Raw genomic sequence first — 111,460 nt, 5'->3', positions numbered from 1 at the left:
AGCCATCGCCACACCACTGCACTCCAGCCTGGGTGACAGAGTAAGACCCTGTCTTAAAAAAAAACCTGCTAAAATTCTTCATCTTGTCTTCTACTTTCTTGAATTCATTCATCATCATTCTTTTTTTTTTTTTTTTTTTTTGAGACAGAGTCTCGCTGTGTCGCCCAGGCTAGAGTGCAGTGGCACGATCTCGGCTCACTGCAACCTCCACCTCCCTAGTTCAAGGATTCTCCTGCCTCAGCCTCCCAAGTAGCTGGGACTACAGGTGCCTGCCACCACACTGGCTAATTTTTGTATTTTTAGTAGAGATGGGCTTTCACCATTTTAGCCGGGCTGGTCTCGAACTCCTGACCTTGTGATCCACCCGCCTCGGCCTCCCAAAAGTGCTGGGATTACAGATGTGAGACACTGCACCTGGCTTTTTTTTTTTTTTTTTTGAGACGGAGTTTCGCTCTTGTCACCTAGGCTGGAGTGCAATGGCGCGATCTCGGCTCACTGCAACCTCCGCCTCCTGAGTTCAAGTGATTCTCCTGCCTCAGCCTCCCGAGTAGCTGGGATTACAGGCATGCACCACCACGCCCGGCCAATTTTGTATTTTTATTAGAGATGGGGTTTCTCCATGTTGGCCAGACTGGTCTCAAACTCCCAACCTCAGATGATCCGCCCACCTCGGCCTCCGAAAGTGCTGGGATTACAGGCGTGAGCCACTGCACCCGGCCCATCATCATTCTTTAAAAATTTCTGATAACTGAGAAATCTGTATTTCCCATAGGATTGTTTCTATTTTTCTTGATCATTCACAATTTAATCTTGTCTTTTGATAATAAGAACTTTTGATTGGATGCTATATATTATAGATAAAACTTTGTATTAATCATTTGAGGATCTAGATGATGTTGTCTTTCTCCAGAAAGAATTTACTGCCTCTTCTTCCAGGCAGTTCAGGTAGGGGCAGATCAGCTTAATCCAGTATGGGGTGCAGCTAATACCAAGAGGGATTCTGTGTTTGTTAAAATTGGTCTATTTTTGGTTAGCCCTTAATTCTAATGTGTAGCCATTCAGGTTTCCTAACTGGAAGACTGTTTACCAGTGCCACTTCCTCGACAGGTGCTAACCTCATATTTTCCCCTACCCAGTGATACTGCCTAAAACTTCTGTTTGAGTTCTGTGTCTCTTGCCTGGCCTCTCTTCTGTCACCTATGAATTGAAACATGCCTGGAGGTGAAAGTTTTACCATCATGCTCACCTCTCAGCTCTTTTTGTTCCAGGATCTTGATACCGTAAGTCCTTCTTACATTAGTAGTTCTCCAATCCTTCAAACAGTTTTTTTTTTTTAAATTAAATTTAGCTTTTCTAATTGCTCTTGATGAGAAGTCTTTCCATTTCGAGCCAATCCACTCATAGCTAGAAGTGGAACTAAATTTTATTATTTCTAATTTATCTGTAGATTATTTTGTATTTTCCACATATATAATCATATCATCTGCTAATAATGACAAATTCATTTATCAATATTCATTCATATATGCTATTTATATTTTCATGTTTCATGGCTGAGATCTGTTCTGATAACAGAGCAAAGCTAAGGTATTAAATACTTTAGTAGGTATTTTTGTTGGCATGTTCGAGGAGGAGTTGTAAGTGCTCTGATTTTGCAGTTCTCATTTGACTAGCAGGACTCGAATTTCCTCCTTTTCTTCTTTTCTTTTCATCACCTAATTGTCTTTTGCTTCTTTTCATCACCTAATTGTCAAAGGTGCTTCCCCTTTTTTCATTTTTCCCTGCACTAGAAGCTCTTTTTTTCTTTTCTTTTGAAGCTGTGTGTTTCAAAGACTGCCTCATTAAGTCACACCTGCCCCCTTTAAATTGTGCTCACTCTGAAATCCCTTGCCTCTGGTTTCTGCCTGGATCTGCTTGGACATGTTTTTTAGATTGAGAGTTAGGTGGACCAGTAGTTTTAGGCCAAGATTAGAACATTACTTTCTTTTTCTGGCGTCCCTGTCCTGACTTCCCTGCAGTTTATCTCCATCTGCCTTTGCTCCACAGAGCCTGTGGGATGCTGCTGGGGTGGGCCTGTGAGAATCCATGTTGCGATCTGCTGATTTTCCTCATCTTACTCAGTTTGAAGTTTCAAAATTCTCTGACTTCAAATTATGCCGAGAGTGTGATTTCTGTATACTTTTTCCTTCGTGTGCTTGCATTATTTTGCAATGAAATATCAGGAGACAGGTAGCTAGGCTGCCACTAATGTTTTCAGCGACCTGGAAGTTCACTTTCATTCTTGAAAGGTATGTTCAATACAGAATTCTATGTTGGAAGTTATTTAATGTTTTCCCCAGCATTTTAAAAATATAATTTCAATGTACTTTGGTTTCTATTGTTGAGAGTGTCTAATTGCTAATCTCTTTTGTCTTTGTCTTTGTTGATCTGCAATTTTACTGATCTAAGTGTGGATGTTACTTTTTCTTGCTTGGATTGAGTTTCTTTAATCTATGGGTTGCTATCTTTATCAATTTGGGGAAAATTCTCAGTCATTGTCTCTTAGTTTCCTATGCTCTTTCTTTCCTCTAAAACTGTGGTTATCAAACATGTGGTATTAGTTGTATGCCAAATCCACATTTTAACCCTCTTCTTTGTATTTTCTGCCTTTTTATCTCCATGCTACTCTACGTAAGAATTTCTACAGATCTGTCTTCTAGTTAATTACTTCTCTGTGCCCAATCTGCCACTCCAACTATCCATTTTAGTTTCTATACTTTCATTTCCAGAAGTTCTGCTATTATTTTATAGATCTTTGTGATAGTCTCAGGTTTATCTTTTATTTGAAAACAATAATGATATTTTAGTGTTCAATAATATAAACGTCTGAAACCCGTATAAAAGTTTTTCTGCTCTTCTTTTACTTGTGAAAAATTGTGAGGTCTGCTCCAACTCTAGGAGGGACACACCTTCCACTAGAGATTTCAATTGAACTTGGTCACCTAGAAGCAGAGCCACATGGCTTGACACCTGGAGTACCCAAGCTGTGCATTGCTGCCTAGATTCTAGACATCCTATTTCCTATGCCCAGGCCCTCTTTCCAATGTGTTCCATTCACGTTCTGCTAAATAGAAAACCGTGTATAATCCTTCCTCTTTTGTCCTCCCAACACTCACATCTTCCAAATCAAAACCCAGGAGTCAACTCTGTATGATCTCTGCAACTTTTCTATAAATCTAAAATTATTATTTTTTTAAATATAGCAGTCCTGCAATTCAGTCATTACTGTAACTTGCCCAGTCCCTTTCTGTTCCATTCCCTCTCAACAGGATCAATGCTTTTGACTCTAGATCAAAAGCCTGTTTAGTCTTGAAAAACTCTGCTAGGAACCATATGTACATAAATAAATAATAAATAACAATCATAAATACTGGAATAACCTCAAATATTTGAAATTAGCAATCTAGACTTTCCCCATTACTCCTTCACTTTGGCTCAACCTCAATGGCAATCACAGAATATAATCCATGTTATCATAGCAATTTCTATTTAATCTGGACTCTATTTCCTCCGTGTTCCGTCTTAAGTTTCTCCACTTGCTGATTTTCCACCTACAGTTTTGACTTGATCTCTGCCTCTTCATATTGCTGAATTTGAAATATCCATCTCAGTGTACTCCCACTTCCAATTATCATATCTTCAGTCTTATCAAGTAATTCTCACCCTTTTCTCCTCAGTCTTCCAGGCTGGCCTCTAAACTTCAACACCTTACTACTCCATATAGGCCATCCTGTCTCATTCTTACCTTGTCTACATTTGTTTACACAGTAATTAAGGAAGAGGATTATTTGACCTCAACTAAAATGCCAAAGAAATAGCATGTTTGCTTTTAATATTCTACTAATGTAGGTGAAAATTGTGATATTAAAGTTAAAATTGGGGCCGGGCACAGTGGCTCACGCCTGTAATCCCAGCACTTTGGGAGGCCAAGATGGGAGGATCACTTGAGGTCAGAAGTTCCAGACCAGCCTGGCCAACATGGCGAAACCCTGTCTCTACTAAAAATACAAAAATTAGCTGGGCGTGATGGCGCATGCCTGTAATCCCAGCTACTTGGGAGGCTGAGGCAAGAGAATCGCTTGAACCCAGGAGCCAGAGGTTGCAGTGAGCTGAGATCGTGCCACTGTACTCCAGCCTGGGAGACAGAGTGAGACTCTGTCTCAAAAATAAAATAAAATAAAATAAAAAAAGTATATATACATACATACATATATATATATAGAGAGAGAGAGAGAGAGAGGTAAAATTGGGCTTTATCTACTGATTTTATTGCTTTTGTGTGTAATAATTAATGGTGTATTTATCTGAGGTTTGCAATAAATAGCATAGAATCAGTTGGTATTCTAACTATAAGTGAGACTAAGACATGAAGACCCACACAATGGCACTTATTCATAATTGAGTAGTATTAGCGTTGACCATCATGTTGACTTTGCTGAGAACAATCAGCTATTACAAATCTGAAAAGCTGAACATAATAACTAGATTACTGTTTATGAAACAAACCAAAAGGGTTCTTGATTCAGGTATGAGAAAACTAAGAAAATTCAGGAAAATATTTCAAACATTGAGAGAAAAAGAACTGTTATCACTATTCACACTTCCTGTAGCAGTTAAGTAAGGCTGTTTTCACTAAAGAAGCATAAATACAACTTAATTTCATTTAAAAACAAATATGAAGCATTTTGGCGTAATTAAAACTTTACTGCCATGCTTTAGACAATCTATTGAACCACATAATAAAAAATTTCTTTTTTTTTTTTAGTATTTGTGTCTCAGAATTTCTTCTAAATTAAAAAGATCACCTATAAACAGATCTTTGTTTATACATTTGTTATACATTTGTTTATACATTTGTTTATACTTTCTTTCAAAGGCATAAGAAGACATCACATGAAGGAAAATGATGCTGGTTACCATGGGCATTCAATTCCGAGTCAAATATTATGTTGGGACCTTTGCTAACATTATTTCATTTAATTTTCCACTGCAATCCTATCAAGGATTATTCTTTAACCAGTAGAGAAACTGAGGCTCAGAGAATGTCAAGAAGCTTGTACAAGGTCACATTGGAAGCAAGTAGCAGAACCAAGAATCAATCACAGATTGGTCCAACTCCAAAGTCCATGCTCAAACCTCTATGCTTTATTTCCTTTACAGCAGAGACTTTTAGATGAACCAATCACTATTGAAATATAACTTATTTCCATTTCTATTTCTCTGGTCTGGACTATGAGTACTTTATCAGCAGAGTCTGTTTCTCATATAACTTTGCTTTCCCAATTCCTATTAGGGTAGAAGTAACACATTGTTGCTAAGTGAAAACGGGATATTGAATTCATCCTTGCTGTGCCTAAAAGTGCCGGGACACATTATTCTAACTGGGCCTCACCTGGAAAAAGGACCAAATTTTTAACGAACAAGTTTAAAATGGGTACATAAAAACCTTTCAATGACCAGTTTTGTGTTGTTATTGTGAAATGATTGAACATATATAACAATCTAGCTGAGCTACAAACAGAAAACTGTGGCTACTATATAATGTGATTTCAGAAACAAAGCTTTCTTTTGAGTCAATTCATAAATACAGAAACATCCCATAGGTGATACCCTGTATTCTGATCCTGGTACTATTTTTCCACTAGCACAAGCAGAAAAACTAAATAATTTTCAAACTGGACCTATAACTTCTTCTGGCATATTGCATCTGAAAAAAGATTATGAGACAAAACACAAAGAAAGACAAACATCGTAAAATAACTTTTATACAGGATTAGTAGATCTGTTTACATATAAAAAACAGAAAGGACCTCATTACAGTTAGATTTCACATAAATTACACATTGACTTTTAAAAACTACTATTCAACTTCATTTAAAGTCCTTTTAAAAATTTCATTTTGAAGGCACAGTGCATGAAATAAACCAAAGACTGAAGCACTTGAGATGAATGGGTGTTGGGCACCTCATATAAACAGCTGTAGATTGCTCTAGAACTGGGAGTATCACTTGGAAAAACTGGAGAGGTGAAAAGCTGATTTTTAATCTGAGCATACAAAAATACTATTATGTCATACCTCCAGAAAATCTGTAGCATGGCCAGCATAGAAGGTAGTTAGTACACTCATGTTATGCCATTTATAAAAATAATAATCATACATATTTACATAATTTATATCCAACTGCCTGAAAATGGTAACCTACTTGCAAATTTCATAATGTACTCTGTCAAATCAAAATCAACCAGGACAATATTCTGAAAATCAAGTGGCATCATTAACAAATTATTGCTAAAAATAGGATAATGGGTATTGAGAGAGATTTCTTCATGAACTAGAAATCCAAGTTCAGTTGACATTAATCAAAGACCCAAATCATCCCCCCAAAATTTTAGCTAAAACAAATCAGAAACCCAAAGAGTTACCAAAAAAGTTGCTACAGAAAATCACTGAACATCAATCATAGTGGAATTTTTGGTAATAACAATAAAGCAAAAATATATTGGAAATGCTGAGTTGTCACTGTTAAAACAATTCCACCAGAAAACCATAATGTAGGGCACTATTACAGAATTCATTGCCAAGAAGCTTTTCATACAGCAGGGACAATACCTGGCACAAGTGCATTTCTGGCAACAACAAGATAAAACTATTTAATGTTGAGAATAAATGGAAATGAAGGAGCAGGTCATGGTTACTGAGTAACCTGGTGTTAGCTCAAACACAATAAGCTCAGACATAAACACTACCTTTTATTTATTTGTCAACTCATAATTAGTTTTAAATTCAATAGTCATTAATTCAGCAAATCCCATTCAAGTAAAAGTTACCAAAGATTAAGCAATCAATCACACTGGGCCAAATATACAATATGTTTCCTTTCTGGAAGATGACAAAGTCCCAAAGCAAATCCCTTCAATGAGCATTGCAAGCATTCCTCAACTGGATAGGATCCCACTCACTACCCAAGTGTTCAGCAAAATGCATCAAAACCAAAGGGTCTTTCTTTCTGAAATGACTTGGGCACATCTTACTGAACTACATAAGCAATACAAGTACATGTACACAGGCAGACACTTTGAACATTACCTACTCAATCACTTTGCTTTTATTAAGGAGCTGGGAAGGAAGAAGGCTTACAAACTGATCACCAGGACAAAGCCCATGCCTTGTGAGTAAAGAAAGGCACAACTCAAATTTAGGCAAATTTCTTAATACTATGATACTTACTTGCCTCCGTAACTCCAAGGAAACGGAAAGTCTCTCGGAGAAACACTGAAGAAATGCATTCCCCATCCCATATGGCTTCAATGCCTTAAGCGGTTAATATGTTCTAATATTAGATTAGATCCGCAAATAAAAGACAGGGCAGGGCTGAGAATATAGTCTTAGTAGTCAGGTATCCTGTACATTCACACTTCTAGGTAACACAAGCTGGGAAAGTCTTGTTTTCCAGCTAAATGCGTTATTTAAAAGTTCATTGAAGATCAAGATTTATAGCAGAATTTGGTTTTTCTTTCAGGAAATATTACTAAAATAACTATGTATATGTTCGTTTCTTTAAAAATTTTACACATGCTTAAAAGGCATGGCATCCAGCCACTGAGATGTACAGTTAAAGACATATTTGATCCAAGAGAGAAGTAAATGTAAAAGGTATCCTCTAGTGAAGACCAATGATAACAAAGCAAAGCCTGTCACATTAACTTTGTTTCATTTGCTGTAATGTCCCAAGCAGGGGCAGCCACTCTTAGGCCCCTTGTTGGTTTCCTGACTGTACTCTTAAAAATAAAGCTGAAAAAGAGCAATACACCACCATCCTTATAGAAAACATAAAGATTATTAGAAGAAATTAAATCATATATACTTCACTAACTATTAGCATCCCACAAGCTCTGTTCCATGTATGAGGTGGCAGAATTTACAGTTGCTAATACCAGAATACCAGAATGGCTTAACCTTGAACCACGGATTTATCACAGATACTTATTAACAAATGACATGACCTCATTATTCTCGCTAAACAAAATCTTCTTTTATAAAGCCACTTTGAATGCATTCCTCACAAAACCTGGTTGAACGACCTAGGTAGGTGGTAAACCACTCCACCTGAAGGCTTTGGGATAACTGATACATTAATGGATATAGAATACAATTTGAGAAGATGAGAGCAAGTTTTTTGATCCCCTGATTTAGTATAAGTTCAGCAGCAACTTGGTCATTAAAACATTCAAAGGTATTAAACCGTTAGATCATTGGTAAGATGCATACTTATAAAAAGCATCATTTCCATTGCATGATAAGACAGACACAATAAAATGCAAATCTTTCAGGTCTTTGCCTGATTGGCAGTGAAGATGACACTTTCACACCACAGTGTTTTATCACTCAGCAGTCATAGTTTACATTTTTTTTCAAGGGAGGAAGATACTTAAAAGCTTTCGACTGAACTTTTAGCAAAATTGGTTGATCAAAAAGAGACTGTCAAATGAAACATTAGGACAAAGAACCAAATCACTCCCAGAGCCCTATGTGAACAAGACTGGCCAACTGATTTCAATAATAGTATGCTATTACAGGGTATAGGCTTGGGCTAGAGCATAAATATATATATTTTGTGTTCAAATACAGGTTAAGAATGTGCAAGTAGGTCTCTTCCACATTTCTAGATATTTTCAGTAGAATTCAGATCTTGTAGATGGCTGGGTCATCTGAAAACCATGTGTGCAACATAGAAAAAGGTTTCAATTTAGGCAATATTAAAGAATCAGGCATTCCTAGAATAAGCTAGTGATTCACAGATATAAGCAGCAGCACCTGTGGGTTTTTACCAAGTTCAAAGATAGGCAACATGAGTTTTAGCTTTTGCTAGATCTCTCTCTCAGCTTCATTCAAGTGGGCATTTAGACCTTTCACAACAAAGTTAGTAAGTTCTCCCTTAAAATGGGCTATTTAGAAGTTTGCTAAACCTTAACAGAGGTAGTGAAATCCTGCTTACAGCGTAGTCTACCAGTTCCGATCTAGCCTTGGAACAGGTAGAAAGCCAAATGCAGAAGCCCATTTATTCATTTCCTACTGTTATATGTGTTTAAAAATCAGTTCAACCTCCATTAAACCTGAATAAGAGAAACTCCAGCTATTTAACAACTAGAGAAAAGTACTCCTCAGTAGGTTGAAAAAACCTTGAGTTTTTAAAGCTTTATGTCGATTCTGACTGCTGTCCCTGCCTTAATGTTTCTGGATTCTTTTGGCCATTTAAAACAAAGAAAAATACTAAAGCCACTAGTAAACACCTGATGTGCAAAATACAACATCCTCTAGTTGGCTTTATGCCATTATTACATAAACTCCAAATAGCTCATCTTAAATTAAAAAGAAAAAGTGGCTGTCCCATCTCTGCTGCATAAATAGAAATCAGATTTTTTTTTTAAAGGTTAAGAGTACTTTAAGGAAGGGAAGTTCAAAACTGCCAGTGAAATTCACAGAGAACACAAATTTAGCAATTTAACTTCCCAAAGCTCTTTGAAGAAGCAAGAGAGTCTCTCTTCTTAATGCAGTGTTCTCCCAAGAGGAACTGTAATTTTGCTTGGTACTTATGCTGGGAGATATGCAAAATGTGTTTTTCAATGTTTGCTAGAATATAATGTTTCCTCTTCAGTGTCTGTTTCATCCTGGAACTCATGGCTTAGGAGGGACTTCTTGGAGCCGGTAGACATCATGCGAATTTCATCTTCATACTCATCATGATGCTGCCTGAGCCGATGAAAGCCATCCTTGTGTCTATTAGACTTGATTGAGCAGATGCACCAAATAATGCAAGCTGTTAGGATCAATGCCGACATAGTAGCACCTGACAAACAAAAACCATCACGTGAGTGATATTATACTTTAAGGATATTAATAAGTAGCCGCTTACAATGGAACTTTTAATAATATATCCCTCATTTATTTTATTTCTATTTCATGCACTTAAGAACAACCTTTTATTATAATAGAAGCAGTATATGTACAATATACAAAGTTTAAAAATACAGATAAGCAAACTAACAAAAGCCAAAACCGAAAAACCTCCTATATTTACATTTCCATTGCCCAGAGATCATTTTTAATTATAAGATCTTTTGTGTGTGTGTGTAATCCTCCCACTTCAGCCTCCCGAGTAGTACCACAGGTGCACGCCACCACACCTGGCTAATTTTTTTAAATTTTTGCTAGAGATGGGGTTTTGCCATGTTTACCAGGCTAGTCTAGAACTCCTGACCTCAAGTGATCCACCTGCCTCGGCCTCCCAAAGTGCTAGGATTACAGGCGTGAGCCACCATGCCTGGCTTCAGATCTTTCTTTATGCATATGCATGTACATGTATTTTTTTCTTTTACTATAATGAAATTATACTGTGCCTACTGTTCTGCAACCTGCTTTTTATGACTTCTATTACACTTTTCCAGTAAACTTCATTTCATCCAAATCTTGTTTATTTTAAATTTGTACATGAGGTTATCAAAATAAAAGTGTTAGAAACTAAAAATAATGAAAACTAAGTTCACAATAGCTAATGGGTGACAGAGCCAGATTTAAACCATGGCTGAATTCTACCTCCTGTGTTTTTAACCACTAAGTTATTTATACTTTATCTGAGACAAGCTAAGAACTCTTTGAACACACCACACAGGATCTACGATTGGGCCATGTTTCCAATATACTACTTTCTCTCAACTAAGGGTCTCTCCCACAGGAACCCTGTGATAAAACTTGGTTATTCTGCCTCATCCACGTTGCACTTAGAAATAAACTAAGGCTGTTTGTATCAAATAGATACAGGATAACAGAGTATTCATTTTACCACATTTTTTTTCTTCCTAACCTTTCAGTAATCCAAGCAATGACGTGAATTAGTTCCAGCATAAACAAACATTTCCTCTTTCCTGGATCTTGAAAAAGCAGAACTAATATAAGTCAAAGTCCTAGGAACTTATGACTTTAATATAAAGCAAATCATTCATTCATTCAACAACTCTTCATTAAGACCCACTGCGTGCTAACCATTGTTCTAGGCTCGGAGGATGCAGGTAGATTCCTCGCTCTCTCAGAACTTATGTTTTAGTGGGAGAGATTGAATATAGACAAATAAATGAACAAATATATAATATAATATTAGTGACAAGTGCTATAACGAAAAAAAGCAGGATAGAGATAGTGACAGGGGTAGCTAGGGTGATCAGGGAAAGCCTCTCCGTGGAGGTGACGTTTGAGTATAGACCTGAAGAAAGAGAAGTGTTGGGAACAGGCCCCCCAAAATCTGGCCATAAACTGGCCCCAAAACTGGCCATAAACAAAATCTCTGCAGCACTGTGACATGTTCATGACGGCCATGACGTCCACACTAGAAGGTTGTGGGTTTACCGGAATGAGGGCAAGGAACACCTGGCCCGCCCAGGGTGGAAAACTGCTTAAAGGTGTTCTTAAACCACAAACAATAGCATGAGCGATCTGTGCCTTAAGGACATGCTCCTGCTGTAGATAACTAGCCCAACCCATCCCTTTATTTCGGCCCATCCCTTCATTTCCCATAAGGGATACTTTTAGCTAATCTAATATCTATAGAAACAATGCTAATGACTGGCTTGCTGTTAATAAACACCTGGGTAAATCTCTGTTGGAGGCTCTCAGCTCTGAAGGCTATGAGACCCCTGATTTCCCACTTCACACCTCTATATTTCTGTGTGTGTCTTTACTTCCTCTAGCACCGCTGGGTTAGGGTCTCCTTGATGGAGCTGGTCTTGGCAGAGAAAGGCAAGCCAGGAGAACATATGTGAGAACAGAGGTCCAGGAAAATCACATTTAGATAAGGAGACATTAGAAGACAAGTGATTAGTTTCAGGATTATGGAGGTGATCCACTCTCATATTGAAATGTCAAGATTGTTTTTAACTTTTACTACTAAAAATCAAAATGTCTTTACCTGATACAGTTACCACAAGCTCCCTTGGCAAACCAAATATCCGGTTATCTGTGTCAAAGACTATCACCACAGAACTAGCTGCATCATGATGCACAAAGACCTAGAAGGAGAAAGTGTAAGAATCATGACAAATTCTGCTTAAGGTGTACTGTATCCCTGCTATATTATTAGGGCCCATATAGCAAACTAAGGAGATGATGCATTGCCATCTAAAGTATACAAAATGCTAGAAAATTTTCCCTTTTGTTGGCAAGGGGTACAAGGATAACAAGATATCATAATCAAGAGGCAGTCACACTTTTAATTTCTTTATTCCCTTCAAGATTTCTAACTAGAGTTTCAAAATAAAACAGAAGTATTATTAAGAATAAAAATTTACATGATGCTACTTAATTTGAGTTTCTTACCTGTGAATGTTGTTGCTGGTACCCATCAGCGATGGCATTGATGTTATGGACACCTGGTGCTAAGAGTACATGGAAATAACCTCCCTCTTTTGGGTGTACCTTTATTCCTTCATTAAGTACAATGACTGCTTTAGAGATTGGCTTTCCAGTCTTATCTTTAACAAATCCATGAACTCCCTTGTGAACCTGAAAAAATGTTTAAAATATAAATTTATGTTGTCATAATGCCAGACATTGTAGAGGCACTAGCTTGAGGCATGACCAAAACCAACCAAACAAACAAAACAAAAACCACACACAAACAAGTATCAAACTCTGTATGGCCTGCTTCTCTTTCCTCCCTACTGACTCTGACCTTGTTTGCTATTCATTCAATGTTCAGAGTCACAGAGCTGGACATAAAAGAGAACTCTGATATTGTCATAGCCTAAAGCATTAGAACCCAATCTTCTAATGCCTTGAGTGATTTCCTTCCCACCATGGTATACTGACTCCAGTAACTGTGATATTCAAATTAAAGAACTTGCAGCATCTTGCAAGGTCAAATTACCTAAATTATAGCAGATTCCAGAGATGTGAATAAATGGCATCTATTTAGGAAACATAAAATGACCAAAACTCTTCTTTCTATATAAATTTAAAATAAATAATATACATTTTTGGTAAAAGACAATGTTTTGATAAAGTTTTTCACTGAACATATTCCTGGGAGTTTGCCTCTAGTTAAAAGGAAAAGACTCACCTCCACTAACATACTAAGAAGAGATCTCTTATTGTCTGCCCACAAGGAAGGGAGTTGTGCAGCACTAGGAAAGTAACAGCAGCTTGTGTATACTGTGATTTCCGGACAATGGCCATAGGTGACACTATAATCCTAGAATATAAAGTTCAAAATCAAATGTGGGAAAATTAATAAGTAAAAGAAAGAATGAGGCTTTGTAATACAACAAATGGAGTAAATGAAAAGAAAACGTAGCTGATGTAAACAAAGAAGATGTAAAGCATTTTATGACAAATATAAATAAACTTCTCTGTATTATAATCAATCACAAACTCTATGAGAGCCCTTGAGGACAGGGGCTATGTCGAATTCACTTTCCTATCTTCAGTGCTTCCCACAGTGCCTGGTAGTGCCAGGTAGATGGGGTTTATTTGGGTTTGCTGAAGAAATGAATGAATGAGTACATGCAGAAGAAGGTCAGCTTCCCTCAAAACCCAGAAACGTCACAGTTGTTCTTGAAGCTATGGAGATAATGATCATTAGCCCTCTCATACCCTCAACCTGGATCCCTGCTGGTGACAATATCCACTCCCTGCAATACGGCATTGATATTATCAAGGTATAGGAACTGCCTGTGCAGACAGGTTCAAAAACCCAACTTACCACCTTTTCCCAAAATCTCTTCTTTTTCCTAACTCAGTTAATGGTATTAACTCATTTTCTCACATAGCAATGAAACCTCTTGTATTTGACTTCTCTATCTCACTATCATCCATAATTTGCTGAATCTTGTCAATTCTACCTCTATAGAATCTCTAAAATGTCATCCTTTGACTCTACTCTCGTTGCCACTAGCATAACCTAGGCCCTCATTACTTTTTATCTAGACAATTCCAAACCAGTCTCCCTGTACCAGTCTCTCCTTCCTCCAAACTATCTTAACTGATTATTTAGAGATTAGTTTTCCCATAGCATAGCTCAGATCATGTCAATATTGTTACCCCTGCTCAAAACCTCATAGTTTCCCATTCTTATTTTAAAAAAGCATTCAAAGCAACAAGCACTCTTTCCATTCTTAGACTTCTGTGGCTCTACATTACACCCCATATTCTAACTAAATTAGACTTCTGCTATGTACTGCTTCCTCTTTCTGGAATGTTCTGCTTCACCATCTCTGCAGCCCAAATGCCATCTCCTCTACAGAGAAAAGGCTGTATCTCTGACTAGATATAATTTTTTGTGTCTTTAATTTCTCACGGCCTGTTGAGAGTTGCTCTCTTCTAGATCAAATCAATTAATTATGTAACACAGTTAATTCATACAATAGGCCAGGCAATATATTTTATTTATCACTAATATAGCAAAGTGCCTCCCAGTAGTAAGTTCTTAGTAAATAAAGGAGGGAAGACAGGCAGAAATGGGAATGAAGTCAATTTTCTGGTTGCACATGTGAATAAAATGATCAGCCAACTACCCATCTGCTAACAACTCCTGCCTAATTTGAAGTGGATGGACAATGAATTAAAATGCTGTCAGAAATTAAAGAAGACCTAAATAATGGATAGGAGGACAATATTGTAGAGATGTCAATACTACACAAAGTGATATACGGTTTTAACACAAACTCTAACAAAATTCCAACACCCTTTTTCTCAGAAAAAGAAAAGCCAAAGCTCAAATTCAAATGGAATGACAAGGGGCCCTGAATAGCCAAAACAATCTTTAAGAACAATAAAGTTGAAAGACTCACACGTTCCAATTTCACAATTTACTACAACAAACCTACATTAATCAAAACAGTGATACTGATGAAGCTGGAAACCATCATTCTGAGCAAACTATCGCAAGGACAAAAAACCAAACACTGCATGTTCTCACTCATAGGTGGGAATTGAACAATGAGAACACATGGACACAGGAAAGGAAACATCACACACCAGGTCCTGTTGTGGTGTGGGGGTAGCGGGGAGGGATAGCATTGGGAGATATACCTAATGTTAAATGACGAGTTGATGGGTGCAGCACACCAACATGGCACATGTATACATATGTAACAAACCTGCACATTGTGCACATGTACCCTAGAACTTAAAGTATAATAAAAAAATAAAAAATAAAAAATAAATAAATAAAAATAAATAATAAATAAATAAATAAAGGAAAACAACAACCAAAAAAAAAAAAAAAAAAAAAAAACAGTGATACTGGCATAAAGGCAAACATACAGACCAATGGAATAGAATTGAGAGTCCAGAAATAAATCCACACATCTATGGTAAACTCATTTTTGGGAAGGATACCAAAACCATTCCGTGAGGAAAGAATAGTCTTTCAACAAACAGTGCTGACACAACTGAATTTCTACATACAAACAAACGAAGTTGAACTCCTACTTCATACCATAAAAAATAAACTGCATCAATGACTGAAGTATGACAGCTTGATCCATAAAATTCTTTTTTTGAGACAGGGTCTTACTCTGTCGCCCAGACTCGAGTGCAGTGGCGAGATCTTGGCTCTTTGCAATCTCCCCAACCCAGGCTCAAGCAATTCTCCTGCCACAGCCTCCCGAGCAGCTGGGATTACAGGCGTGCAGCACTACAGCATGGCTAATGTTTGTATTTTTAGTATATGGGGTTTCAACATGTTAGCCAGGCTGGTCTTGAACTCCTGACATCAAATGATCCACCCACCTTGGCCTCCCAAAGTGCTCAGATTACAGGCCTGAGCCACCGTGCCCAGCCCATAAAACTCTTCAAAGAAAACACAAGCATAGGCCGCAGGGAGCAGGGAGGTGGGGAAGGGGTGGGGCCATGTACCCCACCCCATGTACCCCACCCCTCCCACTTATCCCACATCTGCTCTCCAAAAAAAAAAAAGAAAAGGAAAGAAAACATGGGGTGGGGTGGGGTGGGGTGGGGAGGGGCGGGGCAGGGCGGGGCATCTTCATGACCTTGGATTTAGCAACAGATCCTTAGCTAGGATAACAACTGCAAAAGCAGCAACAACAAAAACAGGTACATTGGATTTCATTACAATTAAAAACTCGTGTATCAAAGGACATAATCAAGAAATTTAAAAGGTAACCTAAAGAATAGGAGAAAATACTTGCAAATCATGTATCTGATAAGAATTTCCCATCTAGAATACACAGCATCCAGAATGGTTTTTGTTTGTTTGTTTATTTGTTTTTTTGAGACAGAGTTTTGTGTTTGTTGCCCAGCTGGAGTGCAACGGTGTAATCTCGGCTCACTGAAACCTCCGCCTCCCCAGTTTAAGCGATTCTCCTGCCTCAGCCTCGCAAGTAGCTGGGATTACAGGCGCCTGCCACCATGCCCAGCTAATTTTTTTTGTATTTTTAGTAGAGACAGGTTTCACCATGTTGGCCAGGCTGGTCTCAAACTCCTGACCTTAGGTGATCCTCCCGCCTCAGCCTCCCAAAGTGCTGGGATTATAGGCATGAGCCACCACCACGCTCAGCCTTTTATATTAACATATAAAGAATTCCAGCCTAGGCAACAAAGGGAATTCTGTCTCTACAAAGAATTAAAAATAATTGGTCCAGCATGGTGGTGCATGCGGGTGGTCTTGGCTACTCAGGAGGCTGAGGTGGGGGGATCACTTGGGCCTGGGAGGTTCAGGCTGCAATAAGCTGCGAAGGAGCCATAGCCACAGCACTCCAGCCTGAGCAACAAAGTGAGACTCTGTTTAAAAAAAAAAAACAAACGGAAAATAAGTGTTGGTGAGGAGAGGATATGGGAAAATTGGAAACCTCAAACATTGCTGGTAAGGAATGTAAAATGGTGCAGCTGCTGTGGAAAACAGTTTGGTGGTTCCTCAAAAGGTTAAACATAGAATTACAATATAACCAGGCAATTCCACTCCTAGGTATCTACCCCAAAGAAGTGACAGATACTTGTAATACCAATGTTCATGGCAGCATGGGGTTCAAACAGATACCTGCAATACCAATGTTCATGGCAACATCATTTGGAATAGCCAAAAAGTAGAAATCCAAGTGCCCATCAACACATGAATTAACAAACAAAATGTGGTATAAACATAAATAGAACATTATTCAGCCATAAAAATGAATGAAGTAATGATACATGCTCTAAAATGGATGAATCCTAAAACCATTTTGCCAAGTGAAAGGGTAAATATCGTATGATTCTACTTACATGAAATACCTAGAACAGGCAAATTCATAGAGACAGAAAGTAGACAGGGGCTCCAGGAGCCATGGGAGAGGGCAACAGGGAGTTATTGCTTAGTGGGTACAGAGTTTCTGTCTGGGGCAAATGAAGTTTTGGAAATAGATATGGTTTTTGGGGCACAATATTTAATTAATGTCACTAAACTGTACAATTAAAAATGGTTAAAATGGCCAAAAAAGTATTGTCAGGTTAATTTAAGGGCTAAACATATCAAGAAAGCCATGAGGCAGATGCCATTCACTTTACAATACCAGAAAAGTCACCTATTCTTGCACTCGATGGCTGATATTCATAAACTCCATTCTTTTTTTTCTTTTTTGATGGAATCTTGCTCTGTTGCCCAGGCTGGAGTGCAGTAGTGTGATCTCGGCTCGACTCACTGCAACCTCCGCCTCCCAGGTTCAAGCGATTCTCCTGACTCAAGCCTCCCAAGTAGCTGGGATTACAGGCGTCTGCCACCACACCCAGCTAATTTTTATATTTTTAGTAGAAATGGGGTTTCACCATGTTGGCCAGGCTGGTCTTGAACTCCCAAACTCAGATAATCCACCTGCCTTGGCCTCCCAAAGCACTGGGTTTACATGTACGGCATCGTGCCTGGCCATAATTCCATTCTAACCATGTTCTAGAAAGCATACCTTCATGCTGCCCAGGTGACTATGCCATTCTGCTCCACGCATTACTCCTCCTGGAATATTCTCATCTATAAAAGCATTAAGAGATGTGGAATCAAGAAGACCTTAAGGTGAAACTCCTTTCCCCACAAAAGCAACAATAACAACAGCAATAACAAAAGGTATGGAAAACACCTACCTGATTTATTTGGGCAACTGGGCTGACCCATGTGCATGGATGGATGATTATTTGCATAAAGAGATGCCAAATGCTTCAGAGTCTCTTTATTTTCCACTATAGAAAGAAAAATTTAGAAGTCAGTGGAGAAATCCAAATGATTTTTTTCCCCCAAGTTAACCTTCATGGATACAAGTCATCTTTTTCTCCTAATAAATTTTGCACTCCACTTAAGTATACTGTTACTATAATTAACCCTAAAAGGTTTTATTTAGCCCAAGATAATCACACGAAAAAGACAAACATCCTCCTTACATGAAAAGGTTCTAATGGTGAGTTTTCACAACAGACTGTCACACTAAAATACAAACTTGTTTTGGTATGTCTTACTGCATTTTGGGACAACTGTAGCCTAATAACAATATTCTTTGTAAGATGCACTGAAAACCACCCAAACTATCTCCATATAGTGCGACCCCACAGAGATTAAACTACCAACTATTTAACTCACCATAAGGTGCAATCACTTAGTCAAAGTTTAAAACAGGGGAGGACAAATCTGTACAGTTAGTATTTGGTTACATAGGAGTTTCATGAGGCAGAAACCGTGTCATACTCACTTTTATATTCTCAATATTTACAGACATAATAATTGCTCAGTAAATGCTTGTGGACAAAATGGAACAGATGGAACAAGATAGCTAGACTCAATAAAGCTGGGCTACCACTAGATCTGAGCTCTCCAAGTAACTGAACTGCTGATGTATGTACAATCTTCTTTGGTTGGTAATTTGCTCACAGTGTGCTCAAATGCTCACTATTTATAAAAATGTGGAAGGGACATTACTTAATTGGGATTTGCTACCTAAGCTTAAATAGTATATATATGAAATGACATTCTACATACCTGTCTGTACTGGCTTGTCATAAGGATATGTGACCAGCACGGAACCACCATCTAAGGCAACAGAAAGACTAAAGTCCTGTTTTTGAATCAAATTTTCAATGATGGCTTTAGTCTCAGGTTGGGAGGCATTATCTAAAAAAGAGAAAAGTCAAATATAAAATATCAAATTTTAAATCTTAGTATGAGTATCTAAGCAAATATTCTCTACTTGAATACAATCAAAATGCTAACTTAAAAATTTGTAGATAAATATTTTATTTCTCCATAAGCCACTATCTCAAGCAAGAAAGATACATTACAGAAGGTAGGTTAGTCTGAGTTTTATTATGTACTTCAGGATGTGTATATACTAATGACTCTAAGCAAGTTAAAGAAAAATCGTATTGAAAAAAACAAAAAGAATAAGCATATCCTGCTTTACAAAATAATTTAGGGAATATATAAATAACCTATCTGATATGGTTTGGCTGTATCCCCACCCAAATCTCAACTTGAATTGTATCTCCCAGAATTCCCACGTGTTGTGGGAGGTACCCAGTGGGAGGTGACTGAATCATGGGATGGGTCTTTCCCATGCTATTCTTGTGATAGTGAATAAGTCTCACAAGATCTGATGGGTTTACCAGGGGATTCCACTTTCACTTCTTTCTCATTCTCTCTTGCCACTGCCATGTAAGAAGTGCCTTTCATCCTCCGCTATGATTGTGAAACCTCCCTAGCCATGTGGGACTGTAAGTCCAATTAAATCTCCTTTTCTTCCCTGTCTCGAGTATGTCTTTATTAGCAGTGTGAAAACAGACTAATATAGTAAATTGGTACCAATAGAGTCGGGTGTTGCTGAAAAGATATCCAAAAATGTGGAAGCAACTTTGGAGCTGGGTAACAGGCAGAGGCTGGAACAGTTCGTAGGGCTCAGAAGAAGACAGAAAAATGTGGGAAAGTGTAGAACTTCCTAGAGACTTGTTGAATGGCTTTGACAAAAATGCTGATAGTGATATGACCAATAAGGTCCAGGCTGAGGTGGTCTCAGATGGAGATAATGAACTTGTTGGGAACTGGAGCAAAGATGATTCTTGTTATGTTTTAGCAAAGAGACTGGCAGCATTTTGCCCCTGGCCTAGAGATTTTTGGAACTTTGAATCTGAGAGAGATGATTTAGGGTATCTGGCAGAAGAAATTTCTAAGCAGCAAAGCATTCAAGAGGTGACATGGGTGCCGTTAAAGGCGTTCAGTTTTATAAGGGAAGCAAAGCATAAAAGTTTGGAAAATTTGCAGCCTGACTATGCGATAGAAAAGAAAAACCCATTTTCTGGGAAGAAATTCAACCCAGCTGCAGAAATTTGCGTAAGTAGCCTGGAGCCTAATGTTAATCCCCAAGACCATGGGGAAAATGTCTCCAGGCCATGTCAGAGACCTTCTTGGCAGCTCCTCCCATCAAAGGCCTGGAGGCCCAGGAGGAAAAACTGGTTTTGTGGGCTGGGCCCAGGGTCCCCGTGCTGGGGGCAGTCTAGGGACTTGGTGCCCTGCATCCCAGCTGCGCCAGCTGTGACTAAAAGGGGCCAAGGTACAGCTCGGGCTGTTGCTTCAGTGGGTGGAAGCCCCAAGACCTGGCAGCTTCCATGTGGCATTGAGCATGCGGGTGCAAAAAAGTCAAGAATTGATGTTTGGGAACCTCCACCTAGATTTCAGAAGATATATGGAAAAGCTTGGATGTCCAGGCAAAAGTTTGCTGCAGGGGCAGGCCCCTCATGGAGAACCTCTGCTAGGGCAGTGCGGAAGGGAAATGTGGGATCAGAGCCCCCACACAGAGTCCCTACTGAGGTACCGCCTAGTGGAGCTGTGAGAAGAGGGCCACCATCCTCCAGACCCCAGAATGGTAGGTCCACCGACAGCTTGCACCGTGCCCCTGGAAAAGCTGCCGACACTCAATGCCAGCTGGTGAAAGCAGCTGGGAGAGAGCCTGTACCCTTTAAAGCCACAGGGGTGGAGCTGCCCAAGACCATGGGAACCCACTTCTTGCATCAGCATGACCTAGATGCAAGACATGGAGTCAAAGGAGAAAATTTTTGAACTTTTAAGATTTGACTGCCCTGCTGGATTTTGAACTCGCATGGGGCCTGTAGCCCCTCCATTTTGGCCAATTTCTCCCATTTGGAATGGCTGTATTTACCCAATGCCTGTACCCCTATTTTATCTAGGAAGTAACTAACTTGCTTTTGATTTTACAGCCTCAGAGGCAGAAGGGACCTGTCTTAGATGAGATGTTGGACTGTGGACTTTTGAGTTAATGCTGAAATAAGACTTTGGGGGACTGTTGGGAAGGCATGATTGGTTTTGAAATGTGAGGACATGAGATTTGGGAGGGGCCAGTGGCAGAATGATATGGTTTGGCTGTGTCCCCACTCAAATCTCAACTTGAATTTTATCTCCCAGAATTCCCACTTGTTGTGGGAGGGACCCGGTGGGAGGTAACTGAATCACGGGGGTGGGTCTTTCCCGTATTATTCTTGTGATAGTGAATACGTCTTACGAGATCTGATGGGTTTATCAGATCTGCTTTTGCTTCCTTCTCACACTCTCTTGCTGCCACCATGTAAGAAGTGGCTTTCATCCTGCACCATGATTGTGAAACCTCCCCAGCCATGTAGAGCTATAAGTCAAATTAAAACTCCTTTTCTTCCCAGTCTTGGGTATGCCTTTATCAGCAGTGTGAAAATGGACAAATATGTTATCTTTGGAAGAAAATTAGAGCTTCAGAAAGCTGGGTGTTCTCTGCAGCACTGTTTAAAGAATGTTAGAGATCTATAAGTACTGAAATTGAAAGATGTCAGTGATACATATTCAATGAAAAAGGTTATAGAATAATGCATACAGTTGGTGATCCCATTTAAGTAAATAAGAAACAGGGCTCTCCAAATCAATATACATACGTGTGTGTCGTGTGTGTATACACATACATATGAGGGGAGAGAGAATACACATCTCTACACAACTAGTGAAGAAACATCCCAATATAATGGATTGAATTTCTATGAAAAACTTTAATTATTTTTGCAAATAATAATGGAGAAAAATTCAAAAACTTTTCCGGATGTCTGAATTCATTCATACCTCACATTCATAACCCAGACAAGAAAGTACTCCATTATTCATTGACAAAACAGGATCAACCAATCTTCTAGCAGGAAGAAAATTATCTCCTAAGTACTTTAATAGCCTAAACATTAGTCTTACTTGTGAAGTCTGTATCCAAATCTTTGCCAAGAGCATTTGTTTGTCCTATTTTTGAAGTACAGTCTTTCTCTTGAGCTCTCTCTCGCCCATCTGGATTTAGAGAAGGGACAATCACAATCCTAGTCCTGTCAACCAACTGAAGCAGAAACAGAAATTAACGAGTTACTAGCTGCATGTAGAATCAATGGGTACCCTCTCATGCCTCAAATGGAAAGTCTGTTTATTCTACACACAGTTAATTTAAAAGGCAGAATTAAAATGAATGAAAAAATAAAAAATAAAATTTCCTTTTGCTTCAAATATATTAAAAATAAACAAAAAACTACTGTACAGCTAATGTTCCCAGAGACCTTCCAGTGACTTAGAACAGGGGTGAGAAACCACTAACTGCAGGCCAAATCCAGTTGGTGTCTGCTATTGTATATAAAGTTTTACTGACACATAACCATGACTATTCATTTACATATGACTGCTTTTGTGCTCTAATGGCAGAGTTGAGTAAGTTCGCAACACAGAGCACCTGTCCCACAAAGGAAGATAACATAATTTTTGGTCAGTCTGATTTAAGTTCATGTCACCTCATTACACAGGTCCCTTCTGATCCTAATCATGACATCAATTATTTCCCAATTTGTTTTGGGGAGGCAGAACTGCACTGGGCTTCAAAGTAGACATACTTGGGTTTAAATTCTAGTTTTACCAGTTTCTAGCTGTGGGACTGCCTCAGTTTCTACATTTATAAAATGGAGATATTCATTATCACAGGGTTGAGGATATAATGATGTATATAAAATACCTGGTATATTACACGGCGCATAATGCGTATTCAATAAATATCAGTTCTTTTTCCCTTTCCTAAGTCCACTATGGACAGTGCCAATTAGTGAGTGTTTTAGAAGGATGCACTCTTTCCTTCCCTTCTCTGAGGCAACGTACAACTAGGATGCTTAATCATACATGCCCAAGCCGCTGGGTCAAAGTTTGATTTTGTTTTGTTTTGTTTGTTTTTGAGATTCCAGCCTGTTACCCAGGCTGGAATGCAGTGGTGCAACCACAGCTCACTGCAGTCTTGACCTACTAGGCTCAAGTGATCCTCCTACTTTAGCCTCCCAAGTAGCTAGGATTACAGGTGTGCACCACAATGCCCAGCTAATTTTTTAAATTTTTGTAGAGACAAGGTATCACTCTGTTGCTCAGGCTGGTTTCAAATGCCTGGCCTCAAGTGGTCCTCTCTCTTCAGCGCCCTGAAGTGTTGTGATTACAGGCACGAGCCATCACACCCCAAAGTTCTTTTCTGTAGTCACAGATGGCTAAAGTAGATAACACCATATTGCTTTTTCTAAAATCTCTTAGCAGCCAAGATGTCCAATAATTTTTTATGTATTACATGAAAAAGAAAACTATACTGAAAAACTAGGCTTTCACTAGATTTTTCAATATAGTGTCCTAGTTATAAGTAATTCAGAATGGAAGTCCCTCAAATCAGAATGTAAAAAACTGGCCAGGCGCCATGGCTCACACCTGTAATCACAGCACTTTGGGAGGCCAAGGCAGGTGGATTACCTGAGGTCAGGAGTTCGAGACCAGCGTGGCCAACATGGCAAAATCCCGTCTCTACCAAAAACACTAAAAAATTAGCCGGGCGTGGTGGTGGGCATCTGTAGTCCCAGCTACTCAGGAAGCTGAGGCGGGATAATTGCTTGAACCCAAGAGGTGGAGGTTGCAGTGAGCCGAGATCGTGCCATTGCACTCAAGCCTGGGTGATAGAGCAGGACTGTCTCAAAAAAAAAAAAAAAAAAAAGAATAAAGACTGGAAGGGTAGTGTGGCTATTAAATGACAGAGTAGGAAACTGAATGTAAATTTTTAGTATTCTTTCCTGCATGCCTCTTAAGACATACAAGGAAATATAATAGAAAGACACTATTAACAAAGGGTATATACTACAAAGACGGTTCATTTTTAAAGAGTAAAGTTCATAATGTACTACAAGTGACTCTGTAAAATCTAGCAAGAAATTAAAAATTATAAAAATGGTGCCCTGATTAATATTGAGCTTTTTCCTTTTAAAGCATGTCAACCTCCGCTATTCTCTTACTTGGGTAACAGCTGGGTTCTTTTTGTAGTTCAGGCAGAGAAATTCTGCCAGAGCCAAAAGCAGTTCAGTTCCAACTGGCGCATTTCCATGGATACCAGCAACAAAACGAATCTTTGGTTCTTCAGGCTCAGATACATTGGGCTTATTGGAGATTTCAAGGGACCAAATGTGACGATATTCAGTGCTCTGTCCCAAACTTTCAAAAACCAGAAACAAAAAAATCAGCAAGTAATCAAGCACTATGTTAATGTTGACTTATGGATTTTAAAAATAGAAATGAAAATAAAACACAAAAAGTTTTAAAAAGTCTTTAAAGAGTGAATCACTGTATCACAAAACCTTAAGAAAATTAGTTTTCCTTGACCAAAGAACATTTATCAAATAGATGATATTATCAGATTTAGGAAAGATTATGATTTAGTTTACCATCCTTCCAAATTCAGTCATTCTCATACAATCATCACAATATTTGCCCTATCTTCTTTAATCTACACTACTATTTAGTTAATATATATCTTTTGTACTAACTCACAAATTAAATTTTTATTACAGAAATATTTAAGTATGTATGCACGTAGATAACCTCCCTTATTTATTTATTTATATTATTATCATTATATTTTTAAGAGACAGGGTCTCACTATGTCACCCAAGCTGGAATGCAATGGCTTGATCATAGCTCACTGCAGCCTCAAATTCCAGGGCTCAAGTGATCCTCTGGCCTCAGTCTCCTAAGGGAGTAGTACTACAGGTTTGCACCACCATGCCTAGCTAATTTTTTTAAAAAAATTTTGTAGAGACAGGATCTTGCTATATTGCTGAGGCTGGTTTCAAGCGCTTCTGGCCTCAAGCAATCCTCCCACCTCAGCCTCCCAAAGTGCTGGGATTACAGCATGAGCCACCACCCTGGCCCTCCCTTTTTAAATCTAAATTAATATTTGTAAATAAGTCACATTATATTTTACTACAAATGCAACACCAGTTTCACAGTAAAAATAATTTGTGAGTGGGGAAAAAAATAATAATTCAATGAAAATTAAACAATGGTCAAATACTCTGCTTGCCCAAGAGCTTTGAGCTTAAGGTCTGCTTTCTTTAGCATAAAGGGAGACTTACAAGAATTGGACAGAAAAAATATAATCATATTAAATTGAGAAAAATTAACAGAAACCTTATTGCTTTCTCATGATGCTATTCAATGGTACTTAGTGCCTCTTGGTGTACCACCTAAAACTCTCTTGTGCCCCACCACTGGCATGTGTGGCATATTTTGAGAAAATATTTAACTAAAAAGTGTGTCTTGAATTAGGAGGTTAAAAAAATTAAATCAACTAAGTAAACAGACAGCAAAATAATGCCCAATTTTTGTTTGTTTTAGAGACAGGATCTTACTGTCACCTAGGCTGGAGTACAGTGGTGTGATCATAGTTCAACGTAAACTGGAGCTCCTGGCCTCAAGCGATCCTCCCACCTGGGCCTCCCAAAGTGCTGGGATTACAGGTGTGAGCCACTGTGCCCAGCCTGGTTTTATTTTAAAATAAAAAAGTATATGAATTCTATGGCACTAAGATTGTATGATATTAAAACCTGAAATAGCCAGAAATATTCAAGAATCAGTTAAGGAAGAAAAGTAATTGGTATTGCCAAAGAAAGTAAGTATCACTCTGCATCTATGAATATTATAAATCAGAATTTGAGGAACTAAGTTTTCTGATGAAATTAAAAGGACAGTGAGGAAAGACAAAGTAAAAAGGTAAAAGGCTAAATAATGTTCATGAGGTTTGCAGCAGAGAACTATATGCTCAAGGCAAAATGTAAAGACCTTACCTACAACAGGCAAACCATAGGAATCAACAAATCATAGAAATAATTTTGGAGTAACTGTAATAAAATCTAAAATGGAGCAGTCAGTGCAAGTGAGGCAGAGCAACCACCAGAAAGTGAAGGTAAAGGCTATCTCAGCTATCAGTTTTACATAAGCCAAGACTGTATATTTTCCCTGGGACCCACGATCACACATGTCCCTAAAGCTTCAAGTAAGAGACTGTGAATAGAGACTAGAATTAGGACAGCAATTAGGCTTCATTTTCTAATTAAAAAAAAAAAGTTACACATAATCCCTAACAGGTGAGCTTACAGTTCTAAATTCCTCCCTTGCCCCAAGCAAAATAAAACAAACTAAACAATATTTAGTCAGAACATATTAATAGATCTGTAGCTGAGTGATGGAAAGGGTTTTACAATCAGTCAAAATAATTATCAGGAAGAGCAATTTTACATTTCCTGGAAGCATAGGCTATCTACTTCTAATCTAACAAGTAATTCTCCTTAAAGTTCCCAAGATACACTATTAAAAAGATCTCCAAGCACCCCTTCCTTACACCTTATACAAAAATTAATTCAAGATGGATTAAAGACTTACATGTTAGACCTAAAACCATAAAAACCCTAGAAGAAAACCTAGGCGATAACCATTCAGGACATAGGCATGGGCAAGAACTTTATGTCTAAAACACCAAAAGCAATGGCAACAAAAGCCAAAATTGACAAATGGGATCTAATTAAACTAAAGAGCTTCCACACAGCAAAAGAAACTACTATCAGAGTGAACAGGCAACCTACAGAATGGAAGAAAATTTTTGCAATCTACTCATCTGACAAAGGGCTAATATCCAGAATCTACAAAGAACTTAAACAAATTTACAAGAAAAAAACAAACAACCCCATCAAAAAGTGGGCGAAGGATATGAACAGACACTTCTCAAAAGAAGATATTTATGCAGCCAAAAGACACACAAAAAAATGCTCATCATCACTGGCCATCAGAGAAATGCAAATCAAAACCACAGTGAGATACCATCTCACACCAGTTAGAATGGCAATCATTAAAAAGTCAGGAAACAACAGGTGCTGGAGAGGATGTGGAGAATTAGGAACACTTTTACACTGTTGGTGGGACTGTAAACTAGTTCAACCATTGTGGAAGTCAGTGTGGCGATTCCCCAGGGATCTAGAACTGGAAATACCATTTGATCCAGCCATCCTATTACTGGGTATATACCCAAAGGATTATAAATCATGCTACTATAAAGACACATGCACATGTATGTTTATTGCGGCACTATTCACAATAGCAAAGACTTGGAACCAACCCAAATGTCCATCAATGATAGACTGGATTAAGAAAATGTGGCACATATACACCATGGAATACTATGCAGCCATAAAAAATGATGAGTTCATGTCCTTTGTAGGGACATGGATGAAGCTGGAAACCATCATTCTCAGCAAACTATTGCAAGGACAAAAAACCAAACACTGCATGTTCTCACTCATAGGTGGGAATTGAACAATGAGAACACTTGGACACAGGAAGGGGAACATCACACCCTGGGGCCTGTTGTGGGGTGGGGGGAGGGGAGAGGGATAGCATTAGGAGATATACCTAATGAAAATGATGAGTTAATGGATGCAGCACACCAACATGGCACATGTATACATATGTAACAAACCTGCACGTTGTGCACATGTACCCTAAAACTTAAAGTATAATTTAAAAAAAAAATCTCCAAGCAAATACATGTTGCAAAATAAGTAAACTCCAACTCTCTGTACATTCTGTTCCCAGATATTTCTATATAAATTACAACAACTATTCAACACAGCTAATGCTGATTTTACTCTCTTGAAAAAAAAAAAAAGACAGTAGAAAGTGACACTTACTTGGTAAGATTTGTAATATGTGGATAGTTCATTACAAGTCCTCTCAGAAACTCTGATAAGTCTTTGTAGGAATGGTATCGATAAAGAGCCAGAGCCAGATTTGAGGAGGAGCGTAACACGAGGCTTTCCAAACCATTCTCTGCTGAAAGGTCTTTAATTAAAGTTTCAAACTCTTTAGTAGTTGGATCACTGGCATCACTGGTGCTGGTGCTAGCCCCTTTTCCTTTCTTTGATTCATTGTTTGAATCTGTTGAGGATCGAACAAGTGTGAAGTTGACCTGAATAGCGCCTTCACTCTTGACAGTCACATTCTTGGTAACTGGATTATACCTATGATAAAGGAGACAGATCAGAACCACACTCCTGCAGCTGGAGTACCCAAACCCTGGGAAGGCAGGTGTGCAGAGAACGTGAGAATCCTTGGGATAAATGTAGTGCAGCTTCCTAAAGAGACAAAATTTTAACATTGAGTAATTTATTATTTTTAATACATTAATAAAGAATAGACATGGGTATACTACAAAATATGAATGAATTTTTTTCATAATTTTTTTAAGATGAAGTCTTGCTCTGTCACCCAGGCTGGAGTGCAGTGGCACCATCTCAGTTCACTGCAACCTCCGCCTCCTGGGTTCAAGTGATTCTCCTGCCTCAGCCTCCTGAGTAGCTGGGATTACAGGTGCCCACCACCATGCCTGGATAATTTTTGTATTTTTAGTAGAGAGAGGATTTCACCACATTGGCCAGGCTGGTCTCAAACTTCTGACCTCAAGTGATCCACCTGCCTCTGCCTCCCAAAGTGCTGGGATTACAGACCTGAGCCACCGCACCTGGCCTAGGTTTTTAAGATTAAATATATGGTTTCAAAAGAAATTTAGTGCTTGTAGTGGATACTCCCATGTCTCTTGGAACTTAAATTCACTTGTCTTCTATCAGGGTATATGGGTGGAAAAGTTGGAGAGGTGCTAAGTTATGACATTCTCCGCCAAATACATCCTTCTCACCCCGTTTCTCGGATCCCCTGCTGCTTTAGTTAACACTCTGCCAAAAATGGAAGAATCACAGAGAAGACCTCATTACTCATTAGTGTGAGGTTCTAACCCATTCATTTATGGACCACTAGATATCTGAAAACCATCAAAAAACAAAGGCAACGACTAAAATGTTTTCATATTTTACCCTTACTTCAATGAGTATTCAAACTAACTCTTCAGAAATAAGTTAGCTAGCAGGAGGAAGGGAAAATATCCTGTGGTAACATCTATACTTATCAAAAGATAAAAAAGAAAACTACAAGAGAAACCCTGTCTCTACTAAAAATACAAAAATTAGTCGGGTGTGGTGGCACACACCAGTAATATCAACTACTTGGGAGGCTGAGGCACAAGCATCCCTTGAACCCAGGAGGCAGAAGTTGCAGGCAGCTGAGATAGTACCATGCACTCCAGCCTGGGCGATAGAGAGAAGCTCTGTCTCAAAAAAAAAAAAAAAAAAAGTTACTAGCATGTTAAATAGACTGCATTGCTTTGGGCTTGCCTGTATTTAGCAAATAAAGAGAATGAGAAATGTTCTTTCTATGCATTTTCTATGTTCTTTGTGCTTCATCAACTAACACTTTGGTTACTCCTTTAAAGGAAAAACTATCTTGAACACATTTCCAATAAATTCTACTACAAATTGGAACTGACTTTGTAGAATTACTTCAGCCTAACTCTCCTTTTAAATAAAAAACCTAAGGCCATGAGGATCAGGATTTGATGTGTATTCTAAAGTGTCTTGTTTAATGTCCAGGTTGGAAGCATGTCACAATGAGTCAACTAAGCAATAACTAGAATATTTATCCCAGGAATCTTTCCTTTTTTTATTTTCATGTACTCTATCTGCCACTAAAGGAGAGTCAAAGGTATAACCAGCCCTAAACTTCCCAGCAATCTATTCAAAGTTGCTTAAAAGGCTCTCTAGAACGTTCTAGTAATAATCCTCCAGGATGGAGCCATGTTTGTCCTCCAAGCACTCTATTTCAAAGCATTCAGTCACTCACCCTCGAGCAGATGCTGTGATTTTATAACTTCCTGGAACCAACAGACGCCAGTAATCTCCAGTTTTGTAAGTAGTCACTGGGTGATTAATCTCAGCAACACTAATGGTGGCATTTAATATACCCCTGCCATCTGTGGCATCTAGAACAAATCCTTTGACGCCCTGATGAACCTGGATTAAGTACAAGGACACCAGATTTCAATAATAAACATCATCATCTAATTATCTTGGGAGGTCATATTCAAAATAACAGATTGTTAACACAAATAAATGGAACAAACAGGAATTTAGGAGTTCAGAGTAAAGTTCAATGTAAATGTTCATTAAAATATTTCTGAAGGCTAATTTTTCATAGGCTTTATTTCTCTTCGTCATGAAGAATATAAATAACACTGTTTAAACTTTAGCACATTCTGATGATTTCAGAATATATGACATTCTACAAGAAAACAGACCTGGCCTTTTCAAAAGGAAATGGCATTTTTTAAAAACAGAAGGACTCTTCTAGCTCAAAGAATAGTAAAGAGATATAATAATCCAATGCAATGCATGAAACTTGACTAGATCCTGGTCATAAAATACAGCTGTAAAATTACATTTTGGGGACAAATATGGACATTTAAATATAAACTAAGTATTAGGTAATATTAAGGAATTACTGTTAATTTTCTTGGGTAGGATAGTAGCACTTAGAGATAATATGTAGTAGCTCCTTATTTTTAGGAGATAGATGCTGAAATATTTAGGGGTAAAATACCATACCTGCAATTTATATTAAAATAGTTCAGTCAAAAATATGTATGTGTATGTGAGTGTGTAAATAAAATTTACATTAAAATAAAGCAAATATAACAAAATGTTAAAAATGTTAAATCTAGGTATAGGAATAATTATTGGCTAGTCATAACTTTTCTGTATATTTAAATTTTTTCAGAATAAAATGTCTTTAAATATAGTAAAAAAAAACTCACAGACTTTATGTCACACCACTCAGGAAAAAGAAAAATGCAGAAATGTACTGGCACAAAGTATTAGTCTGATTATTGTAATTAACATTAGCGTATTTCTTATAATCTTTACCTATTGGCCACCACGCATATCCAAACAAAAGGAAATTAATCATTTCACAGTAAATCACTGGCAATAAGAAAAAGAATAAAAACATTTACTCCACAGCCCATCTTTTTATCACTTGGCCAATGATTAGGTGTGTATCCAATTTATGCTGGTCTTTTTTAAACACGGGTAAAAAGTGACCACCAACCCTTAAGAGCAAAATATTACTACCTTGTTCAATCATTTTCTTCAACTTTTCCTCACATATACAAATAAACTCATTTCCATCCATGAATTTTCTAGATAAATATATTAAACACCTTGGAATATACAAATTGGTTAAATAAACTAAAACAAATTGAAATTTTAAAGAGTGTATGCCAAAATCACTGCACAAAAACCACGTGTACGCACAAAAATCTTTTCACCCTTGGGAGAAATTTCACACTTCACTCCTGAATAGTCACCTGTTTCATAAACTGGATTAGTGATCTTCGATTCTGTTCCCAAAAGTTTGGCAGCTCTTTCTCAAATGGATATTTCACACAACCTAGTTCAATAGTCACTTCAAAGCAATTTGTTTGTAAATAGTTCCAGTCCTGCATTCCTCCTAAAAGATAAAAATTAAAATTAGTCACTCTGAAGAAGTTCTAAACAGCTCAGATCCCAACTGGTAAGCAATATTCCTAGTAAAAAGCCAAATTTATCTCTTATCAGCATTGATAAGATAATGTGTTCATGTGAGGGCACTTTGACGCTTGCGATACAAGCAAAACACCTATGCCTTCACGTTTAAGAATTCATATAGAGCTTACACTCTTCTATTAGCACAGGTAAGATTCTTTGTAATAGCCAGAAGTAAAATGTAACCCTTTAATCGTTTTAGTGCATTATTCTTACTCAACCCTCAATGTACATCAAACATAAAAGCAGTTGAAAAGATTATTTAAATATTTTTAACTATTTAAACTATGTTTTAAAAATAATGATTATTCCTCAAAATTAAAAGATAATAACAGGTAGCACCATCTGGGAAAGCAGAAAGGCCATCAAGTTGTAAGGCCTTGATATAAAAGAATCTTTACCTGGCACATTATACCAACTAGCTCCATTCGTTATTCCATGAGGAAAATATTCATTAGGATACATATTCTTGCAAGGTCTACCTTGAAACATCTGGGAATTTTCCTGGAAAAACAAAAAGAATCTTTACTTGTATTTGTTTGTATCTCCATCAAAAAAAAATACTGGAAAGATACAGGAAAATAATAAAAGTGGCTTCCAACAGGGTGTGTGAGGGGTGGAGGTAGGAGTTGGGTGGGGCTATGAGCAGTGAGACTTTTCAGTGTATAGCTTTTTATGCCATTTTGATTTTTCACTATCTGAACTTATCTATTTTTAAAAATCAAAATTCAATGTGCTCTGTAAGAAAATACTGACTTCATTTATTACTCACAATTACAAGTAATATAAAACCTAGCTGAACCCCTTTCTAAAAAAAATTTCTGCTCATACTTATACTTTCGTTTCATGCTTTCAAGGAGCTTGAAGTCCAAAAAAGATAATACACACACAATAAAAGCAAGCAGCTTTCCCTGACTGCTAGCAGGAATAAGATGGCCCCTCTGTGCTCTGACTGCCCTCTGTACAATTACCTTACCCTATTACAACTAGTTGCACCTTTCTCTTCCCTAAAGATAATACACTATTCCTTGAAACAGTTTGTGTCTCTGTGTCCTCAGCATCTAGTATACAGTAGGTGCCCAACTGATAACTCAATGAAGGGTAAGAAAAACTGCCATGGAGACACAAATGCATGCCATTGAAAGCAAGAAGAGAGAAAGATTATATCTGATGAGAGTGGCAGGGGGAGTTTCCTAGAAGAAATTGAGCTTTGAAAGATGGTCAAAACTTCATTTATCTCTTTTTGAAACAGAAAAAAAGTACTGAAAGTGTGAAGAGAAAAAGAATAATTTCCCATTTAACTTTAAAATATACAAACAGGGACAGGTAAGATCACACCTGTAATCCCAACACTTTGGGAGGCCAAGGTTGGAGAACTGCTTGAGCTCAGAAGTTCAAGACCAGCCTGGGCAATACAGTGAGACCTCGTCTCTACAAAAAAAAAAAAAAAAAAAAAAAAAAGCCACGCATGGTGCTATATGCCTGTAGAACCAGCTCGTTGGGAGGCTGAGACGGGAAAATAGCCTGACCCCAGGAGGTTGAGGCTGCAGTAAGCCATGATTGCACCACTGCAATACAGCCTGAGTGACAAAGCAAGACTCTGTCCTAACAAAAACAAAATAAAATAAACGATCCCCATCTAGAAATTTAATATGCCAATTATAGGCTTATCATCCCATCACTCTCTTATCAAATAAAAACCATAATTTTAGATTACTGTAATAATTATATCCATGCGCTTTTGCTTTGGTTTTGTTTTGGTTTTGAAACTGGGTCTTGTTTGTCACCCAGCTCAGAGTGCAGTAGTGGAAACACAGCTCACTGTAGCCTCAATCTCCCCACGCTCAGGTGATCCTTCCATCTCACCCTCCTGAGGAGCTGGGACTATTGGCATGCACCCACACACCCAGCTAATTTTTGTATTTTTTGTAGAGATGGGGTTTGACCATGTTGCCCAGGCTGGTCTCGAACTCCTGGGCTCAACAAATCTGCCCACCTCAGCCTCCCAAAGTGTTGAGATTACAGGTGTGAGCCATCACACCAGGCTTGGTATATAACTTTTAGACCTCATTTTTTTAACTTATATACGAATATAGAATGGATCCTCCACGCCTCAGTCTTCTTTAGGTTTTCAAAATCCACTTTATTGAGATATAATTCACATTCCACACAATTGACTCCATTTAAAGTGTACAATTCAATGGTTTTTAGTATTCATAGAGTTGTATAACCACCCACCATAATAAATTTTAGGACATTTTCATCACCCCAAAGAGAAACTCTATACCTATTAGCATTCTCCATTTTTCCCCAACCCCTACTCCCCACCCCTACTCCAAACCCTAGGCAACCACCAATCTACTTTCTGTCTCTATGGGTTTGCCTAGTCTGAACATTACATATAAACTGAACCATACAATATGTAGTCTCTTGTGACTTCTTTCACTTAGCAGGTTTTTAAGGTTCATTCAAGTTGTACCGTGTATCATTACTTCATTACTTTTTATGGCTGAATAATATTCCACTGTATGATTTTGTACGTCTACTTATCAGTTTGTTAACCCATTCATCAGTTGATAGACATTTTGGTTGTTTCCATTTGGGGCTATTATGAATAATGCTGCTACAAATATTCATGTACAAGTTTTTGTGTGAATACATGTTTCCATTTCTCTTGGGTATATACCTAGCAGTGGAATGCTGGGTCATATTACAATTCTATATTTAATGTTTTAAAGCACTGCCAGAGTGTTTTTCAAAGCAGTTATACCATTTTACACCCCACCAGCAATGTACGTATAAAGGTTTCAATTTTTCCACATCTTTGCCTATGCATATTTTCCATTTTTTAAATTACAGCCATTCTAGTGGGTAAGAAGAGGTATCTCATTGTGGTATTGACTTGCATTTCTCTAACGGCTAATAATATTGAGCATCTTTTCATGTGCTTATTGGCCATTTCCTCTTCTTTAGAGAAATGTTCATTCAGATCCTTTGCCTATTTTTCACTTGGATGATTTGTCTTTTTATTATTTAGCCATAAGAGTTCTTTATATATTTTAGATATATCTAAATTTGATAAATTTAGATATTTATCAAATATATGATTTGCAAAAATTTTCTCTTATTCTGTGGGTCATCTTTCTATTTATTTATTTTTTGGGGGCTGGGGTCTCCTTCTGTCACCCAAGCTGGAGTGCAGTGGCATGATCATAGCTCACGATAGCCTCTACTTCTTGGGCTCAAGCAATCCTTCGGCCTCAGCCTCCCAAGTAGTTGGGACTACAGGCATGTGCCACCACGCCCAACTTCTGTGGGTTGTCTTTTTACTTCCTGGATGTTATATGTTATGGATTGAGTTGTGTCCTCCAAAAATATATTGAAGTCCTAACCCTCAGTACCTCAAAATGTGATTTTATTTGGAAATAAGTTCCTTACAGAGGTAATCAAGTTAAAATAAGGTGATTAGCATGGGCCCTAATCCAATATGATGGTGTCCTTGTACAAAGGGGAAACTGGGATACAAAGACAGAGGGAGAATGCCATGTGACAATGAAGGGTTGGAGTGATGCACCTAGAAGTGAAGGAATGCCAATGGTTGCCAGCAAAGCACCAGAAACTAGGGAGAAACAAGGAAGGATTCTTCCACAGTTTCAGAAGGAGAATGGCCCTGGCAACACTGTGATTTTGGACTTCTGGCCTCCAAAACTGTGAGACAATAAATTCCTGTTGTCTTAGACCATCCAGTTTGTGGAATTTTGTTACAGCAGAACTAGAAAACAAATACAGTTTTCCTTGCAGTAAAGAAGTTTTTAATCTGGATTATGTCTAATTTATCAACCTTTTTTTGTCACTTGTGTTTTTGATGTCATATCTAGAGGAGGACCAAATCACAAAAAGGTATTCCTATTTTTTCTTAGTTTTATAGTTTTAGTTCCTATATTTAGGTTTATGACCTATTTTAAGCTAATTTTGGGGTGTGGTGTGAGGAAGGTATCTAGTTTATTCTTTTGCATATAAATATCCAATTGTCCCAGCACCATTTATTTAAAAAATCTATTCTTTGCCTATTGAATTGTCTTGGCATCCTTTTCTAAAAAAAAAATCAACTGACCATCAACATAAGAATTTATTCCTGGGTTCTCAGTTCTATTTCATTGATCTATATGTCTGTCTTTATGCCAGTACCACACTGTCTTAATTACTGTAGCTTTGTAGTAAGTTTGAAATTGGATGTATGAGTTCCCTAACTTTTGTCATTTATTCTTCATTTCAGAGATAATTTTGTCTTTTTCTTCCATTTTTTTCCTGAGTCCTATAAACTTTATTTTATTTATCCCTGTTTTTTTGTTTCCTGGCCTCTGTTTTTATTTTTTGACTATCTGAATTGAGGTAGTTTCTCATATTCTCAACGTATATTTGGGTATACTTAATCTGTTTAGAATGCCAACTGAACAGTTTTCTTCTGCTTCTTGATTATTTTTTGCTAATGGTAGGGTCTCATTAGTGTCTATATATGAAGTTTCATTTCCTAATTTTCTGCAATCATTTTCCATGGACTTTCATTTTCCTCTTTATTTTTATGATATTGGGCATTTAATATTATTCCTAGCTTAATGATACACTTTTCTGTCAGTCTAGCAAAATCCAGGTATCTCAGTGTGGTTATTTATTTGTCTTGGTGGTAAGGGTGGAGCTGAGAATCTTCTGATTTTAAAGTTCTTTTCTGTCTTGTAAAACCTTACATTTCTCTCCACTTTTTCCTTTTCCCATTCACCATCTAATTGCCAAGGAGCACTTCTTCATTTCTATCTTTGCCTCTTTTTTTCCTTCTACAAAAGCTATGAGTTTGGAAGATCTCCCTGTAACCATCCTCTCCTTTTAAATTGTACTTATCCCGTTAAATCACACAAGATCCCTTAAGTTGTGTGCATTTTGAAATCTCTTCTCTGTATTTCAGAGCTCTCATCTGCCCAGTTACTCTTTTAGTATTTTTGGATTTAGTGCATATGTGATGTATGGTGGTCATTCCAAATTACCGTCACAGCTGCCCTTCACTGGCACCCACTTCTGTCTTCTCCATAAGTTTTCTTGGTCTGCTTTACCTCACCACAAAGCCTTGCGGTGGGGTGAAGGTGGTGTAGGTACATGATAGATCATGCTGAGATTTCTTGATTTTTAAAAAATTTACAGTTATTTTGCAGTTTCACGATCTTTTGTGATGCCAACAGTGTGGTTTTATGTAAAATTTGGTAGTTTTTAAGTCGTTTTATATTGTTTAAAGACAAACCCTGGGAGATAGGTTATCACATAGCCATCATGGTCTTTGGCTGCTCAGATGTCTCCCAAGACTATTTACTTTTGAGAAGTTTTGAAGAGTAAAAATAAAGAAACTTGGAATGGTAGCTTCATGGGGGCTTACTAAGGTTAGCAGAAGACAATATTTTTAGAGGAGCTGCTTATTGAGCAAGAGAAAAAAGGCTGTGAGTGAAGACTGGGGAGTTTAATTATCACCTTCCCCATTTATAAAATAAGATATGAAGACACAAGATTCCAGGAGGCAGAATGCAGTGGGATAAAGAAATGGAGAAGAATATTGTTAAGACACACATGAGTAACAATTGAGAAGACAGAATCTTAGTGAACTCATATCAGATTACTCAAAGTTCTACTTTAGTTCAATGCAAAGTGATCTACTACGAATAAGAGGGATAGAGCTGGAACAGGAGGCTCAGATAGAGGATAAAGACTGTGAATCACCATAGTGGGAACTGAGCCAGGGAGTCAAGTAGCTAAACAGGAAATGTTGCCATGTAGGACTGAGGGTTCAGCTGAAGTTGGAGAGCACACATATGGACTGTAGCAAATTGCCGTGACTGTGTGACCACTCTAGGCTGTACTTGTAATATTGGTATGGAGAAAAGAGATAATGGTAATTACCGAGGACTGGAGGGCAAAGCAGTTATGTCAAAGGGGTGTACAAGGCTCTTAGGAGAATCATTGAAAAGGTATGTCCATGGGTCTATGCTACAGAGAAAGGTAAATCAAATCAAAAGGGTTAATGGTCTAAGAAAACAAAGAGAAGATAAGGAACTGGAAGCCAAAAGGAAGGCGAAAAGCAGAAATCATGAGAATGAGCATAGAATGTGATGAGAAAATATGCAAAATCTGACCATTTTTATTTTGATGGTTGGGACACTATCTATTCTCTTATTACTCCACATATGTACTTCAAAAAAACATATATGTCCAAACAGAAAGCAATAATTCTCTAAGGTGAAATGAACAGCTGTACTCCTCTAGTAGAAACTCTGAACAATCTCACAAGATTCATTTGCAGAGGATGAGGGAATGGGAAAAGTGGAAGGATGGAGGGCTGTGACTGGAGAGTACAGAGTTATAGTAATAATATTCATTACCTATAACCAATAATAGTGCCAATATAACCAATAACAATACTAAGTCAGTAGTAACACCAAACATTGAAACTAACAAGCCTAGTTTACAAGCCTCAACTTTTAACATGTTTTCTAAGACAGTTTTTATTTTTTTGAGACAGGGTCTCAGCTTTGTCACCCAGGCTAGAGTATAGTATTGTGATCAAGCTCACTTCAACCTCAATCTCCTGGGATAGAGCAATCCTGCCACCTCAGCCTCCTAAGTAGCTGGGACAGCAAATGCGTGACACCACAACCGGCTAATTTTTTTTATTTTTATTTTTAGTAGAGGCAAGCTCTTGCTATGTTGCCCAGTCCGGTCTCAAACTCCTGAGAGCTCAAGCAATTCTCCTGCCTTGCCCTACCAAAGTGCTAGGATTTCAGGCATGAGCCACCAGGCCTGGTCCTAAGAACAATTTTTAAATTAAATGTTCACACACACACATTTTAACATTCCTGATTGTAAGAGTAATCCATGTTTATCATAGGAAGTTTGGAAAATACAGAAATTTCTGCCTGCTTTTCCTTGCTATATGTAACTACAGGATCTTAAATACCTTAGACTAAAGTTTGGCAATTTTTTCCTGTAAAAAACCAGACAGCAAATATTTCAGACTTTTTAGATGCAAAAGTCTTTGTTGAAACTACTCAACTTTGCCCTTTGATCACTGGATTTTCCTTCTTTAGTTTGTTAATATAGTAAATTATACTGACTTACTCTGAAATGTTGAAGGAGAAAGGAGCCACACACAATATATAAAAATATAGCTGTGGCTGTGTGTCAATACAATTTTAGTTACAAAAACAGGTGGTGGGCAAGATTTGGCTCCAGAGCTATAATTCATTAAGCCCTTATCTTGGCCTACTTTACTGGGCTTATAACTTATTTGTCAAATGAAATAAATTGACATATATATGTTCCAGGTACTGTGCTAAAACCATAGATAAAAGGCCAATGGAGAAAGACATGTAGTGTATTCAAAAGTGAGGTGGGAAACAGGAGAAAAAGTTGTTTTCCGGAAACAGCTGAAAAAGTCATGCTTTATTAACTATGGAAGCACTTGACCTGAGTCTTGCAGGACTTTAAAGCATATTTTTAAATAAAAGAATTAATCTTATAACATTTTATATTCAAAGACAAGCCTACCTTGGAATAAGAAAGTGCTATTTGTTGAAACACAGCATCATCTGGTGATTTACTATATGTGGCAAGTCCTTGTTCATCATCATCAAAAGGGTAGTTAACCACCAAAGAACCTATAAGGGAAAAGAGGAAAATGTATCATGTTGTCTGTTTCAAGATGGATTATTAACATAAAGCTTTTCAGAATACTGCCAGAGAAGAGAAAACAATAAAATTTGCCAAGCAGAATTTCCTCAACAGAAATGAAAATTACACTAATTTCTTCAATAGAAAATCAAAGTGAATAAGTGAGAAAATATCTTTCAAATGGCTAATTTTCTAAAGCCACAAAAAAAGATTTATAGTACTTCTACCAAACAGTCTACCTCAAAAAAATAAGCATCAACACAGAAAGGACTAGCAACAAAAGAAAAAAACAGATATATGGGATTCCATCAAAATCAAAAACTTTTATGCATCAAGGACATAAGAAAGAGAAAAGACAGCCTATAGAATGGGGGAAAATATTTTGCAAGCCTGAAAATATTTTGCAAGTCCAGTATTTAAAAACTCTTACAACTTAACAACAAAGACAAAAACTCAATTAAAAATTGGGCAAAGGACTTGAACAGATATTTCTCCAAAGAAGATAGATAAATGGCCAACAAGCTCATGAAAAGATCCTCGGCATCATTAGTTATTGGGGAAATGCACACCAAAACCAAAATGAGGTCCTACTTTTACCCACTAAGACAGCTATAATAATAAAAATAGAAAATAAGTGGTGGTGAGGATATGAAGAAACTGGAACCTCATACATTGCTGGTGGGAATGTAAAATAGTCCAGCCTCTGTGGAAAACAGTTTGACAATTCCTCAAAAAGCTTAACATGGAATTATCATATGACAATTTCACTCCTAGGTGTACACCCAAAAGAACTGAATACAGGGGCTGCATACAGTAGTTCATGCCTATAATCTCAGCACTTTGGGAGGCCAAGGCAGGTGGATTGCTTGAGCCCAAGAGTTCAAGATCAGCCTGGGCAACACTGGGAGACCCTGTCTCTACAAAAAATTTAAAATAAGCCAGGGGTGGTGGTGCATGCCTGCAGTTCCAGCTACTTGGGAGGCTGAGGTGGGAGGATTGCCTGAGTTCAGGAGTTTGAGGCTGCAGTGAGCCATGATCACACCACTTACACTCCAGCCTGGGTATCAGAGTGAGACTCTGTTTCAAAACAAGTGGGGCACGGGGAAAAGAAAACAGGAACTCAAATAGATATTTGAATGCCAATGGGCATAGAAGCATTTTTCACTGTAGTCAAAGTCAAAACAACCCAAATGTCCATCAGTAAGTAAATGGATAAAGCAAATGTGATATTGATATATACATATGTATATACAATGTACTATTATTCAACCATAGAAAGGAATGAAGTACTGATATATGCTACAACATGAGTGAACCTTGAAAACACTATGCTAAATGAAAGAAGCCAGACACGAAAGGTCACATGTTATAGGATTCCATTTCTATGAAATATCCAGAATAGGTAAATCCCTAGAGACAGAACAAAGATTGGTGGTTACCAGAGGTTAAGGGGAGAAGGGAAAGGGGAGTCACTGTTAAACGGCTGTGGGGTATCCTTTTGTGGAGATAAAAATGTTTTGGAACAAGATAGAGGGGGCAGTTGCAAAACACTATGAATGCACTAAATGCCACTAGAATTATGTAAACTTGACCTCAATAAAAAAATTAGTATCAAAATTTTTGAAATTTTATGAAAAAGAATATAGCTTTCCCCTATATTCTTTCAAGATCCTTCTAAATTATAAAGATGGCAGTGAAAGGAATCAGAACATTCTGCCCCAGAATATGACTCTTTAGCATATTAATTATTTAGAGCTGAAGGCAACTGAGAAACAGCAGATGCAGGAAAGGCTATCTACCCTCCCTCTTTCTGCCTAAAATTAGGGCATAAATTTCCCGTGAGAAAGGCACCTTCCTGGTACCATCAGAGATGGGATAGTCAACACCAAGATGAGCTGACACAAACAAACCTTAGTAAAATAACCCTCATCTTTCATTAGTTTCCCCCGCGTATTTCCTAGTCACTTTCCCACAATTTATTACCCCTAGAAGTCTAAACCCCTTCCTTTGTGTAGTCACTTTTCCACAAGGTATTACCCTTTGTTATAAGAGCACTAAGTCCTTAACACTAACTGCTTTTTTGAGGGTTTCACGTCTTTCCTACGAACTCCCCCACTGGCTGTTGCCTGTGCCACGTACAAACATCAAATAAAATTTGTATGCTTTTTTCTTTTAATCTGTCTTTTGTCAGCTTAATTCACAAGCTCCAGCTGCAGAATCTATGAGGATTTTTTACTCCTGTACAGCAACAAAGAAATTCTCCTTCAAACTGCTTTGCCAAGATTTCAAACTCCATTTAAATAAGGATTTTAAGATGAGAAAACAAAGTATGTCATGGAAAGAAAGATGTCTGCATGACTGAAGACTCCTACCTCTCACCATGCCAAGGTCTGGATACCACATCTGTAAATCTGTGACTTATTCTCACTGGAATGTAACTATTATTAACTTTCTAGATTTAGCCAACATGATGTGTGATTTATTATGAGAATATTTTTAAAGCTCTAAATAAAAAGTGAATTCTATCAAACATAGCGTTAAACACATAAAATACAATAAAAGAAAACAAAAAACTTATTTTGCCAAGCAGGGTATAACTTCATAGTTCTTATTTGACTCTTTGAGAACAATATATGATTACCAACTGTAGAAGTACTTTTTTCTACTATTGGCAATCTTTCAAAGCAATTTTTGGAGAATCTCAACCTCCTAAATCTAAATATCCATCAGTACGTACTGTCATTCTAAAATGGCAGGCCACTCTATATGACATGAAGTCTCCACTATGATACTTCTGGATATTCCAATAAATGTTGAAACTAAATTTCTTCCCCATCGCCCCTGGTGCTAATACTTGTCACTTTTTTTTTTTTTTTAGCAGTTTTACTGATGTAATTCAAATACCATGCAATTCACCCATTTAAAGTTGTTTATATTCACAGGGTTGTACAACCACTACCACTACCCAGTTATAGGACATTTTCATAACTCCAAAAAGAAACCCCAAAATCCATTAGCAGTCACTCCCCTATCACCTCCTACCACTATTCACTCCAGCCCAATGTAATCTTTAATCTACTTTCTGTCTCCATGGATATGCCTATTCTAAAAATTTCATAAAAATATAATCATTAACTTGATAAAGAAAAAAATAATAATCCTGCACTATGTGGTCTCTTATGACTGGCTTTTGTCACTTAGCGTAAGGTTTCAAGGATCTATGTTGTAGCATGTATCAGCACTTGATTCCTTTTCGAGCCAAATAATATTCATTGTAAGGACAGACCACATTTTCTTTACCTATTTATCAGATGATGGTTGTTTGGGTTGTTTCTACTTTTTTGTTATTGTGAATAATCCTGAATGAACGTTCATGTACATTGAACATTCATATACATGAGCACTGTACATTAAATGAGTGAACATTTTGTTCAAGTGAGTTTATGTGTGGACACATTTTGGTTCTCTTGGGTACTGATATCTTCACTCTTATTCGCAATCTTAGTTGGACATTGTGGCGATTTTTAATCTTGACACTCATCCTGTTCAACCGATCCGTCCCTGCTAAATTATATGGAGGTATATGAGCTCAGGTACTACATGAGAATGTGGTCATTCTGCTGCAGTTAAGGATATACCAAGTACAAAAGAGAATATCAAAATCTAAATTTACATAAAAGAGTTTATTAAACTTCAGGGAGAAAACAGAACTAAACATTTGGATCAATTTTTATGAGTGACAAAGAATATGTTACCAAGTTCCCAGGTGAGAGATAAATACAAAATACCTGAAGAACCATGAGAGGAAGAGGAGAGGAGGAGGAAGAGCAGAGTAGGGGGACAGGCAGGGGAGAAGGAGAGGAGAGGAGAAAAAAGACAAGACAGAGAAGAAAGGAGAGAGGAGGTAAGAGAAGGGAGAGAGTAGTAGGTGAGAAAAGAGAGAAGAAAGGGGTGGAGAGAAGAGATGGGGGTAGAAGGAGAAGAGAAGAGGAGGAAAAAAAAAGAGAGAAAGAAGGAGGAAAGAAACAGCCAGGACATTGGCTGAAAAAGTAATGAGAAAAGACCTTTACTGTTGTCTGCCATAAAAGCAGTAACAGGATACTCGTTTTAAGAAAGCATAACACTACAAACAGATAAAATTCCACCAGGATTTCCAAATGCTCTCAACAAGAACTAATTAGTAGAATATAAAGTTGCCATACCTCCATGCAGGTTTGCTGAAAGTACAAATGGATAGGACTTCATCCAGCTCATTACAGCAATAGTTTCTGGTTGCGTAGGATCTGTGATCTGAACAAACTGGTCTGGGAAATTTCGGTTCAGGTCAAAGTTGTTGCTGTTGTTTCTGCCAATTACACTTATTGAATCTCCTGTATGATATGATAAAGGATTTGAATATAAGCTATGTTCACTTATATTTTATTCCAACACATACTACTTCAGATACCTTAACTCAAGGCAAATGTGAACACATCAGGCTTCGCTATTATCAATCACCTATGATTATGAAACTGTCTTTGCAAAATTATAACAGTAAGAGAAATCTGACATGGTTGACTCTACCTTTTTTTTTTTTTTGAGATGGAGTCTCAGTCACCCTGGCTGGAGTGCAGTGGCGCAATCTCTGCTCACTGCAACCACCATCTCCCGGGTTCAAGCGATTCTCCCGTCTCAGCCTCCCAAGTAGCTGGGATTACAGGCACCTGCCAGCATGCCCAGCTAATTTTTGTATTTATTAGTAGAGATGGGGTTTCACCATGTTGGCCAGGCTGGTCTTGAACTCCTGACATCAGGTGACCCGCCCCCCTCAGCCTCCCAAAGTGCTAGGATTACAGGAGTGAGCCACCACGCCCGGCCAGACTCCACCTTACTTCTAACCTCCAAGCTGTCCTTGGTCATTCCTGGGCATCGGCCAAGCTAACTTTGGGAGAAATTTAGCTTAGGGTTTAATCTTAAAGCAAGGATGATAACAACCTTTCCCAAAACTAAACCACCTTTGTAAAACTAATGAAAGGTCACAAGGTTGGGATTATAAGAGGGGCCTGAATTTGGCTAACATGTATGTGTAATTAAAGGATAACCAGTCATCGTTTTGGAAGTTGTAAGATTTGTAACTTCCCCAACTACTCCTGTAGATAACATCACTACTGTAGAACCTAAGATTGGCCTTCTGAGATACTTTTCCGACTTTTGCATTTCTGACAACCAGCTGACGTCACCTGGACCAGTGACTTGTAACTCAGCTGGTCCTGTGGTTCCCAACTAGAAGCTGACTCAGCACATGAGGACTGTTTTCCACATCCCTATGATTTCATCCCCAACCAATCAACCCATTCTCTAGTCCCTTGTCCATCAAACTATCTTTGAAAAACCCTAACCTCTGAGCCTTCGGGGAGACTGATTTGAGTGATAACTCCAATTCTCCTGCGTGGCTGGCCTTGCATTAATTAAACTCTTTACTGCGATACCATGGTCTCAATGAACTGTTTTGCCTTTGCAGCAGGCAGGAAGAACCTGTCAGGCATTACTTTTTTTTTTTTTTTTTCTTTTTTTTTGAGATGGAGTCTCGCCTTGTCGTGCAGGCTGGAGTGCAATGGCGCAATCTCGGCTTACTGCAACCTCTGCCTCCTGGGTTCACGCCATTCTCCTGCCTCAGCCTCCCGAGTAGCTGAGATTACAGGTGTGCGCCACCACGCCCAGCTAATTTTTTGTATCTTTAGTAGAGATGAGGTTTCACCATGTTGGCCAGGCTGGTCTCGAATTCCTGACCTCGTGATCCACCCACCTTGGCCTCCCAAAGTGCTGGGATTACAGGTGTGAGCCACAGCGCCTGGCCAGGCATTACAGTTAAAACACATCTTTTTCACATTGTGTGTTTAAAAACTGTATCTCTTCCAGATATTTTGAACAGAGAGGTAAAACCATTATCTTTTCATTTTTGCCCTCTGCTTATAATCTGGAAGGAAAAATATTCCAATTAGACAAATTATATTAAAGCACTGTTTAAGTGTCAATAATCCACATATAATGACATGATCACAATGTTGAGTGGAAATTACTGATCAGAGGGGAACTCTATTTTTTTTTTTGAGACAGAGTCTCACTCTGTGGCCTAGACTGTAGTGCAGTGGCGCCATCTCGGCTCACTGCTACCTCCACCTCCCGGGTTCAAGCAATTCTTGTGCCTCAGTCTCCCGAGTAGCTGGAATTACAGGTGTGTGCCACCACGTCCAGCTAATTTTTTGTATTTTTAGTAGAAACAGGGTTTCACCATGTTGGCCAGGCTGCTCTTGAACTCCTGGCCTCAAATGATCCACCCACCTCGACCTCCCAAAGTGCTGGGATTATAAGCGTGAGCCACCGCGCCTGGCTGGGAACGCTATACTCCTCTCTGTACTTGTATAAAGCTCACTAAGACATTGTAAGAAATAGAGCAAATGAAAAGAAAATTGTGATATGCTCACATTAAAGTGATCACAAAAAGGTAAAGTTAGCCAAGAGCACAGCTGGAAGTTTAACCTGATGGAGGAGAAAGTTCAATTTAAGCTTAACTGTGCATATTCCATTTTAATAGGGAGTGGGAGCCTTACTATTGTCATTATAATGAGAAAAATTGCAAGAGACTGAAGAAAACTGGAGGGCTCACTAGTGTAATCAGTTCCACCTTTCAGAAAGGTCTGGGGAGTATGTAGGAGGGATTTGTGGCACTGACAAAGAATGAGAACCTTAGGGGAAAAAATCTGAAATATATACATATATAAGTAAGATCTTGTGCCTATTTGTTCAAGTGAGCTTCTGGGGTACTAATGACCAACTTCTGGGTACTAATGACCAACTAATGACCAACTGATCTTCCCAGTGGTCAGGTCAGTGCTAGTAATAAGTCATCAGGCTCCATATTATACTATGGTGCCTGATAGATATCATTGCCTGGAAGAAATCATGGGCTGGGAAAAGATGAATTCTTACTCTCCCAGTGTTGTGCGTAAGGGTCTGCTGTCCCATCCCACACTATAACGCCCGAGGAGAGATGGGTTTGCCCAGGGAAGGCAAAGAAATGGGAAGTCAATAAATTAGCAAGTCTGGAATATGCACAGAGAGTAGAACTGAGAGTCAAAACAGAGTCACTGACTCAGAGAGATATCTGGTTTGGTTTTTCACTTATGAAATAAGGTTCCCAAAATAATGATTTAATAAGAACTGTAAACCCAAAATAAAATTCTAAGGCCCCACTCAATAGGCAGGGCCTATCTGAACAGATTCCCTCCTCTTGACCAGGGCACTCCAAAGTTAACCTGAAAGACTGGTTCAGGCCATGATGGGAAATGGGGGTCGGACATGCCTCATTATGCCTCCTCTCTTTTGGAAATCAGGAAAAGTCAATCAGCATTAATACCAACACAGACCTTAAGTCTGATAAGAAATATTTACAATCTATTCTCTGTGAAGCCTGCTACCTGGAGGCTTCATCTGCATGATCAAACTTTGGTAACTACAACCTCTTATCCTAACTCAGACATTCCTTTCGATTGATAATAAATCTTTCAACCCTCGCTCCCTTTCTGGACCAAGCCAATGTATATCTTAAATGTATCTGACTGATGTCTCATGTCTTCTTAAAACGTTTAAAACCAAGCTGCACCCTTACTACCCTGAACACATGTTCTCAGGGTCTGAGGGCTGTGTCATGGGCCATGGTCACTCATATTTGGCTCAGAATAAATCTCTTCAAATATTTTACAGAGTTTGACTCTTTGTCAACAGAACTATTGCTAAAATAAAACAATCTGTAAAAGTCTTATACTCTATTTCTTGTAAATAAGAACCATTACCAAGTGGAAAACACCACTAAATATATAAATTTGATCACATAATTGTTGAACAGACCAGATCATCATATAAGAATACAAGAGCTAAAATCGATCATAAATTAAAAGGAAAAAAAATTGGAAGAAATTCCAAAAGAATCAGTTCAAATTCTCTTCTCCATCAAAATAATCATTCCATATGATGATCAAATGATTAACAATTAATAGCTATTCTTTACCTTCCTGGGACTTTTCATACCCATCAGGATTCATGGATGGCATAAGGTGAATTCTAGTGCTATGAACCAAATCTGTGACTTCAGGGTCTGTTCCAAAGTTCTTACAAAGGTATTCGATGAGGTTCAACAGCAGTTCTCTTCCAACCACTTCATTTCCATGCATATTTCCAATGTACTTAAATTCTGGTTCACCTGAAAACAAAATAATTACATGGAAGGCTTTTTTTCCTTCTTAATCATCATGGACTCTGTTTTTTTCCCCAACATATATAAATCCTGTACTAAAAAATTTTTTAAACATGTATTTTGGCAAAGGAGGCAGAAAAAACCTTCAGAAACATCTTATAAAGCAACTTCCTTACTAATACATATGTCTGAGCAGGCTCAAAGCATATATATGCCATATAACATAAATAAATAAAACACTATTAGCAGAATAAATATAATCTATGCACATATTAAATACCATGCCTAATATGGGTTAGCAAAAGGATTTCCTTCTTTTCTGGGAAAAGATTGGTTATATTTTCTTTTTTGCTTTCTTTTAATTTTAGTTAGGTTTTCTTAGTGTCAGTTATACGAACTGTAGGCAACCTTTCTGAATGAAACATAGCAATATTGAACATGGCTTTTAGGGGCACTACTGAAATTATGTGTAAGACCATACCAATTACCTGGTTCATGGACACCTGGATTATCAGATATCTCCATCACATAAAGTTCTCTTGACTCTACTGATTTTCCCAATGAATAAAGCCGGGTAATGTTAGGATATTCATTGGCAAACCTTCTCAAGAAGATTTCCATATCAGGGAAATGGTGGTGGTGAAAGTCCTTTGGCTGCATTGGCTGGTAGGAGGATGATGTTCCAGAAAGAATATTAGGTATAGCAACTGTGCTAGCAGTTGCTACAGCCTCTGTCGTGTCAGGGATTACTGAAGTTACAGTTGGCCTAAGAGAAAAATCCACCTCTGTAGCTGGTCCTTCTTTCACCACTACATTAGTAACAGCCAATGGCAGATACCTGAAAAAAAAGTTTGAAAAAGTAAATGGTTTATAGTTAAGACATACAATGCTTTAATATTATAAAAGCACAGTAGCCTTTTCATCCTCTTACACTTAGCGATCTATCAAAACTCAAACTAAATAAAGAGAGATGTGTAAATTTAAGAGTTTTAGGACATTATCTCACAAAGAACTCCAGATTGAACAACTATTTCTCTCACCAAATCTTCTCAAGTACCACACACTAGAATGTATACCAAAAAAATTACCCTCAAAGGAAAGAACATGTTGAAAGATGTGGTTGTTACTCCATTGTAACCACTGCTACAGTACTCGAGGGATAAATTATACAATTCTTTGCAATGTCTTATCAAACTGACATTCCAACTTCTTTTTCAAGTAGGAAAGCTCAAGATTAAAGGTTATCAATTAAATCCTTATCAAAGTGAGCTTCCAGAAAGCTTTCCAGGGGAGGTGGGAAACCACTCATTTAATATATTAGAAAGCTGATAAGACAGTTCTTCAAAATGTCATTTACAGAGCAATGGGTTTTTTCTACTCTGGTATACAGTTAGCTTTAAGGCAATGCTTTACACAGCTGAATATCTTTTCAAGTTTTAAAAATTGTCCTTCCTCTAATGCTACAACTATGCTTCACATCCCATTGTACTATTAGACTATGTGACAAAAAACTCCACAATAGTATTTTCTTATTATAAAAGGAGAAAAATCAGAAAATAAGGAAAAAATAAAAGCCACAAAAAATAAACAACATGTACTAGACTATATTTCTGTCTTAGACATAAAACAGAGACTTGACATTTTAACTAAGAGTCTACATAGTTTAAATTCTTACCCAGTTAAAACTACTGTAAGGTTATAAGTTCCAGGAACAAGTAATCGGTAGAAATCACCAAATCTGCCTGTTGTGATATTATGATTAATACCAGCCACTGAGATGGTTGCATTCTCTAAACCAGATCCTGTTATGGAATCTTTAACAAATCCTTTCACTCCAATGTGAACCTAAGAAGACAAGAATCCAAGATCAGAGATGGTGAATTTGGAAGGCAAGAGGGCATAATTTCTCTCTGCACTGATACTAGAATTTCTAAAAAATAAAGTGACTCTTCCCTCTCCCCCAAAACATTTTCAATCCCTTGAAGTTTAAATAAAATACAGACAGAAGTATTAAATCCTTAAACTTAAGTCATGTGTCTGAACACGACACTAGTAGGGTGCTTTTAAAATTCCCTCTCCTCAAAGCCAGATTTCTAATTTTCTCAACAAGGTGAAATTGCTGGTGTATTCAACTGCTGTATTAGTCTGGGTGATGTTGAAATTAAACTGATGTCCATGGTTCATATAGTGGTAAAGGCTCACTAGCAAATATGATCACATGACATTGTAAGAACCTGAAGTACAAATTTGGCTAATTATTTCAGTTTGTATAAGTAAGTGTTCCAAGATAGGAAAAGGAAGCCCTATGGAGCAGAGAGCTGGGGGTAAGGGGCAGGGGAAGCAGAGCTAGAATATGTTTTAATAGATTATAATCTAATAATCTTTAAAGATAATTTATAATCTTAAGTAATAAAAACAGATAAAGGACATCTAATACTGTATAGATTATCATTCACATGCATCCAAATTTCTCCCTTATTTAATGCTGTTTCTATACCCCAACCTTCCAGTCATCTACTTTTACCTTTTCAATCAATGTGATCAAAGACTCACGATTGTTTTCCCATTCCTGTCGAAGCTGTGAAGCAGGTGGGTACTTGCAACAAGACAGTTCTAATGTGATCTCAAAACAGTTGGCCCACACGTAATTGTAATCTTGCATACCACCTATAGCATGGAAAAAATAAGTTTACTCTCAGAAGGAAAATAATTCTACCCTCCAAAAGACTGAAGAAATTAAATCAGCCATCTCTGCATGTATAAATTTTCTTTTCATTAAATTGTTTGAAATTGGAGAAGGCATCTGAACTATAGTGGAGGCTAAGAAGGAAGATTAAAAGGAATATACATTGAAAAAGAATATATAGTGAAAAAATACATTTAATTAATAGGATGAGCAGTTATAAAAAGTATGAATATATCAGTTAATACCAGTAACAATAATAACAGCAGCTTTGTGTGTTTACTATACACCAGACCTGTTCCAAGAGCTTTATGTGTATTAGCATTTAATCTTTACAGCAATTATATGAGGCAGATACTACTATTTCATCCATTTTACAGATATGAAAAGTAGGGCACAAAGAAGTTAAGATTTATAACAGAATGATAATAAAGGGTACACATCTCAAAGTTGTGAAGGATATTCATGCTGAAACATTATTAAGTACCTATGATTCTAACTGTACTTCCCTTTATCAAGAAGGTGGCAAGAGAAAAAAGAAAGACTGTTATCTAGGGTGGCACAGCTACACAAATCAGCGGAAAATAAGACACAATAAATTCTTTCGAAATGTGTTAAATGGAAGATGGAACTTAAAAGGGAATAAGCATCCATGGTCTATCACCTTCACCACGTTTGTACCTATATAAGCCCACACGCTCATTTTGTTGACAGCCTGTTACCCTATCATTCTTGTCACTTGATTTTCTCACATCTTGTTTTTAGTGGATAAAGACTAAAAAGTGGAGAAAGGAGTGGGTGTAACTTCTCTATGATCTCACCTTGCTCCTGCAAAGTACAAATGTGGATTTTAAGGGTCATCTTTCCTCAACCCCAGTGCATCTCAGATGATGTCACACAGGATCCTTCAGATCAGGAGGGAGAATAACTGATGATCTGATTATATTCATGTTTATCCATGTTAATTCAGCACTTACAAATAATGCCAAGCATTTGTTTCCCTTTCATTGACAGCACCAAAAGATATGCTTCCATCATAGGTTCTTCTGCCACTTACTCCCCTTGGCATTAACATGGGTCTTTATTTATTTATTTATATGCAAAGTGAATGTTAGATGATCACAAAAGACACTTCAAACCCTCGCATTCTATGATGTTTAAAAATACATGCTGATTTAGGCTGGGTGCAATGGCCCATGCCTGTAATCCTAGCACTTTGTGAGGTGGAGGCAGGCAGATTGCCTGAGCTCAGGAGTTCGAGACTAGCCTGGGCAACATGGTGAAACTCTGTCTCTACTAAAAATACAAAAAATTAGCTGGGTATGGTGGCACATGCCTGTAGTCCCAGCTACTCGGGAGGCTGAGGCAGAAGAATCGCTTGAACCCAGGAGGCAGAGGTTGCAGTTAGCAGAGATAGTGCCACTGCACTCCAGCCTGGGCAACAGAGTGAGTCTCCATCTCCAAAACAAAAACAAAAACATGCTGATTTGATTATAAGAGAAAAGGCAGGGAGAGAACATGAAAAACAGACAATTCTGAAACCTGTTTCTGGAGAAAGGCCAATGTCATAGTTTTAAGCACAGCTTATTAGGAGTTCATCAAAGAACCGGGGCTTATAAAACATTGAAGAAAAGCAAACAATACAGCAAAAATAACAAAACTTTGACAGAAATAAAATCGCAGCAATATTATTGGAGCCTAAACTCTTAACCTCATTTTTGCTGAAGTTGTATTACGGTGCTTTGAAACACATCTAGTTCTTGAAATATGCACACCTTACCTAATGCAATGTGCTCCATTGCACTGGCATGTTTATAGGATAGATATTGGTAAGACAAAAAAGTTAGGTTAAGTGTACGCACCAAAAACTTGTAAAGAAGAAATTGGGCAAAGAACCTTTAAAAATCCAGGACTCCGTGAACTCTAACCAATGCCATTTTGAATAAGTACAAGGAAGAAAACTGAACACAATCCTAAAGTTACCCAAGCAGGATCACAAGGATGCTGGTGACGTGACATCTCATCTCAGGAGATGATCTGATTATATTCATGTTCATCCATGTTAATTCAGCACTTACAAATAACGCCAAGCGTTTGTTTCCAATCAGAAGAGGGGACAACTACATCCATAAATAATTAAATATGATAGCACAGGACAGTGGTGAATGTTGTACAGCAATGTAAATGTACTTAATGCGAGGGAATTGTACCCTCAAAAACAGTTACAGTGGTAAATTTTATATTATGTATACTTTACCACAATTTAAAAAATGAAACAGGCTGGGAGAGGTGACTCAGGTCTGTAATCCTAACACTTTGGGAGGCTGAGGGCAGTACCTAGAATAGTGCCTGGCATATAGTAGGTGCTCAATAAATATTTTGGAAGGCTGGGCAGACTGCTTGAGCTCAGGAGTTTGAGACCAGCCTAGGCAACATAGCAAAACCCCATCTCTACAAAAAATACAAAAAAATTAGCTGGGCATGCTGGCACATGCCTGTCATCATAGCTACTCAGGAGGTTGAGATGGGAGGACTGCTTAAGCTCAGGAGTTCAAGGCTGCAGTGAGCCAAGATTGCGCCACTGCACTCCAGTCTGGGTAACAAAGTAAGACCTATCTTGAAAAAAAAGAAAAAAATGATATTAATAATAGAGATAATACGGGTCTATGCCACTAATTTCAATTTTGGAGTTGAGGGAAGATCTATAAAGGCTTCTTGGGGAGGCAGTTTTTTAGTTATATGTTAAAGATAAAACTATGAGTCAGCCAAAAGGATGTGGGGGTTCAGGAGCACTGCAGTCAGGGGAAATGGCTTTGTAAAGGTGGAGGCTGCTGGTGTATGCTGACCACCAGCTATGAGGCTGATCAGGCCACAGAATGAGGGCAGCAGCACAGAGCTGCAGGGATGTCATGAATGGTGAGGCTGGAAAGGTAAGTGGGGTCTAAAGGAGGCTGAGGATAAAGTTTTCTGTGGCTTTTTCCAAAGCATAAAAAAAAAAAATGGCATTTCATTTGTTAGCTTTGAACAGAAAAGTAGTATGATGAATAGAAGACAGTACGGTCTGGAAAGGCATGGGGGATTGGAAGCAAAAAGCCCAGTTAGGCAGTTTCTTACAATGATACAAGTAAAAAGTAATTAGGCCTAAAATGATGTGGTGGCAACTCTGTGGAAGAGAAGGGAAAGATGTGAGATAAGATACTGACAGGATCTGATAGATAGTGGGAGTTGAGAGAAAGAAAGGAATCAAAGAGGACCTCTAGCCTGATCAATTGGGCTAATGATGATGCCATTAACAGAGAAAAAATAAGGTCTGTAAGAGTAACTGAGCAGAAAGGGGCATGTTGAATTTGAGGTATTTGTAGAATATTTAGACAGAAATACCCAAGAAGGAATTCAAAAAGACAGGTCTGGAGCTTGGGGAGAAGAGTTGTCCTTTTCCAGAAATGATCATTTAAGACTAGGAAGTTCAGTTTTCATTCAGCAAATATTTATTGAGCACCTACTATATGCCAGGCACTATTCTAGGCGCTTGGGGATACGGTGATGAACAAAACAGACAAGGTCCCCGCTTTCTCATAACATTCTTTTAAAATTTAAAAACTTTAAATTCTAAAATATAAAAAACTTATAAAATTCTTACATAGGGGAAGCAGACAGTAAACAAATATAAATAAGAAAAATATCAGATAGTGAGAAGTGCTATGCAGAATTTTTTTTTTTTTTTTTTTGGAGACTGAGTCTCACTCTGTCGCCAGGCTGGAGTGCAGTGGTGCGATCTTGGCTCACTGCAACCTCCACCTCCCAGGTTCAAGTAATTCTCCTGCCTCAACCTCCCGAGTAGCTAGGACTACAGGCTCATGCCACCACACCCAGTTAATTTTTTGTATTTTTAGTAGAGATGGGGTTTCACCATGTTGGCCAGGCCGGTCTCTATCTCTTGACCTCGTGATCCACCCGCCTCAGCCTCCCAAAGTGCTGGGATTACAGGTGTGAGCCACCGCGCCCAGCCTAGAAAATTTAAGTAGAGTGATGTGATACAGCTAGCAATTGGTGGCAACTAGAGACTAGGTAGTCATAAAAAGCTTCATGACGAGGTAATATTAAGTCAAGATCTGAAAAACAAGATGCAGCCAGCCTAGTAAAAGTCAGCGGGAAGAACATTTCAAAGGCAGGGGGAAAAGTTTGGTAAGTGTAAGGAACAGAAAGAAAGCTAATGTGGCTGGACAATAACAGACAAGGGAAGAATGGCACAAGATGAGGTTGAGGGATTCTGGCAAAACAACATCATAAACAGCTTTGGCAGCTAGGGTAAGAAGTTGGGGATTTTATTCTAAGTGCAGTAGGAACCACAGGAGGGATTTGGTTTTTGTTTTATTGCGCTAAAGAACACATAATACAAAATTCACCATATTAACCATTTTTACATGTACAGTACAATAGTGTTAACTATATTCACATTGTTGTGCAATAGAGCTCTAGAACATTTTCTTTTTTTTTTTTGAGACGGAGTTTCGCTCTTGTTGCCCAGGCTGGAGTGCAATGGCTCGATCTCGGCTCACTGCAACCTCCGCCTCCCAGGTTCAAGCAATTCTCCTGCCTCAGCCTCCCAAGTAGCTGAGATTACAGGCAGGCACCACTACGCCCGGCTAATTTTGTATTTTTTTTAGTACAGACAGGGTTTCCCCATGTTGAGGCTGGTCTTGAACTCCTGACCTCAGGTGATCCGCCCGCCTCGGCCTCACAAAGTGCTGGGATTACAGGCGTGAGCCACTGCGCCCAGCCCTAGAATATTTTCATCTCGAAAAAAATGAAGCTCTATATCCATTATAAACAACTCCCCTTTTGCCACTCTCCCCAGCTCCTGGCAACCACCCTTCTACTTTCTGTTTCTAAGAGTTTGACTACTTTAGATACTTCATATAAGTGAAATCATGCAGTATTTTGTCTTTTTGGCTTATTTCACTTAGCGTAATATCCCTAAGGTTCAGCCATGTTATAGCATATGATAGGATTTCCTCCTTTTTTAAGGCTGAATAAGATTCCATTTTTTGTATATACAAACTCTTCTTTATCCACTCATCTGTCAATTGACATTTGGTTGCTTCCACCTCTTGGTAATTGTGAATAATGCTGCAATGAACATGGGTATGTGATGATTCATGATGTAGAGCATCTTTTCAATGTTTGTTGGCCATGTGTATATCTTCTTTAGAGAAATATCCATTTAAGTCCTCCGCCCATTTTTAAATTAGATTATTTGTTTTTTATTGTTATGTTGTAGGAGTTCTTCGTATATTCTGGATATTAACCCCTTTTTAGGGGGTTAATATTTTATTAGGATATTTTATTCTAAGGAAAAAAAGATATTTTTTTCCTTTCTGTAGGCTGCCTTTTCACTCTGTTGTTTCACGTTTGACAATATTTCACAGTGATTTGTGAGTCAGAACATTCATTCACAATGTTTGCTGTGCAGAACACTGGCAGGCTTTGCACAGAGGTGTGATACAATTAGAATTACCTCATTCTGTCAAGATCATTCTGACTGCTGGATGGAAAATGACTGTAGGGGGGCAAATGGGGAAGCATGGAGATGAATTAGAAGATAATGGTGACTTGGACTAGGTTGGTGGTAGTGGAGACAAAGAGGACAGGTCTGGATGTAGAAGGAAGAAATCAAGGACGACTTCTAGATTTTAGGCTTGAGAAATCAGGGAGATAGTAGTGCCATTTACTGAAAAGATGAAAGAGAACAAAGGCAACAGAGGTGGCATCCCTAAGGTTATGCCTTTGGTCTTCTTCTTTTACTACTTATTTCCTTGGTATAATGAAACTCATATAGTCCCGCGGTTTTAAACATGATCTACAGGGTGACAACTCTCAAATTTCTGTCCTCAGCCTGGATTTCTTTCCAGACTCCAGACTTGTACATCCAACTGCCTATTCAAAATCTTTACTTGGATATCACAAACTTAACATATCCAAAACTGAACTACTTATCTTCTCCAAACCTGCTCCACCCACAGTCTTTCCCACTGCAGTTAATGGCACTTTCATTCTTCTATTAAATAGTTGCTTAGGCGAAAAGCCTTGGATTCACATTTTATATCCAAAGTGTCAGAAAACCATGCCGACTCTAACTTCAAAATGTATTCAGAATCCAAAAATTTATCCTCATCTCCATTGCTGTGGCCCTGTACAAGCCACTGCCATTTCTCTGCATGTATTTCTGCAATCACTTTTTTTTTTTTTTTTTTTTCGAGACAGAGTCTCGCTCTGTCACCCAGGCTGGAGTGCAGTGGTGTGATCTCGGCTCACTGCAATCTCTGCCTCCCGGATTCATGCCATTCTCCTGCCTCAGCTTCCCGAGTAGCTGGGACTACAGGCGCCCGCCACCATGCCCAGCTAATTTTTTGTATTTTTGTATTTTTGTATTTTTAGTAGAGACGGGGTTTCACCATGTTGACCAGGATGGTCTCGATCTCCTGACCCCGTGATCCACCCGCCTCGGCCTCCCAAAGTGCTGGGATTACAGGCGTGAGCCACTGCGCCCAGCCTCTGCAATCGCTCTTAACAGGTTCCCCTGTTCCTGCCCTTGCTGTTTGATATTCTTTGCTCAACAGAGATGCCAGAGTAATTCTGTTAAAATGCAAGTCAGATGTTATTTCTCTGTTCAAAACAGTTCAGAGACTCCCTGTATTTCACTCAGACTAAAAGCCAAAGTCTTTTCAGTGGCCTAAGGCCCTGTATGATTTGATCCCCATCACCCAGCTTTTCTTCCTAAACCTCCTTTTATACTCTCCCCATCACTGGCTCTGCACCAGACACATGGCCTCCTTGCTGTTCACGGGATACTCTAAGTACCTCCTGACTTTGCTGTACTTGTTCCCTTTGCTGGAATGCTCTTCCCCCGGATATCCTTACTACTTGACTAACTCCCTCAACTCCAGCTCTCTGCTCCAATTTCAACCTGACAATGGAGTCAGATCATCCTGACCTCCCTATTTGAAGTTGCTACTTACATCTCTCCATCACCATCCCCAAGCCCATCCCACCAGCACTCCCAGTTCCTCTTACCCTTTTTCTACCTTGTTGCTTTTTCTACAACACTTGACAATTCACCTACTATGTTTATTATCTACTGCCTGTTTCTCCCTGCCAGATTATAAACAACACAAGGGCAGAGATCTTTGTTATGCCCATTGATGGACATTCCAAGGCTAAAACAGTACCTGCCACATAGTAGCCCTTCAATAAATATATGTTAAATGAATAAAAGGAGGTTGGAGCAATGGGAAATTAAGATGTTTGTTTTTAATGCATTAAGTTTGAAATGCCCATTGAATATCCATATGGGGATGTCAAACAGACTTTGTCTTCTCAGAATATTTGCAGGTTTATGACCACCATAAGCCTAGTAACTTGGTCTTAACCTTGTCACCTAGGGCAAGGCAATCTTTTAGCTTTCTCTTATTCACCTTGAGTCTGGCAGGAAATGGGTAAGATGCTGATTTTCCTATCCCTACCAAGCCATATTTAGTCATTACGATATTAGTCACCTTTAGTCATTGTTGACCTATAATCATCTTTGGTAACTTTAACTTGTACATATACACGTAAACACACGTGCATTCATTGTCATAATATTTATTGAAAATCTTTTCCAATTTTTACTACTACATTGGTCACAATACAATGGTCGTTGTGTGTAAGGGATTATACTAAGATTATTGGGAATTATAAACAAGAGATATACTTCCATCCAGAGTTTTAGAGTCTTGGTGAGGAAGCAAAACAGAGAACACATAAAAATCACAATTTCAGTTGCTTCCAAGATGGCCGAATAGGAACAGCTCTGGTCTGCAGCTCCCAGCAAGATCGACAAGATTGACACAGAAGAGGGGTAGATTTCTGCATTTCCAACTGAGGTACCTGGTTCATCTCATTGGGACTGGTTGGACAGTGGGTACAGCCCACGGAGGGAAAGTCGAAGCAGGGCAGGGCGTCGCCTCAACTGGGAAGTGCAAGGGGTCGAGAGATTTCCCTTTCCTAGCCAAGGGAAGCCGTGAGAGACCGTACCTGGAAAAACAGTACTCTTTCGCCCAAATACTGTGCTTTTCCCATGGTCTTAGCAACCAGCAGACCAGGAGATTCCCTCCTGTGCCTGGCTTGGTGGGTCCCACACCCACGAAGCCTTACTCACTGCTACTGCAGCAGTCTGAGATCAACCTGCGAGGCTGCAGCCTCATGGGGGGAGGGGCGTCTGCCATTGCTGAGGCTTGAGTAGGTAAACAAAGCAGCCGGGAAGCTCGAACTGGGCAGAGCCCACCGTAGCTCAGCAAGGCCTACTGCCTCTATAGATTCCACCTCTGTGGGCAGGGCATAGCTGAAAAAAAGGCAGCATACGACTTCTGCAAACTTAAACGTCCCTGACTGACAGCTCTGAAGAGAGCAGTGGTTCTCCCAGCATGGCATTCAAGCTCTGAGAATGAACAGACTGCCTCTTCAAGTGGGTCCCTGATCCCCATGTAGACTGACTGGGAGACACCTCCCAGTAGAGGCTGACAGACACCTCATACAGGCAGGTGCCCCTCTGGGATGATGCTTCCAGAGGAAGGATCAGGCAGCAATATTTGCTGTTCTGCAATATTTACTGTTCTGCAGCCTCCACTGGTGAGACCTAGGCAAACAGCGTCCGGAGTGGACCTCCAGCAAACTCCAACAGACCTGCAGCTGAGGGGCCTGTTAGAAGGAAAACTAACTAACAGGAAGGAATAGCATCAACATCAGCAAAAAGGACATCCACACCAAAACCCCATCTGTAGATCACCAACATCAAAGACCAAAGGTAGATAAAACCACAAACATAGGGAGAAACCAGGGCTGAAAAGCTGAAAATTCCAAAAACCAGAGTGCCTCTTCTCCTGAAAAGGATCGCAGCTCCTTGCCAGCAATGGAACAAAACTGGATGGAGAATGACTTTCACAAGCTGACAGAAGTAGGCTTCCGAAGGTCGGTAATAACAAACTTCTCCGAGCTAAAGAAACATGTTCTAACCCATCGCAAGGAAGCTAAAAACCTTGAAAAAAGGTTAGACGAATGGCTAACTAGAATAAACAGTGTAGAGAAGACCTTAAATGACCTGATGGAGCTGAAAACCACAGTATGAGAACTTCACGACGCATGCACAAGCTTCAATAGCCAATTCGATCGAGTGGAAGATCCGTGGTTGAAGATCAAATTAATGAAATAAAACAAGAAGACAAGATTAGAGAAAAAAGAGTAAAAAGAAACAAAAAAAGCCTCCAAGAAATATGGGACTATGTAAAAAGACCAAATCTATGTTTGATTGTTGTACCTGAAAGTGACGGGGAGAATGGAACCAAGTCAGAAAACACTCTTCAGGATATTATCCAGGAGAACTTCTCCAACCTAGCAAGGCAGGCCAATATTCAAATTCAGGAAATACAGAGACCACCACAAAGATACTCTTCAAGAAGAGCAACTCCAAGACACATAATTGTCAGATTCACCAAGGTTGAAATGAAGGAAAAAATGTTAACGGCAGCCAGAGAGAAAGGTCAGGTTACCCACAAACGGAAGCCCATTGGACTAACAGCGGATCTCTTGTCAGAAACCCTACAAGCCAGAAGAGAGTGGGGGCCAATATTCAACATTCTTAAAAGGAAGAATTTTCAATCCAGAATTTCATATCCAGCCAAACTAAGCTTCATAAGTGAAGGAGAAATAAAATCCTTTACAGACAAGCAAATGCTGAGAGATTTTGTCACCACCAGGCCTGCCTTACAAGAGCTCCTAAAGGAAGCACTAAACATGGAAAAGAACAACCGGTACCAGCCACTGCAAAAACATGCCAAATTGCAAAGACCATTCATGCTATGAAGAAACTACATCAATTAACGGGCAAAATAACCAGCTAACATCATAATAACTGGATCAAATGCACACATAACAATATTAACCTTAAATATAAATTGGCTAAATGCTCCAATTAAAAGACACAGACTGACAAATTGGATAGAGTCAAGACCCATCAGTGTGCTGTATTCAGGAAACCGATCTCACGTGCAGAGACACACATAGGCTCAAAATAAAGGGATGGAGGAAGATCTACCAAGCAAACGGGAAGCAAAAAAATGCATGGGTTGCAATCCTAGTCTCTGATAAAACAGACTTTAAACCAACAAAGATCAAAAGAGACAAAGAAGGCCATTACATAATGGTAAAGGGATCAATTCAACAAGAAGAGCTAACTATCCTAAATATATATGCATGCAATACAGGAGCACCTAGATTCATAAAGCAAGTCCTTAGAGACCTATAAAGAGACTTAGACTCCCACACAATGATAATGGGAGACTTAAACACCCCACTGTCAACATTAGACAGATCAATGAGACAGAAGGTTAACAAGGATATGCAGGACTTGAACTCAGCTCTGCACCAAGTGGACTTAATAGACATCTACAGAACTCTCCACCCCAAATCAACAGAATATACATTCTTCTCAGCATCATATCGCACTTATGCGAAAATTGACCTCACAATTGGAAGTAAAACACTCCTCAACAAATGTAATAGAACAGAAATCACAACAAACTGTCTCTCAGGCCACAGTACAATCAAATTAGAACTCAGGATTAAGAAACTCACTCAAAACTACACAACTACATGGAAACTGAACAACCTGCTCCTGAATGACTACTGGGTAAATAACGAAATGAAGGCAGAAATAAAGATGTTCTTTGAAACCAATGAGAACACAGACACAACATACCAGAATCTCTGGGACACATTTAAAGCAGGGTGTAGAGGGAAATTTATAGCACTAAATGCCCACAAGAGAAAGCAGGAAAGAGCTAAAATTGACACCCTAACATCACAATTAAAAGAACTAGAGAAGCAAGAGCAAACACATTCAAAAGCTAGCAGAAGGCAAGAAATAACTAAAATCAGAGCAGAACTGAAGGAGATAGAGACACAAAAAACCCTTCAAAAAATCAATGAATCCAGGAGCTGGTGTTTTGAAAAGATAAACAGAACTGATAGACCGCTAGCAAGACTAATAAAGAAGAAAAGAGAGAAGAATCAAATAGATGCAATAAAAAATGATAAAGGGGATATCACCACCGACCCCACAGAAATACAAACTACCATCAGAGAATACTATAAACCCCTCTACACAAATAAACTATAAAATCTAGAAGAAATGGATAAATTTCTGGACACATACACCCTCCCAAGACTAAACTAGGAGGAAGTTGAATCTCTTAATAGACCAATAACAGGTTTTGAAATTGAGGCAATAATAGCCTACCAACCAAATAAAGTCCAGGACCAGAGGGATTCACAGCTGAATTCTACCAGAGGTACAAAAAGGAGCTGGACCATTCCTTCTGAAACTATTCCAATCAATAGAAGAAGAGGGAATCCTCCCTAACTCATTTTATGAGACCAGCATCATCCTGATAACCAAACCCTGGCAGAGACACAACAAAAAAAGATAACTTTAGACAAATATCCCTGATGAATGTTGATGCAAAAATCCTTAATAAAATAATGGAAAACTGAATCCAGCAGCACATCAAAAAGCTTATCCACCACGATCAAGTCAGCTTCATCCCTGGGATGCAAGGCTGGTTCAACATACACAAATCAATAAACGTAATCCATCACATAAACACAACCAATGACAAAAACCGCATGATTATCTCAATAGATACTGAAAAGGCCTTCGACAAAATTCAACAGCCCTTCATGCTAAAAACTCTCAATAAACTAGGTATTGATGGAATGTATCTCAAAATAATAAGAACTATTTATGACAAACCCACAGTCAATATCATACTGAATGGGCAAGCATTCCCTTTGAAAACTGGCACAAGAATACTGTGACAGTTTTTTTGAATACTGCAAGCATTCCCTTTGAAAACTGGCACAAGACAAGGATGCCCTCTCTCACCACTCCTATTCAACATAGTGTTGGAAGTTCTGGCCAGGGCAATCAGGCAAGAGAAAGAAATAAAGGGTATTCAACTAGGAAAAGAGGAACTCAAATTGTCCCTGTTTGCAGATGGCATGACTGTATATCTAGAAAACCCCATCGTCTCAGCCCCAAACCTCCTTAAGCTGATAAGCAACTTCAGCAAAGTCTCAGGATACAAAATCAATGTGCAAAAATCACAAGCATTCCTATACACCAATAACAGACATACAGAGAGCCAAATCATGAGTGAATTCCCATTCACAATTGCTACAAAGAGAATAAAATACCTAGGAATACAACTTACAAGGGATGTGAAAGACCTTTTCAAGGAGAACTACAAACCACTGCTCACTGAAATAAAAGAGGACACAAACAAACGGAAGAACATTCCATGCTCATGGATAGGAAGAATCAATATCGTGAAAATGGCCATACTGCCCAAGGTCATTTATAGATTCAATGCCATCCCCATCAAGCTACCAATTACTTTCTTCACAGAATTGGAAAAAACTACTTTAAACTTCATATGGAACCAAAAAAGAGCCCGCATAGCCAAGACAATCAAAAGCAAAAAGAACAAAGCTGGAGGCATCACGCTACCTGACTTCAAACTATACTACAAGGCTACAGTCGCCAAAACAGCATAGTACTGGTACCAAAACAGATACAGAACAGAACAGAGGCCTTAGAAATAACACCACACATCTACAACCATCTGATCTTTGACAAACCTGACAAAAACAAGAAATGGGGAAAGGATTCCCTATTCAATAAATGGTGCTGGGAAAACTGGGTAGCCATATGTAGAAAGCTGAAACTGGATCCCTTCCTTACACCTTATACAAAAATTAACTCAAGATGTTTTAAAGACTTAAACATAAGACCTAAAACCATAAAAACCCTAGAAGAAAATCTAGGCAATACCATTGAGGACAGAGGCATGGACAAAGACTTCATGACTAAAACACCAAAAGCAATGGCAACAAAAGCCAAAATAGACAAATGGGATCTAATTAAACTAAAGAGCTTCTGCACAGCAAAAGAAACTACCATCAGAGTGAACAGGCAACCTAGAGAATGAGAGAAAATTTTTGCAATCTACCCATCTGACAAAGGGCTAATATCCAGAATCTATAAAGAACTTAAACAAATTTACAAGAAAAAAATAAACAACCCCATCAAAAAGTGGGCAAAGGAAAGGAACAGACAACTTCTCAAAAGAAGACATTTATGCAGCCAACAGACACAGGAAAAAATGCTCATCATCACTGGTCATCAGAGAAACGCAAATCAAAACCACAATGAGATACCATCTCACGCCAGTTAGAATGGCGATCATTAAAAAGTCAGGAAACAATAGATACTGGACATGATGTAGAGAAACTGGAACGCTTTTACACTGTTGGTGGGAGTGTAAATTAGTTCAACCATTGTGGAAGACAGTGTGGCGATTCCTCAAGGATCTGGAACTAGAAATAACATTTGACCTAGCAATCCTATTACTGGGTATATACCCAAAGGATTATAAATCATGCTACTATAAAGACACATGCACATGTATGTTTATTGCAGCACTATTCACAATAGCAAAGACTTGGAACCAACCCAAGTGTCCATCAATGATAGACTGGGTTAAGAAAATGTGGCACATACACACCATGGAATACAATGCAGCCATAAAAAAGGATGAGTTCATGTCCTTTGCAGGGACATAGATGAAGCTGGAAACTATCACATTCTCAGCAAACTATCACAAGGACAGAAAACCAAACACCGTATGTTCTCACTCATAGGTGGGAATTGAACAATGAGAACACATGGACACAGGGCAGGGAACATCATACACCAGGGCCTGTAGGTGGGTGGGGTACTGGGGGAGGGATAGCATTAGGAGAAATACCTAATGTAAATGACAAGCTGATGATGCAGCAAACCAACATGACACATGTATACCTATGTAACAAATCTGCACATTGTGCACATGTACCCTAGAACTTAAAGTATAATAAAAAATAATAATAACAATTTCAGGGCCATATAAATGTAAACTAATCTAAGGGTTTTTTTGCATATGCAAAATTTAACAGCTGTGTTAATTTGCAAACATGGCCAACTCACACTTTCATTATGCCAGAAGGCAATGACGTAGAGTAACACTATAATCCCCAGGCTTGAGTCCTAGCATTCTTTTGTCTATCCCTTAATTGTCCTATTTTAGTAGCAATTTAAGAAATACTAGCTAAGACCCAGCAAGAAGATCAAGTTTACAGTAACATTTTAGAGTGTTACCTAATCAGGTTTTTAAAGGTAACTTTAATTGGACCATAACTTGTGAATTCCATCTAATGACACATACAAATATATCCCCCAGGCAGCAAGCAGGGAGGAAGGACAGAAATCATTTTAAAATAAGACTTAATTCCAAGAGAAGAAAATACATTTAGCATCCTTAATCTGACAGAGCATATAATATAAATATTGACTTTTTAATATATATCTCTATAAATTACTAAAAGTCAGATTCATGGAGACAAGCCTCTTATAGACTTGATTTCACAGTGTAAAATCTAATGGAAATAGAAAATATTAGCTAAATCCTGACATACAGTCCCCAAATTTTTCTTTGATAAGACCATATTTAAGTTAAATAAAAAGTCATGTAAAATGATACTGGAAATAAAAAGATGACTACTTAAAAACAATATAAAAATCAGTATTTTTTACTGTATTTCAGCAATAATCAGCAAATATAATTTTTAAAAAGTTTCCAGCAACAAAATCACAAAATGTATAGGATGAAGTATAATAAAATGCATAATATAAATCAATATTATAAAATGTTACTGAGGGATGTAGGAGATTTTAGTAAAGCGTTATCATGCCTCTAGATAAGAGACTTATAAAAATATCAAATTCCCCCAAATTAATTTATAAATATTATGAAAACATAGTTTTTTTGTTGCAACTAGACATAATGATTTAGAAGTTAAACTGTACCAGTAACTTTGTGAGAATTTCTGAGAAATGGCTCAGAATATCCCCCAAAAAATTAAAAAATAAGAGTGGTTTAAGAGGGGACCTGCATTGCCATATTACTAAAGTACATATAATAAAACTATACTTACTAAAGCGGTTCATTTCAGGTATAAAAATAAAGAGACCAACGGAACAACATAGAAATCACAGTAACTGAAACAAAAGCATTTGGAGTATGATCAAGATATTTAAAACCAATGGGGGAAAAAATTAGTAACTCTTACATGGATAAAACTAGTTGACTAGGTTAACTAGGTAGCAAAAAATACTGGTGGAGTACATCATATTGTGAAAGGTATGCCAAATTCACTCAATTCACTATGCCAAAAGAAAAAAATTAAGCTGAAAGCTGAGTCATGCAAGAAGCTGCCTTTCCTTTTGTTCCTAAGCAGATAGCTACAGATAAATGGGTAAATATCTCCACAGGTAGCTCTTTCATGTTCACATTATCTTATGAAAAGTGCCCATTTACTGAGCATGAGATAAATACATAATCGACCATTCCCCCAACTGCTCCTTTTCTCTTGCACTATGTGGATGACCTTTACTCTTTCCCCTCCAGCTCACTTTTCCCCTTTAAATACTGAAGCCCTCAAAAGTCATCTTTGGAGAAAGGCAAAGACCACAGACTGTTTCTGTGACTGTATTTATGTCTTCCAGGCATGTCCTTAACCTTGGCAAAATAAACTTCTAAATTGATTGAGACCCATCTTAGAGATAGATACTTTTTGGTTTACAGTATCATACCAAGTAAACTCTTTAATCCATATGGAATTTAACATAAAAATGAAGCCATTAACGAAACCAGAAGCCAACATAAATGTTTTTACTCTCTCAGAATGAGGAAAGCCCTTCTAAGTATGACAACAAAGTTGTATAAAACCATGAGAGGAATAATAGATGAATTAGATGAATAGATTTAACTACCTAAAAGATTTAACTACCTAACAGATTCAACTACCGAAAAGCTAGTAAAATATCTGTTGGCCAAAAAGCTGTCATAAGAAATTTTAAAGAAAATGAAAGATGAAGTGTCTTTCATTAAAAAGAAAGAAAGAAAAAAGATGACAAAGGATTATAGAACATTTCTGGGTGAAAATTTAGTAATATGAATATAAAATCTTTAAAATAGGTATGACCTCAACCAGAAATTCCTTTTCTAGAAATTTATTCCAAGATAATAGCTATAAGGATGAGGACTATAGTATTCAAATTGAAAGAGCATAAAACTGGAAGCAATCTAAATGTTCAAAAATGAAAGACCAGTTTAGTAAATTATGATATAAAATGGGTTATTATGCAGCCATTTAAATTACTGCAGACATACATTTATTGTCACAATATTTACCACGCATCAAAAAAGGTTATAAAACGGCATATACAAGGCAAATATTTTTGCATGATACTTTGAATTTTATTCTTCTTTGAAGCATACAGAGCTTCTTAAATAATTTCTTTTCACTTAAGTATTAAGTAAATGATTCAAAACAATTTTGAGAATCTTTCTAGTTAACACGGTGCTTTAAAGCTTTTTTAAAAGTCAAGTTTATGGAGGTATAATAATTTATATGCTACAAAATTCATCCCATTTACATGTACAGTGCAATGTATACAGTCACATAACTACCACCACAATAAAAATACAGAACATTTCTATATCCCAGAAAGTTCCCAGACCCTGGGTTACCATTAATCTAATTTCTTTCCCTATATTTCTGCCTTCTCTAGAATGTCATATAAATAAAATCATATAGTATATAGCCTTTTGTATTAGGCTTCTTTCACTTAGCATAATGCTTTTGAGACTCATCTATATTCTTCATATATAAATGGTCCATTATATTAGTAAGTATTCTATTGAATAAAAGTAGTTCAATTTGCTTATCTGTTCACGATGTGATGGTTATTTCAGTTGTTTCTTGTTTTTTGGTGATTAAAGCTGTGCATAGATCTTAATGTGGGCATATGTTTTCCTATCTTTTGGGTAAATATCTAGAGGTGGCATGGATGGATCTTATAGTAAGTTTAACTTTGTAAGAAATTGTTTTCTAAAGTGGTTGTACCATATTCATATTACCACCAGCAATGTATCCATGTTTTTAGTTATTCTGCATCATCACCTAACAAGTTGCTCATGCAACTGGAAAGTCTCTTAAATTTTAAGCATTCTAGTGGAAATGGAGTGGTATCTAATTGTGGTTTTAATTTGTATTTCACTGATAACAAATGATATTGCACATCCTTTCTTTCCCATGAAAGGAGATCTTTCAAGTCTTTATTTATCTTCTATACTGGGAGACCCTGGAAGACAGAGACTTTAGTGAGATGGCAGATATGAGGGAATGTGAGAAAGGGATCCCATAAAATTGCCTATGACCACCTGGGATCATCTCTAAACTGCGCATGTACAGGTCTGACCTTAAACAGCACACCAAAAGCACTGAGAACTGAACTACAAAACAGGTTACTGCCCAGCACCCAGACTGGCCCCTGAGTGGTGCACATACAGTACAGATCCGAACAGCACTATAAAGGCTTTGAAAACTGAACTGACATTGGAATTACAGCTTACATAAGGTGAGTCAAAACTTGCAGCTGAACCTAACTGGGTCAGCACAGACAAGTATTATTATTTTTATTTTATTTTATTTTTTTGAGATGGAGTTTCACTCTTGTTGCCCAGGCTGGAGTGCAATGGCACTGTCTCTGCTCACCGCAACCTCCGCCTCCCAGGTTCAAGCGATTCTCCTGCCTCAGCCTCCTGAGTAGCTGCGATTACAGGCATGTGCCACCATGGCCAGCTAATCTGGTATTTTTAGTAGAGACAGGGTTTCTCCATGTTGGTTAGGCTGGTCTTGAATTCTTAACCTCAGGTGATTTGCCTGCCTTGGCCTCCCAAAGTGCTGGGATTACAGGTGTGAGCCACCACACCCAGCCAACAAGTATTATGTTTTAATAGGATTTAAACAAGACCCAGATCTCATAGCATAAGATTCAAAATGTCCAGGATATAATCCAAAATTACTTGACATTCAAAGAACCAGTAAAAGCTCAATAAATTATAAAGAAAAAAGTCAACAGACACCAACTCCAAGATGACACAGATGCTGGAATTACCAGAATAACCTTAAAGCAGTTATTATATCCATGTTCCAAGGAAGTAAGGTTTTCGTTTTGTTTTAGTTTGGTTTTTTTGAGACAACACAGTTTTTTTGAGACAACACAGTCTCGCTGTGTCACCCATGCTTGAGTGCAGTGGCACGATCTCAGTTCACTGCAACCTCTGCCTCTCAGGTTCAAGTAATTCTCGTCCCTCAGCCTTCTGAGTAGCTGGGATTACAGGCATGTGCCACAATGTCCAGCTAATTTTTGTATTTTTAGTAGACACAGGGTTTCACCATGTTGGCCAGGCTGGTCTCAAACTCCGGACCTCAAATAATCCATCCACCTTCGCCTCCCGAATTGCTGGGATTACAGGTGTGAACCACCACACCCAGCCTTCCAAGGAAGTAAGATTAAACAGTCTTAAAGTAAAAGAAAGATACCAAACACACAAAATAGAAAAAAGTAGAAATTTCAGAATTTCAGAAAAATACAGTAACTAAATTAAAAAAATAAACTGAATGGGTTTAACGGAAGAATGGAAATGATAGGAAAAAATGAGTTATCTTGAAGATGGGTAAGTAGAAATTGCCTTATGAATAACAGAGAAAGAAGAAAAAAAGATCTGAAAAAAAAAGAAGAAAAAATTTTAAGAACAATACCAAAAGGCCTACCATTGTTATCACTGGAGTCTCAGGAGAGAAAAAACATGGCACCATGCTATTAAAAAAAAAAAAAAAAGTGAAATAATGGCTAGAAACACCATAAATTTGGCAAAAGACAAAAACTTACATTTCAAGAAGCTCAGCAAATCTCAAACATGATAAGTGCAAAAAAATCCATGCATGGGTATTTTATAATCAAACTGCTGAAAACCAAAGACAGAAAAAAGTCAGCTGGGCACAATGGCTCATGCCCGTAATCTCAACACTTTGGGAGACCGAGGCAGGCGGATCACTTCAGCCCAGGAGTTTGAGACCAGCTGGGGCAACATGTTGAAAACCTGTCTCTACAAAAAATACAAAAAAATAAGCCAGGTGTGGTGACACGTGCCTGTAGTCCCAGCTGCTTAGGAGGCTGAGGCAAGAAAATAGCTTGAGCCTGGGAGGCAGAGGTTGCAGTGAGCCACGACCGCACCACTGCACTCCAGCCTGGGAAACACAGCCAAACTCTGTCTCACAATAATAATAACAGGAAGAGGAAGAGGAAGAGGAAGAAGAAGAGGAAGACGAAGAAGAGGAGGAGGAAGAAGAAGAGGAAGAAAAAGAGGAGGAAGAAGAGGAAGAAAAAGAGGAGGAAGAAGAGGAAGAGGAGGAAGAAGAGGAAGAGGAAGAAGAGGAGGAAGAGGAAGAGGAGTAAGAAGAGAAAGAGGAGGAGGAGGAAGAAGAAGGAGGAGAAGGAGAAGCAGCAGCAGCATAAGCAGCAGAAGCAGAAGCAGAAGAAGCAGAAGCAGAAGAAGCAGAAGCAGCAGCAGCAGCAGCAGCAATAAAATAGTCTTGAAAGTGGCCATAGAAAAATGATGTGCGTATAAAGGGGAAGAAAAATTCAAATGACTGAATTTCTCAGCAGAAGCCATGGAGGCCAGAAGGCAATGGCACAAAATTATTAAAGCACTCTAAAAAACAAACAGCAAAAACAACAAACTACAATTCACAACCCCGAGTTTTATATCCAATAAAAATGTCCTTCAAGAATGATGGCAAGGCTGGGCGCAGTGGCTCACGCCTGTAATCCCAGCACTTTGGGAGGCCGAGATGGGCGGATCACGAGGTCAGGAGACGGAGACTATCCTGGCTAACATGGTGAAACCCCGTCTCCACTAAAAATACAAAAAAAAAAAAAAAAAAAAAATTAGCCAGGTGTGGTGGCGGGCGCCTGTAGTCCCAGCTACTCGGGAGGCTGAGGCAGGAGAATGGAGTGAACCCAGGAGGCGAAGCTTGCGGTAAGCCGAGATCACGCCATGCACTCCAGACAGAGTGAGACTCCATCTCAAAAAAAAAAAAAAGAATGATGGTAAAATACACATTCTCAGAGATGGAAAACTAAGATAATCCATTATAAGCATACTTGCTTTAAAGGAAACGCTAAAGAAGGCTCTTCAGGCAGAAGAGAAATTATACCACAGAGAAACTTGGAACTTCAGGAATGAATGAAAAGCAACAGAAATGGTAAATATAATCAGCTATTTTTCTCCCCTTAAGTCCCTTAGACTGCGTATGACAGTTGAAAGTAAAAATTATAACATCGTCTAGTAGGGTTTTCAGTGCAGCATATATATATATAAGTTAAGTACAACATAAAAGGGGAGGATAAAGGGTATGGTGGGTAGGTTTGTACATTCCTCTTGAAGTAAAATATTAATTTTAAGTAGAACTGTGCAAAGTTAAGTAGTAAATTGTATTTACTAGAGCAACTAAACAGATATAGTTAAAAACACAATCCAATAGAAGGCAGGAAAAGGGAAGCAGTGGGATTAAAATGAGAGAGGCAAACTGAAAAATAATTAGAAAGTAGACCTAAATCCAAACATAACAATAATTATATTCAGTGTAAATGGTGCAAACACACCAACTAAAAGACAGGAATTGTAAAACTCATTAAAAAGCAAGACCCAACTCTATGCAACTACAAGAAACACATTTACTTATTTTTTATTTATTTATTTTTTGAGACAGAGTCTCGCTCTATTACCCAGGTTGGAGTGTAGTGGTACAATCTCGGCTCACTGTAACCTCTGCCTCCTGGGTTCCTAAGCATTCTCTTGCCTCAGCCTCTCGAGTAGCTGGGATTACAGGTGCCTGCCACCACGCCCAGCTAATTTTTGTATTTTTATTAGAGATGGGGTTTCACCATTTTGGCCAGGCTGGTCTCGAACTCCTGACCTCAAGTGATCCACCTGCCTCAGCCTCCAAAAGTGCTGGGATTACAGGCATGAGCCACCGCATCAGGTCAGAAACTCACTTTAAATATAATGGTATAGGTAAGTTAAAAGAATGGGAAAAAATACACCATACACACACAAATCAAAAGAAAGAGTAGCTATATGACTATCAGGTAAAACAGACTTCAGAGCAAGGAAAAATGCCAGAGATAAAGAGGGACATTACACAATAATAAAAGGGTAGATTCACCAGAACGACATAATTCTAGATGTGCATGCAACAATCAGAATTTTGAAATATATAAAACAAAAATTTATAGAACTAAAAGGAAAAACGGGTAAATCCACAATTTTGGTTGCACATTTCAACATTCTTCTCTCAGTAATCAGCAGAAAAGACAATCAGCAAAGGATAGAGAAAAATGTAATAATACTATCAACTAACTAGATCTATAAATGATATTTATACTATACCCCACCCAACAATGGCAGAATACACATGCTTTTCAAGTACACATGGAACATGCACCAAGTCTGACCATATCCTAGGTCAAACTTAACACATTTAAAAGAACTTAAATCATACAAAGGGTGTTCTCTGACCACAATGGAATTATATTGAAATCAATAACATAAATATATTATAAAATATTTATCTCTGTCTTGATACAATCTCATAAAAATAAAGCACGTTTCCTCTGAGTCTATAATAATGAGCTGTTTTCAGAAGGCAATTAATGAGTTGTGATGTCTACCTTTATCTTCTTTAAACTCATAAATGTCAGAAGAGCAGCAAACTAATTTTTATTTCATAAGACAAAAAAGATAAACTATCCTAGCATTAGAATATCAAAATGTCTTTATTCATCAACTTCAAGTTTTGATTTAGGAATCTTTTTTTAATTATTTAAAAAAAATTTTTTTATTTTTAAAATTATTTTTAAATTTATTTTTTTAATTATTTTAAAACATGGAACCAAATGGGGACATTAAGTTATGAATAATTCAAGAATTTTTTGTGAGATGTCACAGATAGGCATTATTTGCCATCTATGTTAAACTTAACATTTATTTTTCTGAAACCAAATGTCAAAGACTGTATAATAAGTAATCCTAACTAAGTAGCTGGTTCAGGTTTGTTGTCTTAATTCTTTTTTTCTCAACACAAAACCTACTTACCCAAAGCTAGAGTTCACCCAAACAGGGAGCAGCCACTGATCTGTAGATAGGCCTGACATTAATAACAGCTGCAGCTATGGCCAGATTCAGTTAATATATTTGCTTATCTTTTTAAGTTGATATGTCATTTGGCTCAACAAAGATTAAAGGAGAAATGTCAGGTTTCAGAATAACTTTATTCAGCCAAAGAAAATTTTAATTTTGGAAGTAAAACATTCAGTTACAGGCACACCTCAAAGCAATAAAGCACTTTAATAGTATAAATGATCTGCAATTTACCCTACTTATTAACAATCATAAATAAGCAAGTTTCTATTATTCTATTATTATTCTATTCTATTCTATTCTATTCTATTCTATTCTATTCTATTCTATTCTATTCTATTATTCTATTCTATTCTATTCTACTATTCTATTAGTCTCTCAGGGGGTTATATAAACCAATGATCTTCAATTTGTTTGTTAATACTAAAATAACTGAAAAAATACGCAACGCTTCACAAATTTTTAAGTTGGTATTCACAAGTTTTCATCTTAAGTTTAAATAGTTGTAAACAAAGGAATATCTTGCATAATGTAAATTTTTCTCTTTTTTTTTTTTTTTGTAGAGACAGTGTCTCACTATTTTGCCCAGGCTGGTCTTGAACTCCTGGGCACAAGCAATCTTCCCACCTTGGACTCTTAAAGTGCTAGAATTATACCGTGTGAACCACTGCACCATGCCCAGTTTTTTTAAACAAAACTTTTATATTATTATTTTAAATATATCCAAATAAAAATGCCAGAGATTTGATTTCTAGAAATATCTATTTAAAAGCTGCCTGAACATGCCTCTCTAAGGAATTTTATATCTTCTTTTTTTTTTTGAGACAGGAGTCTTGCTCTGTCACCCAGGCTGCAGTGCAGTGGCGCAGTCACAGCTCACTGCAGCCTTGCCCTCCAGGCTCAACTGATTCTCCCACCTCAGCCTCCTGAGTAGACTGGACTACAGATGTGCACCACCATGCCCGGCTAATTTTTTTATTTTTACTTTTTGTAGAGACATATCTCACTATGTTGCTCAGGCTGGTCTTGAAGTCCTCAGCTCAACTAATCCTTCCGCATCGGCCTCCCAAAGTGCCGGGATTACAGACCTGAGCCACCATACCCAGCCACATCTTCCCTTTTTCTCTTTGAACTTTTTTTCCATTCTACTTCCTCCACAGAATGCTATTTGAATGTGATATACCTGCATGCTTGAAAGTCTTTCACCATTCTATAATTCTTCAATCTATAGTATGTATGTGTATTTAAATTTTTCTTAATTTCCAATGACTGTAATGCTCTAAGTATTAATTGTGTCCTCTAAATTGAATTATTACAATAGTCACTAGCACATAATTTATCAAAAAGGCATAGTTTTTTTTACAAATTTTGGTAAATAATAAAATAGTAAATATAAGAAATAATTACTGAAAATATTATCTTTCAAAGAAAAATTGGGGGTGATGCTTTTATGGTACCGTTTAACCATTAAAGTAATCACCAAATTGTCCCTTTTGTTTTAGTGCCCTGGAAGTTTGTAAAACTCCAAGGCAATACACCATAATGGGATTTAGATAGGTAGAAAAGTATGCCTGTCTTCGGTCAATTGGGAGAAGAGAATATGAGATAGAACCTCCACAGAAAGTATCTTTGTCAGGCAGATTAATTTTGGGAAAGAATACGTATGAAAATTGAGATCTAAAAATTAAGAGAGAGAGAGAGAGAAAGGAGAGAGAGAGAGAAAGGAAGGAAAGAAGGAAAGAAAGGAAGAAAGGAAGAGGAAATGAAAGGAAAGGAAAGGAAAGAAAGAAACCTACCATTCATTTACCAGTATCAAAGAACAAGACTCAAAGTATAACCATTAGGAATCTGTCTAGTAATACTGCAAATTATGATCAATACCAATGCTTATTGTTATGGGTAGCTAAATCTTCTGATCAAGTGATCTACTCATATCCATTAAACTCTTTCAATCGATTTGTAGCACAACTAATCTTCATATGTTTTAAGATACTCAATCCATCTTGATTAGGAAACAAGTCTCTTATCACTCTTTTCACCACAGAAAGATCTAGCTTTTAAGGGGAGGGGAGATTAATAAATTCAATCCTTCATTCAAAGATACTAAAGATTCACTCTTCTGTCTCAAACAGAAAGCCAATAGAAAAAATATAGTCAATGCTTCGGTGTTAAGAAACACAGCAAGTTTTTTTATTTTGTTTTTTTACTTGCCTCTGCAGGCCAACTATAAAGTGTCAAACTGCATTACACAAGAACCCTATTAATCTTTTACAAGGAAACTACAATGTGTTTTTTTTAAATAGGAAAAGCATTTTAAAGTCTAGGAATATAGACAGACAATTTCTACCCTATATTTCAACTTGGAGCTTAATGATATTACTTTATTTAAACTACTTTGAAAGATAGCGAGAAATTCTCTCACGACTTTGAATTTCCTGAACAATTTTTTATAGGCAATAAGTGAGTTATTAAGTGATAATTTTGTACTTTCTGAGATATTTTTAAAAGCTAATGAGCATAATGTTGGTAAAAAATTTTAGGTAGAAAATCTGGGCCAAATGAATGGAAAAATCAGAGGTTGCTCTTAAAAAAATTCCCCAAATTCCTAATTTTTAAATTCAAGTTCACATCGATCAAATCTTAACTAACTGAACCTGGTCTTTGTATTCTGAGCAACCTATCTTGTGAAAATCTATTTCCTTCACCACTCCCACTGAATATATATTTGCTAATGATACGATTCTACAGAGTTAAACTAAATTACACAGTCCTGCATCTGTTTTCATTTTTGTCTAACTTGGTTAACACTGTCTCCCACATAGCTCTTTGAACTGTATTTTCCTTTTTTTTTTTTTTTTAATGTACTCTCCCATTCTCTCACCACCTGAGTTAAACAGGAAAAAAGGAAAAGAAAAAAGTACATCCAATTTATACAAATTAGATCTATGGGGGCCAAATCCTAAAGGAGTGTTAGGTTCTCTTCATTTAGGCCTATTATCACGTTACAAAGTACACAACTGCACTGCTCCCAAAGGTCAGTCTTTATACTAGGTTATGCTTCAATTTACTAAAGCCAACTCGTGACTCCAAGCAAATATTCTGTTTTGGAGTATTGTTTCACCTTTTTGCTTTCCTTTTAAATTAGGCAGCACTCAGATTTTAAAAGAGAAAATAAAGGGAAGAAAAAGCCTCAACCAGCTCTTTAATGTGCAAGATCAGGTAAGACCAAAAGTACTTTACTAATGCACATTTGATTATCAACTGTACCTTTAAAATATAATCAGGCTGAGAATTAATATCTGAATTGTTGGCATTCCTTAAGGAAAACATCCCAGTACAAAATTCATTCACTTTGGAGGTAAAAAAACAAAAAAGCACCCATCTGTTCATTTATATATATGTTCTGGTTGAACTTCTAGCTCCACGCAATTAAATTATGCCAGAAAACACTATTAATTCAATTTTCAAAATCATGCACACTGCCATATGCTTTCCAAATGTCTCAAAACTCCTAAATCTCTTTCTCATCTTGACCTCTCTCCCAAGCTCTAGAACCTATTTCCTAACTGCCCATTGCGTACTTGTGACTAGTACATCAAGTACTATTAATATTTCCAGTTTTCACTCCTCTTTCACCTGAACGAACACACACACATGCTCACTCGCTCGCTGTCTCCCAATCCCCACCATCCAATTAGTTTTTCCCACTCCCATTTTTTCTAATCCAAGCTCAAAATCCTCAAAGTCATATCTTTGACATCCTCTCTTTGACATTCTGTTCTGCCATTTAAACGATGGTCAATTCTGCAGTTCTTCTTGCATAATTTCTTATATATGTATCTTATAGTCCCTTTTCATTCCCCTACACGCCCTTATCTCCAAAGAGACCCATTCCAGATGACTGTAAACACCTCTCTAGTTTTCCCTCCTCTAGGACTCTTTCCTGCCAATACATTTTGCACAAAGATAACTCCAAAATGAATAGCACTACACTGTCCTTATTATCAAAGAATTCACACACTAACAGGAAACAAAAAAACTATTAACAACATAAGTGGATAAGTATTACACTGATGGTACTGTATAAACAAAAAGCTCTCGAAGGTAGGATAGTGACAGTTATTACAGGAGAGGTTTCAGTAGAGGTTACAGCTAAACTGGTGAAAAGCATTTCAGACAGAGAGTAGCCTAACATGTGAAGGTTCACATTTGGGAAGGACAAGTAGTCCGGTGGCAGAGGACAGGTAGGAGCTGAGGCTAAACTTATAGGCTTGAGTCAGACTGTGGGATCTTCGCTCCCATGCTAAGAAGTATTAGACTTGATCCTATGAACCCTGTATTATAAGCTTTTTTTTTTTTTTTTTGATACGGGTCTTGCCCTGTCAAAAAAAAAAAAAAAAAGGCTGGAGTGCAGTGGCGCAATCATAGCTCACTGCAGCCTCACATTTCTGAGCTCAAACTATCCTGCTGCCTCAGCCTCCCAAGTAGCTGGGACTACAGGGGTGCACCACCATGCCCCACTAATTGTTGTATTTTTTTAGAGATGAGGTCTCACCACGTTGCCCAGGCTGGTCTTAAACTCCTGGCCTCAAGCAATCCTCCTACTTCAGCCTCCCAAAGTGCTGGGATTACAAGTGTGCTCCACTGCTCTTGGGCCTATTTTAGCTGTGTATCTTTGTTGTTTAGTTTTTAATATATAATCTTAAAAACAAAGTAACACAAGTGCTAACAGAACCAGATGCATCTTCCCTAAGTGTGACAGCTGGTTTCTTAGTCATCCACACCTCAAATTAGTAAACACACTCTGCAGGAAAATTAGATATAACGACAGTATTCTGTACATGTTCATTAGGTCAAATTGGTTTATTTATGTTATTCAAATCCACTGTATCCTTACTCACATTTTTGTGATCTAACAGTTATGATCTCTATGACCTACCAGTTCTGAAAGAGGCCTATTTTAAACTTCCTAATATATTTATGGATTTGTCTGTTTCTTAATATCAGATATTGTATTTTTACAGTTATACACTGTTCATCTTATTCCTTTTTGTTTTAGATTACAATTTTCTGGTGTTATATGGGTTAATTCATAATATCCTATTTAATGACACAGAAAATACTCCTCAAAAATAAGTTTTCTGGTCCATTTCTGGACCAAATCTAAACTTTCAACAGCATTGCTGAAAACAGGTGGGTAATTATTTTCCCCATGCTCTTCTTTTTCCATCAACAATCTACTTCCAGCCAAACATACTCAATATTTAAAGCACACTGCTACTGCTCAATCTGACCTCCAGGTTTGGGGAAAGAATAGCTGTCTGCATGATAAAAGGAGTTGATATTCACACAAAAAACTGAATTGGTTACATTATATGCTTTCTCGCCACATTTCATTGTATAAAAGGAGAGGGAAGAAAGTTTGATAAATCCAAAGAACAGTTTATTCTTCTTCCAGAGGAGAAAACAATCATAATTACTAGTTTGAAAAGGCTCAGCCTCAAGTTTATAGTGGCTTAAGAAGACAAATATAAAGCTTTATGGCAGCTGTCCTAACTAATCATAGAATTCATAGACTCACATGAGCAATACATAGGCTTGACAACTATATTTCTGACCAATTTCCTAACTCAACACTCATTTGTATTTTAGGGAAGGCAATCTAAAAGTAGAACATCTGAGATAAATATCTGTGGCCCAGTCCTCACTGGAAATAACTGAAACATATAAACAAGTTGGGAGGAAAAACCCAAAATAATAAGTTATCACACACAACTTGTAAGGTGTGTTGTTCCTACTTAGAATTTGAAAATAAATGAATTCTACTTTAGGGTGATCAAGAACAGCGTTTTTTCAAACTGCAGGTCATCATCCATTAGTGGGTTGTGAGACATATTAGTGGGTTCAGACATATTTTTTAAAGAATGATATAGAACAAACTAAAAGAAATAATACCAGAATGTATAGTAAAAGTATTGTTCCATGAAATTTTTTAATGTACACACATATGTATGAAATGCACATACACAACTAAAAGGTATTTCATATTATAGGTTAAAAGTAAGAAAAAAAAGTTCAAATAATACTGATCTAGGATCTACCAGTAAGGCAAGCTTATTTACTCAGAGTAGGAGCAAAATTAGGAAGAATATTTTTATAAATTGTTATAAGATTAACTAAAGATCTAAGATTTTAGGCCGGGCACAGTGGCTCATGCCTGTAATCCTAGCACTCTGGGAGGCCGAGGCGAGCAGATCACCTGAGGTCAGGAGTTCGAGACCATCCTGGTCAACAAGGTGACACCCCGTCTCTACTAAAAATACAAAAACTAGCCAGGCGTAGTGGTGCATGCCTGTAATCCCAGCTAACTGGGAGGCTGAGGCAGGAGAATCGCTGGAACCTGGGAGGCAGAGGCTGCAGTGAGCCGAGATTGCGCCACTTCACTCCAGCCTGGGTGACAGAGTGAGACTTTGTCTCCAAAAAAAAAAAAGAAAAAAAAGATTATCCAAAGATCAAATAACTATGTATTTATGTTTCGGATGGCAAAAATTCATTTATTCCAAAAAGACTATTATTTACCTTATATATACCAGACATGGTTGTGTGTGCTATAAATAGAAAATGGAATAAAACAAAGTCCCTACCTTCAAGAGTAAGTTTAAACTCTAGTAGAGATAAGTAGCCATGGCACCAGATGCTAGGCTAAAGTGCTTTACACACATTCTCACTTGAGCCTCCTCATCTTGTGAGTAGATAGTATTTATCTTAATTTTATATAAGTGGGAATTGAGGCTTAGAGAAATTCATTAACTTGTCCAAGATTATTTCTGTCTCTCACCCATACCACCCACACACACACACACACACACACACACGCACACAGCTAGTCAAGGCAGAGTTGTGATTCCAACCTAAGGCAACGGGATTCCAAAGCTCTCTCTTTGCCACTACACTGCACTGCCTTCTACTGTTCTTCTATCTGCAAGAAAATAAAATATAACAATGTTCTGCCCAAGAAAACGTCTAAAAGTTACATAAAACTATGATCATTGATCAAATAATTTCAACTATAAGTTGCCTGCCCTTCCTTAAATTGTTTAATTTGAAAGAAGGCAATTCTTTTTTGTCTGTTTGTTTTCTTGGAGACAGGGTCTCATTATTTTGCCCAGGCTGGGCTTGAACTCAAGATCCTCCCGCCTTGGCCTCCCAAGTATCTGTGACTATAAGCACACACCATGGCTTAAAAGTTGACCTAAAACTACAGTTCAGTTTTTATTAAATCTGCTTTGGAATAAACATACTAAAACATCATATGATTTTTACAATGTCTTCAAAACCGTGAAGAAAGAACAGTAGGCAAATGACATACAAATCAGTGCCCTGTGATTAAAAAAAAAAAAAAAGGCGGCTGGGCACGGTAGCTTAGGCCTATAATCCCAGCACTTTGGGAAGGCGAGGCAGGTGGATCAGTTGAGGTCTGGAATTCAAGACCAGCTTGACCAACATGGTAAAACCCTGTTTCTACTAAAAATACAAAAATTAGCCGGGCGTGGTGGTACATGCCCATAACCTCAGCTACTCGGGAGGCTGAGGCACTAGAATCGCTTGAACCCAGGAGGCAGAGGTTGCAGTGAGCTGAGATTGTGCCATTGCACTCCACCCTGGGCAACAAGAGCGAAACTCCATCTCAAAAAAAAAAAAAAAGGCATCTTGCTCCATGAACAAGTCCAGAGTAGGTCTCACAATAACGAGGCTTTGGAAGGGGATGTGGCTATTCATCAGCCTTATTAGAATAGCCATTTCCTAAATGGATCCTGAGGAGGTTTGTGAGACATGTTGAGTGAGGCAAGGCTCACCCACATAGACAGCTAGATATGCTGGGCCAGCCCTGGCAATGAAGGCAAAGGCACTAGGGCCCAAATCACCCCAGATTCCACACTACTAATATCCTGTCTGATTCCTCAGAGCAGGAGTTGTTTCTGTTTTGCTCTCACTGTATACCGGTACATCACCTAATACAGTGTATGTGGCATGGCAGGAACTCAGTAAATATTTGCTATATGAATACATTATATTGCACAAGTTAGTTCCTCTCTCAGGCCTTGATTTTCTCTAAAACAAAAGGGTTGGACTAATCAATATATTCACTTTCAGCTCTAAAGGTCTATACTTCAAGCTAGAATTCCTAAATATATCACATAGAACATCAGTAAAATTACTCGGCTGAGCATGTGGCTCCCGTTTATAATCCCAGCACTTTGGGAAGCCAAGGCGGGCGGATCACTTGAGGCCAGGAATTCAAGACCAGCCTGGTCAACATGGTAAAACCCTGTCTCTATTTAAAATACAAAAAATTAGCCGGCATGGTGGCACACACCTGCAATCCCAGCTGCTCAAGAGGCTGAGGCACGAGAATCATTTGAACCCAGGAGGCAGAGGTTGCAGTGAGCTGAGATCACACCTGTACTCCAGCCTGGACAACAGAGCAAGACTCTGTCTCAAAAAAAAAAAAAAAAAAAAAATTACTCCAGGACATCCGGGTTTTTTGAATATATGCCTAGTCACAAAGTTTCACAACATCTTACTCACTAAACACAATGAATTCACCCTGTTGAAACTAAAACCATCACAGCCTCCTCTTCAAGGGGAAACTGCTCAATATTTGCTGAGGTACGAAGAGAAATAAGCCAGTTATTGTAGAAATAACATAGGACATATCTGACATTCAGCTGAAACAAGAGAAAAGTTGATGCTCATAAAAATAAAAATGATAGCAGCATAATGTAGCTTCTTCAGATGTTTGAATAATCAGAAAAATCTGATGATAACTAGCTTCACCAAATATCTCTGGCCTTAATACCAAAGTACACCTACGTTTTGTAGAGGCAGGACATTTATTTTTTAAGTAGTATGAGATACATTTACCTTACTCAATTAACTGTCAGTTAGAAACTACTTTCTAACCTTTTACAACTTTTTCCAAAAAGGCAAAGTTAAGTATTTACCCCATTATTTTAAGTAACATCATCTCAAATTAATGAAGCAACTTGACTAGATTACAAAACCACCAGTTCAAAGTTAGGTTTTATTAAATATATTTACTAAGGACTGAAATGTAAAAATCACACATTAAAGTAAGTCCATTATCTATAAAAAATTTTTTAATGATTTTCAAATCACTTCTAATTGTTATGGGGAGAAGGTTTGACTTCTAAATAGTATGTCAAACCTCTTTCTGAATGCTTCTGATATACAAGAAACACTGGTAGAAACTATATGAGGATCAGAAAATTCTAGAAAGTGATAGCAGCAGCAGGCCGGAGGGTGCAGGAAGGAGGCGGACAGCCACCCCTTCTGCAGCCACCCCCCACAGCCCGCTGCCACCCCCCACAGCCCGCTGCCCTGGGGGCTGCCGTAATGGGGTCAGGCCCAGAGCAGCACAGCGGGGGAGTAATGTAGTCAGGCAGAGAGGAACCCCTATGTGGAGCTGGGGCCGTGCTTTGGGGGCGGGGCGGAAGGTAGGAGTGGCTCCAGCTTTGGGAACCTGGCCAGAAGTGCAGCCACTGCGCCCACCCCACTGAGGGTTCCGGGTTCCTGGGCTCGGGAGGAGGCTCTGCGCGGGCCACTTGGGGCCAAGTCCCCGGTGTCCGCCCCACGTGGGATGACCTCCCAGCCTGACACTCCTGACAGTCAGGCCCCAGGCCCGCAACCAGCTCCGGGCCACTCCTTAGCCCCAGGGCAACAGGGAAGCTTGTGACAATGTCGCCCCTGGCCCAGACACTGGCTCAGGCCCAGCAAGGATTAGAAGCCACCCCCCCACAGGCTCCCAGGGGGCACGGCTGGGGCTGCATGCTCCACTGAGTCGGCGGGAGCTGGGAGCTGGCAGCAGCTGCGTCCCCCGACCTCCTAGGCCCCCCTTACCCTTGCAGGCTTGGAGATGCCTGATCCTGCTGCCTGGCCTCTCCCCATTCTTGCCTCCGCTCCTATCCGGGATTGGGGTTGGAGCTGAGGCGGCGCACTGTCACAGCCCGGAGGGGTATGCACATGCTTGGGCCCTGTTGCCTGGGCCCCCACCGGACTGGGCACTGACAAGCGTGGAAGAGGGAACCAAGGTTGGGGACTGAGGGCGACTCAGCACTGGCTTGCAGGTGCCCCTTAGCACGAGCAGCCGGGGTACCATGGAAAGCAGCAAGAGGCAGACTAGCTCCTGGGTATAAGGGAGGGGGTCCCTGGTGAGGGCCTGAAGGCTGGGGACCAGGCTGCCAGTCCCATAGACTGGAGTGGGGACTTGTGGTGCCTTTTCCAGGCTGCCCGTGGCGCCCATGAACCAATCGGCATACACTTCCTCCCCTCTTAGGTCCATAAAAGCCCTGGGCTCAGCCAGAGCAAGGCAGAGGATGGAGAGATGGGACAACCAGAGGGTAGCTCCTCTCTGCTGAAAGCTGAACACTCATCAGGATGACCTGCCTGTAGAGAGAAGCCACCCACTCCAGGGCCTCCTTTGTGCTGAGGGCTGAACACTTAACTGGGTGACCTGCCTACAGACAGGAGATGCCCACTGCCGGTCTCCTCTGAGCTCAATAAAGCTCCTCTTTGTCTTGCTCACCCTCCACTTGTCTGCATACCTCATTCTTCTTGGATGCAGGACAAGAACTTGGGCAAAGGCACCACCAGGCACAGAGGTTTCCAGCCAGAAAAGCAACACCCCAAAGATCCCATAACGAAAGTATTAAGTTCTCAAACTTATGACCCATTTTGGGTACATATGGCTTGATATAAAAAGTAAAAGAGTAATTCAAAGGTTTAAATACACATTAAGAGACATGTCATAAGACACTTTATAATGTGACTGCCAATAAAAAGGTAAGGAAGACCTAAGGCATTTCATCATGGGCAGACTCCCAGAAAAGAAAAAATTTACACTGATGACATTTCCATTGGTTGACTTATTCCTTCTAAGTTCCCTCTACATCTACATCTGTGCATAAAAACAACAACGTTATTATTCAAAGCATACCTAAAGTTTAAAAAGAGTAATAGCTGTTTTCATAGCATTTAAAGAGAAAAGGTAAACAGTTCAAGCTTGTATTAACAATTCTTGCCAGGCACGGTGGCTCATACATAATTCCAGCACTTTGGGAGGCTGAGGCGGGTAGATCACTCGAGGTCAGGAGTTCGAGACCAGCCTGGCCAACATGATGAAACCCTATCTCTACTAAAAATACAAAAAATTAGCTGGGCATGGTGGCAGGCACCTGTAATCCCAGCTACTTGGGAGGCTGAGGCTGGAGAATCACTTGAAGCCAGGAGGCGGAGGTTACAGTGAGCCAAGATCATGCCACTGTACTCCAGCCTGGGCAACAAGAGTGAAATTCCATCTGAAAAAAAAACAACAACAAACAATTCTTTAAAAAATAACATTTCATAAGAAATTGGAATCCTTATATATTGCTGGTGGGAATGTAAATGGTATATCTACTTTGGAAAATAGTCTGTCAAAGCTAAACACAGAATTACCATTTGACCCAGCAATTCTACTCCTGGGTATATATCCAGACGAATTGAAAATAAGGACTCATACAGATACCTGAACGCCAACGTTCATTACGCATTATTCCCAGTAGCCAAGGTGGAAACAACCCAGTGCTCATTAATAGATGGATAAACAAAATGTATTACTAACATAAACATTCAAGGAATATTATTCAGCCATAAAAACGAATAAAGTTCTGATACCTGCTACAAAATGGATCACCCTTAAGAATACTATGTTAAGAAAAATAAGCCAGATGCAAAAGGAAGAATATTGTATAACTCCAGTTATATAAAATATCTAAAATGGGCAAATTCACAGAGATAGAAAGTAGATTAGAGGTTACCAATGGCTGGGGGTAAGGGACAGAGATGGAAGTGGGAATTATTATTTAATGCGTACAGAGTTTCTGTTTGGGATGATGAACAAATTTTAGAAATAGTGGTGATGGTTGCACAACATTGTGAAAATTAGTACCACTGAGCTCTACACTTAAAAATGTTTAAACAGTTAAACTGTCAAATTTCATGTTATATATATATATATATGTTTTACCACAATAAAAATAAAAAAAACAGCATTCCATGATCACCTCACAGATTAAAATACAAAAGGAAAATGGGCCTTTATGTAAAATGGAGAGATCTGGGCTGGGTGAAGTGGCTCACATCTATAATCCCAGCACTTTGGGAGGTTGAGGTAGGAGGATCCCTTGAGGTCAGGAGTTTGAGATCAGCCTTGGCAGCACAGCGATACCCCATCTCTACAAAAAATTTAAAAAATAGCTAGCATAGTGGCACACATCTATAGTTCCAGCTACTCAGGAGATTGAGGCAGGAGAATTGCTTGAGCCCAGGAGCTTGTGATTACAGTGAGCTATGATTGTACTACTGCACTGCAGCCTGGGTAACAGAGTGAGACCCTGTCTCTTAAAAAATATATATATTTTAAGTTTAAATGGAGAGACCTGGTTGCTGGTGGTCATCATGTTAACCAAGCTGTCCAACTTGGCCACTTGCAGCTTGACGTTATGGGTCTCCTGATATGATGCGCAACATGATCTATATAATAGTCTTGCTGGGAAATCTGACCTAATCTTACAATGAAGAAAGTGACAATCTAGATTATGGAATTTTTCCATAGGACTATTAGCATGGTCTCTTTACAAAAGCCAAATGCAATGCTTGAACTTTGATTGGATCCTAGATCTGGAGAAAAAAGGGCTACCAAGGCTACTTTGGACATAATGGGGGAAATCTGAGTTATGGACGGCATGTGGTATGATAATATTAAATTATCATTGATTTCTCAGTTATGGTAATAGTATGTAGTTAAACAGGAAAATGTCCCTGTACTTGGGAAATACATGCTGAGGAAATTATAGGTAAAGTGTTGTGAAATCTGCAACCTACTTTTGGATGGTTTGGCAAAAGGTTGTGTGATTGTGTATGTGTGTGTGTGTGCATGCACATACACATGCATGTAGAGAGAGGACAGATAGGTCTTCATGTAGTCCTTCAATTTTGCTGTAGGTTTGAAATTTTCAAAATAGAAAGAAATATTATCTTTTAAAGTTAGATTTCTACAAAGTTTCTTCTTTTTTGCTCAGAATACACATAAGAAAATTCAACGAACAAGGGGGAAAATGTAGCAAACTCAATGCTTTGCATACCTTCCACATCATACCAATGTGCGCCGTTTGTGATTCCATCTTTGAAAGTCTCGTCTTCATCTCCTGGACAATGAGGCTCACCAGTTTTCATTATGGGGTGGTTTGAAGCATAAGCTTTTGCCAAGTATTTAAATACTTCATCATCTGAGGTTTTGCTATAGATTCCAGCGGCCTTATGTTCTGGAGAATCATCAAAAGGATAGCTTGCTACCACTGAGCCACCATGCAGATTTCCAGAAAGCACAAACCTTTGAAAATACAACCAAGTCACGTATCACTAAAAAAGGACACAAAACACCATGCATTAAAAAAATTCCACAAAATCTTTTAGAAATAAACTCCAATATCTCTCTTGGAGACCTAAAAAACAAAAACCTGATAGGAACTCTATCAGCTGTTATCTGTTATAAGGAGACTAACAACAACAAAAAAAGAAAATGGAAAGAAAGTATTATCAATTTAAAATTTCAAACAGCTTTAACAATTCAGGTTAACCTAAACTAACTTTAAAGAGTTTTCCTTCATTGAAAAAATAGCTGGATAACACAGTATACATTAATATTTCAGGAAATATCTTATTTAGGGAATTCCAAATTCATGTATTAGGTTGAACTATATGAGCTTTGAGCTTGCCAATATTCACCCTTTTCTTTTTGGTAGTGGTGGGGTCTCACCATGTTGCCAGGCCTCCCAAAATGCTGGGATTAGAGTCATGAGCCACTGTGCCTGGCCCTCACCCATTTTTTTGACCTAAAAAAAATGACAATTTCATATAGTTCAGCCTACGACTTGTATTTCATAATACGTAAATTCCACAGAAAACATGGCTGGTATATATAAATATTCATTGCATATATGTTAGGTTAATAACTTTTATGCTTTTTACATTTACCGTCCAAAGAGAATTTTTAAGATAGGAAATCTAATTTTTAAAAGGATATTTTGTGTTTCACTCCAGTTTCACAATATACTAAATTCACATTTTCAAGAGAGAAGCCATAGTTGAGAAGATTCAGGAAAAAACAAACAAACAAAGAAAACAACCTGATTCAGTGAGCTGCTTACAGAGAAAAACAATACACCATATCAAAGACTAGTCCTCCATGGCATCACTGTAGAAGCAGCTCTTTCAAGGCCCAATGTTTCTGATTGGGCCATTAAAAAAATAAACTGACATCGAGACAAGGCTGCTCCTGTAAAAGAAACATTTTTTTTAATGCTTCTACTTTTAAGTGAACCAATTTACAATTTGGTCAAACTTATCTATATAGAAATACTGAAGAATTCCTTTTATGGTAAAAGCTAAAACCTAAAGGCAAAAAAAAAAAAAAAATGCTAAAGTCCTATTTAAGCATCTTTCCCTTATATAACAGCTTAAACCATTACTATCAGTAGAGATTAAATACTTTTCTTTTTCCATTCTAAATTGGATTTTCTTGCTTCTGCCTTTCTGTTGTTGAAATTAACTGACCTACAGAAATTCTAAAGGGGGTTGATATATAACATTTTTCTATATGCTTGAAAAAAAAAGTAAACCTGTCATGTCTAATTTGAAAGACTATTTTAAGCATGATGAGTAGTATTATCCCAGAGAAGATCAAACAATGAAAATTACTTGTAACACAAAATCTGTTCATCAGAAGATAGATCTTTGCCAATAAGGACACTGATTAAACACTAGCATAGACTATGAAAAGAAACTAGCTAAAAACTAATATAATTATAATTAGCACCCTTCCAGACACCAGAGAAGAATGCCATTTGGTGTAGTGGCAATGGCACAGGCTTTGGAGACAGACAAATTTGGGTAAGAACATTCCGTCTCCCAGATCTGTTGCTCACCAGTAATATAACATAATCAGGAGAAGTTACTGCCTTTAAATTCACTGAACCTCAGTTTTCCTCTCATTTGTAAAATAGGGATTAATGCTACCTATTTCCCAGAGTTGTTATGAAAATTAAGATAACATACATCAAACATAATCTGGCATAAAGACTGCTTTATAGCCCCTGCTCAACAAATGTTCATTTCTTTGGAGATATCTAGCATCCTGTTTAAGGAAACACTGCCTTACAAACTATCATTTTACTCCCCACTTCCACTGCCAGTCCTTGGGTAATAGAATGATACAGAAACAAAAACTAAGTAAATATTCTAACTTTCTAACTCCACTCTAACCACCTCTCCCCTATAGCTAAGGTATTAACAATTTACTCTCTGGTTTGTAATTCTAAAACAATTTTTAAGTATTTTTCCCCCACTGACTCTGGGAAAGTTATAAGAAGGCAAGGGCAGGGTCAGGTAATCCATTCGGCAACAAACATTTCTTGAGTGTCAACTATTTGCCAAATGACATTCCAGGGAGAGATACATCCCAAACGACATTCTAGGGATAGATACATCTGTGAACGAAACAAACAAACAAATGCCCTCTGGGCATTCATATTCTAGTAAAATAAAATGGATAATTAAATATTCTAAATAAGTAAAGCATGCTACTTTAATTGCACATTTTAAGTAAAACTTTAAAATCTAAGATTCTCTACAAAATGCTGTTTTTCATTTTGTTCAACATTTCTTCCAACACTTCTCAGAAATATTGTCAAAATGGCTTAATCAAATACTTTTGAACAATGAAATATTTGCAATCTACTTGAGTAATAAAATTCACTTCGATTTTCCTTACTGTAATTACAGTTTTGAAAGTACCAATGTCACTCTCACAATGACGATTTCAAGAGAAAGTGACTACAATGGCTGTAAGATTATGCTTTGAGTTTTTGTCAAATCAACTTTGCAAATCAACTCCAATCTTATTTGAAAGGTACTTTATGGTTTCCATTCAAATCAATTCTCTCAAATGTTTCTCATACTTGACTTCAGTATCACATATCATTCCTTGCATAAGATTTAAAGTAGCTGGTAAATATATTATAGATATTACAAATGAATTTATAAATATTAAACAGCTAATCTCTAAATTAACTCTATTACGCTATCCAAGTAACCCTGCAGATAACTTGAAAAAAATTAAGATAACTTGATATCTGACAAACTACATTTCAAAGATTCAGACAGTCATAGATATGTATACATAAGCCCCCCAAAAAAATCATCTGCACCCACTCTCAACATTGTGATAACGCTTTTCACAAACACATCCAAATATCATTTATATGCTTATCTCCTATGAAAATGTAAGCAGGTATATTCACTTAAAGAAGTATAGAGGTCAACTATAAAAAAATAGGGGTAACTATAAAATCTTCATTTGAATGATAAAGTTAATTTTTTATATATTTTCTTAAAATATTTGTCTCAACATCCATTGGATGAAGTATAAAGTGGAACAAAGAAAATAAACTTCATTTTCCTAAGCTGGAGGAAATTAAGCCTTAAAATTTTACATATTCAAAATAACAACAAAATCTAATTCGAATATAGCTGGGTGAATAGAATATCAAGAAATTACTCAAATGGTTTACCTCACAAAATACACTGAAAAAGGTAGTTTTCCCATACAGACTAATGTTTGAGTTTTTAAAAACATCCTATCCATAAAGTTGACGCTATATTTAGGCATCAATATCAAATTGTGTGTGTGCTTGTGTTTTTAATTTTATTCACATATCAGTGTCCTTTGTTATTGGTTAATAGCACAGAGTATGCATTTTGAGTGAATTTTTGAAGACTTGAGTTAGGATGGATATACTCTTCACCATATATGATCACCTACTTTCCCTTTTGATTAATTAGAGTTACATATTTGAAGAACAGATATGATTAGGGTAGTCCACTGCCACAGACCAAAATGACTCTGTATAGCCTCAAGGCGACTTGCACCAAGAAAAAGCTTATTTTCATATTTGGTCACAGCACAACTAATACTGAAAAGAAAAATCCAGGCACAGAATTTACATCCCTGCAAGGATCACAGCATTTTAAAGGTGCAAGGACAGAGCATTTTAAACAATTAAGCAATGCAAACGGTGCATTTGATGTATCATCTCCAAAAAGCCCTGGCCATCACAGCTCTGTCAATAAGTGTATGTCAAAGTCATATTTCTTATGCAGATGTTCAGAGGTCATGACACGATAGTATTTAAAAGAAAAAAAAATCCTCCCAGAAAGTCTATGTGAAATTATATATCTACAAGAGAGCTTATCAAGAGGAGTAAAGTAAAAGATAGAAGATGAAAAGACTCAGGAACTCTCCTAACACCCAAGAATTTTCTAGATCTATATATGACTGAAATCTTGTAGAAGAAATGATTCCAAGTCCCGCAGAGAAACTTCTTTATCTTAGCAGTCCCTCAGAAATCTTCTTTTAATCCAGATGGAATGATCAGTTATTGCTTCAAAAGCCTTATGAAGATACAAAAATGGGGAAAAGCTGATGCTAGAAAAGGGGAAGAGATGCCTGCTCACTTCAGACACTATGCCATCTGGAGTGAGTTCCCTCCTATTTTATTCCTCTTCTTTTTGCGGAAAATCCTGCCCATCTCTGGAGATAGCTCAAGCTCTACCTCTTCCACAGAGATGGTCCGTGTTATTGCAGCCCACACACATCTTGCCAGTGGGAACAATTCCTGTAAAGTTTAACTGGGTACACCAACATACCTCATAAATATTTATAACATTCTCTTGTTTTTTACTAATTTATTGAGGTCCTCATTCTTCTACTTTGTAATTTTTTAAACCTCGCGCAATGCTTAATAACACTTAAAGTGTGTATTAAAAGTGTGACCATTAGCCATTCCGCCCAGGCTAATAAGGTGCACAAATGACATCGCAAACCCTTCAGAGTCTAAAATGAAGCGGCTCACAGATCAGTGCAAGTTCTCCAGCTAAGTCCATATCTTCTTAAGCTGAGTCAGAGGTAAAAATTGGAGAAAAACCAGCTTCTGTCAAATAGGCAAGGGGAAGATCCTGGGAATATCATCTGCCATTTTTGGGCTCCAGTCTCCCTCCGTGGCTAAGAGGACTATCAGGAATCAGATTGCCTAATTCTAAGTCCCAGCCACACTCCTATGTAAATCAGTTAACCAATCTGACCCTCAATTTCCCCGTATGCAAAACTCATGGTGTCTATGACATCAGGTTGTGGCCAAAATAAAGTGAGATACTGCAGTCACAGAAAAAATTAGCACAGCGCCTATACCATTAGGCACTTTTGATAGAAGATAACAACAATGACAGCTTATCTATAAAATGTGTGAGCTGACCTAGGTTACCCTTAAGATCTCTTCTCGCTCATATTCCATGCCCCTGTAAGAATAGGGACCAGAATGTCAGAAAGGAGTGTCCCCTCCAGCCATCCCTTGAACAAATGACAGCCTCTAGGAGGCAATTCTTTGATGATTAGCAGGACGGGAGGCTATGCGGCCTGGGCCCTGTCCCCGTTACAGGGTGTCTCCCTTCACCTTCACCACCGCCACCCCTTATGCCAGCATTGTCTGAGCGCCTACTGGGTGCCGGAACCAGCCTCGGCCCTTGGAGGCACACACGGACGGGGAGGGGGCAGGCAACACTCACTTGTTCCTGCGGATCCACTCGATGAGGGCGCGCACCTCGGGCACCTCGTCCAGGGCGGGGGGCTCGCCGGTGCTAAACTGGTCGGGAAAGCTGCGGTTGAGGTCGCGGCCGCGACTATTGTCGCGGCCGCTGGCCCCGGGCGGGCCGCCGTCGCCGAAGCCACAGTCGCCCTCGCGGGCGCGCTCGAAGCCATCGGGGTTGAGGCTGGGCAGCAGGTACACGTCGGTGGTGTTGAGCAGGCGGACCAGGCGCGGGTCCCCGCGGCGGTAGCCGGCCGCCAGCTCACGGGCCAAGTAGATCAACACCTGGCGCGACACGGTCTCGTCGCCGTGCATGTTGCCCACCAGCTTCACCTGGGGCCGGCCGGGCAGCAGCGGCCCCGCAGCGTCGGGCCCGGCAGCGTCGGGCCCCGCGTCGCCCTCAGGGATTAGCGACCCCAGGCCGGCCGTGAGGCGCAGCACCCACAGCGGCCGGCCCTCCACCGAGTGGCCAATGCTAAAGAGGCGGGCCAGGCCGGGGGGCCCCGCGGCCGCAGCCTCCCTCAGCGCCGAGCCCAACTCCTCTTCGTGGTAGTAGCGGTCGAACTGGCCCTCGGCCGCCTCGGCGCCCGCGCTCGTCGTTGTCGTAGTCGCCTCCGCCTTCTTGATGTGAGCCGCCTGGGCCGAGCTCCCCAGCAGCAGCAGGCACATGAGCAACGGGAGCCGCCCTAGCCGCCAGGGCGGCCGCTCTTCCCGGCCGCTCGCCATCTTCCAGCAGCGCGGCTAACCCCAGCTCCGCTCCCGCGGCTCAGCGCTGCGGGCGGCTGGGGCCCGCCGGATCCCCTCCTCGCCTAGCAACCCCATCCCGCCCTCTGGCCGCAGCCAATCGCGGACGGGCCTGATGGAGCGTCACCACCAGGGGGCGGGGCTTCCCTTAAAGCAGCCGATTCCCTCTGGGCGGGCCTGCCCTGCTCCCGTCTGGGACGAGTTTGGTCACCCTCTTCCTTCGCCAAGGTTCTTCTTCTCTTCTCCTCCTTGTTTCGTGTTCTGCGTGTGCTGCCCTTCTCGCTCAGTCTCTTCTTTATGGCTTCTCCCCTAAATTATCACCCATTTTTCTCTGAGAACTCCTGCTAGTTCCCTTCCCATCTTTGTTGCTGCCTTTCTCAGCTGCGCTTTAATGCTTAGAACCGAGAATGGAAAGAATCAAAAGGTTCGAAAGAATCATAAGACTAGAAAAAATCAATAGGTTCGAAAGAATCTTCGTTCGGACAGGCAAAGCCTTAGCCCAGTCTCCTAGGCGCCTTGTCTCCGCATCCGCCCCGCCTCCGCTGGAGCCCCGCTGTCTGCGTGCGGTTGCACGGGACGCCTCGTGGGGAGGAAGGCTCGCACCTCTCTAGGCGGTGCATTCATTTTTAGAGTTGCTGCCTGGAAAGGTGTCTCTTTTATGTCTAGCGGAAATGTGCTACGTAGTAGGTTCCCTTTGTGTTAATGTTGTCTATTTCTTAGGCGTCACCCCACGTTGTTTTACTGTAAATAGGTCCTTGTGTGTGCTGGCCTCGGCCCTCATTAGGCAGATTTCATTTCACAGCTCACCGGCCCACTTCTCACACCTCATCGGAGCAAGTTGTATATTTAACTGTGCCCTGGAATGACATATTTTAAAACAGCAGGTTTGACATTTCTGGAAACACTTGCTTGGCATTCCTGAACTCCTCAGTGTTAGCCAAAGATGGCAATTACAGCGTTTCATCAAGTCTAGAGAAGAGGTCTTTTAAATCAGCCTTTATAGGCTTTAGTTTCTTTAGCTTGAAGAAACACACAACTGTATCCCTTAATCGAATGCGAAATTCTACCCATCTAACAATATAATCGCAATAACTGGTATTTCCTTCTTTCAGAGCCAGCTATTTCAGGGCCCCTTCCCTGAACTATGACTGAACCCTACTTTAATAGAATTCATTCATTCGTCAAGTATTTATTGAGCAACTTTTATGTCAAAGCTAGATGCTGGGAAACAATTCATTCTTCTGCCCAGTCAAGAGATTCAGTGTAGTTTGTGATAAATGCTACAACAGAGGGGTACAGGTGAGGGAAATATCCGAACTTGAGGAGGAGGAAAGGAGGAGAGAAAGCATGGAGGATGGGAAGGATCCCAGGCAGGAGGAGAAGCAAGCAAAGAAAGCTGCAGGATTTGAGAACAAATGCCTTGTGTTCTAGGAATTGCATGCAGGGTCAGGATTACCGGTGTGAAGGGGCTCACAGGCCAGTCTTCAGGGAGCACATTTGATCTGGAAGGCCATGGAGAACCACGGACGTGTTTTAAGCTAGTTTAGAAAAATCCCTCTGACAGTAACACGGAAAATTGAATGGGAGGCCTAAGACTTGAGGCTGAGACCTGGAAAGAAGCTGCAATCCAGGAAGACATGATGAGACTCTGAATGAGGGCAGTGCCAGTGGAGGTGGAAAGAAGGAAATGGATCTGAAAGACCTTCGGAAAGGAAAGTGGACAGGATCTGGAGACAAAGAGGATTGTAGGCTGACTTCAGGTTACAGCCTAAGCAACTTGCAGGTATTCACCGAGGTACAGGCCAGGAGAAAGCACAGGTTTAGGTGAAGATGATTAATTTAGTATTCTGCCATGAGAGCAAGCACCGTCACTCCAGTCCTGTGAATGGCTCTTCTCCTCCATGCCCCATTTGATCTAGTCTACATTATGCACAGCAGCTGCAGCTCATCAGAAACAAAGCCACAACTCTGTACAGAGAGACCGCCCACCACCCCCGGGAGTGCTCAACTATTACACTATGCACTTTTACAGTAATCCAAGTCAAAGAAGCCCCAGAGGACATGTTAACTTCTAATCAAATATTTCCTTTTCTACCACGTTCACTCTCCTTTGAAACCTCTTCCAGCCCCTTCACTCCTGCAGCCTCGCCTAGTGAGGCAGCCTGAAATGTAAATAAACAAGCGTGAGGGTAGTGAAATAATATGGGAATGTAACTTGAGCTGGTAGCCTCTCAGAAATCCCCAGGCCTTCCGTGGTGCCTTCGAGGCCTCTTTCAGGTCTGCAGCCTTCTTCCTTAGCAGGTACACAGTTGCTTATGGTTAGAAGGGAAACCCAAAGCTCTGGACCTCAGTCACTTTTGTATTTACCTACAGCTTTGTGTTTACCTACAGCTGAATACCTCCAATTGTGTCTGAGAAGTCTTGAACCTTGTGACAGGCGTTTCTTTCCTCTTTCCCCCAAGGAAAAGGTGTGGCCTTACAAGTGGAAGGGACTTGGGAAAGGCTTGAAGGTAAAAAGGCTTCCTGTTCACAGAAGCAGAGTGGCAATGACTTGGTTTTTTTTTTTAATTTTTGTATTTGATACATGATAATTGTACACATTTATGGGATACATGTGATATTTTGATACATGCATACAATATATTATGATCAAACCAGGGCATTCCGGATAGCCATCACCTCAAACATTTAGCTAGAAGAGATTTGAAATGTTTCTAGCACCAAGAAATGACAGAGTTGACGTGGATTTTTTTAAAACAGGGCAAAAGCTTTTAGATGACCAGCCTGATTCAAGAACCATTTTCTTTACAAGATTCGTAGGTAATTAAAGCATAGCATAGACCAGGAACTTGTAAGTGTCTCATTGTCCAGCACAAACACCTGCAGATTTACAAATTCAATTTGACAAATGTTTGTGGAGCACCCAATCTGGCGAAAGGTCTGTTGTGCCAGGTACAGGAGGATTGGAAAAAGAATGAAGGGGATCTCTCCCCTCCCAGAGGACAGAATCTAGGAAGGGACACAGAACACAGACACAACACAGGACTGGATGTGTCTGCTGGACAAGAGTTACATAACAGGCACTGTGCAAAACCCTTTACATTGGTTGACTCATTTCATCTTCACAACAGTCCTATGAGGCTGGTGCTATTATCATTCCCATTTCAAAGATAAAGAGAGGAGACATGAGGTCACACAGCTGGCAAGCCACAGATCCAAGACTCAAACCTGCGGAGTGTGACTTCAGAGTCTGTGTGCTTAACTTCTGTAATAAAACTGTTTCTATATAGTAAGCTTAAAAAACAAAAAACAAAAACCTGTTTTTGGAACACACAAAAGCCATTATAATGAAGAGTCACCTCCCTCGGTGGCTCAAGCCTGTAATCCCAGCCCTTTGGGAGGCCAAGGCGGGCAGGTCACCTGAGGTCAGGAGTTCAAGACCAGCCCGGTCAACATGGTGAAACCCCGTCTCTACTAAAAATACAAAAATAAATAAATAAAAGAAATTAAAAATAAAAATAATGAAGAGTCAGAGAAAACTTCACCAATACTGCTTGATCATGCTCTTCAACATCAGAACCAAGTTCAAATCCTGGATCAGTCCTTTTTCAGCCATTTTAACCAGGGCAAGTTATTTCATTTCTCTGAAAATTAAAAGAGATAATACATACATAACATTTAATATAATATTTGGCATATAACAAGCGTTTGGAAATCACTGTTATTTCTATTGTTTTTAATAATAGAAATTCTCAAATGGTAAAAATGGAGAAAAGAGCACTCCAGGCAGAGAGACCAGCAAAGATAGATGCACAGAGAGGGATTTCGTGACTGGTGGCTGGAATACAAGATGTGTTAGGAGGAGCAGCAGAAGCCATGCCTGCAAAGACTAGAAGTAGATGAAGGCTTTGAATACCACACTAATGGGGTTTTGCTTTATTCCAAAGCAAATGGAAAACTTAAAGAGCTGTTTGTGAGGAGGAATGGTGTGGATCCCACCTGTGTTTTAGCAAGAAAATTCCAGAAACCATGTGGGCAAGCCTAAGGGATAGCTGCCATCCAGGCAAGAGCTAATTCTGGCAAGTTCAGTGAGGATAAAAAGAAGATAAATTAGAGATGTTTAGGTTGTTGGATTGACAAGATTTAGCAACTGCATGGGTAAAAGGGAAGAAAAAGTAAAAGATGACTTCATGAGCTAGTGAGGGTGACCAGGTAGGTGGCTTTGCCATTACCCAAGACAAAGAAGGCAGGAGAAAAGATGCCAAATGGAGGGGCTTGGAGTGTGTGGGAAAAGAGATGAGGTGTTGATTTTGGGAACTTTTAGGTTTGAGATGCCTGTATGAAATCCAGCGGCAGGTATGTCTAGGTAATGGGAACAGTTTTGTTGTTGTCATGTTTGTTGGTGTTTAAGACAAGGTCTCACTCTGTTGCCCAGGCTGGAGCGCAGTGGCACAATCACAGCTCACTGCAGCCTCGACCTCTCAGGCTCAAGTGATCCTCTTGCCTCAGCCTCCCAAGTAGTTGGGACTACAGGGACATGCTACCACACCTGGCTAATTTTTGTATTTTTTGTAGCGACATGTGTAAGGTACATGGATGTGCTTTGGTCAAGGAATAGGCCAAGGCGGATATCCAGGCCTGCATGACTTGGTGAGTTTGGCGTGCAAGGGCACCCCTCCACTTGCTATGTAACCTGTTTGTGTAAGTTCATACATGGCCCTGAGCCACTGTTGTCTGTAAAAGATATAACTGCCCTGTTGACACTGTGCATGACAGACATGGCTCTTGGGGCTCGGCTCAGCTCAACATGGCTTAACGTGGTGGGCACACTGGTGCCCAGAGAAAGAAAGAGAGAACCAGAGCTGTCCATCCTGCAGACAGACAGAGGGGAGCCACAGCATGGCTCGCGTCGGAGCCCAGAGAGAGAAAGAGTTAAGCTGCCGACCCTGAAGGCAAGGGAGAGCCAGCCATGCAACTGCATTGTGAGGGTGGCAGGAGCCGCAGAGCCAGAGCAGACAGCCGAGATAAAGGTGGACAGTATAAGAAAGCTGTTGATGAGAGCTGCTGCTGAATAAAATCATCTTTCACCTGCCTACAGCCCCCCAAGTGTTCTTTCTGCCCATCCACCCACTGCCCTTTGATTCCGCATAGGCTGGACCCAGACCCCAGGATCTGACAACAGGGTTTTGCTGTGTTGCCCAGGCTGGTCTCAAACTCCTGGGATCAAGCAATCTGCCTGCCTCAGCCTCCCAAAGTGCTGGGAATACAGGTGGAAGCCACCACTCCAGGTCTTTGTTTTTTAAACATGGGAGAAATTACAGGTTGTTTGTATACTCATAGGAATGGTCTAGTAAAGAGGGAAAATGTGGTGACCCATTAGAGAGAAGGGAGAATTGCTGGAGCCATGGCTTTGAGTATGAGTAATTGGGAAGGGATAGTATATCTAATATACCAGTGGAGGGATGGGTCTTAGGTAGAAATACAGACACTTCAGTAGTCACAAATGGGAAGGCAGAATATATGGGCATAGGTACAATTAAGTGGGTAGATGAGGTATTGGGAGAAGGTTCTCTGCTGATTGCTTTTATTTTCTTAATGAAATGGAAAGCAAGGCCACTAGCTGAGTGTAAGGATGTTGGAGTAGGTGTTGGAGGTTTGAGAAAAGAGAGGAAGGTGTGAAATAATCATCTCAAAGAGTGGGAGAGAGAAATGGAGGGTAAGAACAGTTTCCAGCCATTGACACTTAATAGAGCCCAGCAGTTTTCTAACATGTCATCTAGACCTGAAAGCTAATGGGACATAGAACAGAAGGTTTTTGGCTTTGTTTAGTTCATTTATTTGTTGAGGAGGCTGTCTGTCTGAGCTCACGGAAAATGTAGTTACAGCCCAGTGAATTGGGCTCTGAAAATCCAGCGGCCACCCTGAGGGCATGGGAGGCTCCTGAGAAGATGAACATAGAGAAGGAAGAAGAGAGATGGCATCACTGAAAAACTCCACTTCAATTTGCTCCATGCCTGGGTCCCCCTAGTGTTGACTCACCTTGACAAGTGACTAACTCACTCTGTGTCACCGCTGCAAGAGAAAGTCAAATCCTAGCAACTTACAGCCCAAGAAACATTGGTAAGAGATGAAGTCATCTCAGAACCCAAAAGGCAACCATCTGAAAGCAAATTTGGAATTTGAAATATAAATATCCTATCAATCACAGTGCGCATAATACTATCACCTTATATTTCTGTGTGCCTTCCAGTATGTTATCTCACACAATGCTCACAACTCTGAAGAATATCAGGACAGCCTAGAAAGATTCTAGTTTTAAGCTCCACCAGCTCAAGCAAGTCAAATAGCAGGACATGGAACAGCTGGGAACTTAAGCTGTGTGCAAAACCTGTCCAGAGTTCCTGCCATCACATGCTGGGGTTCAGTGCACTTAACTCACTCTAGGGTATATGTACATTGTGCGCCCATCTAACTAACAATGAGAAAAAGTGAGAGAATGAAAGTAACAACCAAACTTAAAACAGATGTAGGGACTGGCACAGTGGCTCACGCCTGTAATGCCAGCATTTTGTGAGGCCAAGGCAGGTGGATCATGTGAGGTCAGGTGTTCAAGACCAGCCTGGCCAACATGATGAAACCCTGTCTCTACTAAAAATACAAAAAAATTAGGCGGGCATGTTGGCTGGGGCTTGTAATCCCAGTTACTCAGGAGGCTGAGGCAGGAGAATCGCTTGAACCCAAGAGGCGGAGGTTGCAGTGAGCTGAGACCGCACCGTTGCACTCCAACCTGGGTGACGAGCAAAACTCTGTCTCAAAAACAAAAACAAAAAAACAAAACCAAAACCAGATGTACATGTTGGTTTAAAACTGCAGAAAGGATGTGCAGTTTTAAACCTTTAAAAAACTGTAACTTTAAAGGTTTACTGTAAAAAAAAGTAACTTTAAAGGTTTACTGACCATTAACAAAAATAAAATGCAATATGCAGGTGAATAGTAATGTGGTTAGTACCTGCGGAGGGAGAAATTGAAGAATTAACTGAGGGCCATAGAGACACATTAACTGGTTTTGTTTTTTTGTTTTGTTTTTTCTGAGATGGAGTTTTGCTGTGTCACCCAGGCTGGAGTGCAGTGGCGCGGTCTTGGCTTACTGCAACCTCCACCTCCTGGGTTCAAGCAATTTTCCCACCTCAGCCTCACAAGTAGCTGGGGCTACAGGCACATGCCAACACACCTGGCTACTTTTTTATTTTTTTGGTAGCGACGTGGTTTTGCCATGTTGGCCAGGCTGGTCTCGAGCTCCTGGCCTTGAGTGATCGCCTGCCTTGGCCTCCCAAAATGCTGGGATTACAGGTGTGAGCCACCACCCAGCCAGAGACACACAAACTTAAAGGAGAATTAGAGGAACTGACAGGAAGCTGTCCCTAGAAGACAAGGATGATGGAAACACGAAATGGCATCCAATTAGAATTTTCATAAATTTGCTAATGTGTTACAAGCAGCAAAATAATAATAATAATAATAATAAAAGAATGATTTTCTGAATTTTTTTAAAATAAAGTCTCAAAATGGGCAAATTAAGGGAATTTTCAAGAGAACCTTTGGCCATATCAGTTCTTACAAGTGCTGTTAGTTGTCTGCCAGGATTCTCTCTACCAGGCTCGTGCACCCATCTCCTAGCTGATGCTTACTTACATCTGCGTCTTCGTGGGAAGATTTCCCTTGGCTGACAGGAGCTACTTTGCCCAGAAATGCCTGAGAAATTACACACACTGCCTCCACCCCACCTCTTTCCAGGGTCCTCCTACTGGTATATAGGCCCCCTTGCCTCCGGATGAGACAAACTTTGGAGCAATTTATGCTCCAGACAGAGCTTTCTGCAGAATCAGGCTAAGGTAAGAGTTCTTTTTTTCATTCTTGCTTAGCATCTTCTGATCTGCTTCCCTTAATCCCTTTCAGGTTTCTCCCAAGGGCACTCTTCAATAAATCACTTACGTAAGCATCCCTGTCTCAGGCTATGCTCTTAGGAACCTGCCTTAGGACAGCCAGGTAGGATATCACTCCATAGTACTTCCCTCTATGGGATAGATAGAATACATTTTGCTTTCTTTGCATTATATTTTGTTGTTTGTTTTGGTTTAGGTGTTTAGGTGTGGGGAGGTGTTATTTAGGGTGGGGGGGGTGGACTTTTTTTTTTTTAATCAGACAGAGTCTCACTCTTATCACCCAGGCTGGCATGAACACGACTCACTGTAACTTCAACCTCCTGAGCTCAAGCAATCCTCCTGCCTCAGCCTCCCTTGTAGCTGGGACCACAGGCATGTGCCACCATGCCTGGCTAATTTTTTAAATTTTTTATGGAGACCGGGTCTCACTTTGTTGCCCCAACTGTTCTCAAACTCCTGGGCTCACACAGTCCTGTCTCTACCTCCCTAAGTGCTGGGATTACAGGCATGAGCCACTGTGCTTGGCCTGGTGTAGCGTTCTTGTTTTGTTTAACTTTGTTTGTTTAACAGAGTTTTCTCTTACTTCCTTGATGTTTTCATCTTTCTAGGCCAAAGAATAATAAAAGATTTTACTGAAATTTCTTTTAAAATTTGGCCGAGGTTAGGTAGGGCTATTCTATTTTAAATTTTAGTTAGTTCTGTTTCTAGGGCATAGATTATGCTGTTTCCCAATCGTGAGAGCATGATAGTAATTTTGATCTGTATTTCCAAAAGACTGTATTAGCCAGCACTGAATAAACAGTAATTCTATTATCGTGAGGCAGGGAAGGAGCAAAGCAGGTATCAGATACTTTCAGTTGTATGAATCAGAAAACCTGACTCATTCCAGCTTAAATAATAAATGGAATTTTTTGGCTCATATAACTGAGAAGTCCAAAGGAGAAGTCTGGATTTGGGCATAGCTTTATCCTGTGCCCATTTTGGCTAAATGGGCACAAAACACCTGGTTTCTTTTTGTCCTGTGGCCCTGCCTTCTACAATGTTCACTTCATTCTAAGTCTGACTCCCCTGGTGATTCCAAGAGAGCTGCCAGAAGCTCTCAATGCTACACGCATTCTCATTCATAGTTCAGCAAGAAAACAGAGGATGTTCTTGTCCTTGCAAAATTGCCAAGCGTAACTCAGATTGGAACCCTTAGGTCACGTGCCTGCTCCTGAACCGATTGCTATGGCGAGGGAGATGGAATATGCTGATCGACTTAGTTTAGGCCATGAACCCTATTGCTGGTGCAGGGAATGGAATCTCATTCCCATGAACTACACGGATCCCCAAATGAAAATCAGGGCCTTTGGCAAGGGGGACAAACCAATAAACACCAACCTGCTTCATCAAACAAGCAAAGGCAGCAGAATATTTTGTTCACTCAGCATTTATGAGCATGCTCTGTCCTGGGCTGGAGGGCACATAACTGCGTATGAGACAGAAAGAAGAAGAGAGGGAGGAAAAAGAGGAAATGCAGTGCAATACGTGACAGTGTGAACAAAGTGTTGCTAACCAATACCAACATGGCACTTCAGCGTTTATGCTTTTCATACACTTTGTCTCACTAACCCCCACAATTGGAAAAGGAACCTTTGTCTTTATTTTTGGATGTCCGGTGTCTGAACTCCCTCCCTTCATCCGGGGAACCCTCCCCACCTTAGGAGTCGTGGTGGAAGGCAGGGCCTTCTCCCACTCTGCAGGCTGAAAATGCCAGGTGCTTGCTCTCACAGGACATGAGACACATAGTCTAGCTTTAACCAAGCAAACAAACCTGTGACAGACTTTGAATTGGGAGCTAGTGACACAAAGAAGCAGAGGCTGTGGATAATTCTTTCTAGCTGTGGTGAGGGAAAAATGGCAGCAATGTATAGCTTCTGGGGCGACAGAGCAAACAGAACACCCAGCCCCCAGCGCCAGTGGTGCTGGCAGGGTGAGCTGCAGCAGCTGGTACTTGGTGACAGTACAGCAGTCTCCTAAGTTCTGCTGCTTGCTTTGTGGCATTCTTCCTTTCTGTTTATAACCCCTGATTTGCCAACTCTCCTAGCAATTCTGTGAACCAACCAATATCCTTTTAATAAATTCATTTTCAACCAGACTCAGTTCCTATGGCTGCAACTTATGGAAATATAACTCTTTTGGGTCAATATTATCATAATTTTACAGGTAAGGATACAGGCTCTGAGACATTAGGTTACATGGTGCCCAGGACCACGCTATCTTCCAACTGCAAACCCCATCCTTTGTTCAGTATATGTGTCATTCTTAGGTGAAGAGTAACTGGAAAAGTTTCCTTCATTCCTAAAACATTTCCTTCCACTCCCCATCTGTTTAGTGCCTAAAATGCACCATTAGAGAGGGGTTCTCTGAGTCTGAAAGGCTTTTCCGTCAGTTAAAAGGCAAACATCAAGGAATCTTGAGATCAGCTGACCCTTCAGGAATGGGGAGAAAGAGTGGGAATTCTTACCTTAGAGAGGATTTGTTTAACAGGCTTCTTGGAGAGCAAAGGCCAGTGAGAATGAAGTGCAGATGATGGAGAAAAATACGGAAAGAGGAGGAGTCGGGTTGCCAAAGCCAATGGTACCTGTGTGACTGGGGCAAAAAAACAGAACTTGCCCCCACATTTCTAAAGAGAATCTTTGATTTAGCTGCTTGGCCACCTGGATAAACAGTGGCGTTCTAAGTAGGGAGAGGCATAGGGGAAATGAGATTGCATGATGCTAATGGTTCTCAGCCCTGGCTGCCCTTTTGTTTTTCTTGTTTTGTTTTTTGTTTTGAGATGAAGTCTCGCTCCATCGTGCAGGCTGGAGTGCAGTGGCCTGATCTTGGCTCACTGCAACCTCCACCTCCCAGTTTCAAGTGATTCTCCTGCCTCAGCCTCCCGAGTAGCTGGGATTACAGAAGTGCACCCCCAGCTAATTTTTGTATTTTTAGTAGAAATGGGGTTTCACCATGTTGATCAGGCTGGTCTCGAACTCCTGACCTCAGGTGATCTGCCCGTCTTGGCCTCCCAAAGTACTGGGATTTTAGGCATGAGCCATCATGCCTGGCCCTGGCTACCCTTTTGAATAGCCCAGGGGACCTTTAAAATATACTGGAAGAGAGCCAGAAGAGGTGACTCATGCCTGTAATCCCAGCACCTTGGAAGGCTGAGGTGAAAGGATTGTTTGAGCTCAGGAGTTCAAGACCAGCCCGGGCAACATACTGAGACCCTGTCTCTGTTTTTTGTTGTTTTTTTTTTAAATATATTAAAAATAACAAAATATACTGGTGCAGGGGGGAATAGGAGAATGGCTGCTTAATGGGTACAAGGTTTCCTTTGGGTAATGACAATATTAGGGAACTAGATAGAACCAATAGTTGTACAACCTTGTGAATATACTAAATGCCACTGCATCCTCGACCTCCCCGGCTCAAGCAATCCTCCCACCTCAGCCTCCCAAGTAGCTGGGACTACAGGCACACACCATATGCCTGGCTAATTTTTGTATTTTTTGTGGAGATGGGTTTTCGCCATGTTGCCCGTGGCTGGTCTCAAACTCCTAGGCTCAAGAGATCGGCCCACCTCAGCCTCCCAAAGTGCGGGGATTAGAGGCATAAGCCACCATGCTCAACCAATTGTGCACTTTAAAATGATTAATTTTATGTTATGTGAATTTTGCCTCAAAAAAAAAAAAATTGGCATCCCCTGAGAGGGAAGAGGGTAATAATGGGCTTATATGAGGGTAGAAGCAGCTCTTGAGAAGTGTGTGACTTTAGTGGAGTGATGGTGTACTCTATAATGAGCTCAGCAACTTTCTCCTAGATGCCCTCAAGTTCACTTCAGGTGAATAATGAATGGTGAAGATTTACATACTTTACTTTTCAAGGCTTTTATAGGAGTTGGTCTTTGATTTATTTTGGATGTGAATCTGGGCTGAGACAGGGCAATATAGCTTAGTTTCACCAGGGTTCTACCTTATACCTATTTTACAGGTTAGACCAAGGCTGGCCCTAGATTCTAGCAACAAATTTGAATGGGACCAAATACTCTCTTGCTCAGATGTAGTATAGTGTGCCAGATCTGAAGACATCCTCCAGTAAAAACAGCAAGAAATTGGGATGGTGCACTCTTGCATAAAGGGCCTAGGGCATGACTCCCATCTCCAATCAGAAAAATGTTCAGTTACCAGGAATGCCCTGGCAGCCAGCAATTTCAGCCTCTAATTTTGATGAAAACACTTGCCGAGACTGAATTGGCACAAACGAAGCACATTTACACCCAGCCAGCTGGATTCCATCTTAAGAGTACAAGCTGAAGCTCCAGAAGGTGAAGAGATTGATGCTATTCATGGCAACAGTCTGCAGCCATCTCTCTGTTATAGGCCTGGGTGAAAAAAATGGTACGAGGGAAATTATAGTGCTGGAGAAAGCAGCTACCCAAAGACTGCAATCCCACATACGAACCAAAGGTCCCTGGGAAATCCTAAGTGGGAGGGACACAGAACAGGAGAGTGGGTCTGCAAAAGACCTTCATAAGAAAAAATTACTAACTCAAGGGAAACATTCAAGGAAAGGAAAGAACAATGAAGTCACATAAAAGAGGGTGAACTAATGTAACCAAAGATAAGACAAAACTGGTAGAAATTACAGTAAATCTGAAGCAGATGTTCCAGGCAAGTTCTTTAATGGTGCTTTCCAATGCCACCCTGCTCCCCATTCCCTATCTTTGTCCCTTTCCCAGCACTTGGTTCTGCTCTGCAAGGTCTTTCGTTCATTTATTAGTTAATTCAACAGACCTTGATTAAGCATGGTCTTTATGCCAGTACAAGGCTGCAGGCATACAGAAGTGAAGAAAACACAATTAAGGCCAGATAAAGAAGAGCCTTGCCGGGTGCAATGGCTCATGCCTGTAATCCCAGCAGTTTGGGAGGCTGAGGCGGGCAGATAACTTGAGGCCAGGAGTTCGAGACCAGCCTGGCCAACAGAGAGAAACCTTGTCTCTACTAAAAATACAAAAATTAGCCGGGCGTGGTGACACACGCCTGTAGTCCCAGCTACTCAGGTGGCTGAGGCAGGACAGTCACTTGAGCCCAGGAGGCAGAGGTTGCAGTGAACTGAGATCATGCCAGTGCACTCCAGCCTGGGCGACAGACCAAGACTGTGTCTCAATTTAAAAAAAAAAAAAAAAGAGGGAGAGAGACAGAGAGCCTTAGAGACCTTAAGCACTAAAAAGATGAGGGTCTCCCTGTCCCAAAAGAAAACTCAAAATTAAATTTGATTTTTCAAGATGACATAAACCTTGCATGTATGCTAACATTAAAATAGCTTCTTTCTAGATTTGGGGATTACAAAATTCAGATTTCATTAATTAAAGATGAGTGTTTCTCTCGCTGTCACTCTTATCCTGGTATTCCTGCTTTGCTAGTGCCTTCAGGGATGACCCAGCTATAACCATTCCTCTGCCTTTGAAGAGGCGAGGACTCAGGGGAAGACAATTCTTAACTTTCTGGCTACTGTGGCTGCTCTTCTCTTTCCCAATTTCTGGTAGCCAGTGTGGTTGTTAATGAATGGAAGGATGTTGGGTGGCAAAAGGGGGAGGAATTGATATTCTTGGAAAAGGATCGGCCTATTTGCTGACAAAATTGTTGGACTATTATGTCAGCTGTGGTAGCTGTGCTTCAAGATGTGAAGAATAGTCAGGCGCGGTGGCTCACGCCTGTAATCCTAGCACTTTGGGAGACTGAGATTGGTGGACAAAAGTTATCTGCCTGCCTCGGCCTCCTAAAGTGCTAGGATTAGAGGCATAATTACAGGATTACAGGTGTGAACCAGTGCACCTGGCCCCGAAAGGAGAGCTATTTTTGAAACTAAAAATATAAGGACATAGTCTCAGGATAAAGAATAGTTCTTGGGATGGTCACAGTGGCTCACACCTGTAATCCCAGCACTTTGGGAAGCTGAGGTGGGCGAATCACAAGGTCAGGAGTTCAAGACCGGCCTGACCAACATAGTGAAACCCCGTCTCTACTAAAAATACAAAAAATTAGCTGGGTGTGGTGGCAGGCACCTGTAATCTCAGCTACTTGGGAGGCTGAGATAGGAGAATCGCTTGAACCCGGGAGATGGAGGTTGCAGTGAGCTGAGATTGCACCACTGCACTCCAGCCTGGGCAACAGTGCAAGACTCCATCTCAAAAAAAAAAAAAAAAAAAAAAAAAAAGAAAAGAAACTCTTTGCAAGGCCAAGGGAAGTCGGCAGATTGCTTGAGCCCAGGAGCTTGAGACCAGCCTGGGCAACATGGTAAAACACCATCTCTACAAAAAAATACAAAAAAAATAAAATAAAATTAGCCAGGCGTGGTGTCCCATGCCTACAGTCCCAGCCACCTGGGAGGCTGGGGTGGGAGGATCACCTGAGCCCAGGAAGTTGAGGCTGCAGTGAGCCATGATTGTGTCACTGCACTCCAGTCTGGGCAACAGAGTGAGACCATGTCTCAAAAAAAAAAAAAAAAAAAAGAGTTCCTTTTTTACCAAATGAAATTTAGACCTGTTCTCCCACATTATTCTTATTTTTAAAATTTCATGACAGATTAATAATAATGAAAAAATTATTTCCATATCATCACCAGTTTGAAGACCAGAATTTGGAACCACTACCAGTAGACAGCACGAAATCAGTAGACAGGACAACTGGGGATAAAAACCCTGAGCCCATCGAAACATTATTCTGACCTATATGACATTTCTTCTGTCCTGAAAGCATGCTTGCATTCAGGTATAGATGAATAGCATGCAAAAATATTCTATAGACAGTTATTGGAAGACTGAAGACCAAAGAGGCCTCTCCACCAGAGGATGAGTGAGAGCTGAGGAAACATAATGTTCTCACCCTGACACATTCAGATAGTGCACTTGTGGCTCCCCTGCACCTATGTTCCTATTTGTGTGCCTTTAATGGGTCACCAGTTTTACCAGCAATAGCTCTTGCAATTGTGGCTTACCAGGAGCCAGGAAGTGAAGCAACCCAAGCGTGATGCATCCAGGAGGCTGAGTTTGTGTGGGTGGTGACAAGGTGAGAAGAAAATGTGACAAGTGTGAAACCACAAGGAAATTCAGAGTTGGTTCCAAGGCTTAACCTTTGCATGAAGTTCCAGAAAGTTTTGGGAGTCTGCACAGTGACTAAGCTTCATGTGCCTTCTTAGGCAGTGGTGAGGAAAGAGGTGAATGGTGTTGCAAACTGAGGTGATCTAGGAGTTCTCAGGGTTTACTTGCAATCTCCCTACTTTCTTTCTTTTTTTTTTTTTTTTCTAAATTAAGAGAAAGAGACAAGGTATTGCTCTGTCATCCAGGCTGGAGTGTAGCACTGTGATTATAGCTCACTGCAGCCTCAAACTCCTTGGCTCAAGTGATCCTCTTACCTTCACCTCTCAAAGTGCTGGGATTACAGGTGTGAACCACTGCACCCAGCGTCACACTTCATATTCTTTTTTTTTTTAGATGGAATCTCGCTCTGTCTCCAGGCTGGAGTGCAGTGGTGTGATCTCAGCTCACTGCAACCTCAACCTCCCGGGTTCAAGCGATTCTCCTGTCTCAGCCTCCCAAGTAGCTGGGCTACAGGCATGCACCACCACACCCAGCTAATTTTTGTATTTTTAGCATAGACGGGGTTTCACCATGTTGGTCAGGATGGACTTGATCTCTTGACCTTGTGATCCACCTGCCTTGGCCTGCCAAAGTGCTGGGATTACAGGCGTGAGCCACCACACCCGGCCACACTTCATATTCTTTAAGTAGCATTAAAATGCTTTAATAAATCAGCATGAGAAAGTTTCTTAATGACACATGCAAAATTATTTATGTATTAGAAAAGCAAGATAGTTGAAAGGAATCAGTGTCGTGTGATTAATGTGATACTCCTGGTATCTGTATACATATACATCAAATAATACTTTATATTTTCTATGTCATTTCCCCTCAGGTAATTATCTGTAATATCGGGGGAAATCTATGTTAGGGCACTTTTATTAAAAAATCACATACTTTCAGAAAAAAAGTGGCAAGTAAGTACGAAAAACCTTTTTACCCTGCATCGGTAGTCCCTCTACATGCTGCTCAAGGTTTTACCGTGTGCCAGCCTATGCTGCCATGTGGATGCCCCTCTTATCTTGCTTGAGCTCTGATAACATAAACAGGTCATCCTCATGCATGGATACCTTCCTCATTTGGCTCAGACTCTGACACTCTGCACTGAACCACCACTACTACCCTACATGGACACCTGTCTCACCCTGTGCAGGCACTCCTTGCACTCAAGCAGCCCTCCAACATAGGTACCCTGCTTGGATTCTGATACCCTATGCTGGGCTGCACCCCTGAGTGGATGATGCCTTCTTAGGCTCTGACACCCTGTACTGGGTTACACCACCACCCAGATGTCCACCTCACTTTGCTTTGCAGCTCTGCTTCCTTATTCACATATGTAGGTCCTATTTTGTAATATCTGTAGTTGTTTTACCTTATTTCTAGATTTATATAGATTCAGACTTCATGATTAGCCTTATTAAATAGTTCCCATTTTCTAGTTTTTCATTCGGAAATGTCTTTTTTTTTTTTTTTTTTTTTTGAGACAGAGTCTTGCTCTGTTACCCAGGCTGGAGTGCAGTGGTGCGATCTCAGCTCACTGCAACCTCCACCTCCTGGGCTCAAGCAAGTCTCCTGCCTCAACCTCCCGAGTAGTTGGGATTACAGGCACGTGCCACTGCACCTAGCTAATTTTTGTGTTTTAATAGAGACAGGGTTTCATCTATGTTGGCCAGGCTGGTCATGAACTCCTGGCCTCAGGTGATCTGTCCACCTCCGCCTCCCAAAGTGCTAGGATTACAGCCTTGAGCCACTGTGCCAAGCCTAGAAATGTCTTAATTGGCTAGACTTTATCATCAGGTAGCTTTTTCAACCAGTGTTTATATGTGTTTTACCTGAAGTAAGCCTTTGTCATTTGAGACTATTTTTTGATGGCCTTATACACAAGTGGAGATTTAGCTGGGTATAAAATTCTTGGGTCACACTCGTTTCTCCTTAGAACTCTGTAAACATTGTTCTATAATCTTTTGGCATGGACGATTATTGTGAATGAGTTTGAGCTCAGCTTTACATCTTCCTTCTACAAGTGGCTTGTGTTTTCTACCTAGATACCCATAAGATTATTCACTTAGTTCATGACGTTTAGTCACTTCATGTAGCTGTGTCACAGTTCTATTCCACTGTGCTAATTTTTTCTACAACACAGTGTATCATTTTTTTTTTTTTTTGAGATGGAGTCTCACTCTGTTGCCCAGGCTGGAGTGCAGTGGTGCGATCTTGGCTCACCGCAAGCTCTGCCTCCCAGGTTCATGCCATTCTCCTGCCTCAGCCTCCCGAGTAGCTAGGACTACAGGTGCCTGCCACCATGCCCAGCTAATTTTTTTTGTATATTTAGTAGAGACGGGGTTTCACTGTGTTAACCAGGATGGTCTCCATCTCCTGACCTCGTGATCTGCCCACCTTGGCCCTCCAAAGTGCTGGGATTACAGGCGTGAGCCGCCATGTCTGGCCTGTATCTTTTAAATTTGTAGCTTTTGTTCTTCATTTCAGGAAAGTATACTTTTTTTCTTTGGATATTTTTATTCTCCACTTTGCTCTGCTCTCTGCCTAAAGGACACCAAGTATAGATAGGGTGGATTTCTGTTGTGCTTTATGAATGTATATAATTTCTGTGACTGAAAAATTGTATGTAGGTGTAAGGATAACATTATTATAGGTTTGATCCAAATATGAGAATTTTAATATTCTTTCTCAGTCTAGGTCTCAAATACTAAAAACTTTGTGAATGATCTTTATTTTTTGGTGTATGTGTGCGCACACACGTGAATATGTAGAATATGATATAGTAGGCTAAGATCAGAGACAATATAGTAGTCAATTTATTTTCCAAGAGCTATAGTGAATAGATAATAATTAGAACTATTTTTTATTTAATGCTTAACTATACAAGGCAAGGACATAAGCACTTTGCATATATTTGCTAATTTAATTCTCACAATAAGTATATAAAATAAGTATTATTATGCCATCATTTAACAATAAGGGGACTAAACCTTAGAAGTGTTAAATAAATCTCCAGAGTTTCATTACTACAAAATGGTAGAGTGGGTTTGGAACCTGAGTTTCCCAAAGCAATGGCCACATATTAATCCACTGTATTCTCTCTTTTCTTTGTCTTCTGCTACAGTGGGAAGTCGTGAGGGGAAAAACAAGTTGTGGATGCCTCCAAAAGGTGTTCGTATTTTAAGAAGTCAAAGCTGTTGGTTTCCACGAAGGCATGTTATCTTTACAGTAATGTACGTCAGAAGGCTTCATGAATTTGCATGTCATCCTTGTACAGGGGCCATGATAATTTCTGCATCATTCCAATTTTAGTGTATGTGCTGCTAAAGCCAGCACCAGTTTCTTTTTTTCAACCGGTCCATAGATCCTTTCACTTAATGTTCCCTAAGGCACTAAAGTTCAACATATTTAAAACAAAATTCATTGTTTTATTCCTCAATAACTTTGTCTTTCTCTCAATTCAGTTACTGACACTTCCTTCTCTCCTGCTTTCTATGTGTCATTGGTTGTCAACATTTATTACTTCTGTCTTCTCATTATCTCATTCCATTGAGTCTGCTCCTTTCCATTCAAAATGTCAACACCTTAATTCAGCCTCTTATTAACACCAGCCTGGAATATTGTATTGCTGAGGTAACTGACTAGTCTTCTGTCCTCTCATCTTTTTGTCCTTTCTCTTCTTTTATGTCATACCTAGGCTCAGACCTGTCTTCCTATAGCAGTTGTCTCCAAACCCTTTTGAAAACACTTCGTATCAATACAAATGCTTGAGCATGAATCTCTAGTATATTCATTTTAATTTATTGTATTGTATTGTATTGTATTTTTGAGATCGCGTCTTACTCTGTCACCCAGGCTGGAGTGTAGAACCACGATCATGGCTCTCTGCAGCCTTGACCTCCCCAGGCTCAGGTGATCCTCTGGCCTTAGCCTCCTATGTAGCTGAGACTACAGGCATGTGCCACCACACTCAGCTAATTTTTGTATTTTTTTTTAGAGATGGGGTCTCGACATGTTTCCCAGGCTGGTTTCAAACTCTTAGGCTCAAGTGATCTGCCCACCTTGGCCTCCCAAAGTGCTGGGATCACAGGCATGAGCCACCGC

The 111,460-nt window shown here is 39.4% G+C and overlaps 1 protein-coding gene and 1 non-coding gene across 2 annotated transcripts; both read right to left on the bottom strand.

Moving 5' to 3' along the window:
• Window positions 1-5,788: 5,788 nt before the first annotated feature.
• On the bottom strand, window positions 5,789-92,781 carry CPD (carboxypeptidase D). Its single transcript, XM_024234874.3, has 21 exons — window positions 91,488-92,781; window positions 85,952-86,199; window positions 50,341-50,483; window positions 49,492-49,661; window positions 48,305-48,654; window positions 47,631-47,822; window positions 43,786-43,953; window positions 39,461-39,570; window positions 32,278-32,380; window positions 31,660-31,802; window positions 30,138-30,307; window positions 28,097-28,426; window positions 24,374-24,569; window positions 22,278-22,413; window positions 19,044-19,175; window positions 18,158-18,253; window positions 17,983-18,047; window positions 13,149-13,280; window positions 12,407-12,592; window positions 12,000-12,099; window positions 5,789-9,887 (listed from the first exon to the last, which is right to left on the bottom strand). The coding sequence occupies exons 1-21, from the start codon at window positions 92,231-92,233 to the stop codon at window positions 9,661-9,663; spliced, it is 4,143 nt and encodes a 1,380-aa protein (XP_024090642.1). The 5' UTR covers window positions 92,234-92,781; the 3' UTR covers window positions 5,789-9,660.
• Window positions 92,782-110,587: 17,806 nt separating this feature from the next.
• On the bottom strand, window positions 110,588-110,692 carry LOC112129755 (U6 spliceosomal RNA). The gene has a single exon (XR_002912111.1). It is a non-coding gene; the product is annotated as a U6 spliceosomal RNA (small nuclear RNA).
• Between the last annotated feature and the right edge of the window lie 768 nt (window positions 110,693-111,460).

Source organism: Pongo abelii, chromosome 19, assembly GCF_028885655.2.
Source record: "Pongo abelii isolate AG06213 chromosome 19, NHGRI_mPonAbe1-v2.0_pri, whole genome shotgun sequence".
NCBI lineage: Eukaryota > Metazoa > Chordata > Mammalia > Primates > Hominidae > Pongo > Pongo abelii.
Note: the sequence above shows the minus strand (reverse complement) of the source record. Positions and strands in the feature narration are given on the sequence as shown.

Bases quoted from the DNA above. Each gene is read 5' to 3' on its own strand.
- CPD (XM_024234874.3), bottom strand. From the start codon at position 92,233: ATGGCGAGCGGCCGGGAAGAGCGGCCGCCCTGGCGGCTAGGGCGGCTC. The intron at 47,823-48,304 runs GTAATTGGTATG...TTTTGTTTTCAG, and splicing joins TCCAGGTGTCCATGAACCAG to GTGAACCAGAATTTAAGTAC. The intron at 12,100-12,406 runs GTAAGAAACTCA...TTCTCCTTCTAG, and splicing joins ACCAGCAACAACATTCACAG to GTCTTTGTGCATCATGATGC.